General features: G+C 41.4%; 5 protein-coding genes across 6 annotated transcripts; 3 read left to right on the forward strand and 2 right to left on the reverse strand.

The window, feature by feature from the left end:
- Positions 1 to 6,829: 6,829 nt before the first annotated feature.
- GPX8 (glutathione peroxidase 8 (putative)) lies at positions 6,830 to 10,583 on the reverse strand. Of its 2 annotated transcripts, XM_063320180.1 has the most exons (3): positions 10,350 to 10,583; positions 9,477 to 9,738; positions 6,830 to 7,512 (listed from the first exon to the last, which is right to left on the reverse strand). In XM_063320180.1, the coding sequence occupies exons 1-3, from the start codon at positions 10,554 to 10,556 to the stop codon at positions 7,349 to 7,351; spliced, it is 633 nt and encodes a 210-aa protein (XP_063176250.1). In that variant the 5' UTR covers positions 10,557 to 10,583; the 3' UTR covers positions 6,830 to 7,348. The 2 variants fall into 2 exon arrangements, with proteins under 2 accessions (XP_063176250.1, XP_063176251.1); XM_063320181.1 differs by lacking the exon at positions 9,477 to 9,738 and having other exon boundaries at positions 7,444 to 7,512.
- Positions 10,584 to 11,097: 514 nt separating this feature from the next.
- On the forward strand, positions 11,098 to 33,115 carry CDC20B (cell division cycle 20B). The gene is made up of 12 exons (XM_063321547.1): positions 11,098 to 11,144; positions 11,851 to 11,899; positions 13,110 to 13,308; positions 14,919 to 15,040; positions 18,833 to 18,917; positions 21,630 to 21,740; positions 23,170 to 23,366; positions 24,231 to 24,325; positions 27,148 to 27,376; positions 28,463 to 28,588; positions 29,306 to 29,423; positions 32,952 to 33,115. The coding sequence occupies exons 1-12, from the start codon at positions 11,098 to 11,100 to the stop codon at positions 33,113 to 33,115; spliced, it is 1,542 nt and encodes a 513-aa protein (XP_063177617.1).
- Positions 33,116 to 37,095: 3,980 nt separating this feature from the next.
- On the reverse strand, positions 37,096 to 42,360 carry GZMA (granzyme A). Its single transcript, XM_063320260.1, has 5 exons — positions 42,270 to 42,360; positions 41,408 to 41,555; positions 39,652 to 39,790; positions 38,691 to 38,963; positions 37,096 to 37,909 (listed from the first exon to the last, which is right to left on the reverse strand). Exons 1-5 carry the CDS (start codon positions 42,328 to 42,330, stop codon positions 37,751 to 37,753), a joined length of 780 nt encoding a protein of 259 aa, XP_063176330.1. The 5' UTR covers positions 42,331 to 42,360; the 3' UTR covers positions 37,096 to 37,750.
- A 4,603-nt stretch (positions 42,361 to 46,963) lies between these two features.
- On the forward strand, positions 46,964 to 54,013 carry LOC134508634 (granzyme A-like). Its single transcript, XM_063320477.1, is given in 6 exon segments — positions 46,964 to 47,062; positions 47,149 to 47,290; positions 49,934 to 50,009; positions 50,012 to 50,086; positions 51,947 to 52,210; positions 52,939 to 54,013. Coding segments are annotated over 6 exon segments (780 nt in total). The 5' UTR covers positions 46,964 to 47,001; the 3' UTR covers positions 53,101 to 54,013.
- A 13,753-nt stretch (positions 54,014 to 67,766) lies between these two features.
- On the forward strand, positions 67,767 to 76,845 carry ESM1 (endothelial cell specific molecule 1). Its single transcript, XM_063321091.1, has 3 exons — positions 67,767 to 68,415; positions 72,377 to 72,532; positions 74,857 to 76,845. The coding sequence occupies exons 1-3, from the start codon at positions 68,115 to 68,117 to the stop codon at positions 74,955 to 74,957; spliced, it is 558 nt and encodes a 185-aa protein (XP_063177161.1). The 5' UTR covers positions 67,767 to 68,114; the 3' UTR covers positions 74,958 to 76,845.
- The last annotated feature ends 31,697 nt before the right edge of the window (positions 76,846 to 108,542 follow it).

The raw sequence follows: 108,542 nt of genomic DNA on the forward strand, positions 1-108,542 counted from the left end.
TCCAGTTGTTTGGGGTGGTGGTGAGATTTTGCTCACTTTTGGTTTTGGGGACCAAAAACCCAAAAACCCAAAACCCGTGGAGGAGAGGCCACCACACGGGGCATGGACAGGCGGTGGCCTAGGCTGGGTCTCTGCTCCAGCTCCCTGTTTGGGACAGCCAGGCCCCAACGCCTCAGCCAGGCGTTGCCCCCCAAGGCCTCGCTGCGTGGCGGTGCCCGACTCCTCACAGCGGGCAAAACCCTCACTGAGGAGCAAACCGACATGAGGGTTTTTTGCCTGCAGAATGTGCCAAAGCCACCCTCGCCCCACTGCCTAGCCAGGGGCCGAGGCGGCAGCTCCCCGAGAGCTCGGCGCGGCCGTTTGGGGAGCAGCCCCACAGGACATGGCCCTGCGCGGGTGACCAACCGGGGTGACGGCCCCGCGGCCTGCCCGTCCCTGTGGCCGAGCCAGGGCCGTTTGGCACCGGCGGCCGCCGCCGCATCCCTCCCCCGCCGGGGCGGCGGGACCCGCCGCGCCGCGCTCCTTTGCCGCCCGCCGCCGATCCTTGGCGCCGCCGCCCCGCTGCCCGGGCGCGCTGCGTCCCGCCGGCGGGCCAGGCCGGGCCGGGCCGAGCCGCCCGCCAGTTCCCGCCTCGCCGGGCGCGCCTGCCCGCTGCTGGCCGGGGAGCGGTGCGAGGTGTGCGGCGGAGGGGCTGGCACCGCCTTCCGTGCAGCGGGAACAGGCGCCCCGAGGGCCGGCTGGGGCTATAAGTTGCCGTGCGTGAGGGCTGCCTTCCACACACCTGCTCTGACCTCGCCGTCCGTCTACCGGCCGCCTTGCTCGCAGGGACCCGCCTCGGGGTCAGGGCACGGCGGCGGTTCAGTCAGCCTCGGAGGAGATGGAGTGGGAACTGGACAAACCCGCCCGGAGGACGAGCAGGAGGGATAAGGATTTGCCGTGGGTAATGGTGGCCTGTGGGGGTGGCGGGGGGCTGCCGCTGCTGTGGGAGGGTGGCCGGCCCGGCAGACACCTTGCCGGCCTGTCCCGAGGGCCGTGGGTCCCAGGGATGCCTTGCAAGGAGCGAGGCTGGGCACAGGGAGGGTGGTTTGGGGTGAAGAAACTGCAGGCCACGTGTTTGTGAAGTCCTGTGCCTCTGTGTTTCTCTCAAGGGGAGGGTGATGAGAACAACACTTGGGAAAGACCTGAAACAGACCCGAGAGCAAAGCCTACCGAGAGCAGCCAAGGTAAGGGCAGGCACAGTCACACTCTATGCACTGCACCAAAGAGTCCTCCTCTTCACGTTCCTGGGGGAGGGAGAGAAGGAAACTGTCAAAAATAACTGATGTTGAAAAAAATGTATTATTTTTTCCTTTCCTGTTAATCCTTACCACGCTTTCTTAACTGTAACATCTGAAATGTCAGGAAAACACAAGTTATGGTAAAGTGACACCTGTTGAGGGGAGGTATCAAAACCGCATGTGGGCTTCTCTCCTTTGGCACTCGAGGGGGACTACTTGCTGTTTAAAAGCAGAAGTTGCTTGACCTGGTTGAAACTGTTGTATGGATTTACAGAGCTGTCTTTTTATTGGTGCTGCAAGCTGACTTGTCCACATTTAGCGTGTGGTAAAGATAAAAGGGCCAACAAAGAACTCACATATACAGGAAAATCAACAATATTACCAATCACCAACAATGTGCTTGACAGTAATCAAGAGGCAAAATACAGGCGGCTTGTGCCTTAAGGAGTTGACATATATCACAAAACCTGGTGAGACTGCAATACACAGACTGGTGGAGTGGGAGGTGAAGGTGTAAAAGGATTTGACCATACTGAAAATACTGAAGCAGGAGATGAGCAGTGTGACCTTACATACAAAAATGTACACCAGCATGCTGAGAATGTCGCTCCAACAGAAATACTGTATGTAAGTGACCCCATGGGAAAAAGAATGTTGTTAAAGTGAGCAATGAGTGGGCACCAGGAGAAGAAAATTCAGTTGGGGGTGAGGGGGAACTGCTGGCCAAAACTCAAGAGAATGTGACGGTCTGGCAGTGCATGTTAGCTGGCTGTTGTCTCTGATGTGCCAACAGCTGCTAGCAGCACTCCATATTGTTTCATTCAAAAGCATCGTGGAAAACTCAGAGGTGGCCTCCTCTTACTGTGGAATAAGCAGAAGTCAGTTAGCCAATGCTTTTCTGTGGCTGCTAACAGCAGCACTCTGGCAAGTAAATGTTTTAGTGTTTTGAATTGAACTGACATTTATTTTGAATGATTTGAGACCAGCTTTTAAGAAGCAAAAGGAAGGCTTCAAATCTGGTACTCATTGATGTTTATACAAAGTAGCTAACTTGGTGGCTGCTTCCCAGCATGACTTCAAAGGGCATTCCATCAAAATGGATACTGTAGGTAAAATTTTACCTCCATCCAGCCTAAATCCATGAGCTTGAATCTTGGGATTTTTATGTATCTGCCATTGCGTGTTGGTAAATGGAGGTATAGTGTGGCTTATCACCTAAAGTTAAGTTGCACTATGGAGTAACCAACGGTAATTCTGATTTCAAAATAACCTAAAACTGACTGTATAGTCAATCTCAGACTCTAGTCTTATCTATGAGTTAGACTCTAGGCTTATCTAGGCTAAGGGTCTGGTTCCAACAGTGACCATAAACGGATGCCCAAGGGAAAAAAAGGACTGAAGTAAGCGTGTATGATACTAATTAACTTGTGGAGATAACATACTATAGTGGTGCTCGTACAACTAAGGCAAGAAACTGTTGACAACACTATTCAGTTCCTTTTGGACACTCTAGCATCTGATTCTAGTCATAGTCCACATAGGTTTTATACTATTACTTTAATTCAGGTCTTACTGAATCAGAAACTTATCTATGCCATTTATTTCATGACAGTCAGTGATTACTGCTTGAACTTGTATATAATACAATGTATATGAAACATGAATTTAGGTAGAAAACAAAGAGATGTTTCCAGGCATGTTATTTCATGAGACATCTTGCTCTGCATGGACTCAATGTCTGGTAGGCAGTGTACTGCTAGCTGGCTGCTATACCTGTATGTAGCAGTCACTACTGCACTGTCACCTGCTGCAGGGCCGGCTCATCTCTGTTTAAAGGCAGTTCCTTTGGAAATTACTAGGGTTCTAACTTCCAGGAATGGAGGTGGTGCATCTGTGTGTGATGGGATGGCAGTGTATGTTAGCTGGTTGAAATTCTGACACCAGCTAACATGCAGTTGCTGTCCTTTTCCACATACCTTCATCATCAAAGTGGAGAGCTGCTACTTTTGTATAAGGAATCTTTTGGGTCCACCTGATTATTGCTTTTTTTTGACTGTCAGGCTCATTTTTGGTATTATAGCAGTATCTTTTATTTCCATTATCCAAATAATTGTGGGAATTTTTGATTGATTTAGAGTCTGGTTTTCATCTGCTTTTAGGTTAACAGGAAATTTACAAATAAAAACAGGTAAATAATTCAAACATTTAAAACAGTTATAAGCTCTGGAAGTTTTCTTGAAGCAAAAGAAGCACTGTTAAAACCAGCAATACATTAGAACAACTGCACGTAGTCTCACCAACAAGGAGACACAGTTTGAATAGGACATAATATTATACTTCAGAAGAATAAAGGCTGGAAGCACATTGATCCTTTTGATTCATGTTACACTGGAAGCTTCTATCAAACATAATGCCACAAGCAACAGAGTATTACATCTGTCCTCATCCTGGCTCTTCAGGCACTTGCAGAATGCAAAAAACCCCTTTGCTATTACTTGCTTTATCTGGGTGCTTCTGTATGTGCCTTGCAAAGTGAAGGTCTCCTAGGAAGAGAAATAGCATCAATGTTTGTGAAGGTCTGCAGAATTAGGGTGATCCTAGAGTTGTGTGTGGTGATTAGGCAGTGTATTGTTAGTTAGCTGTTCTTCGTACACCAGCAACTGACTACACTGCCACATTAGCACATCACTGTTGAGACAAGAATATAAACCTTGTTATTATAAATATCTAATTGGTTCCTTGGCTGGTATGGGGCCCAGTTCCCCTGACTGAGAGGGGCTGTGCTAGGTTTATGCAAACTGTGTGAATGTAGGGTATAAAAATAAGCGTAACTGCGGTTGACACACTCAGACAGCTAATCCAACTGGTTTCTAAAGAATTTACTAAATTATGTAAGTATTAAGTAAGAGTTTCAGGTTTGGGCCCTATGTGAATGTGTTTCTTACACCACTAAATGTTTACTGGAGCACTGATATGTGGGTCCAGCAAACAAGTATTTTCTGATCATACTTGAATTAATAGGGACATATCCAACCGGTGACTGAAATGGATTTAGAATATTTGCACTCCCAGGCAATTTTTTTGGAAAGAGGAAATGACAGTTAAATAGTATCTGTTGGTGATAATGAGGATATGTCAGACCTAAGGAGTGAGGGAAGGATGAGATAGGAGTGAAGGAAATGTTAGTATGAAGGATGCAATAGGTTATGCTCAAATGGAGGTGAAAAAACTTTTAACGCTTATGGACTGAACTCTGCTAAGCTTCTTAAGAGGGCAGTTTTATCTTAAATTGGTGGCATTATTTAAGAGTCCAATAAATACGTTTTAATCTGTTTATAGCATTTGTAGTTTAGTATATTTTCATATGCTATATCCTACATAAACTGTAAGTTGATATTTATATAAATATGCATTGATATTACTTTGTGGGCTTTTGGCTATTGATAAATGTGTGCTTGCATAACAGCATTCTAACTTTCCAAGGCTGTGTAGTTAAAGATGCTTTATTTTTACCCTGGATAACTGGTAACTTGCTTTTAAGAAAGAAGTGATTAGTTTTTCAGTGATCTGCCCTAAATATTACATTGGAAGAGCTAGTATGTCTCATGAAGAATAAGTAATACAAACACCGAGTTTTTGGAGGAATGTTAATTAACAGTAAACTTTGAAAAACTTACTTTGTGTAGATTCAGGACTGAATGGTACCTATATTTAAATTTCTAGAGAGGATGGCTGTAGTGTATTGTGACCAAACGGTGAAAGAAGAAATTCAATGACTGTTTTGTCAGGCAAAACCTTATTTTTCTAGGAATCTGAAGTAAAAGTAATTCAGGAATCAGTGAGTGAAATTGTTCTGAAAACGAGGAAAGGTATTTGATCTTAATGCTGGCATTGAGTTATTTAAGATCCCAGTGTATCCTGTGAAAAACAGAATATGAGCTTTAGTGGGTGAATCGCAAGAAAGATGTGCATACTCCCTACCCTTGTGATCCCTTCCAAACTAGAAAATGATACTGCACAGTTTATCTTTGTTAGGGTATTTAAAGAACTTGAGTGAAATTTCCCATATGCTGAATAACTGTCAGGCAATACCAGGACTAAAACAGATTTTTTTCAGATCTTCCACTAACAGCACCCAACATTCCTTTATACCTACCCTTTTTTATTCAGTGATGTGAAAAACAGGGAGCTATAGCAGTGCACATGAATGGACATGCGTGTTTTAGTCATGTACATTTCAAAGTAGAGATATCATCCACCATTTATGGGAAAAACATTGTGTCCTGCCACTTAGTTCCCTGGAATCTAGACTGTGAGGGGAGAGGATCCATATCTCAGTTCCGTTCCTGCTCCATCAAAGCAGCAGGGACATGTGGGAAAAATTGCCTGACATGTTCTGCTAAACCTTCCTAAGGCTGGAAGTGTACATGTATGAGGAGACTGGAGTAAAACGCAGGACATTGCATAAGAGCAGGAACTGTCTTGATGGACTGGATGTGGAATCTTGTGGCAAATAGCTCAGAGGTTGGTCTAAAACACAGCAGTAGGCACATTTGGAGTAACTATACCCTTACATAGGTCCTAACTATCTCTGAAAGTCAGAGTGGCTAAAATTGTCATGCATAAGATTTGAGTTCTAAAATTATAGTTTTCATCATTGAGGGTGACTTTGTTTAACGGTACACAGCAGTATCATTACTCAATCTTTTAAAGTCTTTTTATGCCCTTATACTTCAGGGGTTTTCTGTGAAATTCTCAATGGATTCCACAGATGAATGAAAAAAAAACCTTTTTTTTTTTTTTTTAATTTGCTTTTGAATTTCTCACCTTTTTAATACAGTTAAGTGGCTATCTTTGTTGGAACATGTTTTGAAGCACTTCAGTCAGTCTTAGAAGAGAACAGCACTACTGCTACCAGTCCTTTTTCACGTAGAAAACTATTCTGAGACACTTGTTTCTCTCGTTTCTATTCTCTCAGCCCTTCTTTAAGACTTGGGACAGCTGGAATCAGGTTCCTTATTCTGATTTACTGTCTCCCTTCATCAAATCAAAACACTTGGCATTTGAAATAGTACAGTGAAACAGAACTGTAAATGGGTTTGCAGTTACATGCAGACCTGGGGAGACTGCAAGTGAGAAGAGTGGGGCTTGAGGCATGAACCTTCATCCCCTTCTACGTCTACTTGAAGACTGTTGTTTTATTCCATAGATGTGAGGTAGATGGCTGGGGAACATTGTCTTGGACGGTCTCAGAAAGATGTCTGTCAAGAGTGCCAGGGTGTTGATTTTTGTTGCCCCTTGAATACTGCTGTAAGCAGCCATGTATATTCACACAGGCCCTGCCTTCATCCACGTCAGAAGACTGGGAATCCAGCAGGAGATGAGCTCATGGGCGAGGCACTGTACTGCACTGCAAATGTACGGAGAAGGCTAAAGAGGTTAAAGGTGTTGCTGTAAAGGTGAAATGTAAAATTAACAAAAATACAAAGCAGGCAAGGAAACATTTTTTGCATTTTTTTCTTTTTCTTTTAATAATTTTATTTTCTATGTACAGTTTTTTACAACTAAGTTGACAGCTGCACAACTCAGTAATTTTCCTCAAGAAAATTCAGTTGCATTGGTCACTAAAAACCCTGGTATGACACCTCTTGGCTCAACGTCTTTCAGTCAGGGCAATTATGTGTTAATGTAATATCAAAATCTATTTGTTAATGGTAGATGGGAAATGAAACTCTTCTGTGCAAATACTGAGTAATTTATCAACAAATCCCCTTCTTAGTTATCTCCCTGCCGGTGACAATTGTAATTAGCCATTGTCAGCGATTTAAAGAAACATTCAGGAACTTCATGCAAATGGAGTACTGAGTGCCTTGCCATTCTCAGTAACCTCAGTGGTTCTCAAGACCCTTGCAGGAGCCAGTCCAACATTATTTGACATATTGTAGCTGAAAATACTAACGCCAAAGAGAAGTAACATCACCTGATGGTTTAGCTTCCATAAGCATTTCTCAGGAATGTAGTAAGGCTGCGTACCTATGCTGTGGAATGTATTCACAGTGTGAATGGCTTTTTCAGAGGTCTTCTCTTTTTTTCATGATAATCTGCCTGATTAATGATGCTACTTCTGGCTTGATACTTTCTATGGGCTCTTCAGGTCTCCAGAATTTCACAACTTTACCCTCAGGACTGACAAGGTATTTCCAGAAATTCCATCGAGGCTCTTTCTTTGAAGAATCTGTAAGAATGGCATCAGATCACTTTAGAGACTTACACTTGCCATTGTTTCATTACCCTGCAGTGGTTCTTCAACTATTTATGCTGAAGTAAACCCACTTTGTTCTTCACTAGTAGATGGGGCATGGATTTACCTGTGGGTGTTAATGATCTGAAAAGTGGGACATGAATGATGCTCTCTTTCTTGTGAAACTGTTTAAGAGTTCCTACTTTTATTATGCTCTGATTCCTAGGGAGGAGGATATGAGGGCTGCATACTCATTTGGGGAATCCCCAGTTTTATGTCAGTTTAGGGGAATTGTATCAGTCACAAGGGGGTGTAGCATGGAGATATTCAACTTTCTGATTGTCAAGATGGCTACATGAAGAAAACAGGTCCTTCTTTAATTGAAGATGCAACCTGGTCTAGTGGGAGGTGTCCCCACCCATGGCAGGGGGGTTGGAACTAGATGATCTTTGAGGTCCCTTCCAACCCAAACCATTCTATGCTTCTAAGGTGCACACTAATTTCACATAAAGGAGAGGAACGCAGCAAAAGACCTTATTCCAAAATATTCAAGTACCAAAGGATCTTTCCCCTTCTTATCGGTGAACGGCGTGTCAAATAAGAATTAACTGAGAGAATATGGCTGTTCTGTTTCTGTATAGCTATTAACATCTGATACTGATTGCACTGGTATTTAGAACCTGGATTCATCCCACCCAGCTGGTACCTGTGTGCTCTAGTCTCCTCTATAATGAACTGAGAGGCACCTACAGAGTGCATTCAGTAATTGCACAGTACGTCAGGCAACTCAGAGCAACGAGGCTTTACCTGAGGTCTTTGGTGACATGCCTAAGGGGAGGTAGGAAGAAACACAGTTACAGTGACAACAGTGGCCACTTAAATGATAATAATTTTCTAATACATAAGAGATATCACAGAGGATATGGCAAGAAGCAACAGATAAATGGTGTAAGAAACATTTCATTTAGATATTGAAATAGCTTTTTGACAAGAGGCGCTGTGAAGAGCTAGAATAAACTGGAAGGTTTTGGAATCTCTCATACTGTAATAGTCTGGAGAAGCACATGTAGTACTGATTTGGGTAAATGTGATCCTGTCTTGGGGCAGGGAGATGGAATACAGGTTTGGGCCTCCTCCTACCTTATTTTCTAGTTAAAACTATGTGATGGAGAAGGGTTATGGTCTAATTATCCTTTCTTTCATATTGATTTATGAATGTTTAGTATGGGTCAAAGACCTGGCCAAAGCTCAGAAAAATTCAGAGAGGCTTTTTAAGTTGGCTTGGGGTCTGTGGGCTCTTTAGTCAACTGAACGGAGTTTCATTTTGCTTGTGACAGGATGAGGCTCTAAGTCAGTAAATGCTTATTGTAACAGCAGTATTTGTGTGACTGGGTTTTGCAGGCTGAGCCCTGAAGTTCACAAGACAAATTAAGGCAAACAAGTGATTATATATGACTACAGTATATATAATCCTGCTTTACAATACAGTTTACATAAAGGTGGACATACGACTCTGCTAAAACAGGAACCTTCTCATCTGCATGCGTTTATGTAAAATCTTCCAGTAATTTTAAGACACCACCCTGTTACATTTTTGTCTATGAGAAAAGTTGTTTTTCAACAAAAGTCACATAACTTGAAATGGGATTTTGTAGATGGGAGTCTTTGCACTCAAGTTCATACATCTACAAAATGGATATTTCTAGCTAGGCTGGTACAGTAGGCGGCTGGTACAGTAGGCTTTTTTTATAATGAGTGGGAAGAAATGGATGCTTTCAGGCTACAACTCTTCTAACCATATTTTTGATATCCACATTGAAATGAGATGAATTGAATGCTGAGTGCCTGTTCCTCTCCATAGACTATGAAGACTGCAACGTTTCCTGACAAATTCAGACTGGAATTCAGGGAGAATACCATAGTTACAGGCAGCTTGATATATAAAAGAAAACAGTTACCTATTAGAAATTTAAAGGCGGGCTCTGCTTCTGATCCTAGGATCTTGATTTTGTGGAAAACAGGGAACGTCACTCCATAGTTTCCTCTGGCAAAAGATTCTACTTCCTGGCTTGAACTAGGCTCTGATTCTCCAAACTGGTTGCAGGGAAAAGCCAGCACAGTGAAATGGGAGGGACCAAACTCTCTGTGTAGTTCTTGCAGTGCGATGTAATTTTTGTCTGTGTGTTGGCAGTAACTGGCCACGTTTACAACCAAAGTTGCCTTAAGGGAAATAAAGTTATGATAGTAAGAAAAAAAAATATAGATGGTGTAGATATTATAATTAATTCTTAAAATGGCATATCCCACTACCACAATTGTTCCTGCCTGAAGGCTAAATTTAATCTGTTTGATCATAATTTCATTAAACAAATAAGGATGATAGCAGCTTAAGATACTTACTTTCAGACAACCTGCTTTAAAAAATCCAGTAAATAGATAAATTTACAGCTTTGTTTAAATATAAGCATATAAAAAAAGCAGATATTTAGGACAGGCACTAAGATCATATTTACTAGATCAACTTTCAGAACTCAACACAACATGCTACCATTCTTAACTAAGATTAAAATGCACAAACTGTATTGTTAGGCTATATTGATTTATAATAAAGAATACGAAAACCTATTTACAATGATTTCTTAGGTCTTAATTTCGATTAATTCCTGGAGCAGGCCTAGACAAATTTATCTCCAGCTTACTGTTTGAAGAACAGGAATTTAGCACAAATCTCTGCCGAAAATTCCCATAACCAAACTTTTTGTTAACCTACAAATGGAGACCTGCTTTTCAGTAAAGATTCAAGACAAAGACATAATGAAGTTGTAACTTACTTTCCCTCTGTACTTCTCCAAGGAAACGATCCTTCCTCGTGAATCCTTGACTTCGAAAGAATAAAAATCCTTGATTTTGGGTTTAAAAAATCTGAGTTGCAGCAGGCAGAGAATGGCAGTACACAAAACCATTGACAGAAAGACAACAAAGACCCTTGCTTTGGGCACTGAGTATTTCAGAGGATAAGTAGTTGTGAGAGGCTCCATTTTCGAAATCTTTGAGAGGAGCCTGGGCAGGCCTGGAATGTGAAGGAGGAGCTGAAATATGAAACTCCCAGCTTGGACTTGAAAGAACAAGCTGCTCATTTTGTCCCTGCTGCAGAAGTGGCTGTTTCATTTCATAGTGTTTCTGCTGCGTTTAAGAGCTCTTCAGTAAAGTACAGAAATCTCTGTGGCTGGGAAAAAAAGAAAAAAGAAATAAAAGTGTGTTCCCATCACCTAAGGATGCTAATTGCCCTGTTTAACTGACCTGTGTGGGATACTCCAGTGTTTGCACAGTCATGAGAGGGGCCTCGTTTTTGGGTCTGTAGTGCATCTCTCACACGTCCCCTGGACACCTCAGGTGTCCCTGGCAGAGCTGTTCAGCAGCAGGCACCTACGCTATCAGACAGAGCCGGAGAAGCATTTGGGGCCAGCTGTTAATGCAGAAGGAGGGCAATACGGCAGAAGCCACACAGTTTAAAGCCTCTGTCCTGCCTCTCATCAGTTGCTGTGGGATCACAGGCAGCTTTGTTGGTAAAACGCGCGCATGGGGCAGAGGAAAAACTCCTTGTTTATAGGCTGGCATAAAGGAAGGTAATAAAATGTTTTGTGGTTTTTTTTGTAATGTTAGGGACAGCTGGTGATGGAAAATAGGTTGCTATTTTTATTGCTACTGGCTAACTGGCAACTAGCTGTGCTGAGATGAGAAGAGGGAAGGTCCGCACAGGAGAAGAATGAATTAGCCGAGAATCTCAGTTGTAAGCCAGGTCCAGTGGTGTTTGGCTGAGGCAATTGTGAAAGACACTCTGAACTTTAGAGCCGTGCAAGTCTGTTGTCTTATCTGTCTTCATTTTATTGTTTTATATTTAAAAAATGTTTGCCTGTTTCTCTTTGTTTCTGAAGGTACATCAACATGTAATTGTTACAACTCAGGTACAGAAAAAACAAAATTTTCTGTCTTTTTTCATGTCTTCCCTTGCTCAGTTCTTCCCTCTCTCTGTCCATTTGCTATTCCCTCATTTTGTCTCAGCTTTCGGGATTTTGTTTTGTCCTCCTCACATTTCTGGTTTTGGGCTTTTCTAAGCTATTGCTTGTCTTTCAGCCCACATTGCCTGTCAGTCTCTGCTAACTTTCTTTTCCTCCCAGTCCAAACCACCACTGAAGAGTGCTTTCTGTCTTAGTTGTTTTTATTGTCACTCTGATTTTTTTCTGCACTCAGAGGCCACATTTTAAAGGATGAAAATAGAATGGAACTTTCTTGAAGGTGAAGCCTGGAATCTAGGGGTCTGTTGTTTTTCAGTGACTCCGCCATCAACTCAACTGTACTTGATTTGTACACTATCATAGTGGTATGTTCAGCCATTTCTATGATGTTCTCTAGTAGCTGAAGTCCGTGTTAATTTTGTTTAACAAGACTGTATAGAGAGTTTCACACAGTTCTATGTAACAAAGAGAAGCTTGTGAAGCGTTGTGAAATTTCAGTGTTGTATGGTGTTTCCTGTATGTGAGGCTTGATATCTGCCTGTCAGTGAGGCCTGTGAGCATGGTGTTTCGGTGGTAGGGACAGAAAAGTAGTGGACTTCTGTGCTGAAATGGACAAAGCTGTACGCAACAGCAAGCACAGGTGACTAATGCTGACTTTAGAAGCAAGTTTGAATGTATTTGATTTCAGAAAACCCATGCAAGATCCTGGTGTCTAAGTTATGTCTCAACAGCTTGTAATTTGGAACTAAGATTAATTCAGGAAAAAAAAGACTTAAAATATTATAAATATTTACTGGAGTACCTAATAATGATGCAGAAGCCTATTATACTTGCTGTGCTTCCTTACTGTTGTTACTTTCACCTAAAACATTGCTTTAAAACTCTGGAAAGCAAAATCATGTGTTCAATATTATCTAGGCTCTTACATTTAAAATTTTGATACATTCTTATGTTTTATGTTTTTCTGGCACAAATTGCTCTATGAATGAATTTGAAAGTAAGAAATGTAAATCTGTCATTTAATCTTTATTTACTATGCCTTAATATATTAAAAGTGTCAGATAGCATACCAAATAATAACAGGAGCAAGCTGCTGTGGTGGTGAGAAGATTCAGAAATCAGAAGAGACCTAAGCCCTCCTTTGGGTGGAGATCAGAAAACCAGCCTGGTTCCAGACAGCCAAAACGTGGGTTTGCCCAAATGCCCGTCTCTCAGGAAAGGTCCAGTATCTGGTACTAAATGTCTGAAGATGCCTTCGGCCTTTCAAAGGCTGGTGCTGTAGCCTAGTGGACAAGTGACACAAATTTAGTTTTCTTCTCTGCCACGGGCTTTCTGTGTGACAGTTGATTCAGGGGTACTTACCTGACCAGAAACAATTGTTTCTTTCTGTTTGTTCCCCCCCCCCCCCCTCTTTCTCCACCCAGGTGACTGACTGCTGGAGCCATCCTCAGCCCAACACCTTCTCCACGGCCTGCTGCTCTGAGGTGGCAGAGCAAAACCTGAAACAGCGTGAAGGGGCAGTATGATATTCAGTCAAGAGTAATGGTGGTGTTTTGTCTCCTTTCACTTGTGCAGGTCCCAGACTCGGAAAGGACCACGTACACCAGGTTTAAGAGCTCGATTAAGAGGAAGCTGGCGGCCAGGGCGCCGGTGGCGAGCAGCCCTATTGTCACAAGATGGCAGCAGCTGCATGTGAGAGGCAGCGCGGAGGGTCTGACAGGGCCTTGTGCCTCCGGGGGGTCCCAGATCACCAGCACACCTAGGAAGGCTCCAGGTCAGACAAGGTGCAAAGGAACATCATCGTATAGAGGGTGGCCTCATGCAGGGACTTCTGAAATAACTTGGAGGGGGAAATTAGTGTAAGGTGTGGGTTGGTGTTCCCCCGTGTCCTGTTGCGAGTGGCCCTGGGTATGGCAGCGTGCAGCAGCAGCAGTCTGTGCCAAGCTTCACGGGCAGAGCAAGCTCAGGGCCAGCATCCTCTCGGCAGGAGGACACTGCAGTCACGAGAGGAAAGCTGGGCCCGAGGTTCCTGCTGCCAGTGCGCAGACAGCCTAGGACAGCAGGTCACACAGACAGCTGACATTAAGGGGGATGAAAAGAAAGAGAGACAAGAAAGTCTCATCTCCAGCCAAGCCACGCCTGTTGCAGACCAGTCTTTTTGCCTCTATGATGGGCGTGCATTGGTCTGGGTTTCAGTTGCATAGGGCTGTAACAGTGCACAGGGTTTGTTGCTCCAGCTTCATATCTGGAATAGTTAACGCTAACTGACAGAAGAGCAGGAGGCTTCACACAGGCCTTTCTTCCCTTCCTCCTGCTTCTCCTTTGCCTTGCTGCAGACTCGGCCATAAGTGCAGTGCTTGGACCAGTCTGTGTGGCTGGATGTGCTATACTGTACGCGCACTGAAGGAGAAGCTTGCCCTGTATTGTTGTCTCTCCTCCAATATTTAAGGCTCCAGATATTGACAAAGGGACAGTGGCCCAGGAACACTCACACTCAAGTCACCCTAGGGAGATACTTACCTGACAGCCATTCAGAGCACAGATCAAATTTTCAGTACTGTGACTTAGCCTGAGAAAGAACTGATTCTAGGGGGGGGCTGTTTCTCTCCATCAACAACAGGGGGAGCTGACGAAAGGTGAAATGAGCCTTTGAACTCACTCACTCTACTTCTATCAGTGCTAGCAGAAAGTGGGGAAGGGTTTACATGTTGCGTGTACAAGAAGAGCTTCCTGGAAGATCTCGGGAACTAAATAAGGCTCACTTCTTGATTAATAATTGAAATCTTTAGAGAGCAAATAAAAGATGCTGTTTTAGTGTTCAGGATGTGTTCCTACAATGCCATCCATGCCTATTGGTCAGAAAGTGCTGTTCTGTCTTCTGCCAAGCAGAATACCAGAGCTGTTAATAATACATGTCCAGCTCTAGGAAACTCAGGTTCTAAAACAAGTTAAAGTCTTCCTTACTTCAGTTTCTAGAACAGAAAGTTCTGCATGCTGACAGTGGTGAAAGCCTGTATGGTTCTGGGAAATTAGATACTGATTTCCTATGGGGTAGAATCCTGTGTAACCCGTTGATAAATCTAAGGCTGGATATGAGCTGCAGTAGTAAACAGGCACACTTTATAAAGGGAATGATCAATCTGACCTTTTTTAGACATCTCTTTTAGGATAAGATGAATAGTGCTGTAGAAATGTCTCTTCACTGACAAAAGGAAAGCAGGGTGACTGGTTCAAATGTTGGTGTTTGCATTGTCCCACTTAGTGTGTCAGATCTGCTTGTAGAGCACTGCTACTATGAAATCAGTGCTACTCTGAAAAGTATTTGACAAATATCCCTGTGTATGGTTTTTAAAGGTATTGTTTCCATTAAAATTGTTTTTCCAGTGACACCTCAGGTGCCTAAGAAACTCTTCATCATGAAAACTGCTGTGACTCTACGTGGCAGTCAAGCTGCAGCAGGCTTGGAAGGGAGGAATAATGGGACAGCTGAAATGGAAAAGAAACAGGTGAGTAATGGAACATTCAAATGCAGAGGTAGGGTATTTGCTTTCCTGATGTGGTTTTTTTTTTTTTTTTTACCCTATCTTTGGCCTGGAATCTGTTATGCTGATACTACCTTATTGACATGGAGAACAATAAAAAGAAGAGGTTCATTTAGGAAATGTCTGCTAGAGAAGTGTCACGAGCAATTGCTTCGTCATTTATTTGATTCAGCTCCTCTCCCCTTCTTCCAGGCTATCATCCTGCAAACTAAAATCGAAACCAAGCTAATGAAGCCCTCAGGGTACGTTGGTTACCTCTGAGGGAAAACGTATATTGCAAAAAATACGCATGAAAAACATGAGTGACTCAGTTTTCCACTTTAATAACCACTATGTGTGAAGAAGATCACTTCTTCAGTTGCGCAGGATGTAGCTGTTCATTTTGTCACGTAGACAGAACAAGATGCTGTGAGAAATTTGCCAAAAAGTAGCTTTCTGAGAATAAAATATTTTATCATGACAGTAGACTGTCAGATTCTTGGCCAAAGATGAAAGAACACATGGAATCTACCTATGTGAAACAGGGATTTCAGATCACTTCCTATTTAGGTGTTGCTTTCTATTGCTGTACACTTTATCCCTTGATTTTTCCTAGTGGACACTGACCCATTATTATTATTATTATTTTTTTTTAGGCATTATCCATTGCTTTTTGGTCATCTTAAATAAACCTATGCTCCAGCCACCCATCTGTTTCTTTTCGCTAACTTATTGAAAATTGACTTCTTGTGTTAAGCATGTTATTATCATATCATTACACTTAAAAACCTCTCTATTTTAGTGCTATCTAACTGTGACTGTTCATTTATTAAACTGTAAACTTTTAGTCAGTGACCATGCTTTTTCTTGTGCTCTCCTTTTCTTGATTGCTTCAGTTGCAAGGTCAGTACTGAAGATGCTGATAGCTGATTTCAAGTGATTACTTTTTTGACCGTAATTGTTGAGTTAGGATGCTTCAGAGATGCATACCCAATGTCCTTGCTCATAGCAGTTTATAATCCTTAATTAGTATTATTGAGAAGTTTCTGTGAGGGTATCAAGCTCAACTTCTAAGAAAAGGAGGTAGTGTTAGGACAGGTGGACTAACAGGGTTGTTGATTGATATCTTCTAATGATTGTACTCTTGGAGGTCACTGGATGTTGGAAAAAGACCATGCTTTTACATCATCCTGGGAAACCTGGTCCTCGGGGCAAGTACTTTCCTTTCTAAATAAGAAAAATAGTCTGGAAAATCCTCCTTTCAACAACAGTGCTCCCTCTGTGGTCTGATTGGAAAGTCTGTGAATTTTAGAATTGTTAAAATACACAACTGAATGGGTTTGTAAGGCTCTGGTGAGAGCCTTATAGCAGCTTTCCAATACTTCAAGGGGGCCTGCAGAAAAGATGGGGAGGGACACTTTATTAGGGAGTGTATTGATAGGACGAGGGGTAATGGTTTTGAACTGAAAGAGGGTAGATTTGGATTAGGTATTTGGAAGAAATTCTTTACTGTGAGGGTGGTGAGACACTGGAACAGGTTGCCCGGGGAAGTTGTGGATGCCCCATCCCTGGAAGTGCTCAAGACCAGGTTGGATGGGGCTTTGAGCAACCTGGTCTAGTGAAAGGTGTCCCTGCACATGGCAGAGGGGTTGGAACTAGATGATCTTAAAGATCGCTTCCAACTCTAACCATTCTATGATTCTATGAAAAAGTCTGTCAGCATCTTTTTTTTATAAGCCCCCTTTAAGAACTGAAAGGCTGCAATAAGGTCTCCCTGGAGCCTTCTCTTCTTCCAGCTGAATAACCTCAACTCTCTCAGCCTGTCCTCACAGGAGAGATGTGATCATCCTTCTGATCATTTTTGTGGACGCCCTCTGGTCTCGTTTCAGCAGGTCCATGCCTTTCTTATGCTGGGGGCTCCAAAGCTGCACGCAGTACTCCGGGTCTCACCAGAGCAGAGTGGAGGGGCAGAATCACCTCCCTGACCTGCTGGCCACACTTCTTTTAATGCAGCCCAGGATACAGTTGGTGTTCTGGGCTGTGCGCACACATTGCCAGGTCATGTTGAGCTTTTCATCCACGAGTACTCCCAAGACCTTCTCTGCAGAGCTGCTCTCAATCCCTTCATCCCGCAGCCTGTATTGGTCCTGGGGCTTGCCCCAACCGAGGTGCAGAACCCTGCACTTTGCCTTGTGGAACCTCATGAGGTTCACATGGGCCCACTTCTTGAGCTTGTCCACGTCCCTCTGGATGGCATCCTGTCCCTCAGGCATGTCAACTGCACCACTCAGGTTGGTGTCGTCTGCAAACTTGCTGAGGGTGCACATGATCTGACTGTCCCAAGTTCTTCCTAAAACCTGAAAAGTTTGGACATCAGAAAATCTATTAATCTTAGATATAGTAATTAATTGCTATTTAATTTGTGCTGCCTGGTAGCATAAAGGGATGGAATGCCTTGAAAAAAAGATAAATCTTCTCACATTCCAGTGAATGTGTGTGGTCTCTTTGTGGGTGAAAAGATTACTTCTTTGTGTACACAGTTGGTTTTCCACAGAAATGTTTGCACTTATTTTACAGGGACACAGATCCAAGCAATCTGATTAGCTTTCTGCCAAGTTGTCTGTATAAATCATAGAGAAAATGCTTCTTAAAGCTGAAGTCCTGCTGTAGAACAGCTGGGATGTATAAAAGAGGAACACTTTTTTTTCCAGCTATGTTTTTGTAAGACATTTCTTAGCATGATTGCAACAGGGTTTTGAAGAAGTACGCTGAGTGTGCTTGGAAGGATAGATTTCACAGACATTAGAGGAAGAACATACTAATCTTGAGTGGCTGGTAAAAACATCAGCTGCATTTCCACCTGACTGTGAACAAAGAGTTACAGACCAAAAAGACAACTGATATCAGAGTGTTCAACTCAGGGAACATTGTGAAGAAATGGGTATTAGTAGGGATTGGTGAAGAGATTCATATCCTCTGTGAGCTGATCTTAGCCTTTGCCTGAATCTTGGCTAAAAGCCTAAGCTATTTAAAAAAAAAAAAAAAACAACAAAAAAACCTCCAATAACAATTCAGATCTGCCTTTGCTTATCTTTCTCTGCTGCATCATCTGATTGTTTGTCACCCAAGGAAATTATAATGTAATTAAAAAAATCTTATTCCTCTGAGACACCTTGTATGTATTTTCAGTTTCATATCGTAATTCTGGTTTAAGGAATGGGATCATGGAGTCCAAGCTCTGGGACCCAGGTTTGAGAGCGGACTCCGACATCCAATAGGTCTCATGCTGGAATCAATGGCCCTGCAGTGTATGCACCACAAAACTGATCTTCCCTCATAGACTTCCATCAGACTTACTGTCTGCATGCTGGTTAAAATTAGCCCAAATGCCAATTCAGAAGAGGAAAAGAGGGCACTGAATTTTGGCAGGTAACCTGTGGTAGTACCTACAGATGTGCAGGGCCTGTGACCTTTTCCACTGGTAAGATGGCCTTGTTCAAACAGCTTTGTTAAAGTTTGTGTGATCATTAGCAGTAAATTGGTGTTTTATGGAAGGAGAGATGGTGGCTCAAGTTAGAGCACATGATTTGGATACTGGTATTCTGTATTTGTTACTGATCTCCCATCCAAGACACAAGCTGTTTTGAAGCTTTTAAGTAATGAATGTTGAGCCCTTTGATGGGAGTTGTGTTATCCATGATGCTTACATACATTTTTTGACAGATTTCTTCATTACGTCATGTTTACACTTCGATGTATTCACGGAAATGTCCTCAGCTTCCAGTGGTCCAGGAGGCTGGTTATAGCATTGCAGAAAATGGTGACATGAAGGTCTGTGAAAATACCAATTGCATCTGGAAAGGTATGTTCCAATATAGCAAATATTCTCATGTACGCTGAACAGTAAGATACAGGAGGCTGCATCTATACTGGAAAAGCAAGTGCGTCTACCTGTTCCAGCAAGTGTTAAAGAATACTACGAAGTGGCTGAGACCTACGCTGCCTGGGGCTACTTCTGGACTTCCCACTGCCTGTGAAGAGATAATATTCCACCTCTTTCAGTGTGGTTAGCCCCTAGTATTTTACCTGGCTCTCCTTTGGGCCCCTCCGATGCATTAGTGGCCTGAAAACTTTTATTTCTTTTTGGCTTTTAAGTTTTAGAACCCTACAAATAATGTGGGTTTGTGCTGCACAATGGGCACAGGATATGTATCATGTGGACTGTTGAGTACATGAGTGTGCAAGACATGCAGAGATGGTGGGGTCTTGTTGCTCCTACATGTAGGGAAAGGTAGGTGGAGCAGACTGTCCCTCGTACTGCCTGTGGTTTAATCTGCTGAAGAGTTGGTTGATTTGCTCCAAAAGATATCCTAGGATTGAATGAGCATAAGAGGGTGTGAATGGTCAGGTGATTGGAAAACAGGTGGGATGTGAGAAGCTAACCTGTGAAAAAATACAGATATTCCCAGTTATCTGAGTATAAGGCAGTTCATTATCAGACCGATATTTTCTTATATTCTGTCTTGGACAGATGATTTGTTTTGGTGATCTGGCTATTTCTGTGTACGATGGGTTCTTACCAGTCAGGGCCTGATTCATGCTCATGTAAAACAGTGAGAAACAGCTTCTTTAGGAGTCTGGAGTTCAGCTCCTGTAGAAGAAGTTGGTGGCTATGTGATAGATTTATATATTCCTTTGTTGCTCTTCGCCATGCAACTAAGACTCAGTTCAGAGCAGTCAATACCAACAGGGATTAGTCACAGTGTTTTTTTTTTTCCTTGATGGCAAATGATGGCAAAAAAAAAAGGTATCAGGAATACCAGGTTTTATTCCACCCACCTACTTGTTGATCAAGTGGGCTGGTGTGACAGTACTGACTATTTACCACTTCCTGAGTGTCATTTTGAGAAGTGACACAAGTATGTGAGAGCTGAAATCCTACCAAAAGTGAGTGGTATCTACTAGTACCCAGGCAAAATAACACAAAACGGTGTAATGAAGCTTAATTTCCACTAATTAAAAAGCCTGTTAGGCACATTCATGTGTCTATAAAGTACATGAATAGAGCTGAAAGCGTGATCAGTATGAATTCGGGGTAGATGATTTACTTATGAGAGAAGAGAAATCTGAAATGAGTTACAGAAATGATTTCATTTTTTGTATCTCACTGCTTAATACCAGCTACCAATGTTAAAGAAGAAAAACATTTTCAGAGTGTTTCATAAGTATTGCTATTCATTCAACTCTTACAATTAAGTGTCTTAGTTTTCCTGAATTATCTTGACTTGGCTGGGTTCAGAAAGGTTTGGTAAAGTTTTCAAAAAATAACCAAAAATCTAGATATTAGAAAGACAGATTTTTCTATACAGAGAAATCTAATTTCAGTAATATTAGATCATGTTAGGGTTAAAATGCCGTGTTACATATCCCATTGGGCAGGTCTGAGAAGGTCGTTCCTGCAAGCCTGCTTGATTGCTTAACTGCACAAAATTTTAGATACAGAAGAAGATCACTGTGGCCTGCTTCCTGCTTATCTTCAGTCTTTATTTGGTGGGAGGGGGCGTACCACAGCTGAGAGGGGAAACATTTGTTGTCTGGCAGAAATGAATTCTGGATTAGGGGAGAAGATTGAGGACAGTGTAGGGAAGGACTGTGCGAAGTATGTTCTCCACAATTTGTCATTGGACTTTCATCTAGGATGTCTGTGTGTATTTAAGTTACAGAGTATAAAAACTTTGTCATCGTTAAAATTTTTTTGAACAGAGAAGGTTAGTTATAGTGATAAGTAATGTCTTCTGCCCCTGAAACTTTTGATACTCATTCTAGGTACTCTGGAGAATAATTCAAAAAGGAAGTCAAAACACAGAGCACAGAAAAGTGGATCTCCAGCTTTCTGCTTTGCACGTTACGTCAAGATAATTTCTTACACATAAAAATCTAGCATCGAATGATTCATAGTGCTAATGATCTGTCTTTTTTTCTATGATGTTTAGGAGTCCTTGCAGCATAATGTAGACAATGACCACAAAGGATGACTCTTCTGCTTGCTCATGCTTCTAGTTGCTTTTTTTTTCTTGCTTATGTGTTGTCACAAGCTGCATGTGCTTTAAAAACCTTTTCCTGTGGTTATGTATTGATGGGGGAGACCTTTTGGTGGGAAATTAACACAAGATAGCAAAGAAGTTAATTGCTATATGAGGTGGTTTTGAAGCGGGAGAGCACATATGAAATATTCTGCAACTAACAACTTTTGACAGAAAACTAAGGTGAAAAAGAGAAAGCCCAACATGTTCCTGTATTGAGCTGTAGTACAATTTAAACAAAATATAGTGGACCCTATTCTCCGTTCTAGCTGACTAAATCCATGGAGGTTTGAAAGAGGTGGTAAAAGGTGGTTTTCAGCTAGTTTGGTTAGTGTCTACTGTTTTGAGCTTACCCAGGATAAATTGGACCCTTCTGGCCTCCTCTGGACCATGGAGAGACAAATACACTGAGAATGTGAAAGGCTTAGGCCTGAGAAAACCTGGTGGTGTTTTGCTTTACTGATTTGTGTGTGATGAATCTTCAAATACAGGATGCCGAGAGGGGACCCAGAATGAGTTCAGAGCTGTTACCATCGTGAAGCCTTCCATACCATTGGAGCCAGAAGTGAGGCTTCATATTACTGGCTTGCGCAATGATTACTGTAAGTTAATTTCTCCTGTGTGGTGTTTTTTGCAGAGATGTTTCAAGAAAGATGGTGAAGGTCTGTCCCCTTCACATAAAATGGAAACTTTGCAGGACATATGCATGATGTCGTTTTTCTTATAAGGATGCATCTTGGAAAACTGCCTGTCCCAGGATGGAGACATGACTGATCAAACCCTAGAATCAATGCTGCCTAACTCTCATTCAGTTTTCTTCGGCTATAGATCTCAATACAACTTTCAAATCAAACCAATATACTTACCTCCACTTAATTAAGTTATATGTTTCAGCTATCAGACTTGGATATCTAGCAGCCAGTCAACACAGCAGCAACTTTATTGAGCAGACTTTGAAATCTCTTATTTTGGGAGACGTCAGTGACATTGTTTATGGCTTGTATGATAGATAACTTCTGAAGTTCTTACTTACGTCTTTGTTGGTGCACAGGCAAAAATTAAACATACACAAGTTACAGATGGATCTCGGGTCTACATCATATGTTTTAACACTTCATAAGATCCAACGAACATCTCTGTATGTACAAGTGTTCATAACTGTCTTGGTTATGGACAACCTATGGAGGTTTTTTCAACATATCCTTGCAAATGTTCCTGTATATCTGTGAACAGGACAAAGGTTTGTTTGTATGTTTTACACTGATTGTGCACAAGGTATGTCCTAAAATTAACAGCACTAACACAAGTCTTTGGAAGTGATTTTTCAATACTTTTTTCTGGCTGCAATAACCAGGACTATAGTGAAACAGCTGACTGATGGATTCAGCTGTTCTTCAGAGTAATTTTAGTTACCAAAATATGACATCAGACCTTGGCCTATGGTAGCAAACTTCTATGCTTCAGGCGTCATGCAGAATTACTTTTAAGCTGTCCTAAATGGACAGCTGAGGATTTCCCTTGACATGGGAGAATGTCCTGGGTTGGTATTAAATGTTATATACAAGCTGCTTCTGAGCTACCTGACATAGAAGACTGTTCTGAGGCTAATTGCTATAGTGACTTGCTTTGCCAGGGTCTGCAAGTACAATGCACCCAGCATCAGGGGCAGTGGAAACAGTATTACAACATATGCTTGCTGAGCAAGTTCTGAAGGTGAGGAGCAGAATTTCCCTAATTCCTTTTTGCATTTTTTTTTCCTATCATGTGCAAGGTAAATGTTATCATTAACCTGAGGATGTAGGACAGACTATAGCATATAGACTGTCTCCTATGTCAAGACCTTCGTTTGTTAGAGATACTCTCCTTCATGTAGGAGGAATACTTGCTAGTAATGGTTTCATAGAAGCATTCCCTTGAAGTTCTTACATAGCTATTAAAAAAAAAAGCCCCTTTCCCCCAAACCATGCTCTCCCTCACACCATCCTATTACCTACAACTTTTTTGCAGTAACTTTTAGTAGCTTTCTTCTAGATCTAAACATACTGGACTGGAGCCTTGAAAATTTCATTGCTATTGCTGTAGGACCTGCTGCACACATCTGGAGCGGAGAAACTCTTCAAGCCATTGAAAGCATTGATTTGAATTCCAGTTCCAAATACATTTCATCTCTGGCTTGGATAAAAGAAGGAACTTGCCTTGCAATTGGCACCAGTGATGGAGAAGTGCAAGTACTAGATAATTTACTTTTTTAGTCTTCATTTTTAGCTAAGGCCACGAAAGAATTTGATTGTGATTTTTTTTATAAGCAAACAAATGACAAAGATTGGCTAAACTACAGAAGAACTCTGCTGAAGACAGTATATAGCACTTCCCTGTATGATGCTGCACCTTGCTGAATGGCTTAGTGACATCCAGTGTTATCTATATGTAATGGAGCCTCTAAAGCCACTAAAAAGCTGATGACTGAATTAATGATTCAGTTGTCTAGAGACGATCAGATTTTTTTCCACTCATAAGAGGAACTCTTTAATTCAATTATTTTACTCAGCACAGGTTATTTTTTCTTGTATCTCTCTTGCTAAGGTCACTGTAGTGATCAAAGCCTTGAGAACTCAAGCCAAAACTCTCCTTATGGATTCACACATGAGAATTTTACTTCAGTCTGATTATACACATACCCCTCATACTGCTGTTACAAGACAGTCCTATTATCAAAAGACTTTTGCAGGACTTTGGCTGAGATGCTAAGTAATATGGGGACCTACCTGCTGCAGTCCTGAGTCAGCAATCTGAAAGTTCTGAAGGCCAGTGCTTTCAAGTATGGACGTCCAAATACTAACATGTAAATAAATAGCTCTGAACAGAGAGATGTGCATTCCCTTCAATCCTGTCTGACTTCAGCAGTACTAATATAGTTGCCAAAATTCGGAAATACTCCTTCTTGTCTTACTTGTGAAATAAATGAGCTTGAGGTTGTCCATATGTCAAATCAGAACTGGGCAGTGGCTTACTTGCAAACAAATGAAGAGAAAAAATGATCTTTTTTCTTTTTGTTGTTAAATTTGTATTTCCTGTTTGTTTTGGATTGGCAGCTGTGGGACATTGAAAGCAAAAAGAGATTGAGAAATATGTTTGGTCACCTGTCTGTAGTTGGAGCTCTGAGCTGGAATCATTATATTCTGAGCAGGTGAGAGGTATAGTATATTCCCAAAAAGAGTCTGGCTGCTTTTACTTAGACAAATGTCCCATTTGTTTTACCTTTTTTCATTGGCTTTTCTCAAAGGTGATTTATCCTGTCCCTCTACTTACCAGCCATCTGAGAAATCACATGTAGATGTATGGTATGGCAGGAAAACAGCCAAAGGGGATTTAGCTTGCTTCTTTAGTCTCTGTTTCTTACTCTCCTTCTGGAAAGCTGTCATCACTTGCAGAATTTCACTAGGATGTGGGGGCTGTTGCTCTGTATATGTGCAAAGCCTGAGCTTGAAATGGTGGTGTCTCCAGTGGGTCTGGACTTCAAAAATCATAGCCTGCCTGGTGCCAGGAAGAGGGCACGTAGTTTAGACTGCCCCTCTATTGATATCAAGATTGCATCTGTCTTTTCAGGTGCACAGTGAAACACAGCTGTTGGAGTTGCACACCTCTATAGCTGTCTATCTACAAGGGAAGGCCAGCTCATTGTTATCCTCAACGAAGGAGGACTGAAGTGGTTGACCTTTGCTTTGCCAAGGGTGAATGTTACACTAGATGGTGAATAATTTGTATTTAGGAACCATTTCAATAGGGGGACTGAGGTGAGAACAGTCAAGTGTACTCTTTTGTGGTGTTTTTCCTCCCACTTTCTGCTTCGGATCATTTACTCAGACCTGAAGGGGCTGAGGGGAGACTGTGTGATTTTAAAACCATGTCATAGTCTTCTATGGTTCTTAAATGCAGAAATAAAAGCAAGGGTGGACCGACTTAATTGTTAAATTCAAAATGAAACTAGCATCTCTGAATAGGAACACTAGAGGTAGTTTTGATTTCACAAGATGCTGTGGTTTTTGATTCTGTTAGGTTTGCTGGGTGGAGTGAGGTATGAGGATACCAGCTAAACAACCAGTTAATAAAATGCTGTTGCTGGAGTATGTGTGCTGGGTGGGTTAAGTTACGAGGGTGCAGCTGTAACATCCTGCCAATGCCAAGTGGCATAGCCTTATTACAGGAAGCACTAGTTCCAATTTGCATTTCAGCTTGGCCAAAGGAGTGAAAACAACAGAAACTTAAATTACAGATCTTTCTGAGTGAAATTGGTAATAAAATTCATCATGAACCCATGAACTACAGTTGCGGTTGACAAATTAGGTTGAGATAACATTTATTTCTCTTGCTAGGTTTGAAACCAGTTCGTTTAACATTAGGGCAGAGTTAAAATATCTGTATAAGTAGAAAAAAAGATATGGAGTTAATATTCATTGCTACTAAAATAAGAGCAGCATTCCTACAGTAAACTTTACTATGGACAATTGATACTTTGGGATTACATACTAATTTGTGTGGTTATAAATAATCCAACAACACATCATCATGAACCTGTAAATAAATTTCAACACCATAAATTAAACCATCACAAGAATTTTGTTGGCTTCTCTTGGTCTTTAGCAAAACAGGTGCCGTCTTCAGTGTCAAAAGCGAATAATTCTAATTTCTTTTTATGCCGAGTGGGAAAACGTCCTTTCAGCCAGGCTTCTCAGGACCCCAGTTCCTTTCCACTCATACCACTAGATTTATCGAAGACCTTAATGTGGCCAACACTGGCAATTCAGTTCTGTTTCTCTTGGTTAGATCTTCTGCTTATAATTCAGTAGGAAAAATCTATATAAATCTTCAGGAGGCAAATGATGATGCCTTTGCGTATAGTGCACATATCCCATGTACCTTCATAGGTATTTTCCATAAAGATGTGCTGTGTTGTGCACTGCTTGGTTGGAATCTTTCATGCTTTTGTGAACTTCAAGAGCTTATCAAGTCCATGATACAAGCACAATAGAATGATGTTTCTTGCAGTCAGTCAGTTTTGTGTGTGTATTTTAGAGCTTCTGAATCACTCAGCTTGCCTCTGAAAAAACTGTAAGAGCCAGTATGGCAAAGTCTCCAGTCATTGTTGCCTTAAATTAATCTATTGCAGTAATGTCAGATATCTGTTTCTCAGATACATAGAAAGATGGTATTGAACTTGCTGATTTTTTCAGTGTCATCAGAATAGTTGAAAGTGTGAATTTCCAGCAGGAAGCTCTCCTGTTTTGTCATAGGTTTAATGTAGGTAATATCCTTAGAAAGGCAGGAAAAGAAAATGTGCTGCAAGGTATTTTTGGTATTTTCAGTTCGACTCTACTATTGATGTGTAAACCCCATATCCAGGAGTTAAACCGTAACAGAAGCTGTGCTTCCAGGCCGGTTATTTCTTCCTTCCTTTGGTAGGCTGATGATACTGGCTGTAGAACCATGCATCCATTTCCTAACAGGCACTTAGTGCAACAGTGTCAAGTTGTGCAGGTTTTCTTTAAGCCTGGAAGTGGGAGAGAGGGGACAAGGGAAGGGACAGAACCAAAGAACACGCTGTTCCTTGCTAGTAAGCCCTTTCCCAGAACAATGCAGTTTTACACTGCTTCTTTGTTGGGCGTGGAGTCATATCTGGTTTTGGCAAAAATCATCTTGCAAAACTATTTTTCATGAAGAACAGGAAAGAGTTAACATTAAATGGCTTGACAGTTGAACAGGGTGCAGAATAGGCATACTGCCTGGCTTGAATTGAGCCGCTGCTTGACTCCTTTTTGTTGTCAGCCACTGCTACAGTCAGGGTGTGCTTTTGATAGTTGGTTTGTGTGTCCTTTTACTGAAGTATTGTTGTTCTGCAGACACATTTCACTCTGATGTGGTTTGCTTCTGAAACCACTGAAGAAATACCAGTGTGATGATGTAGCTTGTCTTCTTTAACATTAAACCCATGCTGTCTTTTTTTATCTGCAGTGGTTCACGACTAGGATCAATTCATCACCATGATGTTCGGGTTGCTCAGCACCATGTTGGGACTCTTTGCCAAAACAAACAGAGCATTTGCAGCCTGAAATGGTCACTAACCAACCAGTTGCTGGCAAGTGGGTCTAGTGATGGTATATTGAATATCTGGCCTAGTGACCCTGGTGTGAAATTGCAGTCACAGCCACTGAAAACCATACCTCATTCCTCAGCAGTTAAGGTACATGGAGAAGGAATGTCTGCTTTTCTGTATTTGCTCTCATGAAATCACATTGTTGATATGGACACTTAGGGAATGTTTCAAATTATCTCACTGATTTCTACTCGTTTCTTCTCCCCTGGCTGTAATTTTCAGACTAGTTCTCCTCATTCCAAGGCACAGATAAATTTACTAGGGCTTTGATCAGGAAATTTTACTGGATTAGTAGACCTTTGTAAATATAATGCCAAATAAAAATAAAATTTACAGCCTTCTCCTCTGTTTTGCAACAGAGTTTGTTTTGGTCACGCAGTGCTTACAAGTTAACAACCAAAATCTTTCCATTGTTGGAGTTTTGAAAAATTTTGCTGAAATTATTTTAAATATGAGGTTTCTTTTGCCTTCCTGCCCATATTTCCGTGGCATTGCTGGTCGCAAAGAACCCGAAGTAAGAAACTGGAAATGAGACAACTTAGATTCTTCATCTTTATGAATTCTCAGACCGTGTGGGAGAGAGGACAGGTATCAATAATAACAGGCAGGGGAGTCCAGCGTTTATAAGCTGTTTATACTCACAGAAAAATCTGAGGCTGGCCTGAAGCACTGATACTAAAGGGCCAGAGGAGATTATTGAGATAGGTAGAATTCAGTTCTTAGTAGCTTTTCTTCAGAGTCTAGGCCTTAGGCATATCCTTGAACAATCTCAGAAGAAACCAGGTCTCTTGTAAGCCCTGTTAGTCACGTCGCTTAGGCTTCTGTGATGGCATGGCTTAGGCAAGACGCTATCCTGATGGGTTCTTCTGGTACTGAGGTGTGAATCTATGGCCTGTGAAGGGTAAGCAAAGAAACTGGAATTTTATTGGCATATGTGGGACAGAGTAGTCTACTCTGAGGCAATGGCAAAGGAAGCAGCATTTGGAGTTTGGGGATTCTGCATTGCTTTGTGTGTGTATGGAGGATGAGCATGGTGTAGGGTGAAAAAAACCGAAGATACATTCTAGGTGCTTGTTGCAGTTCACTTTTCCAACTATGCTTATAAGCAAAATCTCCTCTGTTTTTTCAGCTAACCTCCTTGTCTGTTCTGGCATTTATTTTCTCTTTTTTTAGGCTGTGAACTGGTGTCCTTGGCAGTCCAGAGTCCTTGCTACAGGGGGTGGAATGAAAGATGGGATTTTGCGTGTCTGGGACATAAATCATGAGAAAATAATCCAGAGTGCAGCTACAGATTCTCAGGTGAAATGATGAAATGTCTGCATACATTCTTGTATAACTGTGCTCATTTGGCAAACTCCCACTGACTTTGAGGGTGGTTCTACAGTCACAGGAACAGCAGGATTTTCTCTGGATGTGCAATTGTACTACATTCGGCACTGCACTGTGTGATCGGACTCAGAAACAGTTTGTTATTTCTCATTCACCACTTCTGTCTCCACGCAGAAGTGATTGAAGAGGAGGTGATCTCACAGCCAGACACTTCTCATCATCTTTTCCTTACCGGCAATAATAGTTTTGGCCAAAACTCTTGGTGTGGAGAGAATGTTGAGGGAGAGGGAAAATTCCCAGATTGCTGGGGTGAGAAGAGGTGTAAGAGTCAGAGGGCAAACATCTGTCTCTGGAGTTTGAACGTTAGGAGACAGAGGAACAGATTCTCAGCTGGAGTAAAGCAGCAAAGCTGTTGATTTTCCTGGAGCTATTACAGTTTAGATGAGGATGTGTTTGAAGGGCTTTAGTTTTATACTGATAGGCTGTTATCACATTTAGATATGACAATAAAGCCAACTGCACTTCTAAGCATTGTAAGGAATGAAATGATCCTTCTAAATAAGTAAATATTCTGCTGGGACTATTTCTCAGTAGCTTGTTTAAAAATTGTAGATAACATTTCAAATCTACTGAATGGTGCATGTTGGCCCTTTCTGAAAACTAAAGCAGAATCTTAAATTGCAATAGATTTGTTCTTTGCTCTGGTTACCCAAAACCAGCGAACTGATGACTGGACAAGGCCTTCCTGGAAATCAGATGAAAATATGGAAGTATCCCATGCTTATCAATTCATCAGAACTCTATGGCAAGTATTCCAGTTAATAGTTTAAACTATTTCAGCTAACTGTCTAATCAGTGTGTTTTTGCAAGTGCATACCTTATACATTTACATAAAATAGAGTTAAAAGAGCAGTCCACTTACACATCCTCCCTCTGCCTACACACATACGTTAATGTGCACAATCCTGATGCATGGGATTGTAAAGGTTGACTTACTAAGATACTAGTATAAATTGCTTCTGTAAAATTCCTTGGTTTTAATGATGTGATTCTCTCCTGTAATTTCTAAGGCCATCTCAGGTGCAGGGTGTGGATTTCCACTTATCCCTAGGGCTTACTAGGTGTGGAATGAGTGTACTAATGTCAGGTTGCTTCCAATATATTTTAGGCTGATGGCCTTCTAGATAATTCAGTGGCTCTTCAGTTTTGCAGCTCGTCATGGAAGAATACTCAGCCAGCTTCCTAATGATATTTGAAATAAATCACTATGTGTTATTTAGAACTGTCTGGGTTTTAATGAGTGATTTTGGCTGTAAAGCAATGCAGTGCAGCGTGTTTCCCTTGTACCATGGTGACAGCTAGACGAAATGGAGTTTCCTTGCAGCTCTGTTGGTCCATGGAGCTGTAGAGCTACACAACACAGAGAAGTGCTTCCTTGCAATTAAGCCTTCTTGTTTCTGATGCTTGCTGTCACTCCTATCCATTAAGTTTTACTTTTTCCAGTGTTAACTGAAGTGATCCAATAGAAGCATCTGAAGTTAAAAGAAAAAACAAATTATTTGCACACTGGCTGAATTTTCACAAGCAGGGTTGCTTTTTCACACTCACTGACAAGATATGGCCAAAGAAGCTTAGGGTTTTGAACCTAACAGATGATATTTACAAATACTTTTTGTACCCTCTTGCTACATTTGAAGTATTTATTAAATTCCTGTTTTATTGAATCCCAGCTATACTGGGATGCTGTCCTTGGAACCAGGGACTTGGGTGGAACCTGGAAGCTCAGCTTCAACACTAGCCTATAAGATGAAAGCACAGGAGAGTCAAAACAAAGATGGGTGGAGGAGAGAGGGCAGAAGACACGTATGTGGATCTAATTACACATTATGCTTGTGTAATGCTGCTTGTCTGTGCTGCTTTTCCTACCTTATCCCTACTCATTTATGTATAGCTCTTAAGGTCCGGTCCTGTGATGAGGTAAGAAATGATCTGGAAAGTGACGTAATAATTAGTTTTAACTATGGTAGCCTGTAGCTTGAGGTTTCTTAAATCTATGTAAGTCTTGAATATACTATTTGAAATGACACCTAAATTTACTTTTACCTTTGAGAATAGTGGGTGGTGTAAAACATTTACCATGTAAGTCAAATGCATTGGTAATTTGGTGAAGCTGGAGGGTTACTTATCATCCTGTTTCCTATTCAGTTTACTTGTCTGCAAGAGAAACTGATTTTCATGATCAAAAAGACCAGGTAATTGTTGCATATATGTATTCCTGCTCATGAAGCCTCATATTACCTTACTATAAGCAATTGAATGTTGGAAGAAATGGTCAATGTATCAAAGTATGTTCAGAAAAAATACTGTGATGGATGATTGTGAGGTGGTTCTAAATCACCCTCATCAACCCTTAACCACGTGACTTTTACACCCAAAGAAATAAACAGACAAATAGTAGCTTAATCTCATTATTTAGTATTATTTAGTAGTTGAGGTTCCCTGTTATTGGTCATATTCAGAATAGAATAACAGCTGAAAGATAGTAACCTTTTTTTATAGCACTGAGTCCATTTTTGAGATACTTCTGATAGAACTATTAGAGTAATTTACTAGAAAAAAAGATTCATTTTGGATGTAAATTCCCTCCCCTTAGAAAAGTTGTGGATCAAAGAAAACATACAAGCAAACAAAATATGCAATTGCTTTAAAAGGTTGTCTGAATGTGATCTTGACACAGTGAAATAAAACCCCAGCCCTCTCCACTCAGAAAACATGGAAATGAATAATTTCAACTTTTCTAATTTCTCTCTATCCCCCTTCATGTCTTTCTGACTGAAACTATTAATCAGATTTCAGTCAGTATTGTGGATAATTTTGGATGCCTCCAAAGACTATATCTCCAGCCCTTCCTTCGAAGTTGTTACAGACACCGAATGGAGACAGTGTAAAGAATTCACTGAGTTGTAAACTCATGGTCTTAAACATTGACAAAGATCATGTACATTTCAATAACTTGAGAAGCAGCAAAGCCTGAAAATTAATTTCTGCTGAAATAATTTGGTGGTGGTGTCGAAATTTTAGTTACCAAGTTTAGGTGGGATACGTTACTCAGTACCAGGACAGCAGGTACTTGCTTTTTGTCACTGTGGCTCCAGAGAGCTATTGTAGCAACTTTGCAAAGTTAGGGCAGACTGTCCATCTACAACAGTCCTATGGATCTTCATCAGGTACCATTGTAATAAGTACCACAGTTTCAGAGGGCATTACAGTTCCTCACACGTTTATCCTCATAATATTATTTTGAACTACAGAAATGTTCATGGAGAACTCAGGTAGAGATGATGGGAGGACCTACACTTACATTCATTCAAGTTGGTCACCCAAGACTTCTTTCATATATTCACACTTCCTTTTAGGATGTGGTTCATCTGGTCTGCCATCTGGTCTCAGAATTTTCTTTTTTTCCTCTTGGGTGACTAGCTTAGCTATATGGTTGTTGGTAACTCACCCAACCAGGGAAGCTAATGGCCAGTAACTTACAGTAAAAAGGCCTCTAATTTCTCATGTCTGTGTGTGCCTGAAAACCTCAATGGTTTACTTAGCATTGACGTTGTGGTAGATGATGCAGGGGAGCAGAAGTAAATACATGTCTCAACAGTCTCAGTTTAATAGCAGACTCTTTCTGCCTTAAGTTCAAATTCAGTTGCTTCTACTGAGGGAGATACTTGTATAATTAGGTTAATAAGGTTTGTATGTTCTTTGTGCTGCTAGATTAGGGTAGCTTCTGGCCTTCAATGTCCGGCTCACAAAGTTTACTACAACTACAGGCAAACTCAATATACAATTCCAATAAATTATTCAGTAGATTTCACTGTTAAAAGGTGTCCTTAACAGTAGTAACTGAGCAGCTAGAGACACTATCTCATGATTTTTGGATCAGGTGCAAACTGTCTGCAAGGCATGTGCAGCCAGATGGGAAAGATCAGCAGTGAGAAACATTACCAAACACAGATGGGACTGATGTTGTAAATGCAGTGGAAAATCAAGAGTTCAAGTTCAATGTTCTCTTTTGACAGAAATGTCTTCTCAACGTGGTGCAGTCCCGGCAGTTGAAGCCTGGTCCCTAATAGGAAAATATTGCCTTCAGCAATTTTTTAATGTGAAATTATTTTATAGATAGTGCTAGCTCCCCATATCCTATGCAGCATTTTGAGCTGCTACAGTGAAAGTGGAACAAGCCATGCTGTAGATGGGGATGGTGAAAGTGACTGGCATAAATCAGTGTAGAAATGTGATGTATCTTAGCATTTTTTGTACGTATTTTATTTTACAGGTCACAAAGGGAGAGTCCTGCATGTAGCCCTGAGCCCAGATCAGAGCAGGCTCTTTTCTGTTGCGGCTGATGGGATAGCTTGTCTGTGGAAAAGCCACGAGTCTGGGGAGAGCAAGCACAGCAGCAAGGCTTTTTCTAATGGTTATCAGAACTCATTCTTGTGACTTCTTTTCCTTGAAAGCAAGTGATTAGCTCATGCAATAATTCAAAATATGTGTGTTCGTTCCAGTGAAAACGTGGCGAAAGATTGAACAATTTTTTCAAGAGAAAGCAATTTGCCCCATCAATCGATCATATCAAATCTTAGTAGCTTGTCTTACTCTAGAGGAAAAATATTCTAAATCCGAAGAATAACACCATATTTATTTTCATTAAACTAGCAAGCATGGGTGGAATCCGCTTTGTGTCAAGTGCCAGCACAAAGTCTTAGGTCCTGCATTTAGCTATGATTCTTGTAAGTAATTTTACATCATCTTAGCGTCTCCGTTGGGAACTACATGCCAATTTGTGTAAATTGCCTTGCATGATTCAAAGGCTGGGATCAGCAGAGACTATTCCAGGGGAACTATATTATTCTGTATATCATGTAGATCATGGTACAGAGTCTGTCTAAATATTTCTAGAGATCTAGGTTAAATGTATAACTATAGCTAAATATAAATGATTTATTGGGAATTCTTTATTGTTTTTGTAGTGGTAATGATAACCAGCTTAATTAGAAAACCGTTTTTATTGGATTTTTAATTGTTTCCTTTCCTTAAACCCACCTACTCTGTTGGCAATGATTGAAAATATAAATTTTTGTAAATATTATAAATAATTTTGTAATCAACTGGATGGACGTAGTCAAAGAAGCATGCTATTTGAATTGAACACTACAGTTAGTTCATTCATTCCTTAAGGGTGAAGTTTAATTCTGGATGTCACCCTCTTACGAAGGGTGACCTTTTTAAGGTCAAGGACCAAACCTCTTGGATTTTAACAGCAGTTTGGCTGTGTAAGACATAAGCACTGTCAACAGCTAAGTTAGGATGTCAGGATTGGCCTTCCGATGCCATTCAGATGCAACTCAGTAGTACTATTCAAAACATGTTCTATCCACAGACATCTTTGGACCTTTGCTTTCATTATTAGGAATGAAGAGAGGCAGAGGGTAAGGATTCACTCTTGCGTTTGCATATTAAAAGCCCTTTGAGCTCAGAAACTCTTATTGGTTGGATTTCTTTTTTTTTTTTTTCCTGCTTGAAATTGATCTGGAATATTTCCTGTAGCTGGGGAAGAATGGAAGATTAGAAGAGTAGAGCTGTGTCAGCCCATGGAAAATTAAGCTGTGATCAAATGCATGAAAAGAGATAGACAAAGTTAAAAGGGGCACAAGTATCTCTGGAAATGAATGTGAAACTGTCATGTCTTTAGTTCTCATCATTTTTAAAACCTCATCTTCTGTTCATAAATCACGTGGTTGCTAACTTTAGGTCTGGCAGGTTGAGACCGCTTATCTTTTTTACCTAGTAATATGTTGATTTACAATAAATCTGCTACTTAACTGCTGGTTTCTGATGTCATCTCGTGTGGTCTTCAAAACAGGTTAGAAAATGGGAACGTGGATTGAGAAATGACTACCAAGAAGCTTATGTCTAAGAATGGGAAATAACTTATACTGTGCCTGTCTTCCCATATGAGCATGTGTGTTGCAGCAGATTTTATCAAACATTTAAAATCATATTTAAATATTCAAAATAGTACCTTAAATAAAGTTTTTAAAATGTTAACATTTTTCTCTTTTGAATGGGGAAAAAAGCATTGGAATTAGTCTCTTTACTCATCTTTTCCGTCTTTCCTTTGATGGTATCTAAATGCTATTGGTTTGACAAATACAGGAAGAGTAGTATAACACAGGGTGGGAAGGCTGTAGTGGAGAAGGAGCTGGTCAATATTTAAACTAAGTGTATTTTGTTGGATGCTCAGTTGTCAAAATAAGAAAATACATTTTTCAGACTGAGAAGTGCTCATTTCTTAGTTAATGATGCTGTTCATTATTGAGTGGTCAAGCCGTATTGCCCCAGAAGTATTTTAGCATAATACCTAAAAGTAGGAGAAAAAAAAAAAAGTAGGAGAATCACTGATTTCATTAGGACTAACCAACAGCCCATAAATGTGAGAGAATCTGGAATTTGGAATTCCTGTTACAAGAAGGAATAGCCCTATTCCTAATAGGAATAGTCCCCTGTTCTTCAGCCACTGTATGATCTGACTTGCTGCTACCTACATGAATGTTGTGGTAGTTTGTGTAATGCAGTTTATGTCTGTCCATTTCCCCCAGTTATCTGAGCACCCACAGTGAGAAGAAATTGTTATATTCTAGATGTCAAAATGACATCGAATGATCATAACACATTTCTTAGCTCATTCATAAACTTGCGTGGGCTCCATCCCATAGTGGTGGACCTGTATCAGAAATAGGTTCATGACTCTTGATCAGAGAAAGTCCCAGCCTAGATGAAAACTCAGTTCCATCTGCTTGCTTCTGCTTTTTTTCCCCAGGTTTCCACTACTGGCAGTGGTGACAGAGGCTTGCATGTTTTGTTTACCATCTAAGTGCAGTTCTACTGGCTCATTTTGCACAATTCACTAAATAACGCTCCTGTAAAAATATTTAAGTCTTTAAAGTATTTTGGGGTAGATCCTAAATTTCAAGCTCCTCAAGAGGAGGAAGGCTGCACATTTTTTCTTGCACATTTCTTCATGCACGTCCTTGGTCAGAACCTCTTCTTCCTTCTGACCCCACTTGGGTCAGAACTACTCTCTGAAAAATTTTCTACTGACAAGGATGCTGCCTGTGGCTTCAAGGGAAGAGGAAGAAGGAGACCAAAGAGGAAGCAGTAATATGAACAAAATATTATATCGAGATGAAAGAAAGACAGTGAAAAAATGGACACAGAGGAAAGAAATGAAGTAAGACTAATGTATGGGAAAAGCAGATTAGCCCTGTGTGATCAGTTGTCTTGAAGATCAGCTACATACTTTTCACTAGATTGATAAAGATATTTTTTGTTTTCTGAAGGTTTTTAGAGTCAGTTCTTTCCTAAGCAATGGTTTGGTAGTTTGCAAGAATAGACAAAGTCTGGACTTCTTTTACTTATTTCCTGTGTGTTTAAAGACCAAATCAAAGTCACCACTTTGGGTGTCAGTAGCAGTCAGTGGGCAAAATTCTCCTCTCAGTTTCACTGATGGTGACTTACTTGGCTGGGAATTCTCTCTGCCCCTGCTTTGCTTCACTGTTTGCGTGTGCTGCTGTGTCTGTGTTTGTATGCTTTTTTGTGTGTTCAGAACAAATATTTTAGCAGTAAGGAATGTGAAAAGTTCTGATGCGTAACATTGGTAATGGACAGAAACCATAAAAGATGATGTTCAGCATCAAAACTTTCAGGAAAGATCCCTGTAGTTTAGGTTTTCTCCTTCTGTCACCCTTCATTATTCCTCAGTGGCGAAGCTGTGTTCCTCAGTTCCTCAGTTTCTTCTCAACAAGATCAGGTGAAGGCAGTTGTGTAAAAAAGTTATAGCCTGTATTTTCCATGTTGTGTTTGTAAGTGATGTTTAATTGCTCATGATGAACTGAGCAATCATTTTTTAATTAAAATCAATGCAAGATTTCTGCACCCTTCGAATGTTCTCTGCTTTCTCTTAGCTAATGCCTACTTTGAATAAAAAACCCCCAAAGCAACACAAAATAAAACCAAGCCCTTTTGAGGTGTTCATGGCATTGAAAATGCTCATGTGTGTTAATAAGTGCCAGTGTGTTAATACAGAGATGGGCAGAAGCATTTTTCACAATAGGTATGTTTGCTGTTTAACAAGTGGTTGTTGAAGTACTTAAAAATTTCACTGCATATCTGACACAGGAGTAGTGACATCATAAAATTAAAATTTTTTTTGTTACGAATAGCACTTTATCCTACTGATACTCCAGCTGAGACACGTTCTGTCATTTCTCTGGAGGATGGCTTTTCGTCTGATACTTTAACATAATGTTGCTGATTTTCATGCATTCTGCAAACATATTGCACATCCAAAACATTATGTACACAGACTATCTGTACTGCAACAGACAGAGCTTTCCACATAAATTGACAGCTGCAAGCAGTAGATTTTCATTGCCATTGCTTTATTAAATGCAAAGTACATAAAAGGATGAAATCTAGAGGTTTCAAATACAAGACAGGAAATACACACTTACTATGCCCCACAATCAAAGGCAGTTGCTGAAATTTAATTTTCTGAAGCTTAGCAGTCCCCTACACCTGCGAAATCAGGAGCTTTGCTGTGGAGAAACTACCAGGTTTTTCAGGTGTCTGGAGTTGTACCTAGCATTGCACTAGCTTTCAGGGTTACTTGCAGATACAGAAGAGTGCAGTATATACTCAGCGTGCAGTGAGGGCAGAAACAGCTGGATTCGATTCTTGGTCAGAAATACTCATCCATGTAGAGCTCAGTCCCATCGTGCAATGCAAGAATGTTGGAAGCCTGAGCCACAAATACCTGTTGAATGACTCCATGGCTGACAGTATAAGCTACAAATGCTGTTGTAGCAGAGCACTGTGTTCTGGCCCTGTTAAGATCACATCTTGCTCTTAAAACACGTGTATGTATTTTTGTCTACAAGGATATCAAGCTGCTAAAATCCAGTGTGGGAATACCTCTTTTACTAGTATAATGAAGCTATTTTTAAAAGCATATTTCAAAACTAGATATTGTTACCCAAGTATAAAGTAAGAAATCATTTGGTCATAGCTGATCTATTAGGCTCCTCCTATGGTTTTCCTTATCCAGTGAAGGTATTGCTTTGTGAGTCGAGTGTAGATACCAGGGCCATCAACAGTACCACACTTGTTTTTCTTCCCAAAAGCAGTGATGCCTCTCATCATATTTTTGCATATTAAAGGTCCGCCAGAATCCCCCTGGGAAACGGGAAAGAAAATTGTCATTCAAATTTACAAAAGCTAAAAAATGTTTAATTTAAATAGAATTTGCACCAGTTGCATGGAGAAAATAAAAATATAGGTGGTGCTATTGCGGATTTCTTTTTTTCCCTCCTTAGAAGGTAAGATTTTCGTTAGCAAAAAAAGAAAAAAGACTTCAATCTGATCTTTCAAGTGCGAGTAATGTGAAATTAATCTAGCTCTGTGCTAAGGAATAGTTAATCTTTTTTAATATGAAAAAAAAGCTGGAAACTTTCCTCTGGAAAAGCAGAAAATCTCTAGAAATTGGTACCTTTTTTGTAACTTTGTTAATTCAATATTTAAATATTTTAAAATGTGGTAGTTGTTACGCAGTTGTGCATTTGACTTGGGGCCTGGTCAAAATGGTTTTTATCAGCAGAACATCTTTCAAAGCCCTTCTGATATCAGAGAAGTTGTTCCCTTGAGGTTGGGTGCTTGAGAATGGGCTCGTAAGCTACTTTGTGGAGATTTTTCTATTAAAATGGTTTTATTGAAGAAGAGACTAGCTATCTGCCATGCCTGGATAAAACCACAGTATCCTAAGTCTGTAAAGGAAAATTTACCAATCAGAAGTTTTCATTTTAAGGCTTAGAAGACCAAGCCTTGGTAAATTCATTCATTTTTAATAAAATTCTTCATTGAACTGAAGAGAGGCAGAAATTATAAATGTGTAAAATGTAGTACTTTGTATTTTATTTTTAATATAATCTATCTGGATATAGACAGTAAATATACTTACATTACATGAGTCCTTTCCTCCATTCTTAGCCCCTGCGCATATCATGTTGTCTGTTATAACAGGTTGGTTTTTATAATGTTTGTTGTCATTGCAGATTTGCCTACTGATGACAGTGACATTGACCTCCCTCAGGGTATCAGAAAGCGTTTTCGGTTGATTGTGAGTTTGTCCCCAACCTGCTACTGAGCAAATTGTTCCTGGTTTGAGATCATCATCTGAGGTAGGCAGGGCAATGACATTCACAGCTTTATTAATTTTTGCTCTTCTCTGAAGCTGTAGAAGATAGGGAAAGTAGTTATTGTGGGACAGAATCTAACAGAAGCCCTGCACGTTAACCATTGGATCATTTTCATTATAGTAATGGAGGATTACTGCAATCTCTTTTTGAGATTCCTCATTTCTTTGTGAGAGGATTTATGTAACCAATGTAAGAATGAGGAAAATGAGTATTCTTTGTCTCATGAAAACCCATTTAGCTTCTGCTGAAATATTAACTCTAAAAATACCTTATTTTACTTCTCTGGCTGTCACGCCATTGGGAGGACAAAATGGCAGTAATCACTGAAGCTGGCAAAATTGAGCATCAGAGAAGTCAGAATTTTTTAATTAGAACTGTTTTTCAGACAGAACATTAGGACTTTTAACCACATTATTTCACACTATGTGTGAAATACGCTTCTTTCTGTGGACAATCTTTCACTGAAAAGCCAGAAATTGAAATATCTTGGTCAAGGTCCAGAATTTTTCTACTTCTGGCATTGGCGTGCATTACAGGAATTGTTGATTGCCTTAGTTCCCAGTGTATCCCCAGTTGTCCAGTCTGCTAGATTAGCAGACATGACTATATCACCCCTGAAAATAAGGTCACCAGAAACTCCCTTGGCACATCTTCCTCACAAGAAGGAAGAAACTGGTACATCATAGAAGATGCGCATTCCATAAGTGATGCGTAAGTCTATACCTGCAGCAGCATAATGTCGTTTTCCTTAGAATAGGGACAGTAGTACTGGTAGGAAATTCGTTTTGCAATCTGAAAAAACTGTTTTTCTCTTTCTCTTGCTTTCTGTGAATGAGCTCCAAGAATAACTTTGGCTCCTTCCCTGAGAAGAGAGACAACATGGTTAGTAGGATTCACTCTGTAATTGTTTGCTGTTAATTGGGGTGCTATAATGCCCAGCTGCTACAGAATCTGTTTTCTCGTGCCTGAAAAGCAACAGTAATTTAGAAAAATATAAGACTACCCTGATTTTACAAGTAGTTTAAAAAAATTCACTCAGGGAATCAAGATTGATGCTATCCTATTTTCAGCTTCCCAGGAACACAGACAGGGTTCAGATACTTCATTCTGGACCTACCCCTATTGTTTCCCTTTGGGAACTGAATGAGGGGTGGATAGAGCAGCTTTGCTGTTGGTAGTGGTCTCACCATCCGTGCCCCCTGCAATTTGTGCTGAAAATTTAGGAGAATAGCTCACAGCACTGTTAGTTCAGAGATCAACATGACTGGATTGAATTGTATCGTTGCTTTGCCTTAACACCATTTCAACACCATTTCTGAGTCCATGTGAGATGTAGCTCATTCCCTTTCTCTAACTTGTTTTGCAACTTAGATACGGAAGTGATGACAATTGTGCCTGCCGGAGCCCTCTGGTATAGAAACCAGGGGTCTGTCACTCTTTGGTCAAGCAAGACTTTTATATCAGACCACAGGTATAGCTGTTTGTGGGAGAACAGTGTTCATTACAGCTGAATGGGAGAATATTCTTTGAGCAGATATGTAGGTTGGCCCTCATTTGCAACTTACTGCAGCGAACACAACCCTGAGGAAGAGATTGCTCCTTTCCTTCAGCTATTACGATCTGTTGGACTGTTGACTGAGCAACATTAGGTTAATTATTTATTGTATTTTCTCTTCAATGTGATCTAATTTGGAACAGTCTTTACCTTATGTTAATATGACAGCTTTTGGGCCCTGTGCTCTCTGTGTAGTAGGTCCCGTATATCTCCTTGTTTGGACAAGGACGGGAGAGATGGATACATTTCTCTGCTGTCTGCGGAGTCCAGTGATTCACTGGTCCTGGGCAGGCCATTGACAGAGCTTGTTGGAGGTCTGGCTCAGCAGCAGCTCCAGTCCTCCTCGCAAAGGCAAGGGGTAGCATGTGTCATTTAAACCTCATGTCTTGCCTCACTGAGGGACTCTGTGGGGCCAAACATCCATTTGCATTTTGAGTCAGACAGGAAGAAGAAAGGTTGGCTGGCATATCCTTCTCTCAGTGTCTCGTCTCATCTGTCTGGAGGATTTTTGCTCCTGTATAACTGCCTGCTGTTTCTTTCTGTGGTGAACTGCATATCTTTTACAGAATAAAATGACAAGGATTTATTCCTGTTTTCTGAGCAGCTATTTAAACTGGCCAGTCTTCTGGCCTAGTTGCCTGAGAAAGAGCCCTTCCCCCAAATTCACTACTTCATTGTTGCTATTCTGTGCTTGCATGCAGCTAGAAGCTTGTAAAATATCTCTTCAGAAACAGTGAAGATCAGTTTTCCTTGTTATTATTTTTTACTCAGTGAAGCATATTTGTCAATATAAATTATAAAACACAGTCATCAGAACGTGGTCATGGTCATGCTAAGTGCACAAAATCACCAGTGAAATTAACTTTCCTTCTTGAACAGAGGCACTAAATACTCACTAAAGACAATCTCTGAATCAGAACTTACACGTTACAGTGGGCAGCTGTTAACACCCAGTTTGCCTTGATCAAAGCTCCTCCGCAAATAACGTTTCCTTGTTTTCCTTGGATTAGGGCCATAAATGGTCTCGAGTGTGGTGCTACTTCTGCTCCTCCAATGATATCCACACAGAAACCTAAAAATAAAAATAAGCCACAATACACACAGCTGGGCTAACAAATACTGTAAGAGACTCAAACTCTCTTAGAAAAAACAGTTTATTTAATTACAAATATACAGACACACAAGTGTTTACATATGTACCAATACTGGTCTTCAGGGCAGACACTTGAAATTGCTCGGCAGTACTACTTCTGTGTTTCGATGGGACAAAAATTAGGTCAGTGGGGTGAACTTTGACAAGAAAAACACCAAATTATTGTTGCTTTTGAACAGATTTTTTCCTGAAGTTTGCTGCTATGGTTGATTTCTTAGCTTTTATTGTGAGTAACAAACTCATATTTGCTACATGATAAATGTTGTACAATATGTGACTTATGCGGACACCTGGAAACTGGGCTACATAGTGTAAGTCACATTACATGAACCTGTTTTTCAGAAAAACAGAAAATCAAAAGATTAATGTATATGTATGCCTCAGATAAATATTATGTTAACTCCTCTGAACACCTCCAAATAGCCTGTCCTCTGTGCAACTTTAATTAATCCAACTCATTCAGAAATTATTTTGTTTGTACAAAGGACCAAATGCATGCAGACAGTGGAAAGGAGCTAATAATAAGAACTCAAATAATAATTGTGTCTACTTCCTTTACATTGATACGTGTTGGCTTAACTGGAACTCTGTACATCAGCATTTACCTTCAAAAGGATCAAACCGGGCACTTACCTCTACAAATTACCAGGAGAATGACAACAGCAGAGGTGGACAAAGTGAGGAAGGCTCCCATGATTTCTGTCTGGTGTTCCCCTTTAGTCACTGTTCAATATATATATCTAAATGGAAAGGATGTGGGTTTTGTTTTTCCTCTTAAGGACATTCGACATTTGTAACTGTGACAAAGGCAAAAAATCTCCCCAACAATGTAGCTTACCACAGAGGTGTTAGTGAGAAATTGCATGATCTGTTGTGGTGTGAAGACGGGATCTGCCCCCCTTCATGTTCTCTCTGTAGCATTTGCAGAGAGCTAATATACGAGTACTGGGGGTGAAAACCTTGCAAGGCACTATGTGTCCAGTTACACAGTGGGACTGGGCTCACATAAATTTAGGCTTGATTCAGTTGCCCACATGAAGAGATACAGTTTCATTCTAGACACCCCAGGTGGCCTCCAGGTCAGAGATGAACACCAGCCCATTCCCCATTAGGGAGTTATCTGTGCTCTTCAGGAGCCCCTTAAAGCCAAGGAATCTGATACCTGCTCCTTTCAGCTTTTGATCCTACCTCATCAGCTTTGCACTGGATGATCATCTATATAGCATTGAGTGTGATTTAGTGGCCCAGAGCTAAGGGTGTAATGCCATTTAAAGTGTCTTAAGGTGTCTTAGATCTGCCTCCTGATACAGAGGTCTTCTGTAGATGCTGTGTCAGATTTCCCAGCCCTGTGCCTATATCTGGGAAACCCAGTGTATCTCAAATGTCACTAAATTAGGCAACTGAATTGAGTCCTGAAAACTGAATAAATCTTAATAGAGCCTTGTAAAGGCACAGCTCCCTACTTCCAAATATATACCCAAATAATAGAAATAACCTCCATCAATATTAAATAATTTGGAATATCAAATATTCTATCAAATATTAACTAACTAAGTACATTCAGTGAAGTGTCACTACCACACAGCCTGGAAGGTTTCTTGAACACTTGAGCCCCACTACAGTGAGCCTGCAGGAAAATTCTGTGTTCTGTCTGTGTTGCATCTTTGAGGCCAGTTGGCCCAGCCTGATGTGAGTTTTACCTGTAGAAGTCCTGGGACAGACAGCTGGCTCAAATTTGCCATTGCCCTCCTTTCTGGGACAGAGGGTAATTGTTGGTGATTTCTCTGAGCAAGGCAGATGTGGAGCTATTTTAGAGATAGCAGAGCTCTTTGTCACTGCAGTGGTTAGTCAGAGTGACGTGGTGACAACTTTATGCACTGCAAAACCGCACCAGGCTTTTAATTTTCTCTCACTTTTCTCCTCACAACCTGCACATCCCTAACTATCAGCAGTTTGTATCACTGGCATTATTTTTTTTTTCAGTGTTCTCCTGAACACAGTATCACCAGGTATCATAGGTACTGTTCTTCATTTATCACTTATAAATAGTTGCCAACATCTGATTTCATACTGTATTGAAGCTGTATCAATACCATATTGAAGCTGTTTCCTCTCTGGACTGTGCGCAGACATGATCAGGATGAGCACTTCTGAGCAAAAATCCTGTGCACTGAGACCTTCTTAAATGCATAGTACTACAATGATTCATACTTTGATATTCCTATATGCGGTACTGTGTGTAGTGAGAAGAGGTTTGGTACGTGTTATCCTCTGCTTACCTGATGTAATTTCAAGAAAAGCCTATTTGGGAGACACAGAATAAAACATTAGTGAATAATCCTAGAGTTTTCCAGGCAACGGAGATAAATCTATGCCTACATATGCCTATCTAAAAACAAATCTTCTATAGCCTGTTTATGTTTTTTCAATATATAAATGCACTTCTATTTGCTTCTAAACTGACTTACTTCTAAAGGTATTTTTCTGTAACTCCACAGGTATTAGCATGCCCGTGCCTTTTAAAAAATCCCCTCTAATCCTGAGAGATACCATTTACATTGATAATTAGAGTTAGGAACATGCAGTCTAAAATACTGTTTGATAACAACTGATCACTTTCTGTGCAAGCTCTTTCTGAGCATCGTCTCTGACTATCACATAGTCCTAAGATTGATTGCACAGGTTTTAAAGATCAGATTGATATGCACATAATCAGCCTTTAATTTTGTACCCAAATGCTTTTGTCAGAGTGTCCTCTTCAGCTTTTAACTTCTGTAAGGAGACTGAAAAATTGACATCAAAATTTAGGGTGAACAAAAAGTTGGCTGGGCTCCTTTGGCTATGGCAATAAGTTAATTATGGTCAAGTTTAGATTTTATTTGCCTTTGGCATGTAAAGGGAAACCTCAAAGCAAAACTTCGCTCTCTATTTGAGTGCACTGTCAAATTCTTTTATTAGATCCTCTGCTGCATAAGCAATTGGTCTTCAAGAGGACTTACATATGTAAGCAAGATGCTCCTTCTTTTCCTCTGCAGTGCCCACAAGGCATAGCCAGTTTCTCAGCAGAAACCACTGCCTGAGTAAAAGAACATCGAGTCTACCCAGCTTCTATTTCTAGCCTTTGCTTTTCAGGAAATTTCCCATGGGCATTAAGCCCATGGGTCGGTGGATCACTTTCAGCTCTGTTCTGTACTGTATCACGTTCTCTGGTCCCTTATCTCATACTCAGTCGTTTTGATCATTTTGCTTTCTCAGTGACTATGCTCCTTATTGCTTCATGCTGCTTTCTGTGGTGCTAAAAGTGAACATCAGGTGTGATTTTAGGAGACCAATCCAGGAGACCAATTTAAACCGCAGCTCTAAACCTTCCAGAGCTGTTAGGTGCCCAAGTTCAGGCAGGGTCCTAGCTCAGCCCCAGGGCTGGGGAAGAGACAGCAGGAGAGCGGAGCAGGGCAGGCAGCTGCCGGGAGCACAGTGAGGCAGAGGTGGAGTGCCTTCCCTGTCTCCTCCCTGGGCCACCCCATCCCCAACCCCACTCTGGTGTGTTTGCCTGGACACATCCCTCAGTGGTTAAGGGATGCACTCCTGGGGCCTCACTGGGGAAGGGACAGGATGTATCCTGGGAATGCCTACTTTACTTTCTTATTGGATACCAGTGTCTCATGATGTTTACCTGTTGTCTTTTCTGCCTCAGCTATTTGCTCAGCTTCCCTGTTTTCACCTATTTACTGTGTGATATCTAAGAAAAATGTAGTAGCACAGAAATACAAGTAGATACAGTTAACTCAGAGAGTCCTCAAGGCTTTTTAGCAAATCAATGTTACTTCTATGAAGTTGAATGTACTTGGCAGAAAGAAAACGGCATTAGATGTTATGCTCTGGAAACACAAGCCTTCTCTTTTCTGGTCAGAACGTGGGCCCGTTGCCCATTTTGTCCCTTATTCTGCTTTCTAAGCTAGCCACTTAGAGGGAGGGCAAAGCCATAAAGGACTCAAACATAATCATGCCTTTAGGAGCCTTTTTTGCAGAGATAACCTCCAGAGGGTGAATAATCCCAGGATTAACTGGAGGATGGGGAGTGGTTTTGGGGTAACTTGATCTGTCTCTTTTATGAGCTAATGAATTCTAAGTGTCATATGTTTTCTTTTAAAAGAGCCTTGAAAGAATCTTCTGAAATATGAAATGTGTTACATTATGTTGCATCACATACGTTTTCAAACTGGGTTATAACTCGTAAGATTCTGTGCCATAGAAATAAGCATTGCAATGCTATAATCTCATTCAACAATCTGGAGAGCTGCTCTTCGCTAACGATGAATAAAAATGAGATCTAGCTGTATTGGGCAAGTTACATTTCTGATTCTAAAAGCACTTAAGATCATATCAGGTTTTTTAAGTTCTTCACACAAGGGCATGCCTTTTTTTTGTAGTGGTTTACCAGCAAGGCGTGCAAAACATAGGTGCAGACACAGAGGTTTGCAAAACAGAAATGTCTCTCTCACCACTGCGTCTTTTTGTCTTTTTCTTGTGAACACTGATTAGATATTTTGTTTGCATTTGACACTTGCATGCTCTAGGATTTTCTGCATCTGAATCCTGCACCCTCAAAAATGATTGCTGAGAAAATACCACTCTATGTGTGTAGCTCGTCTTTTGTGTCAGATGTTCCTAAACTTACAAGACAACAGATGCCTGCCAATTCTCAGTGGCTCTCATAAACTTCATTTATGAATCTTTTTTAGCCTTTCAATGGAAAATGTTACCTGGGCAGTATAATTCTGCGGAGAATTTGCTGGCTACTGCTGCATCTTAGTCCACAATTTGGAAATTACTTTTTTACTCTACATGCCCTGAGTTTTCCCTCTCACTGGTGTTCTGTGAAGCCTTTTCAGGCCCTTTTATTCATTCTTCCATTTGTTCACCTGCTTAAAGATGTCCAGTTTCATTCTTCTAATGTATTTCCTTTTTTTTTTCTTTAAAGTTGAAACAGCGTTGAATTCTCTGGCACAAATAGGTTTTATTATACATTCATCCCATGTAATGCTCAGGAATTTTCTTATGCATTTGTTTTGTAATATAATACCTGTTGTGAGAAGCTGCTGAAGTTCCTGTAAGACTTGGACCAATTAATATTGACACATGTTGAGGATTCAAGAAACAATCAGGTTTTAAAGAACCTGAAGAAAGATCCTAAAAGAACCAAGCTGCAGTTAAAATAATGCAATATTAATGATGATGTAAAGGGAAACTTCAAGAGAGGGAGCTATTCATAAAACATTTCAACCACCATTTCCTGTAGGGGACATTTAAATAGAAAAGACTATATCGAAATTTACAATGCTCTTGTCAGTAAACAGCAGCAGCTATGACAAGCCACCTGCCAGCTCTCTTGCTCTCTCTAATTACTGTTATCCTACCCCCGAGATGTAGGTACTCCTCTAAGGACAAAAATATCCAAATCCCTCTTCCCCTGGGTAACACATAACATAATTGCACTTCTGTTGTATTTCAGATGGCTGCATGGACATTATTGGAGGATGTGTTGTGCATCCTCATTCCTGGCCTTATATGGCTGCTATCCAGAGAAAGAATTTAACTGTGTGTGGAGGAGCTCTTGTGGAAAAGCAATGGGTTTTGACAGCAGCGCATTGCAAGTAAGTATCTTACACTGGGGCAATTTTAACTCTTCATTGAGGTGGGGCATAGTTTGCAAGCCAGTGAGTAAAGAAAGGCGGGTGTTGATTTTTTAAGAATTGTTAAAAGCTGTAGTTCTTTCACTAAACTAATCTAAGAACTTGTCGTTCTGTTTTAAGTTGTTTTGTAAACTACTGATCTGCATTGTGTACAGTTAGCTTCATTAGCCAGACATTGCCAATGTTACAGGATACAGACTGTGCTGATAAAAGACCAAATTAATTATTTATGCATCTGTAACAGCATTGTCTTAGAGAAGGGGATATATTCCAAAGTGCTTTAAACAAATCTTACCTGTGTGCCTGGGACTAAGCACTCAAACACCCTGGGAGATGAAGTTGAATTAGATGGAAACACTATTCATCCCGTTTTAAGTGACTTGGGCTTACAAAAACTGAATGTCAGTTAAGACTGTGACAAGGAGCCTTTTCCTCTTGACAAGTCAAATGTGAGCACAAGCACCCCTTCCCCAGGGGGATACCCCAAGGCTGGCACAGCTGTTGAACAGCTGGCTCAGGGTGAGGAGGACATCTACTGTTCATGTTAGGAAGTAAAATGCCCTGGTTTTGCTAAAATGTTCTCTAAATAGTATTTTAGTTCTATATTATTTTTTTCTGTATTTTGAGTAACTAAAACCAAACCAATTACAATAAACCTCTGCAAACACGACCTCCTCAAACTCAGTGGGGGCAGCTCAGCCAGTCTTCTTCTGTCAGTTAGCCTGAAATAAAGGGTACAGCACCTTCTTTCTAAGTGAATTTGGCTTTCACACTTCTTCATCTGAATCAGGTTTGGTTGCGTTTTTTGTAAGGGTAGAAATATTCACACCTAGCACGTGCTGTTTTGGACTTTTACAAAACAAAAGCCAAGCCTTGCTCCTTGGAATTAAGGGATTTTTTGATGGGAGCTGGAGTCTCACTCTTCAGTCAATGGGTCGGACATATCCAGTCAGTTATAGTTATAAAAATTTAGAGTTGGGATATTCAGTGGAAAGGGCACTGATTGTCTCTGGTCCTCCGGAGAGTGTGCTGTGGTCACTGGTTTGGTTTTCTAACAAACACATCGGTTTGGGCTGCCTTTGACTCTTTGTCACTTGGGCAAACTGAAACAACATCTTTCTGGTCTCCTTGTCCTGAGCTGTATGATGATGCCCATACAAAACCCACCCATCCCTATGCTATGTCTAGCATTCTTAGCAGGTGCAATTGCAGTGCATGTAAGCCTTCCTAACTAATGAATATTTTGTGATAATCACTTCTGAAATAATTTTTGTCTTAAACAAAATAGCATGAATCGAGAAACATGAATTTCTGTGTGGCCTGCAAACAACCTGTCAGAGACTAGGATGAGGTGGCAGTGGGTTTTTTTGTTCCCTCCCTGTCCCCCACCCCAATCTTCTCTGTATGCACAGTGGCCAATTCCCTGAGCTTTCTACAAGTCCAGCAGTTGTACCTCTATTGGGGATGTTACATGAAAGAGTTCCTGGGATGGAGTTTTGTGAGTCTTTATCATTCTCACTGTGTAAGTGTGCTTTGTAGATAAAAAGAGAATTTTCTAGGATCCAGCACCGACTTTGCAGCTATTTTCACAAGCAAGCATTCATGTACAAATAAAAGAATTGTATCTTTCAGTGAGACATGCAGCTGGACTGAAGAAAATATTATTTTTTGTGTTTGGATTGATAAAGTCTTCATTATGGCCTGAATAAGTTGTCCTGTGTGTAGTGAGATTATGTTCTGAAGATGAAGCACAGGAAAACAGCAGTATGCTTTCTGGCAGTGTCCTCTTAGTGGGCTGCATTAAGTTTAGCAAGGCAAAATGAAGAAAGGCAAACTATAATAAATAAATTTCTGATGATACTTTGAGAGCTTGGGGGAGAGGGAGATTTATGAGTTGCTTAACTCTTACTGTTTATTAGCAGGAACTGGATATATAACTCTCTTTGGATTTTAGTAGTCTCCTTTTTTAATATTCGCTATAGGGGTGTCTTGAGTTAGGCAACACACATGCTTCTTCCTTAATGGGCTGAGTCCTCTGAATCCTGTATTTAGTGAAGTTAAGGACAAAACTCTTATTAGTATTAAAGATGTCCACTTTAGCAGAGCACTTACCTGTATGTATAATGCTCAGAATGAGTATTAAGTATCAATGTGTGTACTGACATCCCATTAATGTCAAGAAGACAACCTACATGCTATTAGTCAGACACGTTTCAGTCATTTGCAGGATTAGGTCTTAAGTCTGAAGGAGACCATTAAAAGATTAATGAAAAGCATCAGTACCAGCAGTCCTTGTGCAAGGAACTCTCCTTAAAAAGCAGTGGGCTTTTTAATGAAAATAATTCCAAACTCTGGAAATCCCTGAAGGACAGCTATCACCATTATTTCATCAAAATATATTTACAGTAAAGAAATATTACTTTGTACAGGAAAATACAAGCTCATGTCAAAACACCAAAATGAACAATATCTTTCCCTATGTTTTAATAATGTTATTGTAAAACTAAATTGTGAGTGTTATGTTACATGTCTTTTGACTATCTTTAGAGATGTTGCTCAGTTCCAGTAGTGACCTTCTCTGCCTGTACTTCCTTTAAATTACAGATTAAACAAATCAGAAGTTAGAGTTGTTCTTGGAGCCCATCAAGCATCCAAAGCTGAAAAAGAACAACAGATATTTGTGTTATGGTTATGCACTACTTTCCGCATCCTCAGTTTGACAGATCTTCCAAGGAAAATGATATAATGCTCCTCAAGGTATTGTGTTAATTACTGTTGTATTATTATAAAAGGAGTTTTGCTGATGATCATTTTGGCTATTCTTTGATATTGAAGAGTGCACTGTTTAGATAGCTTAACAATATCAAAAGACACCCTGCTTTTGGTTGTACTAATCTAGATAAGGTTACAGGATCACTGGCACTGTAAGCAAGGATGACATGTCAAGCCCATTCTGTGCTTTAAAACTCCCTTTAACCCACTCACTGCAGCAACCTCTCCAAAACCCACAAACGCATTCTTTAGTAATTTTTCAAAGGCAGTGCTGAAGTGATGTGTGCAATGGAGTCTGGGTCACAGCTGTATCCCAATGTTATACCTTGTGCTGGACTAAGCAAAAATGGGGATGAAACTTAACTGCTAATTATTTGGGGTAACCACATAAAGTAAAAGTATGGATAATACCGGAGATAGATAGATGATTTCAGCTCCAGGAGCTCAGAGCGGTCACATAGTGAAGAAGGCTCAGGATACCACAGAATGAAGCATGGAAAGATGTCCTCACCAACTTTATCATCCTGGTTGACAAAGTGGGGCAGGGCTGTAAGAATTTCCTGCATACCAGTTCCTGCTCAGCCTGGCTCATGCCTCCCATGTCCCTGCACTGAGAACTCTGTTAGTCCAGCACTGAGACTGACATGGAGGCAACCATCGGTGTTTTGAATAGGGAGAGGGCAGTCTGTATGTGGGAAACCTGTAGATGGTCAAATCGTTCCGGAGGACTTCCTTCCTGGTACCAGCAGTTTCAGTGCTGATCCAAAGTCCCTGAGAAAGATAAGACTTGTACTTTACCTTGGCTATACCTTTAGAAACCTTATGACTTCAGTATGATGCTTAAGAAATCTTGGATGGATGGATTTTTATTCAGTCTGTGCTTTAATGTTACACCTGTGATAATGAAGAAAGCATACTAGGGCTTACCTTCTGTCTCTACATTTCTGCTGTAATGGGGTACTAAGTGACCTGGGATGAACTTTTCATCTTTGGAAATTCCCACCAGCACTGGCGATAATAAACTGTAAGGATTTTTTGGATAAACTTGTGATTTGTTGGAGTGCCTTTTTTAAAAGGTAAAAAGGCAGAATTGTTTAACTGACAACCATTCAGCAACATTTATAACCACCTGTGAAACGCATCATGGTGCGGTGATCATGTGTAAAACAGAAAATGTCTGTGTAGTAGCTGTGAGCCCTTACCAAGCACACTGAAGATATAAGTTAGTGTTTTGCTATGTTTTCATTTGTAGGCTTAAATTGGCCTCTTCTGAAGGAAGAGTCTTTCAGGTAAAGGCCAACAAAACACTGAGAGTGTGGATCATTTAAGCCCTTTTGGACTCTCAGAGCAAAAACTTTGCAGTCTGAAGAGTATAAGACCTCATTTTTCCCCAATTATGTCACTGCTGTCATGTCTAATTGGTTATTGCTTTTGTTTTCATCTTTGTTCCTGGGTACATTTGCCGTGCTTTGAGACCTTTCTTTGTGTCAGTTGAACACCAGAGTTGATTTCAACACAGAATTTCAGTGGCAGGTTAGGTTCTTGAATAGGACAGAGATCCTACAGCCTAACTCCTGTGCAGGTTTTTAATTTACTGCTGTAATCAATGGGAAGTTGGGCTTGAACTCACTACTGCTGCCATAGGTAGGGAATTGCTATACAAGCACCAGAGAAATTCCTTTGGATTTGCAGAAGGGCAATTAAGCTCAGGATCAGTTCCTAAATATTGAAAAGGGATTTGTAAGGAATGTACTGGTAGAATGAGACTAAATGTGAATTGAAACTAGGTTATACTTTCCTTCCTTTCTGCATGAGAAAACATTTCTTTTTCTTCTTTTTTTCCAGCTGAGTGGTATTGTAAAGCAGAATAAATATGTGGAACCTTTGTCTCTGCCTGACTATTATGAAGATATCAAACCTGGCACAACGTGCAAAGTGGCCGGCTGGGGACTCACATCTTCAGGAAAGCCATCAAAATATCTTCGTGAAACAACTCTTGAAATTGTTGGTAGAAAAAGCTGTGAAAGCAAATATAGAAAGTACACAAAAATAACCAGCAACATGTTGTGTGCTGTAGGGAAAAAATTTTCAAAGGCAGATGCTTGCGAGGTAAGAAGCAAAGTTACAAAGAGGAGGGGATGTGCTTTTAACAATAGTGCCCTTTTTGCAGGGAACAACGCAGTGCTAGACATTTAATGAGGCTGATCAGATTCACAGTGATTTTAACCACGGGTGTGAAAAAGAAGTGTTAAAACTTTGAGTAGTTTAGGTCAGCGTACACAACAAGATCAAAAGTATGAGAATTTGGGTCTGGGATTATATCAGTTAACTTCAGGTGCCCTTCTTTAGCTAAGGTGCTCTCCTTAGGCACAACCTGTAGTTGTCAGAGAAAAAAAAGAATTTTAAGGGTCTAAATCATTTGATCCTTTTCAGATGTTGTCATCTGAATAGTGCAGAATTAACTGTAAACTCAAAAGTACTGTTTGGATCTTGCTTTTGATGTCTTTCTTCTGTGACGAGTCCAGAAGGGCAAATTGCTAAAGAAGTGAGAAACAATTTATATCAACAATGAAAAAATACCTTTTGAAATAGAATTATGACAGCACTATGCTGATCTACAACATTTACATCAAAGGCTCCCGCAGGCTTGAAAAGCAACCCCTCCTTTTACCTCACCCAACTCCCATGAAGTGACATAAACCAACTGGTTAATTTCCTAAATTGGAACGGGTTGGAAGCAACATTTTCAAACATGCTTATGCACTGCAGGTGGCACTGCATGCTCCTCTGGAGAGCAGTGAACACACATTGATAGTGTCTTCTATTTTGTCTTCCAGGGAGATTCAGGTGGGCCGTTAATCTGTGCTGATCAATACAGTGGGATCGTTTCTTTTGGAAAAAGATGTGGAAGCAGAAACATGCCTGGAGTTTATACACGCCTGACTGAAGAATATATTGACTGGATAAAAAAAATAATTTCCCTTCACAGAGATCAATGAGACAGGCAAAACAGTTTTAATAAATACTGTGCTGTGCATTAGAAGTAGATGCCGCTGCTTTAGTGCGCCACCTTTAAAGAGCACATCCCAGCTGTACAGCTTTACTAACATTGCCACAGCTTTATAAGAACAGTTCAAAATATTCCCCTTTGTACAGATAACATGTTTATTCATCTTTAGTAGGAAACTGCCTCTTAGATAACACAATTTGTTTTGGACTTCGCCCTACTTCTTAGTGTGATGGGAAAGTACGGCTCACCTTGTTCATTGTGCCTGGGATAAGGCAACATTTTTGAACGTGTACTTACAGAAAAATTCAATTTCAGTGATAGTGAATGAGATGTCTGGTGAATGAGAAAAAACAGAACAAAAGCGTTAAGTGTTCAAATATTTTGCTGTGACATTATTCAAAACCAAATACTTCAATTCTCTGTTACTAAATATTTGTTAAATTAATTTTCAAAGAGTTAAAGTACGAAATAGATAAATATTTTTCCAATTGATCTTTAATTATGAGAGAGGAGAAAAAATAATCTTTTTTTTCTAGATTACTTTTTCTTTTTTTTTTGTGATCAAATCAACAAAATCATCTATTCTCACAGCTTGGTTCATGATCTCACCCTTTCGGCGAATGGTCTGTTGAAAAAAGTATAAATACTGATTGCAATGGGAGTAATTACACTTCTCTAGCACAGTGCCTGTGTAACATCTGTCAAAACAAACAGGAATTTTGCTATGGATTTCAACAGAACTCTACTAACAGAAAGACATGATATGTTTCTGAAGAAGCCTGTGGTTAATTTGGTGTATTCCCATTATCGTCCTAATATTCTCAAAGTCTTTTTTTGCCAGCAGTTTAGAAGTGGCCATCTGCTGGGCTTCTCTGCTTCTTTGGTTATTGGAGTAATATGTACCAACTACTGTAAGCTTTGTTGCAGAGGCATGAATAAATAACTCTAACAGATCAACACACTGTCCATGATTATTGCCCGGCAGCCGTGTCACTGCGCTGAGCGGAGCGAGCCCTGTCTGGTGAAGGCTGTGCAGGTGCTGGGGCAAACGCACACCACAGAGCTGGGCTGGCAGTGCTGCCATAAAGCCTGCCCATGTGGGCTAGGGGAGCCTTGATCCAGTTCTCAGTGGAGGTGATGGGAAGATCTTTAGAGGTGCCAGTCAGAATTGGGTCAGGCCTGGAACACAGTCAGAAACTGGGAAAAAAGGGGAAGTGATATAAAAGTGGAAAGAATAATATACCGCTCTTAACACTTTTCAGCTGGGGGTCTCAGAGGAAGTTGCAAACACAAATTAGTCCCTTTTACCTTTGTAAGGTAAATGACAGCAAGGACATCCTTCTGTCCATCCCACAGGAGAGTTTTCACATCCCACAGCTCAATTATAACTAATTGGTGTTTAACATCTCGGAGGCAAAGATTTCGTTTGCTCTGTCCATGTGAATGGTGGCTCTATCTCAGTCACTGATGGGGAATAATGGGTGATAGAGTCTGGAAACCATAAGCCAGCAGGTTAGTTACAGTTCAGATATTGGACTTGGTGTGTGTGATCTCCTGTGATGACTTTACTTCAATTACAGCATCTTTTTCACTTCCATGGGCGATGTGACAGGTGGAAGGGCACTACTTCCATGCCCCCAGGGCACCACCAGGCCTGCCTGCACCTGCCCACCCCCTGCGGCTCCCCCCCACACCAACCTCCAGCCCACAACCCACATCAGTCCCCACGGTCATCAGCCCCTGCCCCAGCAACACCACGGCAGGGCCGGTCTCCAGCCGCCCTCAGCCTGGCCCTGCCCGCCATGGGTCCTGCTGAGCCGGGCCTACCCACAGGATGACGTCCCGGCCTGGCCTTGGCCTGTTCTTGCGGAGGCGCAGGAGCAGAGAGCCAAGCAGTAACCTTCGCTCATTTTCTGTCCACCCTCAGGCCAGCTGAGTCTTTATTCCATTCACATGCAACAGGAGGGAAGTCTTTCCTAGCACCGAAATCCCCATGTCTTGAGAACTCTGGGTGAGGGGCAGTCTGGACCAGGGAGCACAGTAGGAATTTTGCAGTGGGGCTGCAAAATGCCCCACAGTTCAGCATTTTATTAGCCCCTGTGAAAGCACACAGTGCTCCGCAGCCAGGGGTAGGCAAAGCAGGAAAGGGTGAGTGTTGGCTAAACAAGGTGACCACTGGTATCACCGCTGATACCACTGCTGGGCTGGTACTCAGAATTGAGCTGAAAACAGGAAAGCCACAGACAGTAGCCCCAGGTGTGTTACAGTTTTACAGACATCCACAAAGCCTGACAAAAAGGAGCTAGAAACACATTCTTATTAGACTGAGAGGAGCTCATATGCAGCAGCTTGTGGTGGAGTTTACTATAGATTGCAGTTGTTTCCAGCACAGCATTTGCAATTCCACTTTCCTTCCATAAGAGAAATCTAGTCTTGTCTCTTTTAACCTCTGACACCTCAACACTAATCTCTAGGTGCCTGTGAGGTGTCCCCTTGCACATCACCTCCCAGTTTCCAAATACTGGCTCCTTGCACTAGACTAGCTCCCCAATACTATCAGGTTTATCTTTACTGGAAGCTCCTGGGTGGATTAGAGTCCTGACCCAGGAATCCTTCTGCCCTTAGCCAGGGCTGGGCTCCTGTCTACGTTTGCACTTTGCAGCTTGGTCTCTGCTGAGTCGACTTCTCCGTCAGACATTTGCATCTCTCTGTGTTTTTATGAAGTTTTCCAAGTAAGCAATATTTCTTAAGGATTATTTGCTGAGAAGTCTGACTGGCTCGTCACCTGTCATATAGTCATATTTGTGTATAGAGAGCAGCCCCAAGGTTGACCAAGCCATGCAAAAACATGACCTGTGGCACTGACATGGAATGTATGGCACTGACATAGAGCTTGCAGTACTGACATACGGCTGATGGCCCTCTATCAAGTGGAGGGGGCTGGCTACACATATTCACACATCACACAGGACTAAGCTTTAGTCCTTACGTTCGTTCTGCCCTTGTACTGGGCAGTCGTGCCTGATGTTTTGTACTTGTTTTGGCTGTACATCCAATGCACTCTATGTTCGATGTGGGAATTTTATTTTTAAATAAACTTCTAGTTCTCAGTACAGAGGGTGGCATTATCTATTGTCAACAACTGTTGTTTCCTGAAAGTGTAGTGATATGTTTGGAGCATGGATTGCGTCCACAGCTCCTAGTCAGAGTCTTTATCTTCTGACTACAGAACCGCCTGCCATCTAGCAAGCTGTAAAAGTAACCTTCCTTTTGGGCAACTCAGTCTGGCATCAGGAAGAAACATTTAGAAAACAGAATTAAAACAAAGAAAGCCATCAGATTTTCAAGATAATTTTCTTGGATACTTGCCAAAGAGAAATAAAGATAAACGCAGATAAAGATAAACTTTCAAAGTCTGAATAGTCAGTTCACCATAGTCAGACAAATTACAGCAAGCCATTTTAATATGCCTGTTACATCTTTTAATTATGATTTTCTAGTTTCCAAAATTTATCCTCGTCTCATTAACAATCTGGCAGATGGTTTGGACACCTCCATCCCAGTACGTTTATAACCCCACAATCATCTGATGAAGCTTTTTCTGGATTGCCTAACAATATTTAATAATCACTGTCTATCAGACTGCAAGTAGGTTAAATTTAACTGTAATTCAGTTCAAGGTGCTACAGGTTGCTTCAAAGCCATTGAAATCAGGTGTGAAATGTGCATTCAAAGTCAAGCACTAATTTAATATGAAGTCATCGAGTCTAAAAGCTGTACCAAGAGCCACATCCTTGCCATGACAAAGAGGAAACCACAGAAAGATGAGCAAAAGAGCCCATATTTAATGAAAAACAGAACAGAAACTTACAGATCTTAGCTAGTTCCAAATTTGATTCAATGTATGAGCAATGGAGTTTCACAGGGTTCATTCTACATACATTTGTTTGTAAAAAGCAAGAAACTTTGCCCTCTTAACACACTGTCACAAAACCTTTATTTCGATAAAATATCAAACCTCTCTGCAGACACAAAGAAAATTAAGGAATAATTAAAACAGTGACAACATCAGTAAATTAAAAAAATAAACGTCACTTTAATCACTCTTAATCACTGCTGTCTTAAAAAAAATACTAGTCAATGGTATTTAATTAACCATTTACATTTAAATGAATGAACGGCACATGGTTGTTGGTTTTGATTATCTTGAAAACGTGTAGAGGATGTTACCTGTCAGGATGTAGTGTCCAGGTTTCTTGGAACATCCATATCTCAAGCTATCATAACCAAGACTGCATGACACATTTTTTCAGACCCCTTGGTACTGGATTAAACCAGCTGCATGAAAACAAGGGCGAGCTCCGGACTACCGTGTTTGCAAAACCCCTGACATTTTCAAGTGACAATGGAACACACTGACACTGATGTGCTTTCACTGATTAAACTCTGGGCATGCATATCCTGTGCCAAAAGCCACATTTCTGTCCGAGCACTGGTCTTAGCAGAGCTCAGTAACAAATGGTCACCCTGAGCACACAATTATTCCCTGAACTGAGGCTTCGGGCATGCTGATGGAGTACTGTGAAGAAACTTGCACCACTTCCTTTCACTGCAGATTGTGAGAGGTCCCATCTTGCAAGGTGGTCTGGCCAGATCTAGCCAATTAATTCCACCTATGTACAATCCACATCGTAATGAAAAGAATAATGTGGAGGCAGCAACTAGCAGCACTAAAGATCTCACACACAGGAGATAGAAGATAAACTGGCTGTTATAGCTACGTAGTTAATTTTCTTCCTGCAATATTTCAAAGGGATGTGTTCTAACTGCACGTTTTCTTGGGGGTGCCTCTACACTAAAACATGAGAACATAAGTATGCTTCAAAGCATGATATGGGTGGCTACAGTGCTCAAGATTCAAGGTACACCAACTTCAGAAGTTATCATCACCTCCACAGCCAAAGGGAAACGGTGTTTGTGCTCCTCCAGGAGCAGAAACGGGTGGTTTGAGTTGCTGCCATGTGAATTAGTTTATAGATCTGTGAAATGAGCGGCAACCAGCCAGGCAGCACTACAGTGAGATTTGACAGGGACTGTATGTCAGATGCCGGAATTATTAAAGAAAGTCAATTTGTGTATTCTGTTTTATGAACAATTATGTTGATCTTATCAGGTCGTCTTGTCCTCATTATGCAGAAATATTGGGAGTATCTGCACGAGGTAAGAGCACAGATGGTGATAAGATAATGCAAGAAATAGACTCAGTTCTAATGAGATATTTAAAGTGTTTCTGTTCCAGGCCTCTTTCCTTCCCCTTGTTTGTCTTGCACCCAGTTACTGAAGTCAGGGTCACGGTAACAGTTACCAGTTTTGATATTCATACTTGGGACAGTGGCTTTCAGAAGGGTTTGTTATTCCACCGGCTGTGTTTGGTTGGATTTTTCTCTTTTCATGATGCTTGATTCCAGCTCAGCCATCCCAGGCAGTATTCATCTGCCGAGCCAAACACTGCTGGTGACTCTGTGTGGGTTTCAAAGGGCACAGACAGTGGTTCATAAGTCCTGTTTCAGGCACTTATCTTAGGCAATAGACAAACAAAAAACCCCTTTCCCTCTTTGTTGGCTGTAGAAAACAAACTTATTTGTTTACTATCGGTGCCTTATAAAATGTAAAAATTTTGTTTTATAAAACAGAAAAAGCCACTAAAGCCAGAACTGAAGATACTATTGCTCAATTCTGGCCCAGTTGGCCTCGGGAGATTCACATGAGGGAATATCTCATGTACCGCAGCTTTGGGAGCTGTTTCCTGCTGTCAGCAACCATCTGTTGCTGACCTTCCTTTTGGTCCCCTTTACAGCTTTTTGACAAGCAGGATGAGGTACTTTCCCAGCACCTGGCCAGCATTCATAGTCTATAACATTGTAGGCCAACCCCTGGCCCAGTGAAGAGGATCCATAATACAACATGGGGGGCAATTAGAATGTAGGATGGGGGGCTGAGCAGTGACTATCTGCTTTTAATTAATTCATCTAAGAAAGTATGTCTGATAGTGAGCTATTTCAGAAATTCTGCTTGCTTAAATAGTTTCTTATATCAGGATCAGGAAACATCTAAAATAATCCATGGTCAGTCTATGACAATTCAGAAGATAAAGCAAACAAGAAGAATATGCCAGTATTCAGTATTTCATATTTGTAATTTGGGAAAATAGCTGCAGCTTTGAATAATTTACTCTAATTTTTTTCAGGCATTTGCCTTAAAGGGTCAAGCTTCTGGGCATTTGATTAAATGACTGAAAAGTAACATCAAGTTTTTGATCAAATAACTAAGGTCGACCTATGAATAAAATAAAAAAGCAATACAACTCACTAGATTTTATTTCATTCTCTCAAACATGCTGAACAGATACAAATGAATATAAATAACCAAATTTCTGAGTAAGAACACAAGGTTGTGCTCTGCGCTTGTAACAGTGCTTAGTTATAAGACTTCTTAGCAATATATTAAGAAAGTTGAAAATAATGATGTACAAGCTGAAATAGATTTGGAAGTGATGAGGCTGTTTTTAGGTTTGTGTCTTATAATTCTAAGCTTTCTGGCAGTTTTGTTGCTTCATGAAACACTAACTTAGCACAGGCAGTATGCAGCTGTTAGCTCTCATTGCTTTCTAATTACAGCTTGTTTGCAAACATTCCTTTCCTTGATTTGAGTAAAACCAAACCAAACCAAACCAAAACACAAAAAGCTTTGAATTGGCTTTGGTTTCTTTACAGCAGGGAAGATCACAACACATTAAAAGTATTGCATGAAACCCTGGCCTCGTTGAAATGAGTGGCAAAGCATTTTTCTCATAGGGATTGGCGTTCACCCACAATAAGTGTACCCCAGGAAAAAAAAAATAATTCAAATATTTGAAAATACAGCCGTATGATTGATGAGGCAAAGGAGAAAGGATGCAGGAAGCATGTGCATGCATGAAAGTCCTGTTGACACCCTGAGGAAACGAATAGACCTGTGCTAGATCCCTCCAAGTGCATTGTTCTGGGAGACCTTGACTGGTGCCTCTTTTCATGGAAGCCAAGAAATTAATTCAGTTCGTGTCAAAACCTGTTCACTGAAGTAGGTACCGATCACACATTGCATGGTAACGCCTGGAGACCAACTGTCAAAAGTCTCCTTGAAGAAGACTCTGCACCAGGTAGCCCCAAGTCTCAAAGAGGCTTCAGTCTGCATAGACAAGATGGACAGAGTGTGAGGATGGCGAGCAAGAGAAAGCAATAAAGATGGGCTGAAGTGATACAGTTTTGTTCCACTCGTATTTTTAGGGTACATTTTGTGTATGGCATAAGTAGACTTGCGAAGAATAAAGCTGCATATAAATCAGAGAGAGAGAGAGTGTGTTTAAATGAAGGGACGAAAATATCAGCAGTGAAGAAAGACGACATAAAGAGGACTAAGGGTGAGCTGAAGAGATTTTGTGGCAGAGAGAAGCCAGGATAAAGCAGCCACTCATCCTAAGGAAAGAAATTTGTGTGTAATACTGTGGAAAATTCTTTAATAGTTCCCGTTGGTGTCCTTACTCCTTTCGGCCTTTGGCTGGCTCTTCCCTAAAGTTTTATTACCTAGGAGATGCTGAAGTCCTCTTATGGCCTTTCTGGGATCATCTAATTATTCTGGAAAGTGTTTATACTTCAAAGAAGGGTACTTATGAAAAGGAAGAGAGATTTCTTCTTAAAGAAAAATGATGATTGGTATAAATATGATCATTTTGCTTATCTAAATGAATTAGTTAAAATTGTTTTTTCTCTGCCAATGGAAAGGTTATTATCCTGGCAATATTGCAAAGAATACATGGAAATATTAGCTCATGAGGACACCTAATGCAAACTCAACATAACATTTCACACATACGACCACAGATTTTCTTGTTGGTAACCCATGTAGTACAAGAGCTGAGCTTTTAATAGCTTTGTCATTCATTACAGGAAACAGCTACTTAGTCGTCTAAACTATATAGAAAGCATAGCTAAAACTTTTGCAGAAATGTTGTAAGACAATAACACTGCTTAATTATAACAAGGTTTTCAAAAACATGCTTTAGGATAGAAAAGTAGAAATCACTTTAATACTTAAGATATGGTTCTATTCCTGTAAGTGTCCGTAGAGATATCACCTTTTTTTTCTTAAAGAGCAGAGGTCAAAATAAGCTTGAGTTGCAAGTAAAAGGATAATCCCCACCAATCCTAAAATATTTGATTCTAAAATGTGTACCTAGGATTTGAAAACCAAACAGTGCACTTTGAGATTCTGCACAGGTACCAAGAACAGACATTTCTCAAATGGGAATTTGGCTTAGTTATCAGGGGCTGATAGAGTCAGAGTATAATTACCATTTGCATTGGGTAGGGAAAGGATAAAACTCACAATATTTGTCATTTTATTGACTCTTGTGTTATTGTTTATATTGTGACAAAACTAATGAAAATACTTGTTCCACTGTAATATGTTTTATTCTAGTTTTGCAGAGAACTAGTGAGACCATAGGCTGCATGGCAATAGAAAAATAAGTGGATATTCCTACAGGTATTCCTACATCAGTTAATTATGTCAGATTAATTTGACGTAATTATGTCAAATAGTGAGAGACAAAATATCTTTCACAGTATCTCAGCTTTAAAGCTGTGTTGCATATGGGCAGAATATATGCACCCAAGCACCTAAGTAGAACATGTGAAGAGCCATTGTTCATATCTTGTTTTCTTTTATTGATAAAGAAATCAAATGTTTCAAGATTGTTTCTGAAAGAGTCTTTGGTTTTCTTTTTTTTTTTTTTTTTTTTTAATGTTTAAAATCAGTAAGTGTGAAAAATAGTGGAGATATTTTTCCATGTGGAAAGCCTTTTTTCCTAGGTGGACATGTAGAATCATAGAATCGTTCAGGTTGGAAAAGACCTTTAAGATCATCAAGTCCAACTGTTGACCTAACACTGCCGAGCCCACCATTATACTATGTCCCTAAGCACCACATCTACACATCTTTTAAATACCTCCAGGGATGGTGACTCCACCACCTCCCTGGGCAACCAGTTCCAATGCTTGACAACTCTGTCAGTGAAGACGTTTTTCCTAATATCCAATCTAAACCTCCCCTGGCACAACTTGAGGCCATTTCCTCCTGTCCTATAACTTGTTACCTGGGAGAAGAGACTGACCCCCACTTCACTACAACCGCCTTTCAGGTAGCTGTAGAGAGTGATAAGGTCTCCCCTCAGCTTCCTTTTCTCCAGACTAAAAAACCTCAGTTCCCTCAGCCGCTCCTCGTAAGACTTGTGCTCTAGACCCCTCACCAGCTTCGTTGCCCTCCTCTGGACACGCTCCAACACCTCAGTGGTAGTGAGGGGCTCAAAAGTGAACACAGAACTCAAGGTGGGACCTCACCAGTGCCAAGTACAGGGGGACAGTCACTTCCCTAGTCCTGCTGGCCATGCTATTACTGATACAAGCCAGGATGCTATTGGCCATCTTGGCCACCTGAGCACACTGCTGGCTTGTATTCAGCTGGCTGTTAACCAACACCCCAGGTCCTCTTCTGCCAGGCAGCTCTCCAGCCACACTTACCCAAGCCTGTAGCACTGCGTGGGGTTGTTGTGACCCAAGTGCAGGACCCGGCACTTGGCCTTGTTGAATCTCATACAGTTGGCCTCCGCCCATTGATCCAGGCTGAACAAATCCGTCTGTAGGGATCTTACCCTCAAGCAGATCAACACTCCCGCCCAACCTGGTGTTGTCTTAATCAGGGTGATTTAGATTCCTAGGACCAAGAGGTCTCACCAAAGAAACAGCTACCAACAAAACTATTGGTAAGGTGGGGGTGTGTGAAGGCAGAGCATTGGTTTGGGCTGTGAGTGATCAGTCAAATTTAGCATTGTATTAAGACAAGTGAGTTTTCTGAAATACAGAGAATGTATGTGACTTTCTCGTAGTTTTAAGAAACTCTCTAATATAGATCTCAGAGGTCTTGTTCACTGAAACTCCTTTCTTCCCCCGGAAATGTAGATGATTTGAAAGTAGTAAAAAAAAAAAAAAGACTTCAGCATAACACGGCCTATTTTTTCATCATTTTTCCCCATTTATATCAACTACCTACTTACTGCGTATTACAAACCCAAACTTGCCTGCCCTGGAGAAAACTGACCCCTGTTGCCACGTAGTAGAGCATTTCCATCACTCTGTGATATTTTTTTGTCTCTTTAACATCTTCTCCAAACACAGGAGAATTATGTGACTCAGTTCACGAATTAATTGAGGGAAAGCCAGTGTGTTCTGCTGTGCAGATCGTCGCAGCGCTTATAAAATCACTGGGAATAGCCACACTGTGCATGGATGGCACGGTGCAGAGATCCTTCAATCAGAGCCAGGCCATGACTGTAACCCACCAAGGAACAGCACTGTCCCATGTGGACTCAGCAGCACAGACCTGAAAGGTGCCCAGCTGCATTTGCATGGCCATCGGTCTGAGGGAGAACACTCAGACCAGAAGTTATGTGCAGTCACTTTGGCTTCCAGCTCCCAGGCTGGACATGCCACGTATTTGTATGCGGAGTTATGAGCAAGTATATTTTTAATATGCTCCGAACAAGCTATGGCTCTAGTTCCTGAGTCTCTCTGCAGATAACCCCACCATATCCAGTCATTTCTAGAGTGGTCTTCTCCTGACATCTGTGCACAGGTAGCCAGCCCACCCAGTTCTCTGCATAGCACCTGGTTTGCCTGGAGAAAGGATGTAAACACCTTTTGCCTTCAGCAAGTAGGAAATGTCCCAAAGCATCTATTTTTACCAGAGTGAAGTTGAGTTGCCATGATACAGTGGAAACAAAGAGTAATTACCAATTCATTGAAAAGATACAAGAAAAGAAATCATACAAAGGGGAGTCCTTGCTGCTATCTCACTTTCCTGATTCTTATCATTTGCTTCCTATTTCTGGCTTTTCATTTTGGACTTTGCAGCTCAGCTTCCTTTTGGTGTTTCCCTTTGAATCTTTGCTTCTTGTATAGCATTGTGCTTATGCCTTTTTGTAAAGGAAGCCTGGGAAAACCTTGGATCGTTCAGGAATGTACGGTAACATATTTTTAGTTTATGGACTGCCTTTTGGAAATGAGCAACAAGGGTCATGCATTAAACCTTTTCCTATGTTTAAAGAGGTATTAAGGCTTCCTGCTTATCCCAAATTTACATGTTCAAAAGACTGGATAATGACAGTGGCCAGAATGCTTAAGTTCAGAAGAACGGTAAATGAATGATACTCTCTATCTAATAAAGAGTAAAATGAGCAAAGCCTTCGAGTGTTGGCCTAATGAATAGACTGCTCCCGTGTATCAGCACAGATTAATCATGTATTATGAAATATGTCATTTCATGGGGATCTTTAATAGGTGGGATCAAACTTTTCAGAGGGCATAAATACGACCTCAAGACCCCGACTCAAGCTGCTTTTACTTGAGAAATAGATTATTTGCAAAAGAAGTAGAAAATCTGTGCTCTGAAGTATTCATCTGGAAACAGTTCACAGCTCACTGATATTAAATTAGTGATTGCAAAGTTCCCTGTAAAGCATTGTACCTAAGGGTTGAAACCTTTTCTGCTTCTAAAAGGAATGCCAAACATTATAAATGGTGATGTAATTATGATGTAAACTGGCACCAAGACAATTTATACTGTAAATCTGGAAGAAAAATAATTAGCACTGATCTGATCTGATCCATAAAGTCTTCCATATTTAACGTATATTTTATACCACAAGTTAAATAACGGTGCCAAATTTTCTGCTGTTGATAGCTGGCGGAGCTTCATTAATTCACATTGCACCAGTTTTCAAGGGAGAGCTTATTTCAGGGCTTCACATGGTCAAGCTGTTCATTGGAAAGAAAAGCTTAATGGATTCAACAGGTAAAACAACAAAGAAACATTAGCACCAGAGGGAGTCACATTGGATTTATTTCATTACTTAATCAGTGGTCAGTGTGGAAGATCATTATTTCCTCTGCCATACTCATGTATAAGCCAGACCACTATCTGTTCATATTGTTTTCTTCCATTACATGTATTTTTTGATCCATTGTAACAATTTACTTTGGCTTCCAGCTCCAAGAACAGAATACGGTTTCCATCTTATCCCAAATAATATTGGCTAGTTGCTAGGGGAGTGTGCTGATTTCTTTTACGATTTATTTTCCTCACCACATCTGTGTGTAATTTTTTTTTATTTATCATCTCCCTAGGACATTTTCCCTGTGAGAAACCCAGACGTGAAATGCAGCCCTTTCAGATCTTGTTTGGTGTTTTATACAAGAAGCATTACCTAAATATATTTACAGATCAGAATTTTACCTGCCGCTGTTTACTACCAGGCATGAGTGCCTAAGTGCACGTGTGGATGAGCCTGCACACTCCTCTGTTATCTCCTCTGAGCGAGCAAGCAGGTATGAATTTAAGGGCTGGTGTAAATTAACTTAAGGGAGACTTAAGGGAGAGCCCTCCTGCTCCTTACTGCTGCAGACCTGTGAAGTCTCATGCACTAAATATGCAACCTCCTTCTTTGGGCTATTTCACCCTTGTGAGCAGATTTGGCCGGGGGACTGAAATGGTCACTGCCCTTAGCTGTGCTGCCGGGCCCTCTGATTGGACTTAGCCTCTCTGCCCCACTGAGGGGATGCCCAGTGGGATTTACACAGGCTTCTCAGCCCCACAGGTTACAGCCTGACCTATTAATATAAACCAATGTCAATTTTAGTTGATGCTAATGCCAGCAGAAATGGGCAGTGGTTTACATTACTCTGCTGACCTGTGAACTACAGGGGAGATGTTGGGTTTTCTTTTAAAAAGAGGCTTTTGACATGTTGTAGTTCTGATGAGGTCAGGGACAGCACATCCATTTCTAATTATTCTTCTCATTATAACCTCACACTTTTGTGCCTCCTCAGTTTTTAGTTCAATCTTCACTTCCATGTTTGAAGTACTCCTTTCACTTCCCAGAGGCTTGTTGCCTTGGATTTTGAAGATTAAGTGGTCTGCTACTGCTAATGCTGTCACCTCATGGCTACCAATAGCACTTTGTCATTTTATACGAGACTTCAACCTAAGGCTTTAATTTTTACACTTTAAATTCACTGATTGGTCCAAGATTACATGTGAAAACAGGCATGAGCTAGTGCATGTAAACATCCGCCAGCTGGCAATTCTGGCAGCTGTGATTAGGAGAACTGTATTTCGAGTAATTACATACTGTATAAGGTGGATGCCTGCAAATATTTGCCTGAGTGTAGTCTCCCTTTGACATGTGTTAAACATAATATGTTTTGTTCTGTTCTGTTTTGTTCTCTTCCCTTCTCTTCTTTGCACTTCTCTTCTCTTTGCTTCTCTTCTCTTTCTCTTCTATGGTATGGTATGGTATGGTATGCTATGCTATGCTATGCTATCCAGGTTCTTATACCCACATATACCAGAAGTATATGGGCAACCTGCCCAAATGCCACATACAGTATATATTGGTTGTCTCATCTTCTTCAAAAGAGAAAAGAGCTAAGCATTTAGTTTTGGATCTATCAATTCCCATTTTCATTCATGAAGAAGTGGCTTTCCTGCTCTCCAGCATAGCTCTTGGTTTCACTTGGCAGCCCACTAGCAGTGTCCTCAGCCCACTTGAGACACAGGATTCCCAAATGGCAAGCTGGTCACATACAAGTTTAGATTGATTCAGTTCCCACTGACTTCAGTGGCATTGACTTTTGGTATTCAGAGATTTATTTATGGCTAGCTTTATTCCTTTTTTCCTTTCCTGTAGATCTTTCTTTAGAGCAGAAATTTCCATCTCTCTGGTGGCTCATCTGCTTCACTGAACTCTTTGGTTGTTTGCTGTTTCTTGTCAAGGCTCTGGCAGCTTGAATAAAGTCTAAGAGGGGGAACAGGGGAAGTTGAGACTTTTCTGTTTATTTACACTGATTTCATTGAAGAGCAACATCAGGGCACCTCACAGAGTTGGATCAGGATAGAAGCGGTGTAAAGAGGAGGAGAATCAGCACCCCCGGATCCATGTTGAGGCTGTGCAAACGATGCTGGTGATGGATGGGGATTTCCCCCTTTGGTTGTGAGGTCAGGGCAGCTCATTGATCATATTCCTGAACTTCCTGCGGAAGATCCCACAAAATGCTGGTTTCTGTCTGACCTGTTTTTAGTTCTAGCAGTAATTTTTGAGTGAAATGCTGAATTCATCTCCACCTAAATACTGATTAAAACGTACCATTTTGATGCAGGCAGGAAAAACACTACTGAAACATCTGAGCTTGGCTGTTAAATGGCATGATCTCACTTTATTCCTTAAAGTAACTGTCCACGTCCCCTTGAAGGGGAAGGAAAAGATATATTCTTTTAAAGATTATGCTTTCTGCAGTGAGACGATTCAGTGTGATTTTCTTCTGGCTGCATGAGCTGTGTTAGTGAGGCAGAGCTGCCCTGTCAGCAGCGTGCCCAGTGTCAGAGCGATCCCTGTCCTGCAGGAAGGTATGCAACCTACTCGGGGTTGGTTTTTTTTTTTTTTTCTGTGTGTGTGTTGTTTTTTTTTTCTTTTTCTTTTGGCAGACGACCTTGAGCATTTGAGACGGATGTGAGAGAGATTTTAGTCCTCATGCAAAACAACCAACTAAACATAACAGATTACATCACCTCAGGCTTTTCAATTCCTGGATGGCAGCAGAGTGCTAATCCAACCTTCATCCTGGATTTCATAAACTGAAACAAGGGAGGCTGGCAGGAGCAGCGCTGCCGGATTGAGGAAGCTGACGACGGTGCAGCATGTGGGCAACACACTGTATAAAGCTCATAAACTTGTAGGCTGATGTGTGCAGCTACCACTTTGGATTCTGTACTGCTGCTTCCCTCGGCACAAGGCACCAGCAGGCTGAGCATTAAAGCCTGCTCTTTGGGACGGAGCATTTACCCCTGCAAGACATGAAGGGCTTCCTGTTTCTCACACTCCTCCTGATGCCCGTGCACGCTGGAACTGCTTGGAGTGCGAAATACGCAGTAGATTGTCCCGAGCCCTGTGACAGTAACGCATGCAAAAGTACCTTGCGCTGTAAGCGAACAGTGCTGGATGACTGTGGCTGTTGCAGAGTGTGTGCAGCTGCTCTGGGGGAGACTTGCTATCGTACGGTCTCGGGTATGGATGGTGTCAAGTGTGGTCCTGGGCTGAAGTGCCAGTTTTACACAGAGGAGGATGACTTTGGTGATGAATTTGGTATCTGCAAAGGTAACAATATTCACTTTGCATGCACCCACTGTGGCAATTTGACAGCAACCTACATATAGAGCTTGCCTGCTGCTTGAAAGATCTAAAATGGGATTTTTCCAGCTCAGCCCTTAGCCAAGAAGAAAGTGAAAGATACCTGCTGGTATTAAAAGGTGTTACATGTAGGCGGGACCGGGTTATTAATGTGAGAATACTGTTTAGACTTGGGGACATGTGTGAGGAAATACGGATGGGGTGTGCTCGGAGATGACATTTTTGATTGGGATTTGTGGGACCCAGACACTAGTCCCGATCCTTCCGCTGACTTGGTGAGTGGCTTTCTATAAATTGCAAAGACTTTAATCCTGTGAGTTCAACCTTGTCACGGAGTCCCTGCCCCTACGGGGCTCTCCCTGGGGTGAGGTTGCCTCGGGCACTGCCAGCTGCCTGCCCAGGGACCAGGTGCTCTCTCTGGGGTCTGGGAGATGGAGATAACATCACTGCTTGGGGATGTTGTCGTCTTTAATTCAACCCTGCCTTTGTGGTGCTCAGCTACCCTAGGGATGTGGTCAGGGGAGGCAAACAGAGACCCTCCTGCCTGAGCGACAGGAATAACAGAACAGGAGCTGACTGTGCGATGAGCAGCCAGACACTGCTCTCAGCTTATGCCAGGTATGCTGCATGCTGATTTCTTTAGTTGCAGACTATTATGGCATTTTTCATTTAAGAGCTATCTTCACTCCGTGCAAAAAGGGTAATCTTTAAAAGGACAGAAAGTATTAAATTGCTAAGAAGTAAGATGAAAGTTTTTAAAATAAATAATTTTTTAAAAAGGCTTTGCAAAGTATGAATGCAGTGGGTTTTCCTGTACTCGTGTACCACCTCAGTAAGTAGGTACAGATATGTCTTTGAATAACTTCCTTGAAAATGGAGATGTCTTGGCAGTTAAACATCAGGAGTATTAATAGCCTCAGCTAAAGTAATGACTTAGGATCAGATGCTGCAAAAATCATTCAGGCTGACTCACATGCAGCACACACTTATTTACATTGGTATTTAAAAACAAATTCATGTGCATGTTTGAGGGTGAAACCAAAATTCTACTTGTATTTCTAAAAACTACAATTTTGCATACAGGTAGTATCTTTGGTGCACCCACCATAAAAGTATTTTACTGAGATAGCTGACTGATCTTCAGTTTATTAAAAATTACTACAGTGCAAGATGCCACCTCTAATTCTTTTAATAGTTCTTTTGAATAATTATATACTTCTCACTCTCCTCATAGGAATGTCTTTACAATAGTACATTTCAAATGGGAGGGACATGAGATCTGAATCCCTGTAGCTGAATCTTGGAAGCTCTGTAGAAAATGTAAAGTATTTTTTTTCCAGTGAGTCAGTGGAAAATTCTCATTAATTTCAATAAAAAAATATCTTGAGCTAAAGTTATAAATTGGTATTTAAGGCTTCTATTGCCCTTATATTTATTTGCACTAAATAATATAGATGTCATTTCTAATTCTTTTTTTTTTTTTTAATCTCAGTTCTGAGATAGTACAATCTTGCTATATATATATATATATATGTGAATTTTATCAGGCAAAGTATGGGCCCAAGTACTGTTACTTTATACATCCATTTATAGCTATGATATCAGATCACTCACTCTTTTTAATAACTTCCATATTTGTAATAATTCACAGAGTCAGGATGGCTAAATTCTCTCTGGTTGCCTGTAACCGGTTTACTTTGAATTTGTGGAAAAATGACCTGAACTCTCTGTTCTTCAATTTCTTATTTCTAAAATGGGTAAAACATGGACAATATATGGACAAAAAGTGCTTCAGAGCACTTTTTTGAGTACTTTTAGTATTATAAGAGTGCATCATATTATTATCAGTAGCAATGTCATTACTGATCAAAACAGACTAAAGAATACTGGTGCTCTGCACTTTTATTAGTAAATACCCTCTAAACCTGAGGTATAACCGTCGCAGTGAAGGGCATGCTCTTGCTTTCTTAGGTCACTGGCAGCTATTTGCTAACTTATTTAGGAGCAGAATCCTGCTGAACAAAATCACCTAACAGCAAAATTGACTCAGATCTCAGTTTTGTCAAACCTGAAGAGCAGCATCAATGCCAGGATTGTTCCACAGGGAGCCAAGTGCTTTGGACTGAGACAGGTTTCCATGCCGTTGTGCACAGCTTTGCATCCCACCTCTCTGGGCTGAGTGGCTGAGCACCTGCAGCCGGCAGATTGATGCTCCATGTGGTGCATGCTCTCAGCTTGTCCCTCAGGGAGGACTGTGCACGCAAAAACTGTTTTGCTTTCGCAGGATTTTGTTTTGGTTTTATGTGGACAAACAGCAGACCAAAGAGTGTCCTTGCTTGGGAAAGGGAGTATGGTGAAGCTCAATGAGGTCCTCCAGGCTGGAGGGACTCACTGTGCAGTCCCTAGCAGGGAACTGGTTGATTTTCCAGTGCTTTCCTTTTATAAAAGCATACCCATTAGTCACGGAGAGAACTGTAAAATGATGGTTTCTTTTTGGGGCATTGGCCTCATTTTCGGATAGCCTGGGCTGTATGGCAAACCTAAATATTTGCATTGATTCAAGAGGAGACTGGACAACCTGAGAAGGATAAATCTGTTGTGGGGTGTTATATGCACAGAAACTATGTCCTGCTCAGGAGATCCCAAAGCTGAACATGGAGGAGAACATGACGGGGGATATATTTGTGCTTGCAAAGGTCATCTTCTTTCTTAAGTGTTTTGCGGAAACCTGGGCTGGGTGGATCCTTGGTCCAGCCCTCAATGGTCATTCATCTGCCCTTAGGAGATGAATCGGAAACTCTTCAGGACTTGCCAATTAAGGTGACCATGCACCTGGGGTTAGCAAGGACAGCCTGAGCATAAAGACCTTTCTCCTGGGACGTCCCAAACTTCACTTGAGATGATTTCTTGTTTGGGGTTTTGGAAAGGGGATGTTGGAGATGGATTTTCCTTGTTTCCATCTCTTCAGCTGTCATTCTGTGAAGGTACCCGGTTCAAGAGCAAGGCAGAGGAAGACAAGGTCTGTGACTGCAGGTTTAAACCCTCTGGGAAGTTATGTGATCTGGCATGTGATATGTGTCAGCTGTGGGATGGGGCAAATCCTCTGCACCTGACTTATTTTTTTTTTCAAAAAACATTTGGTCGCATCCTGACAGCTGCCCTTTAGTGCTCCTCCGCGGGCGTGCTCAGGGACGGGGGATTCGAGTCGGGGCAGCGTGTGACCAGACGCGGTATAACCAGGCAGGCGTTTTAGCGCCAGCGATCCCTTTGGAGCATGCCCAGCCTTTGGGCTGGAGGTGGAGGGGAGCTCTTTGCCGACTGCCGCGGGAAGGCGGCCCTTTGCTGCCTGAGAGGCCGTGGCACAGGGCAGGCTCTCCCGCGGGGGCCGGGAGCGCCCGTGCGGGGCGCGGTTGCTGGATAGCTCCCGAGGGCGCCGCCGCCCGCCGTGCGCGGCTCCCGGCCACGGCCGGCCCGGCACCAGCAGCGCGCCGCAGCTCCAAATCACGACAGTCGTGCCAGTCAGACGGCATCACGCCCAAAGAGTGAATTCGTGAATTTTCTGAGGTCCTCCTCCTTCCTAAATCCCATGCTGAGCCTTTAACTACACCCTCTATGATTGTATACCTACATATTCACATTGCCTTTAATTTGCACTTTAATACTGCGAATGATTCAGAGAAAGATTACCAATAGCACGTTGTAAATAAGCTGTAGAAAAAGTAGTTATGTATATCATGTGTGTCAGGGTTTGTTAAAATGGAAAATACTTGTAACAGGCAGTTGGCATGCTGAAACCCTATAGTTAAGGTTTAGCTGACCTCCGCTCAGAAGTGTTCCACTCTTAAGGATACAAGCAGACCAGCTATTAATGGTGCTGCTGGCTGACTTGGATCACTAAGGACTGCTTTGCTCTATTACTCTATTTCAGAGTGTCCCTACGGTACCTATGGAATGGAATGCAGGAAAACCTGCAACTGTCCCTCTGGCATCTGTGACAGAGTAACTGGGAAGTGTTTGAAGTTCCCGTTTTTTCAACTGTCTGCTTCAAAGCCTCCAAATCGAAGAAAAATAGTTTCACACACAGGTAAGACTTCACAGGGCAGCTGGTTTTAGCAGAAATCACCTTGTATGTGATCTACTACCACACTGTACACTGTGCATGAGTGATGTGCACTTTGGTGGAGCTGTGCAAACAGCTAACAACACAAGGTACGTTTATTTTTCCTATTTGCAGCTCCTTTAACATAAGGCAAGGGATTAGGTGGGCTGTGATACAGGGTAAAACCATTTTGAAATCCTAAAATGGGCAAAACACTTTGCAGCTGTTGTGTGCGCTGATACACTGTCACCTCTGCAATGGGAGGCTATACTAGGACTTCCATTAGTCAGTTCAGATCTCGATGCATGTAGCTGCTTTGTGTAGAACAGGATTTCACTACGCTGCATTTACTACTGTTAGCTAATATACGGTTAAAATGACATCTTTTTTCCATGAGGACAGAGCTTTATACATTTTCAGATGTCAGTGAACTGTTTTATGAAATGTTTTGTTGCAGTCATTTATCACAGTATCTCTGGAATAAGTTCTTACCTTTAAGATTATGTCTGATGCCTGTAACAGATCTTCCCAGAATTAAAAAAAAAAAAAGGTGTGTGAGCAACTGGAGTGTTCATGAGGCAGGAAGGAGAGATCAACTGAAGTTTTTAAAGCTGGGATTAAAATCTCGTCCTCTTTTATTCTCCACCTGATGATACTGAGGTATATTTGCCTGAACAATGTCTACTCTAAATTTAAACAACAATCAAAATCAATACAAGTGTAAAGATTTTGAATAAATATCAGAGATTTGATCCTAGGCCAACTGGGAGCTTTTCTAGGATGTCATCCAAAAGTCTTTGAATTTTATTTCTCCTCCAACTGCAGTTTGTGTGTCTTATTTTGATTTTCTCATGTTATATTAAGCTGTCTAGAGTTTGCTGCCTTAATACACGCCTTATCTTTCTCCCACTCTCTGTTTAGAGAAAGTTAGACAGAAGCAAGCTTCCTTAGCTTATACTGATACCACACTTAAAATGATCTTTAAAACAAACTTTGTTAGATGGATCAATCCTGATCCTTTTGTATTTTCCTATGTGATTGTGCTCTTTTGCCTTTCCAGATTTTGTTTATTAACAAGGGTGCTGAAATAACATGTAAAGAATATTCCCGCCTTGCTTTTTTCTGTATCTAGCCTGTATTTCAAATCTTCCCAGGTAGCCTGTTTTCATCAGTTCCTCCTCCCGTTTCCTCTCCCTCTCTTGCCTTTGGTCCCAAACCTTTTGCCGCCTCAGTGTTTAGCAGCTTGTCTGATCCCAGCCAGGATGAGTTCATAGAATCATAGAATCATAGAACGTGTTGGGTTGGAAGGGACCTTTAAAGGCCATCTAGTCCAACCCCCCTGCAGTAAGCAGGGACATCTTCAACTAGATCAGGTTGCTCAGAGCCTCATCAAGCCTGGCCTTGAGTGTCTCCAGGGATGAGGCCTCCACCACCTCTCTGGGCAACCCCATAGAAATAAATGAAGTTTTTTTACACGTGCAATGGTTTCATATTGACTTCTGTCCTCAGAGGTCCATCACTGGAAGTAGACTGGGGATGCTGTGGGTAGTACTGCGTGGGATGGTCACACGAGGTTTCATTTAATAGCAGTCTTCAGAGGTAGCTGTAGCGTCTAGGACAGGTCCTCAGCAAACTAAAACAGCTGTGAATTCTTCTGTATTTTAAACAGGCAAGTTTCTGGCCTGTGTGTTTTATAAAGACATCATGGCTACATATACCCTAGTAAACTTAATGGTGCCAGAGCGTGTTCCTGTGTATTGCAATTTGACCACCTTCACGATCCAGCAGCAGGGCAGTGGTCGGCATGCTCTCACCCAGCCCAGCTAGCCGTGCCAAACAACCTCAGCCACAGCTGAGGAATCAGTGTCAGCCAGGGATCATTTCCAGCAGACAAACTGGATATCTTTTACCTTTTTTTGGAAAGTAAGAGAGTTTAATGGCATGCACCAGGCTACTCCACGCCAGCTGGCATCAGTCAGAGAATAGCTCCAGGCATGTTCAATTTACTGCCGTAGCTATTGAGTATGTGCTGCTTGGTCCCATGTCACACTGGAGTGTTACAGTGAGAACAGGAAACTGAACTCAAATCACCCGCCTTACGCTTAAACTATTAGAAAACACATCTGGCTTATGCCATAATTTGGCAGGAATTTTGCAACTAGGTAACTGGAAGCATTCAGGGGGATTCCTGCAAGATTTGTCAGCGAAGGTTTTTCCGACGTATTCCCCAAACCAGGGACATTGCTGCAGGACAGTATTTAAATCCTCTCATTTTAATTAAATCCACCTTTATTTTTGTATCTTTTCAGAGAATGACATGGCATCAGGGGATGGCAATTCTGTAAGAGAGGAATTCGTTAAGGAGAAAGCGATTCGCTCTCCGGTAATGAAATGGCTAAATCCTCGCTGATAATTACTTACACTCATAAGACTTTCAAGTGAATGCATTTCTCACAGATTATTGAATATGCAACAACACACTTTAAAAACAAAGTAGATCTATAGCTTATCAAAATGTAACCTCTGAAGGCCAATTGTGATTCTGTTTTTCATGAGAAAAATGTTTACTTAAAAATAGACTGTACAGTGTATATGATTTTTGATATTTGTTTTGATAAGTATTTGAACAGAGAAATGTATTGGGGATTCCTGAATGTATAGTAATATTAAAAAAACCAACACGATTCAACCCTCCTCATTTAAATAATGCCAGAGGCCAACTTATGCAGCCTGAGGACGTGAAAGCTCTCACTGAATTCAGTGGACAGTTTGGGTGAGTGAAACTATTGGTGTGGAGCCAACGTGAAAGAAACGCACACCAACAAATCCCAGGATAGAAAGCAACACCTCTGAATCACAAGAATAATAATAACGTAGGAGCACAACAGCGTGACTTTAGTAAACCAACGCTAGTTGTTAGTCATTTTCTGGTTTTTGGAAGTTTGGTGACAATTTCTCAGAGATAAATACTTCAGTAAGAAAACACCCAACATTTCAGTTCATACATTGTGAAAAACTTCGCCAAGACACTGCAGATTATTGTATTGAGGTGGATTTCTATAGTTAAATTCTGTACAGAGAAACAGCAGCTTGGTAAATTATACAGGTTTGTATGGGGGGACCTGAAACAAAAGAAGCTGCTTAGTATTATTTAAACATATGTTCCTATAAAGCATCTCTTTCAGTGCCATTAAGGTGACATCTGCATTTCTTGGGGAAGAGCGGGTCCAACTCCAGAGGCCAGCAAATGGACCCTCCTACTTTCCATCTTCATCGCTGGCTGTGGCCCAGCTGCAACTCACGGGGAATTCATCTGATCCAGCGTAGGGGAGGCTTGGACCCTCACTGGGTGGTAGTGCAGCCACATCCTACACTACTCTGGTGCCCAGTCCTTTGTTTCTTACTTACAGGAGCAAGGGGTCACGTTTCAGCCAGGAGAATAACTCACATATGTTAGAATGTTGTAGGAACTGACATCCCCTCATTCAGTCCAGGCTGGATGATATATTTGTAACATAAAATTCCACACTGAGATGGGTTTGCTAATGTGTCTGGAAACAAGCATATCCTCAGATAATGCAAGCTGATGTAGGTGTGTCAGAGTGAACCAGGATTGCATGAGTTTAGGAACTGCCTCGTAACACAGAGCACTCCCATTGGAAATGTGGTTTGGACTGAATATTTCCTTTGAAATCAATGTGAGCTTTGACAGTGGCTTCAGTGAAAGAGGGAGCACACAGTACCACAGCCAAAGTTCGGTGCAGAATCTGAAAACATACTTTTAAAACTACGAACAACAGAAACTCCAAAGCCTTTAAAGCGTCCAAATCCTGATCCAAAGCCAAGAAGCACGGTGCCTTCACCTGGCACAGCAGCACTGAACTGTGCTGTTCTAGAACAAAAGGATGAAGAGGGTAGCAGACATCCAAATGTCAGTATGGCAGTGCAGGCTCTCCTGCCACGATAATCTGAGACACACAAACATAAATCTCAAACTGGCATATAGCACAATTTAACCTGTATTGAATGTTTAGGTCTGAGAAGGAGCAATATTATCTTGGGATATTTACCAGCAAGCACATTGATTCTCATCTACTGGTGTCAAAAGAAATGTTTTCTTGATTTCAGTGAGAGCAGGATCAAACCCACGGTCCTTCAGCAGACTGAAGAGAATTATTTAAAGAACGTAGTAAATATTTGCATACATTATTACTATTTTGCAACAGTGTCATATATGACATTATGAGTTCTTGAATGTAAATCCAATAAGCTGGTTGGTTTTAAAAAGTATATTATTATTATTATTGTTCAATAAAAAAACAAATGAAAGCACCGCTGTCTATTGAGTCTTTCCATTAACAGCAGAGTGAGGCAGCTCGTGATGCAGATGGTGCGTGCAGACTAGGCACGGTTTTGCTCCCAAACCCACAGAAACAGTTTCACAATGGCTGCATCTATTTCAGTGAATTTGCTGGGGACCATTCTCCATTGCTGACACTGAGTGGTGGCCCATGTCCAGAATGGTTTGTGTCCATACCATTCGACCATCTTCACCTCCCAAACAAGGTGGCTGGATCCAGGCTGCCTGCAGGAGACAGCCCCTCCCTGGTCAACCCCAGTGCAGGAAGGGTGTAGGAGTCCTCTTGCTGGCCGTCTTGCAACTCCTTGTCACTGTTTGATTTACCATATAGGAGTAACCTGTGGATCCACACCTGGCAAGTCAGGAGAAATGAGAGGAAGGAGAGACCTGACTGCAAAAAAATTATGGGGATGTTTTCTTCTGTTTTCCATCAAATTTATAAAATGCTTTTGCATTTCCTCAGCTGCTCCAGTGACAGATCGCTCCACACATAATAGGTTCCAGGATGAAATTATAATATAAGCAAATTTTATCCATTATCCTTTGAAATGACTACCTGTTGCTACTAGCGGCAATGGGACTACATTGGTAGAAGAAATAATGCAAATGATCACAGAATCATAGAATCACTGAGGTTGGAAAAGACCTTTAAGATCATTGAGTCCAACTGTAAACCTAACACTGCCAAGTCCCACTAAACCATGTCCCTAAGTGCCACACTTACATGTCTTTTAAATACCTCCAGGGATGGTGACTCCACCACTTCCCTGGGCAGCCTGTTCCAATGCTTGATAACCCCAGCTGTGAAGACATTTTCCTAATATCCAATCTAAACCTCCCCTGGCACAACTTGAGGCCATTTCCTCCTGTCCTATCAACTGTTACTTGGGAGAAGAGACCGACCCCCACCTCACTACAACCGCCATTCAGGTAGTTGTAGAGAGCGATAAGGTCTCCCCTCAGCCTCCTTTTCTCCAGGATGAACAACCCCAATTCCTTCAGCCGCTCCTCGTAAGACTTGTGCTCTAGACCCCTCACCAGCTTCGTTGCCCTTCTCTGAACACGCTCCATCACCTCAGTGTCTTTCTTGTAGTGAGGGAACCAAAACTGAACACAGTATTCGAGGTGGGACCTCACCAGTGCCGAGTACAGGGGGATGACCATTTCCCTAGTCCTGCTGGCCATGCTATTACTGATACAGGCCAGGATGCTGTTGGCCTTCTTGGCCACCTGAGCACACTGCTGGCTTGTATTCAGACGGCTGTCAATCAGCAGCCCCAGGTCTTTTTCCACTGGGCAGCTTTCCAGCCTTGTTGAACCATTGGCCTCGGCCCATTGATCCAGCCTGTCCAGATCCCTCTGTAAAGCCTTTCTATCCTCAAGCAGATCAATACTCCTGCCCAACTTGGTGTCATCTGTGAACTTGCTGGGGGTGTACTCAATCCCCTCATCCAGATCCCTGACAAAGACATTAAACAGAACTGGCCCCAATACTGAGCCCTGGGGAACACCACTTGTGACTGGCCACCAACTGGATATAACTGCAGTCACCACAACTCTTTGGTCCCAGCCTGTAGTTCCCTGGATCATCCTTGCCTTCTTGTAGGTGCGTGCCACATTTGCTAACCTTCAGTAAACTGGGACCTCCCTGGTTAGCCAGGACTGCTGATGAATGATGGAAAGCGGGTTGGTGAGCTTTTCTGCCAGCTCCCTCAGTACCCTCTGGTGGATCCCATCCAGCCCCATAGACCTGTGTGTGCCCAAGTGCTGTAGCAGCTTGCTAACCATTTCCCCTTGGATTATGGGGGGATCATTCTGCTCCCCATCCCTGTCTTCCAGCTCGGGGGGCCGGTACCCCGAGAACAACTGGTCTTACTATTAAAGACTGAGGCAAAGAAGGCATTAAGTACCTCAGCCTTTTCCAAATCCTTGGTCACTACGTGACCCACATCCAATAAAGGATGGAGACTTTCCTTAGCGCTCCTTTTGTTGTTAATATATTTATAGAAATATTTTTAATTGTCTTTTATGGCAGTAGCCAGATTAAGTTCTAGCTGAGCTTTGGCCCTTCTGATTTGCTCCCTGCATAGCCTCACAACATCCTTGTAGTCCTCCTGAGTTCCCTGCCCCTTCTTCCAAAGATCGTAAGCTCTCTTTTTTTCCTGAGTTCCAGCCAAAGCTCTCTGTTCAGCCAGTCCAGTCTTCTTCCCCGCTGGCTCGTCTTTTGGCACATGGGGACACCCTGCTCCTGCGTCTTTCAGATTTCCTTCTTGAAGAATGTCCAGCTTTCCTGGACTCCTTTGCCCTTCAGAACTGCCTCCCAAGGAACATGAAGTGATGTTCATGGAAACAAAGGCTTTTCACCAGCCTCTTCTTTATTTTCCACCCTTTCATCTTTCTACCTTTCCTTTCGCATCTCTCCTGGCTCCCCACTGCACACTCCAACTCATTTCCCCTATTTCACGCAAGCAGATTCTCTTTTAGACTTTTTTCCTTTCTTCAACCAACTCTGTGTTCCAGGCATCCTCCTTTCAGCTGACCTTTCCTTCCCACACAAGCCAGAAGTTAGCTACAGATGCTCTTCTCTCCTGAGATGGTCATGAGATGGTTCATCGCACAACGTGCTCCTGTCATCTCGTTTCTAGATTTGTTTTTAGTAGGGTCATATACTATTCCCAGTATGAATATGTTTGTCAAATAGGCCTGATTCCTAGTAGGTAGACTTTATTTTCTCAACTATTAAACAGTAAGCTATAACGTATGCACTGTCTAATTTTATGTTTAATGTGCAGCAACACTGATAAGAAGTATGCTGCAATGCAGTATTATAGTTTCTATTACAGCTTGTATTATAGGATGTTGCAGACACCATTACAGTTCAAAGAATATACTATCATATGTTTTAGAGTGATGTCTGAAATACACAGAATAGAAAAGCCTGAAATATAATCAGATGTACTCCTGCCATGATTCAAATAATAAGTAATAAATATGTTTCCAGTGCAGACCACCTTCTAATGAAAAACAACCGTACAAAACATCTTTAATGTACTTTAATGTACGATTTCATTATATAAGTACATTCAAACAAGTACCGTAAGACGTATCACTGCCTAATCACCATAGTGTGATTAATAATATAAATTTGCCACTCTGATCTGCTGGGACATACATATTAGAGCAAACACACCAAAGTATGTATTTTAAATGAAAATATATTTATTATCACCTCTGTACATGCTTGCTATCTATTTAAATGGACTGCCAGGTCACAGCAGTGCTTTGAAAGTATTTCCGGACACCTGCAAAGTTGGTAAATATTTCCTGTTTTTGTTGTGTCTTCTGAAAATAGGAATTTTACAAGCTGGACTGATAACTTGACAGGCGCCACGATCTCCAGTTTGGCAGGTCTTAATGTGGTTTCCACTGGGGTTGGTGGCTGTCTGAGGAAACCTGGGCTGACAAAGTGGCATGTTCTGGCTTTCTTGATCTCCCAAAACAGGCACCAGCGCTATTTAAGTGCAGTCAATTGTCCATCTGTCTTCTGGGTGGCCACAGACCTTAACGTGTGACCCAGATGTGTGGCTTAATTTTTGCAGTATAGCAATTACATAGGTGTTAATACAGCAAGACCTCTGACTGCTGAAGCATCCTTGTGCAGCAGCTGCCCGTGCCCCCCGTGCGTGCTGGGTGCCTCGGTGGTGGCTGGGGTGGTTGTGTCGCACCTATGCCTGGAGAACCCGGCTTTCCTACAGCCCTGGCAGCCCCGTATCCTGCACGCTGCCTTCCTGCGGGATTCTCAGGGCAGGCAAAATGCTCTGTGTAAACAAACATACCTGTGTTTGGGTGGAGAAAAAGACAGAGATTTCCTTAACTTTGTTAGTACAGGATGCTCCTGATCCTCCCTGATCCCCTCCCACCCACTGTGCCTCCACAGTGGCTGCAACTGAGATTCATGTGCTAGCTCCCTCCCTACTTGTGAAAGCTATCAAGTAAATATTCAACTGAAATTAAGGGCAACAGTTGATTAAACATGAGCTGGTCTTCACCATTCTAGTGAGACACAGATCACTTTTCCTTGAAATGACAGAATCGATGCAGTCTTTCTGCTCTGCAAATGCTGAGCCTATAAAAGTGTTATTGGATAACTGGGACAACTGAAATCATACGAACATTACTTGAAAATATCTTTCTTCCTCACAAGAGAAACATCTATTTTTGAAGAACAAATAATGGATTGGAATGCCATTGAAATCCAAACACAATATTAGTATGTTCCTGAAAAAAAAAAGGTACAATGCTGGGGGAGAATGCACCACAGCCCTTGCAGCTGTGTCACACTTTCCTGTTTGTTATTTTTAGTTTTCCATTCCTGCTTTTTATTTTGGGCTTTGCTTTGCTTCCTATGCAGCTTCCCTTTAACTCCTGTATAGCTCTGTCTTACATATTTCAGGCATTTGGTGCTTTTTTTTCCCCTCTCTTTTTTTTTTTTCTTTTTTTTTTTCTTCAAAGGAAACCCAAGCAATGCTGTCCAGTTTCAGGAACTCGTGTTTCTCTTGGCAGTGGTTGAGTTCTTGGTTTTCTAAAGGCATTTCGGAAATTTACATTGCTGGTTTTCAGCTTTGAACACACTCGGGCTTTACAAGCATGAGAAAAGGGCAGCATGCAAGGAAAGCCCTAGTCTGCTCTTTAGTATGTCCTGGTCTTTGCACCCGGGAAACCGCCAGTATTCAGTTCCAGATTATGGTTACAGGATGACATTTAATAAAAAAAAAAAAGGAACAAAATGGGCTCTGGTGAAACACTGTATTATAAAGAAGTTTTTTTCCCCCCCTTGTTTATATATCGAAGTATTTGTAATCTCGTACAGCCATATAGCTGACCCATTGAACAGGAAACATTATCACCTCCTAAAACTCTACCACAAATCTCATATTACTGAATGCTTTGCTAGCACCCTAGGACCTATCTGCACAGAATTAGTTAGGAACCTCAGTTGATGTTCAAAAAATAGAAAGCGTTTTTGGAAAAGTTTTATTTCCCCCACAACAAACCTCATTGCAGGGGAATGTACTTCATTGCAAGTGTGCACCCAGAGATTCGGAAATCAGGAGCCACATGTCCAAAAGGTGTTTTTAAAAAACGCCACCCAACCCAACCCCACCGAAATCCTTTAAGATTTTGAAACTGATGCCATGATTTCTCGGGACTTGGCTGACAACTGAGACTGAAAGCTCGGGGCTGGCAACACTGCTACTGCCCAACAGAGAGTACAAAACCAGAGCACACAACAAAGGACGGTGCACAGCGAAAACACCTGTTTCCCCTCCCCTAATCCTCTCATCTCCCTACCTTCAAAAGCCTCCTCAAGCTGCTGAAATTTGGCTGCTCCCGCGACAAGCAGCAGCAGCTCGCTCCCTCCGGTCAGTGTGAGCACCCGCAAGCCCAGCACTGATACCCAGCGCCGCCAACCGCAGCACCTTCCCACCACTGCTCCCGGCTTAACATCGATAAAACGACGTCTGATGAAAACTATGCACAAATGCCCTGGGCACAAAATTAAATAATTACCAAGGCAGCATAGGCTATACCTGGGTTCTGTTCTTTCCCAGGTCCTGATGGTGGGCGCTCAAGTGTATAGGTAGCTTGGCTCTGTCTTGGATGATCATAGTGTGGGGGCTGTTTTCTAGTGATGCCCACACAAAAAGTAGAAGGTGAGATCAGTCTCAGCTGACTCAAAACCGCAAATACTGGGACATCAGGAACCTGACGACTTCACATAGGAAGTACATGGCAGCTGCTCTCAACCCTAACACTTGGTAAGGCAGAGCCGTCTACCAGTGCTGCTGCTCACCTCAGTGAAGACCGTGACATAAGGAGGGCATAAGAACAGTCATATTACATCAAACTGAAGATCCTTCTAAGGTCAATATCCTCTTCATAATGACCCTTAGCTCCCTAACAGCCATCCAAACTGCCAGCCTTCTTCTCAGGACCTCCCCAGGATCTGTCAGCTCTTTCCAGTGACCAGGTCTATCACAACCAACAAGGCAGGGGACAGTTCTGGGAAGCACCCACCACTGAAGGTGGCAGAGATGCTTGTGCTGTGTTGCTGAACAGCCCTGAAAGACTCAGCTGTGAATGGAGGGGTTGGGCAGACCCCAGTCTAGTCACTTCATGAACTGGTGGCCCACCTGCAGCTTCTCACACCTTTTAGTCCCAGATAGGATGACTTCCTTGAAACTCTTTGTTTTCCGTTATCTCAAGTGACTCTTGAAGAAGCACCATCCAACCTTGATCCCTGGCCCCACGGTGTTGATTCTCCATTGTGAGGCATGTGAGCCTCCGCGCTGCCCACAGCACATTCCCAAGTTCAGCTGCGGGGTTTGCATCTGCTCTTTTCCCCTTTCCTCTCTCCCCTGTCTGGGGAGAGCTCAGCTGGGCAGTAACCTCCTCACAGCTCCCTGGAGGCCTTTGCAGGGTGGTGAGTACTCAAAAGCCCTTTCCAGTTACTTCTTTTTTTATATTTTTGTTTTTAAATTTTAATTCTTTTCCTTAGGTTTTTAACTTTGCAGTAGTCTCAGTAATGGAAAGAAAAGACCAGGCTAAAGGCTGTTGAAAAGCAGCATCTCAGGGGCAGGTTGTACTGATGCAACTGCATGACGTGGCAGTGGCTGGAATTAACAGGAGAGAAGAAGCTAAAGATCTTAATTCTCCAATTAAGTCTGAGCCTATAATCAGCTCACTGGCCATACACTGGCCCCTCTTACCGTACACAGAATAAGAAATCTTTCTCAGGACACTTAATTTCCTAGGATCAAAATAAAATGCCAAAAATATCTCTCTTGGCTGATCGATGTGAACTACCTGGTTCCACATGTAAGAGTTTCTGCCTGTTCCACGCACTTCTATCCTGCAAACAACTGCATTACCAAATGGCTCGTTTTGTTTATTTATGTCTTTAAATGTTGGAATGGAGAGAGTAGTTCTTATCTTTGTGATATTTTTCCCCCATGTTATATTAAGGTGAGGAGGTGATGAAGAACTAGAAAACAATAGAGAAAGGAGAGAAACATATCGTGTCGTATTCAGGAACTCTTTTGTTCCACCAGGACACAAAGTACTTCTATATTACATGGGGAATTTAGAGGGAAAAAATTATATATAATACATAATATATCCACATAAATGGACGTTTTACTTTATACAGCATCTGCCATTTTCTGACCCAATCCTGCTTCCAATAAAGGAAATAGGAAAATATCTGTGACTGGAAAATAAATAATGGGAACAGTAGCACTGCCTGAGCAGTATGAAATTGTGCAGGACCTCATATGCTGTTTACTAGCAGAGCCAGAGTTGCTGCAAGAAATATAAACATAAACCTGGGTTAAACATTCAATGGATATAAATGCCCCTGCATTTATCTGTATTTATTTGTGTTTATTACTTGGATGTTCTTTACTTTCTTGCATGCATGCGAATACCCTTACTGTACTTTCCCAAATTTTCAGTCATCTCCGCACTCTGGAACTCCTTGGATTTGCAGCCACGTCTGTTGTGAGTGAGGAGCAAGATCTTCTGTTGTGCAGGGACAAGAGGCTTTTTTTATGAATCAAAAAATGTGCTCTCTATTTAGAAAAACACAATATATCCTCACTCCACGTAAACAATCTGACCTTCAGGTGGAATGCAGCCAGAGGGCTATAAATAGCACCCTTAATAAGGAAGGAGATAGAAGCATTTAGAGTTCAACTGGCAATGCTCACATACGGAGAAATACCAAATGAGCTACCTGTAGCTCTTGTGCTCTAAAAAGCTCAGAGGCAATTTATACAGGAACTCAGACGAATCCGCGCTGAGCAGGCAGGAATATTTTTCCTTCTGAAAATAACAACGGGGAGCCCTGTGTGTTACAAAACCCTTGTGGTTCTTCCTCCACCATTTCACAAACATCTCGCAGACAGAAAGGCACTACAGCTTGCAGATGGCAAACTGGGGAAAGAGGAGGCCATGTGTCCCACCCGGGACCCCAGTGGTACTCTGTGCGAAAGCCAGGCAGATGTTGCAGGTAGCAGGTTAGTGACCTACACTTTGGATCATCCTCTTTCACAAAGTGCTTTCAAAACATTTGCAAGGCAAACCTCCAGGCACCCAGTGGCTTAACAAGAAGAATGATGTCTATTAGAACTTCTAGTTGCTATGGTTTGGTACTGGGCAGACTTGATTATGGTGTAGGGTGTGCACTTTCTCTGTAAGGGCCTCATAATTTTAATAAAGAAGGTCTGAGCATGAGGTGACTACTGCTGCAGTTTGATTTACCACAGCTCAGCAAGTCTGCACAACAGTCATGAATGCTTCCTCCGTCTCTGGACAGATGTTTGCTTCTAGCTTGTTCTTGTGCTTGTGCATCTTCACAACTGCTTATCCAGGAAGACTCATGTGAAAATATTTTTGTTCACACAGATATTTTGGGATCTAGCTATTTTTCTTTATACAAGTATGTTGGTATGTAAGACAGAGGGTGCAAAAGAATGATGCCGACTGACGGTCATCTGCAATTAAATATTATTGATTTCTCAGAGAACATAAACTAAACCACAGGAGGATCCTCCCCACAGCCCCTGCCCACATATATCTCTGAACCTCCCGGGACTGTAGAAGCAGAAAAGTCCAGAAGGACAGATAATAACAATATCAGCTCCTGTTGTATTCCTCAGACATGCTGTAAAAAACATTGTCTATCCCAGGTTTTATTTTATTTCCCAAACTCATTGCAGTGGCATGGAAACCTGGAAGTCCTGCTTCCCTCCTCAAGACCAGGCCTGCTTCTCCTACAATGCAAACAACATCCTCCACATCAGAACAAAAACTGAATAGACAGACCATCAAAGCCGTGTAAAAGCACCAGCTGCCCGGACACGTACCAGGACAGCAAAGTTATTTACCCCGAGGAGCCTTCCAGATGATTCAGGTCCACTCTATTGTACATGGAGTTGACTCACGTAACTGCGAGACCTCATTGTCCCTTTCCCTCTCTGCTTCCCTCCTTTTGTTTCATGCCATTGTTTCTACGTAGACATTAAAATGCTTTGGGACAAAGAGCGTGTCTTCCTGTGAGCTTACACAGAGTGAAGTACAAAGACGTCCCAGTCCCGTGTGGGGCTGTGCGTTTGCTCTGAGAAAAGCACACACATACAAGCCCCAGTAGCTAAGCATGCACATACGCAGAGATGCATACGTGAAATGTTGTCTGTAATTAACATGCACAGTGATGAATCACACCTGTAGCTCGTAACTGTGGTTCAACATCCCTGTACGACTCCATAGCATGAGTTACACTCAAGGAGGATTAGACTAGCAGTATATCCTCGTATATGGACAACATGCCACGTACTGCCGCTGTCTGTATTAGAGTAGCTCTTTGAGCTCCGATTTAGCTTTCTCTTCTTGCCTCTTGCTGGGCTAAAGTAAATTCAGCCTCTCTATCATGGTAATTTGTTTCTTCCTGTCTGCATTTTTTCTAATTCTTGTTATAAAAAGTTCTTTTATATATTTTTATCACCAGAGATGTTTTTCCAGGGTGCAGTGGAAGTTATTTCGGCAGACAAACCATGTCTCATTCCCCTCCAATTCTGTAAGACAGAATGACATCTCATTCTAAAACTGATTATCTATTCCTTCTCCCACACCACAGATTTAAATTATTTTCTTTACTTAAATTTAAAACGTTTACTTCATTTTACTATTTCTGTCCAGTTCTTCCTGGTAAGGGTAAGTCTCCTTCCATGATCTGGAACATACAATAAAGAAAACAGAAAAAAATAGAAGAAACACTGAGCCAGTGTTTGAAGCTGTGGAGCTTTTAACACTATAGTGCAATGATTATGTCCTACATTTGTAATAAAAAATAATAGCCATATTTAACTCTTGTATAATGATTGCATCTTTAACTCTAAAGCATATTTACCTTTCCTGTTTAAAAAGGAAGAAAGCGAGAACCAAAGTACTGATGTAACATAGCTGGGTTTACCCACCAGGTGGGGGAGAGCTGGAAATAGACTCAGGTCTCCTGCTAATCCTTGAGATATTGAAAATCATTTGTTGCTTTTTAAAACCTAAACCTATGCCTTAGGATTTTTCTCCTTCAGGACGAATGGGTCTGTTTCTGCTGTGCTTCCCCAGCAAGTGTTTTCAGGAGGCAACTGGGGCTTTGTATGATGGGAGCAAAGACAGCAAGAATGAGTCCCTTGGCCATGGTGCCAAGTTTCCAAGCAGCAGCTGAAAATGTCTCCAGAAACTTTTCCTTGCCATCATGCCTTCATGAAAGGTAAATATTTTTCTTTCTGATCTGTACACTTAGCACTTTGAAATGTTTTCATCAGCCACAGGATGCTGTCCTCTAGTTTGAAATAAATGATTCAGTGAAAAGTTATATTTGAGAAAGTCTATTACTAATAAAGTACATTTGAAAAAAAGCCAGAAACCTTGTTTAAACTCAGTCACTCATCACTAGCTGAACAGCAAATCTCCTTATGCTTGAGATTTTTATTTACTACTTGGTGCGTTAAAATGAGGCATCATTTTAGGAAAAGAACTTTCTTTGTGTCTTGCAAGTTGGAAGTATAAATCCCAAGTCCTGTAGAGTATTTCTGAGTTTGGGAGAAGAAGGATTGCCATTGAATTCACACCCACACTCGAACTTCTGGAGAGAAATAAAAACAAGCAAACATATAAATGAAAAGGAAAGAGAAAACCAAAAAGCTGCACCTAGCAATGCTTACTGGGGAGAAGTGGCTCATCTTTGCCTACAAGGTTGTGCCCTGTCCCGGTCCTGTCTGACACGTAACTTCCCTCCACCTTGATTTCCTTTTTTCCTTTCACTCCCCACGGTGTGTCTGCTCTGCCAGTGCTTTGGTCCTCTCCCCATGTGAGAGGACCATGTGCTGTGCTGTGCCTCCCTCCTCCCAGGCACACTGCTGCCTGAGCACAACTTGCTTCACAGACCCTGTCCAGGCTCCCCCTTGCATCTCACTCATGGTCCTCCTGAAAATGCTTCAGGTAGAGCTACGTGGGCTGTGCGGAGGTTACCCTCCAGACACCGCAACGTGAACCTGCAAATGTGGCCCTTCCTGGGGCAGAGATGTGACCCCCATGGGGTGACATGAACACAACCAGTAATACTCTTGCGTGTGTGGGTTAAGGAATTGAGGACCCATGAAAGCAGCCTGGCAGAGAGCTGACAAGTGGGTCCTTCTGAAGTCTGTTCCTCTCACTGCCAACCTGAAACAAAACCAGCACTGGGGCACACGACAGGTCATGTGTGTCCTCCAGGGCTCACCCCCCAGGCTCATCCATCATAGAATCACAGACTGGTTTGGGTTGGAAGGGACGTTAAAGATCATCTAGTTCCAACCCCTCTGCCATGGGCAGACACACCTCCCACTAGACCAGGCTGCTCAAAGCCCCATCCAGCCTGGCCTTGAACACGAGGCATCCATAGCTTCTCTGGGAAACCTGATCCATCTCTGCAGCCATGCAGCACCAATACTGTTGGGTTGGCTGCATGTAAAAGGCTTTCTGTTTTAGCAATACTGGCAACTTTTCTTCACCTGAGCAAGGGAGTACTTTTGTTGGCATCGCTCAAACCAGTTCAGAGTGGAATAAGCTTTGCTGACAGGAGACTCTTTTTCCAGAATAACCGCATACCCCCTAAGGCTTTTGTTGGCAATTTTCTTCAGGCTGACAGCCAACGTTAGCATGATGCACTAGCCCACTGTGGGGTGGCAATTTGTTCAATTATAACGCCATAGAACCCCATTTCCAAGGGAAAGAGCCAAGTGCTCTGCTTCCTTCTTGTCATTAAGAATTAAATAACTTCTCTACCTGTGTAAACTTTCCTGGTATTGTATTCGTGTTCCACCACCTTGACTGAAAATGTGTTGCTTAGCTCATGCTGATTTAAATCTCTTATTTAAATACGATTTCTACTGGATGGAATCTGGGGAGTTGAAAGTGCAATGGAAGAAAGCAGGTGGGATCAAATAAAGAATCAACAAGCAATGCAATCTGGACATTTTTAAGAATTAGTGTGTTATTTTTTCTTAAAACCAGCAGCAAAGTGCTCTGGGAACATTGCAGGTTTGGATTCTGCTGAACAATTTTTTTCAGTTGTGAAATGTGCTTGCTGAATTTTATGTGAAATCCAGAGAAAAAATAATGAAAAATGCACATCTTTGTATCATGCCATAATTCACTATAGGTGCAAATAGGCACTTTGTACTCTAAAACGCAGTTTTATAAATAAAATCAGTGCCTATTGCTATGATAACACATTGCGTTTCTTTAAACTATGAAATATTTAGTGGCATCTATTTTGTTCTTCATTTTCCCCAGAATGTGTTGGTAATGTTAATGAGTGATTTGTGGTTATCATAACAATGGGTAACTATTTACTTCTGAGGGAAAGAAAAAAAAAAGATACAGATAAAGGATTTTCTGTTTCTCTTTTCATTTGTTTGTTTTGTGTGGAGAGGAAGAGTTTAATATATTGTACTCTGAGCCAAAATCATTGTAAAATGACATTGGCACCAATATCTGAAAAATGTCAGAGAAAAACAAAGCTTAGGAAAAGCAAGAATAAATATTTTGCAAGAGAAAAGATAGCAGAGTTTTATGTTTTAAAAATGTACTCTTTGTGGTAGACCTCAATGGCTGGGAGCTCAGTTCTCCAGTGGGATCAGCTTTCTGATTGGTGTGTTTAAATTTAAGCATATAAGTAATATTGTAAGCTCAACTCAACTGTGCAGCTCCAAAAGTACTTGGAAATTTCCCTGCGTCAGATGAGTGCGGTCTGCATCTCACAGGTGTGGGACACTGTAAACACCTCTGGGATAAATGGAGAGGGTGTCTGCACTCAAACACTCCTCGCCAGTCTCCTGACAACTGTGACTCAGCTCTCATTAGCTAAATAAGTCAGCAGAGGACATCACCGCAGATGAAATGTTTTCAGGACTTAGAATGGACTAGACCTGTGTTACCCTTTCTCAGCTAAAATGAAAGCTGTTTGGAACTGCTGGATTCGAACATTCGAACCGGCCGGGTTCCCTGGAGACTTTTTTTGGGTCCTGTGATCCTGCTGCTGGAATTCTCAAACAGATCAGAGTGATTTTATATTCACTTTCCCTCTATCTGTGTTGGGATTGAGCAGTGTCTCAATGAAACCAGGCAGTCTGCAGGGAAACATTTGCCAATAGCTTTGAGAGCCTTGCCCAGCAAGAAAGTAACTCTGGGATTTACACTTGGCTTTCAAGTCTAACTTGAGCCTACATTTACCTTCAAATCAGTCAGATTTACATACCAAGGGACGCTGCTCTCTGCACACAAAACAGCAGATAAGAGGGCTGCACACTTCACCCAAGGGCATTAGCATATCTAAAATCCCACCTCTGTAATTACCCTCTCAGGTAGACAATACACTTCTTAATTGCAAAACTGAGATCTTGAGAAATTTAAGTGCACAGGTCCACCTAAGGCTGACCTGCTGTTCGCACCCTGCATCTCAAAGGCAGAATATATCTCCAGTTTCTTGTAACTGTGGCTGAGCCACAGAGAGCACAGTGAGCCACAGAGCATTCATTTCACAACCCAGTGAAAATTTGCAGAGACACAGCTCTGTTTGCACTGCCTATTGCATGCTGGGTACCTCTGCATGCTTGAGTTCACAGCTAAATCAGACTTATGTGGTGAACAGTGCCAAAAACCTCAACGATGAAAAACTGACAAGGCGAGAAGGGGATGGACATGCAGTGCTAGGCTTTTGAGTGGGACATACCAGAGTAACCAGAGATGTGCTGCAGAGACAAAGAGACTAGACTAAGAGAGCTTAACAGTGTGGCCAGTTAGTCCCAGGGCTACATGGGCTACACAAAGCCATGGCTGACCTGATCCAGTGACGGTGAGTCTTGCTTGGAGGGGCAGGTTGCAGTCAAGCCCTCCAGGTGTCCCCTCCAACTACCACTTCCACAATTCTGTGTTTAAAGTGCTTGTACAGCTGTAGCTGCAGAGTCATTTGCTTTCTTGCTAAACCTCTACACTCTCAAACCCAGGTCAGTTTACACACTCATCTGACCTACTCCTGGTGTCCTCTAGAGGGTGAGAGGAATTCACTCAAATAAGTTATTTTTCTCTATGGATGATACAGGGGAACTAGGAAGAATATATCAGCAGTAGGTGTTCACACTGCAGTTGTCTGAGTTAGATCAGGTGAATACTATCCAACGCTTTCAACTGAGATAAATACCACAGTATTCTGGCCCTTGTGTTAAAACAGCATTTAAAGCTATGGGAAATAGTGAACCACTATCATGAGGATAACACTGTGTCTGGGCTCTTCAAGGCAGTACACTACCCTGCAGCTGAACAAAGTTAGAATGGAATGGAATGGAATGGAATGGAATAGATCAGATTATTTCAGTTGGAAGGGACCTACAATGATCTTCTAGTCCAACTGCCTGACCAGTTAAATATCATGCAAAGCTAAAATGCAGTGCCAAGAAAATACAGGCATTTTCAGTGTTATTTGACCCATAGGAAGTAATAAGAACATGACAGAGCTGTCATTAGGGAAGAAGAGGAATATGTAAAACATCAGCTGATTTAACAGACAAGTGCACATCCTAGGTGAAATTGATCTTTTTCAACAAGATATTGAAGACAAGACACTTGTGAGCTTTTAAAAAAGTTTAGTTTTCCAGAACCTGGGTATTTCTCACAATGGGACAGGTTTTGTGAACGGGCATTTTTACCTAACATTGACCTCCGAACACCTATTCTTTGTCTGTTATCTTGAACATTTGTCCCCCTAAGTGTGACAAATAGGAAAGCAATCAGTTAGTCAAACATAAAACCAACCAAAGTGGCCTCAAGCATCCATGGAGAGGGAAAATCATCACAATTTGGTGCCATGATTCTGTAATGACATGATTGACACCTCAGTTTCCCAAAGGCACTTCAGAACAATAGAAATAACTTTTTACTGTGGCAGGAAAGAATAAAAAAAAAATATCCAGAAAGATACTAAAAGTAACAAAATCACTAACCAAGGTTTCAGAGGGATATAAAGTACAAGCTGGTGTCACCATCTTGGCGGAAATGGCTCCTGAGGTGGCTAGCAGAGAGCAAGAACTGCAGAGGAAAAACAGCAACAAAATGCTTAAGGACAGAGAAACAACAGACCCTTTCTCTTCCTCTCTGTTGAGGACTGATCCCAAACACCAAACCAGGAGGAATGAAGAGCCTGAAATGTCTTGGATGAAATGCAATTCTGACTTCCTTCCGTCCTGTCTGGTACTTAAATAGAAGATGCAGATCCCTATCTTAAACCCTTGCCGAGGAAGGAAGAACTGTGTTAAAACTCTGTGTGTTCAGAGGGTGAGTAACTGCGGATATGACAAGGGAATTAGGCATTTCATTAATTTCTAAAGCATTTTAACTGAGTCCATCTTCACCAGGTAAATTGGCTCTGGGGGCAGGTGAAAGGATACATCACTTGTATGAGTGCAATATTAAGCCACAGTCTTGTTCAGACCCCACAATTGCTCAAACAGAGCCAGGGGACAGTGCATGGGAACACAACTCGATGCTGACATCCCAACAGGTGCTGATAAAAAGGCAGTGTGCTGGAAAAAAAGCAATAGGAGACCCTAATCTAGAGGTCTATATGCTGGGAAAGAAGCCAATGCCCAAGGTCTTCAAGGGTGGTATCAGGGAGTGGGAGGTGAGCTTGCTGGGGACTTCATCCGTTACTCTTGAGCTTGACTTGGAATGTAAAGAATTTGATTTGAGGGAATGCACGCTTTTATGGTTTGAGAGAAGAATGTGCTTAGAGAACAAAATCAAATAGGAGGCTTTGTTATGGTCTACTTAATAAAACATCTGTGGTTTTTTCTTTTTTTTTTTTTCCAGTGGGAATTCCACAAAGAAAAAGCTATTTTGCTCAGGTTGTGAAATCTTAAACTGATGCTGTTGGGAAGGAATATATCTGATTCAGAAACGTAACCAATAATTGCTTATAAGGCCTGTAAACCTAGAGGATTAAATGTCACAACTAAACCAACCTAATAACCTGAGATTTCTTAGAATTTCCTCATCTGAAAAGTGGCCAGATCTCACTTGGCTGAGCTTACTGATGAGGACAAATTCACATGAATCCAGTGGGAGCAGGACTATGCACGGCCATAGAGAAACTCTTACAGAGTCTTTTGGATTACATAGCCTGCTAGAAAGAGAACAATCAGGTATTTTAAGAATTCAAATAAAATCTACAGCTTATCCAGAAGTTAAATACTCCAAAAGAAGAAAAGAAGGTAATTAAAAACCTTTGTATGATGTCATATAACGTGGCTTTTTCTTCATATTACATCACATACCACTTGTTTTGGCCTGTTCTTAGTAGTCTAGCAGCAGTAATGAAGGAACAAAATTGTGTCTCACGCTCAAAGCAGAACACTACATACCAAATACAATCATTATTAGTGCAGTCACTAATAGGATGTGGACATGTAGTTTTGACTCTGAGATTTTGCTCTAAATCTTACATGACAGTTTCTCAGAAAGATGCTACTTAACAATTCATGAAACAAAAATATTAAACCCTGAGGATCTGGTAGTGAACTTGAATAGTTACTACATTACTTGTGAGCTTACTTTATCGGTTTGTTTTAGCCAACAGATCTGTCCCTCAGTGGTCTTCCTGATGTGGGTTCTCTGTGACACGCTGCCATTTTGCCTTTTATCACAATATTTCTACAATGACATGGAAGAAAAAAAATTTAAACCTCCCAAAATCTTGTTTGACATTAAATTTCTTGGTTGCTCTTCTGTAGCTCCTTATTGCAAAATCAAGATATTATGCAAAGGTCACTGTCTAGGAGGGTACCATGTGCCCAGCGAGACAGAAATAAAAATAGGATAGCCAAAACCAGTGAAAGAGAGTTAAGATCTAGGTGTTAGATGTGTTGGATAACTACCCTGGTAGTTATGCTGGTGGTTCTTGACACACTAGTGAATATAATTTATACACTATCTTTTTGCAGAAAGAATACAGCTTCATTTGCTTATAAAGAAAAGAAGTTGGCAAACCATCTCAAAGAAAACATTTCTGGCCATGTTTGCTAGTATTTGCTGAAAGAACTCTGAATTTTTGAATTACCTCTGTACCTCTGTGTGATCCATGTTTTGTCTCAAATGGAAACTTAGCGCAATTATGCAAATCTACACACACAGATGCAAACTGTTCAAGGTTGTCTTCATAAACTTTTGAACCCTTCTGGCTTCTAAAAAGGAACACGATCACAAAAGAATTTTTAAGAATTATTGGAATTATTTAACAGAACAGGAGATTAAGTACTAATAAACAATAACCTGTCATTGGTGTTTTTGAAAGATCCAAACCTAGTTCACAATTCCACATTGAAAGTATTTGTCAGGCCTCCAATACGATACCCGAGGACTGTGATTAATGTCATGTGCCTGTTTATTTTTCCCCTGAGAACGTGAAAGGGTAAAAAAAAGATCACAACTAAACAAAAGCATATCAATAACAGGAAACTGTTGGTGAGAAATACCCCGATCTTCCTGTAAATTCACGTCACCACATTCCCCAGGGACAAAGGTGCGTGAACAGCATGGTAAATAATTATGATTTAATATGAGGCCTTGCAATGCTGTTTACAGTTTAACAACAAAAAGGAATTGTTTCTCAAGGCGCAAAATAAGCAAATAATAGAAACACATATCAATATAATCAGGAAATGATGATGTTATGTCTGGGTCAGCTGCTGAAAACAGATTGCAATCTATCAAAGTATCAACCTGATATCTCTGTGCAGCCCACAGAGAAACGTCAGTGATGGGAGAGAGTCCTTCCCTGGTTTGCATGCCAGTCATCTCACTTTGATCATTTTATGAAAGTGCTGGGGACTGGGGTCTTGCAGAAGACTCTCAACAGCTATTTTTGCTTGCTGATGTTTAGTGAATTTGACATTTAGTTGAAAGCATCTAAAAGGATTTCTTGCATTTTGCATTACAAAACTGAAAATAAAGCATTGGTGGAGGAGAGAATGGAAGGAATAGTAACAGCTGGTCTCTTTCAGGAAAATTATGTTGTTGAATCTAGCCAACAAATCGGGAATAATGATAAAAAATATTGCAGAAACACAGGGGTGAATTTCAACAGACACCAGTGAAGCTTCTTAGTTCCTTATTAAAAATATATTTTAATGAGAAATACAAAAAACCCATAGTATGTCAGTTTGCAGCAATTTTTCCCCATAGAAATATGTTAGGGATGTCAAGGCAAAATCAGCTATGGAAAAGCCAAACAGAACAATGTATCTTTGAACGGAGGACTAACATTGATAGCAGAAAGCCTAAAGCATGTAAATATGTGTTCAACCCTTAGCTACAGAAAAATAATTCCAGACCATGCCTGTCAGATTTTAAAGTTAAATGGGGTCAGGTCAGGTCAAAGCTTGAATGAAAAAACATCAAGAATTTTCTTAGTGTTGTCTGAAATAGCACCGATGACTTGGGAGACTTTCCTCCATCACTCAGGACTGAAATAAAGCATCAACACTTTAAGACTGGATTGCTTCTAGTATTGCAAAGATTCCCTGAAACTCCCAAGAATGAACTAATATTTGAAGAACTCTATTTTTTTTTTTTGCCTTTATCCATACTATTATCCTCAAAAGTATTTTGGAGCTTAGCACCTACGTAAGTGTCAGCTCCTGCTGAATGAATCAGCATGTGCACAACTGCCATGCATAGGAAGCATAGGCAACAAGCACCAAGCTTTGCGCAGTCTCCTTGAATTAAAGCATATGCTTTATCATACCCACTGCAAACTGAAGCTACTGTTAATTTGCTTTGGCTGTGCATGCCTGCCATCCCAAGCAGACAATTTCTAGACGGTTGTCAGGATAATGCCAATCATCTTAACAGATGCTTGTGCTTTTATCTGTGCTCTGCATCACATTCCTTGAAGAGAATGCTGCCAGAAACAAACAGGTTTTCTGAAAGTACATAGGGGAACAATGGACAATAGGAGCTGTTCCATACCGCTGGGTATAAACAAGAACAAAACCCAGTTCACATGGAATGAAAAACACCGTTTATCAAGATGTAAGTCAGTGGCTGGCAGGTTGCAGATGACATTAGGGATCTGACAAAGCACTAGAGCAGATTCCAGACATTCAGTTTGTAAGAAAAAGCACTGCCAGAGCTGGATGGAGCCATCGGTACAGTTTAGGTTGATTCTGTAAACAGTTTCAGAGGAAAAAAAAGGAAAGAATTTATTTATTTTTAGAAAATTCAAGACATGTAATTTTTAAAAGTTTCCAAATAAACCATTTCAAATGTCCTTTTGAAATGACACTTCAGGATTGTCAAATGGCATTTCAGTTTTCCAAATACTGGATTAGGAAAAGGGTATCAATTTAAATGACATTAAAGCTGTTTGTTTGGCAGATAAGGTGCCTGTTCCCTCTAAGGCAGGCAGGATGCTTAGAAAGTATATAAAGAACAAGAGAAAACATCTCTGTCCTCTCCATACCTCAGATCCTTTTATCTCCTCTTTCCCCAGCTGCCTTCCTGTATGCTTTCAGACCCCAACCTCTGGTCCTGTTGGAGGACATGGCTGGATAAGAGGAGAAAGAGAGGAAGGGGAACTACTTGCCAGAGCTGGATGGGAAGGGGAGGTGGTGTCAGCAATAAGAGTTGTTATTTTTGGCTTATGAGTTCTTAAAAGTATTCTTTAAATTGATGATTTGTTATGATTAAAAACCAAAGATAAAAGTCATGCTTAAAATTAAGCTCAGCTAAATGCAATTAGAAAAGTTTTAAAGATGCCTCTTCTCCCTGCTGCCCCTGAGAAAGAAGAAATCAGTGCTGTTGTGATAAAGTGGGCAAACACATCTGCTTGCCATTTAGGAGAAATGCTTCAACATTGCCTATATGCAAGCACTGTGCTTGCTTCCCAACGCTGATGAAAATGAAATACAGGTTTGGTTTATGGATCTAATAAAATATTTAATTTCACCATATTTTTTACCACATTTTTTTCCAAGGTAGACCCAAAATATTTCCCCCCCAGTTTCTTTTGGTTTAGCGTCCTAACTGAAAAATCAAAGCATGCACACCATTCTACAAGCGTATGACTAAGAAACAAATACCTTAGAGCTAACTGCTTCTTTGACTGTTCTCAGTGTCTTCAGAAAATTGTTAACAAAGAAAGATACCAGATAGTTTTAATCTAAGCATTACTCTCCATTGTTGCAAGAACAATGTGACTGCCTCGCATGCCTCGTCAGAATTACTTAAAACACCCAGTGAACTTCACCCAGGTACCAAAACAACCCTGAGAATTAGACAAGGACCGCATATATTTTGCAATTTACATCTGGAGAAGCCAAGATGAGAAAAGGGAATGAGTCATCAGAAAAATTAGGAATGAATCACATTCACACTGGAAAATGAATGGTGTGTAATACTCCTAAGATTTTGATCTTTTGACAAGAACAGTAGGTAATATTTCCTGGAATTTACCAAAATATTTGCAGGCAAAGGAACATACCAACTTGCTGTGTCCCCAGCTCAACAAGTGCAAGTTTGTAAAAGTTACTCATAAAAAATTGTATCCATATTTCTCTATCTCTTTCTCATATTACTCTTGCTGTTGCCAATAACATTAATGAGACAACAAGAAAGTGAAGAGCTCTCTTTTTTCTATGGGAAGGGTCTATGATATGATATAGAACTACTAGAAAAAAAATAAGAACTAAACCCCAGCATGCTGTTATTCTCTTAGCTCATCGGAATATACCTTGCTCACCATGGTTACATGCAACAACACCAACTCAGATGCTCAGATGGTGTACATCAGCATCGCTGCACTCACTGAAGCAGAACTGAGACAATTTCTACCTCAGCTGGACTTGAGGTCCAGTTCATCTGATACAAGCTTTCACAAGCTCTCCATGGAAAAGAAAATCACAGTAGTGTTCATATTCCAGTGATTAATTAATGGACATTTATTCATAAGAGTCAATGGTCTCCAAAGCATCTCCTTCCACACTTCAAAAGCTTTCTTTGCCTGATATTGCTGTGGTGTCTGTCACATCAGTGCTGGCACATGCCTGTCCTCACCAGCCAGCATATGGCCAGATCCCACAGTTAGTCTCTGATTTCACAAATAGAAATAACTGGTGACTTCGTGGTTCCTTTGGCAAACTTTGACTTTTTACTGCAGGTCTTTCCACTGAAAATTAACATAATGAGGGAGGTGTTAAACAGTCAAAATAACATAATTGCTTAGTCTGATCATCCAAAACAGCAGCAACTGGGAAGTATTAAGTTTCAAGACAAAGAAAAGATGCTAAGCCCATTGGTTAAAATGTGTACAACTCTTAATTCCATTTTCTCGGCAGGTGAACAGGCTGCTTGGGTTTTGAAAACAACTGGCCATGCAGCTGTTTGTCTTAGAACTGGAAGGAGATGCTGGACGCTCAACACTTTCAGGGAAAAGGACTGGAAGCACAAAGGAAATCCTTCTTTCTGCTGGAGGATGGAGAGCTCAGCCATGCACGCCCTGCACAGCGGTAACGTCAGAGGAGGACAATAACAGAAAGAGTAAATTTCTCCCTTTGTTATTACTTCCCTCTTGAGGACTGCTACACAGATGAGGGAATATCCTATCATGAAGATTATACACCAGAGAAACTAATGCTCTCAATGGGTGTATTTCTGAAGTCATACTGCATTCAGAGAATTCTGAGCCACTGCAAAATACAGCTCTGAGGCTGCCCATACCGGCAAAATCCCTTTTTGACTGTCAGGTGGAGGATTAAAACTACTTCTGTGAGGAAAGCCAAATGTTAAGGACATTTTTACAATAGATGGATTCTGATAGTCAAAGCAGCAGGTACTTGTGAAGTCAGAGAGACTTGGATCACTGAAATCCATAGGGAGTCCCTTTCCTACTTCTAATTATTTTCATTGGATCACATGGCTGAAAGCTTTGGCTCATTTAAAAAAAAAAAAGCCTCCACACTGTATTTAAGGGAAAAATGACTATCTGCAACACACCACTATTCAAATGTCAGCTATCAAATTACTAATTCTTTTTTTCCATATGAAAAACCACATTTGCACAAAGGAAGGTAAGTGGTTGCTTTCTTTCAAAACTCTACACTCTTTAAGAACTACAAAAAATCTCACTTGATCTATCAAGAATTGTATTTTATGAGCATCAATTTTACAGCCCTGAAGCAGAGTCCGGAGTGGGTTGGAAAAAATTACAGAAACCCGTAGAATGCACAGCAGCGGGCTCCCATTGTCAGCAGTTTTCAAACACTGGAGTTCATCTGGATTTGGTGGTGCCACATCAGTAGGAGTGAGGAGGGAGTTGGGAGCTCTGTGGGCAGACTGTTCCTCAGGACACACCCACACAAGCAGTTAGGCCTGAGATCTTGTCTCAAGAATCATATTAGATTCAGCTGACCTCTGCCCCTGTTAATGAGAAAATTGGGACGATATTGGGACAGCAAAGATTTTTCTACTTTTAGGGGGTTTTGTTTAATGTCTACCTCAAAGGGTTCTCACTGGCCACACAAGATCAACCCTGCCAGGAGAAGCAAGAGTGTCTCCAGAAAATCTGACAGATCAGTGTGCTGTGAATACAGAACTGAGCAGAGTGCAATGGAGATGCATGTCTATTTTCCTCATATTCTGGGTAAAAAGAGTAGGGAAGCCAAAATAAACCAGACATGCTGTGCTTAAAAGCTAAAGTGTTTGCAGAAGAAGCATGGCCAGATTACTTAACAATAGAAAGTATTGTTCTTCTGTGCAAAGAATACAAATCTAGAGCCTTGGAAAATCACAATTCATTGTGAGCACAAAGAAGAGGGGAGAGAATCTCCCCTCTTTTAAAGGGGAACAAGGCTGCAACTGGAAGCTCAGGGGTCTGCGTATGAAATAATTGTAAACTCTCTGGATTACCCTGGCTTTAGGGAAAATGCTGAAAGACGGCAAAAATAAATGATCGGTGAAACCTCTTCCCTAATTCATTAGGATACTTAACTCTTCTTTCCAGTATCTGTATCCCGGCCACACATACACAGATAGCTACCTACCACCTGCAGGACAGACAGCAAGGCAGGTACAAGCAAGGAACAAACTCTTTCCCTGCTGCTCTTTTTTCCTTCATACATTTTTTTCTGTCTATTCTTTATCTATCCCCCACAATCCTTTCGAGGTCTTCCTGATTCCTGACAGAAGTTGGACCAACCATTAGCATCCAGGCTCCCTCTGTTTTGAAGCAACTCATCTCTGCCTGCTTTTGACTCCAGTAATGCTGCTGTGAAGAATTTCTACTTTGAAACTGCCCTGAGGAGTGGACATACCTTTAAAGCAGCCTGGGGCAGCCTGAATATAGGTTTGGAAGTAATACTGGCACTCCTCATACCTGTCCCTGTTGCTGCTCTCAGTGCTAACTCAAGGTCCACTTGTATGGTGCAACTGTTCAGTGAAGGTGGGTCTCCCGACCCAGCTGCTGCTTTCAACCTCCATATCACTAGACTGCCCTGTCTGGGAGGACCACACCTAGTGCTTAGAGTGTCACTGTCACTGCAAGTTTAGACACCCAGTCTCAAACCAGGGCGCAAGCTTTACTAGTGCTGATAGTGCCACTGCCAGGTTGGCGACAGTGGGAAAGCCTGTTCAGATGCCATTCTTAAACTGCCGAAGAGAAAAGCGAGTCCCATCCCAGCACAATCCTAAAGCACCAGCTGAAGAACAACAGCACTATGTAGATCTGAGATGACCGGTAAAAGCTGGAAAGAGAAACTAGCACTCAATATTTGACAGAGATTTTGCACTGAAAGACACTGCAGATGAGCTCTACCATCACCTGTGCCTGGTCAGGGCCTGAACTCATATTTTGTGTCTTACAAGCAGTCCTTCATGAACACGAGCTTTCAAGGGAGAAGCTTAATGTCTCAGATTATCTTGCTGCCACCTGTGTCTTTTGCACCCAGTTCTCCTAGCTAAATAACAGCAAGGAAACAAGCTTTCATCAGTAATCAGTCTAAAAAAAGATCCATGAGAATAGCATGTGATCAGACAGTTGGAAAAAACCATAGGGCAACATCGTTCCTGATGTTGGAGCCCCTGTCTGAACAGGTGGCTGGGTAGATGTGCAGTGGGAGACACTATGTGCTCTGCCAGTGGGTGGGCAATGGTTGGGTTTATGGACTGCTTACACACAAGGTACCCCTCATATAGTAGTCTACAGGCATACTACCTGGACTAGTAGACACTCCATAAAATGGAGTAGGTATCACTGACACCATTTACAGATGGGGAAGTAAGTAGCTCATGTTGGTTTCACAGCGCATCTTTCTCCCAGCTGTGTCGGGGCCACCCAAACCACTGAAACATTCCTTGTTAGTAACAGCACAGAGTGAACTGGCTCCAGTTCAGCTGGTCTGGAGAGTGGAGTGGGATACAATAACCAGGCTGCTTCCAAAATGTAATCTCAGGGTTGAAATACCACACACCAGAACGAACTGTTCACGCCGGGTTTATCAGGGCACTGCGTGATCTGCCAGACAGGATGAGTCCAACATGCCTGAAGTGTTAAGAGGTAGCTTTTCAAACCAACACCCTCCTTCTTATGAAAATTGATGGATTAAAAATAAAAACAATCTTACTCTTCTTTGTATAAGGAACTGTCCGGGCTGGGAAACACTATGAAACCTGGCTGGATGACAAGTTAGCCACAGAGGGACAAAAACTGAAGCCATGTAAGGACTCGTCCCCCCTGCCTGCAAAAACTGTAGGCATTAGGAATCAGCTTTTACCAGTGACCAAGTCACTGGAGACCTGCCATGTCTCCAGGTTTCTAAGTGTATTAAGTTTTTTTTATTCGATCCCAGCCCTGTCAAGCTCAATGCAGATGGTTTTGCTGATGTTAGTAGGCCTTTAGGTTAGTACTATTACTTGCCTTTCCATTCAAGGCCATACATCACTGAGTTTGTGGCATCTGCTTCATCAAGGATGCTAGATTTGATGGTCTTTTTGATGTTCCCTTCAACTCAAAATCCCTCCTGTGCTTTCCCTGATCCTCTCACCTGATGCAATGCTCCCAAGCCCCTGAGCACCAAGCCAACAGCCCAGCCTTCAAATCCCATTCTTCCAAACTCTGTGGCAAAACTTACATGATACATAAAATGTTAACCATATTAACCATTACAGAAACATATCACCAAAGTATTGAAAACCTAGAGGCAGTTCTACATGATGTCCCTTTTGCAGCTCCCACACCTCATCTCAGTCTACCATTTCACACTTTCCTCAATATTCCTATCCCGTTGGGCTGTGCTTGTTTCTACATAGCCTGCTCTGTGAGAAGTGTGGCACTTCTGTTACCCCAGGGCAAATAAATGGTAATGATGAAGCAACAGAGAACTGGCACAGAGTCCTCAAGAAAAAGCTGTGATGAGGCAACTTGGTTAGATATGAGAAAAACAACACAGCTTCCAAACCATTAGAATAATCATGTTCAGGGGCAGTTTTGCAAAGGGCGAATCAGGCATAGGACAGGGATGAGACGAAGACATCTGAGTGTTTTTAAGACAGTTCAGTAAATGAGTAACAGTAATTATTATATGAGGTAATGTCTGCAGTAGCTGGGAGGGGGAATTTAATTATTCAGGTGGTCCCTTCCATCCTACATTATTATGCACCTGCAGCCAACATTATTCTGTACCCACAGCCAACAGAAAACAGAGAGGCTCCCATTACTTCTAATGCAAGTGCTTTAATAAGAGTCAAAATCATGGAAATAGCTAACATGAGCCAGAGGTAATTTAGCAAGCGCAGCAGCACCTGTGTAAGATCGAAGCAAGACAGGAATCAATCCAGATGTAAAAGCAACTATCAACAGAGAGTATTGGTTTACAGGAAGAGGCAGCTTTCTGCATAGCAATGGTGTGAACTTACTACAGCTGCAGTTTGATAATTAATCTCAACAGCAAAGCCGTACAAAACGCATTTGCAAATGCATCTTTTAATATAGGCAGTAGGAATGAGAGCCATGTGAGTATGAGAGCAGGAGGGCTGTAAAGACATCACTCACTTCTACTGATGTTAAAGGCAGGACATGAAAAAGCAACAGATGCTCAACCAGAATAACAACAATGACACTGACGAAAGTTCTCACCAATCCAGGATTCACTTGTTGAAAGAAAGATGTATGACCATTATTGGAAGAATCTGAACCATTTGCACAAGCAAATGAGAAAAACAGATTGGTGTGGGTGAATATAAATGATTTTCCTAGAGAGCAAGGGTCTAACCGAAGGGGACTGAGTTACAAACAACAATCATGAAGTTACCGATGAGCAGGAGTGGCATAAAAAGCCTGCTAAAGCCAAATAGGATTAGTAAAGCTGCATAAATAAATGGAGCAAAGTGTATCAGAAAAACAAAACTTAAAACTGTATGATTTTTTTTCTGTTTCACTACTTTTATTCAGTATTCTGACATACACTGCTTGTATATGTGCTGCTGCAGTGTCTGATCCCCAGACAGTCTCTAAATCAGCCATGTCACAGAATGAGACAATGTTTTTCACTAAAACCTAAGAACTTAAATTCTGTAAATGTCTTGAGGGAGATCACATGCCACTGCCCTGGAAGTGAAGACCTCTCCAGGGAGCTGCTTTTCTCTTTCAGTGTGCTGAAGCCAGGGGCGTGAAAGCATTTTCTTTAGCACCATCCCTTCAAGTTTTTCTGCCTCCTTTGACCTGTACAAAAGCTGAATTCTAGTCTCCTCCCTGTGCTAAGATAACTTACATAGTTTTGCTGTAGTTGTGTTTCTGCTTTTTCTTTGCTGGACTTTTGGCTGACTGACAGTTGTTTTGTTTTGGCAGATAGGGGTGAAGATCTGGTTCAAGACTCCTCGTTCTGACAGATTATCTCTGAGGAAGCTTCTGGAGTTGGAATCTTTAAATAGGTTTCCTTGAAAGAAATGACCTGAGACTTGCATACAGATTTGCAGAAGAGAGGACACTAAAGTGCAACACTTAACACTGAACTTGGCGCAAATGAATATTTCTTCTAAGGCCAGTTCAAACTCTTGCACGTATGTATATACGTGCAATATATACCTGGGATAAAGAAACACATCTCTACATACTGAAACTGAACAAACAAGCAAAAATAATATAAGCTAAGGCTACTGCATTGTTGAGTGCACTTCCCACATTTGGTTTAATAATCATAGTTTGAACAATCATTCAATGTAATACCATTATTATATTCTGTAAATTAAGGAACTGAGTTGCTAAGAAATGACGAGACATTGAACTGTGACTAGGAGAGACCACATGGAGAGCATCCTGTGTTTGCTAACATGTATTCCATACAGAAAAAGGCAGAGTGTACACTGTGGCAGTATCATAATGCATATTCAGGCTTCTTCATGGTATGTCTTTTCTAAAACTTTAGCAGAAAGAGCAGCCTTTATTAGTGTAATTGATCAGTCATGATAATTCGGGCATGAACATGAGGACAGCAGGTGAGGACAGCAGGTCCTTCGCCTCACAGCCTGTAGGTATGTCCACAGCTCCAAACTGATGTAATGGGCCTTAGCACCCACAGGGAAAAAAAGGGGAGGAGGACCATGCCTAAGCCTTCACTTCATGGATAGCTCCAGGGAGAAAACACGGCCTGCCTACATGGCTGTGGTTTTCCTCTTGCCCCAGTAACATTACTGCACTGGGGATCTCCATTGGGCTGGCCATGTAAGCAGCCCAGTACGGACTATCACTTAGCAGCTTCTCAAAGGCACACTACTGCCATGCAGGTAAAGGGCACCACTAGCTACCAGTGTCATCCCACCATTTCTCCTCTGGGTCCTCCATCAGTCAAACCTCTTCCTCCTAGGAGCTGCTGCAGCTTCCTGTGATGAGTCCCTCAGGCTGTGCCGCTCTGGATGAAAAAGAGGAAGATTTTAGTTTCCTGGATGACCTGTTCCTGAATGCAATCTTAGAGCTCTCTGATAGAGCTCACCCAACAGCAGGAGAGGAGCAAGAGCTGAGCACTCGTTCGGTGACATCTTGGAAGGGACAGGGTTTGTGTTGTGAATACCCAAAGCAGGCTAAGAGGTTTTGGTTAGAGGCATGGGCCACCAAGGGGAAGAAAGGAAGCATTTGGATCCCCAGTGAATGCCAATGCCATACTCCCTCATTCAGAGCAGAGAGCCTTGTCTTGCTTTAGGCTCTCTCCTAAAGCAAGAGAACCTGTTATGGTCCCCCACAGCACAAGATGTATTCCCAACCCCAGTGGCACAGGATAAGCTATCACACTGAGCTACTGAGCACTGTCAGCCCTAGGTGCACGTGAATTTCTCTTTCAGATACCTACATTTTTCAAAATTGTTAAAGTGGTTTAGGAACATGCATGGACTAGCATCCCACAGTGACTTGTGGGATGCAACTGCACTTTTGTGAAACCTATTTTTATTGCAACTGTGTAGCCTGACCTTCAAGATGCTGAGCATTGACAGCTGCCATTGACTTCAGTAAAAATTCAGTTTTTTAACTTGAAAACTCAGGACCACATGGTCTCTTTTAAATCTTCAATGAGGGATCACAAGAAGGGCACAGATTTTGTAGAACAGGGCACTTGTAATTTAAATTACTAGAACAATAATGTAAGAGATTCTTTTACTCCATTTTGAATGCTGACCTTAAATATCATCTTTACTGAAAAAATAAAGTCTTTATTACCATGCCCTTTTTTAAATTCACTTGGCTTGCTTAATGAATCGTTGCAAAACTTGGAATTTAGAACTTGAATACTGTTTGATCCCACCTGAATTGAATGGCTCCTTCATTTTGCCCAGAAGCTCTATTTCAACAACATTTTCATTTATAAGGCAGTGTTTACTTAAGAAATTGTTACAGGCAAAAGATTTTCTTGCAGCCTCAGGACTCCCTCTAGTGTCATTACAGGCAGGCTCTTTGGGGATCTGTATGGACCACTGCAGGTTTGTGTTTGCTTTTGATGAAGACTACAGAGCACACCTCTGTACCTTCCTATTTCTATCTGCGATGTTAAGAAGCTTGAGTCCACTACGCTGCACTCTACTCAGGAAATTCAAGTTGAATATTTTCCATCTGATACAGTGTTAAATTAAAATTAAGATGTCAAATTAAAATGTCGTTTTAATGCAATAAATGTTGGGTCAATACTGCTTTATCTAAAGACTATTAATTTCTTCTATTTAGCTGGAGATCTTCATATTATTAGCACAGGAACTCTCCTGACTGCTTGCAGACAGCATTCAATCTTTCCCATCAGAATTATCCAGGCATATCTTCTGAGTGTTTGTCACTTATCCACAATAGTAATTTCAGCATAATTTATCCAAAACCAAAGAAATCTGATACAAGTTGTTACAAAACGTGGAGAGTTTTGTTTTTTAAAAATTGGTTGAAAGCCTATGGAAACTCTAAGGAAGTCTTGGCTGCAGCAGCAATTTGCAAAGAGTATTGCTGGTTGAAAATTGAATAGAAACTGATCTCTAAAGTGGTTTCTGGTGAATTTCCATTCTTCTCAGTGGAACCTTTCTCCAACCAAATCCAACAAAAGGAAACCGACATGCAGTGTGTTATAGCGGTCAGTAACACCATGCATTCTGCTTTGACTAACAGACTGATAGGCTGTCAGTTACAAATAAGCAGATCTCCATCGTTAATAAGAAAGAATCTGTCAACTAGCTGAAGGATTTTTCACATTTTCACAGAAGTGCTCAACACTGAGGCTGACTACTGTCTATGCAGCTGGCATACAGGAACAGGGGAGGAAGAAAGAACACAAACCAGAACATTTTACATACTGGATTTCTGCCTGTCTGACTGCATGACATTTTTGTTTAGGAAACAAGTCCTGTCATGCTTTCAAGACATACGAAATATTTGAGTAATAAAAGCCAAAGATGATAAAAAACCTGCAACCCCCTTCCCCTGGGAACTGCAGAAACAAAGAAAAATTCATATTTATATTTCTTAAGAAACCTAAGTCCTGCTGAAAGCAAGTAGGACTCAGGGTTGGAAACTCCTGAATGACGTAAGAAAATGTGGCTTAAAGCTATAGACCATTTAGGCCCTTCTCAAGATGTGCCCTTTATCTTCTCAGAAGTCTCTTAATGTTTGTTTTAAATGACCACGGAGATTTCAGTCTGAGCCACAGCACCACAGAATGGTTGAGGTGGGAAGGCAGCTCTGGAGACTGTCCAGTCCCACCCTTCTGCTCAAAGTAGGGTCACCTATAGTAGGTTGCTCAGGGCTCTGTCCTGTCAAGTTTTCAATATCAACAAGGACAGAGACCCCACAGCCTATCCAGGCAACCTGTTCCAGTGCTTGACTACCTGCAATGTGAGGAAGATTTTTGTGTTTAAATGAAATTTCCCATATTTCAGTTTGTGCCCAGTAGCTCTTGTCCTTTCACTGGATATCTCTAAGAAGTCCTACTCCCTCTTCTTCACATGCTCCCATCACCTGTTCAGAAACACCGATGAGATCACCCTGAGCCTTCTCTTCTCCAGGCTGAACAATCTCAGCTCTGTCAGTCCCATCTTCTGTGTCAGAGTGGATTGCCTTTCTTTGGACGAGAGGTAATTTTAAAATGAACATACTATAAAAATGATTACTCTGTTTAAGGAAAATATTATTTCAGTGACTGCTGAGTTACTCACTAGAGTTAGACATAACATATTAATTAACTACATTTTTGTGACTGTATCGGTGTAGCTGCAACATGGAATAGATTTTAAATTTCACATACCCTAAAAGAAATGCATCATATTCCCAATTTTCATTCTATACCATGAATTACATGATATTTAAAAAAAAAAATCTCTGTTTTTCACAAGATCGCAAAAGTTTGGCAACTCTGTATCCAGTGTAATACCTCCAACCACATCATCGATTCGTTTTCCCCTCCTCTGAACTCAGACCTCCAGCTTGCAATCCGGCCCAGCATGGAAGTGCCACTGCTTGCACAGCATCCTGCATCTGGCCTCACCAACCCTGTACGTGATACTGGGGTTCTCGCACTCCCTGTCTCACTATCTCCATACTTAGCACCAAAACACCTCGTGTGTATGGGATACTCCCATTTACCTACCTCTGCCTCTCATCCAAGCATCTAGCTGCACTATTTTTTTCCTAATGTGGTTTTGAATATTCCTTCCCAAGGCCTACAGTGCAAGTGATGCTGTGCCTTTTGAGGTATATGCAAGGACTCTCACTCTGCACTGGTTTAGGGAAGCCAAATGCTCCTAGGGGAGGATATGTGAAGTCAGACCTGTGCAACACATGAATGGTGCAAGGGTAATTTTTTTCCCCAGGCTTCCCCACCACAGCACAGTTTCACTGCCATGCGCCTGACAGTCTGCTTTTCCAGCCTCAGTCATATTATTGATCATTATTCCATGTTAAATCCTTTCTTTGCGCTTCTTGTTCACATCTTAGACTGGCGCCTTTTTAAAATTCCTTCTCCAGGTTTT

The sequence above is a fragment of the Chroicocephalus ridibundus genome, chromosome Z, assembly GCF_963924245.1.
Source record: "Chroicocephalus ridibundus chromosome Z, bChrRid1.1, whole genome shotgun sequence".
Lineage (NCBI taxonomy): Eukaryota > Metazoa > Chordata > Aves > Charadriiformes > Laridae > Chroicocephalus > Chroicocephalus ridibundus.

Coding starts and splice junctions, on each gene's coding strand:
- CDC20B (XM_063321547.1), top strand. CDS start 11,098: ATGGGGCAGAGGAAAAACTCCTTGTTTATAGGCTGGCATAAAGGAAG. Junction 15,041..18,832: donor CTGAAATGGAAAAGAAACAG/GTGAGTAATGGA, acceptor AAATGTCCTCAG/CTTCCAGTGGTCCAGGAGGC. Junction 21,741..23,169: donor TGGCTTGCGCAATGATTACT/GTAAGTTAATTT, acceptor GCTTTCTTCTAG/ATCTAAACATACTGGACTGG.
- GZMA (XM_063320260.1), bottom strand. CDS start 42,330: ATGGGAGCCTTCCTCACTTTGTCCACCTCTGCTGTTGTCATTCTCCTG. Junction 41,556..42,269: donor TCTCCTGGTAATTTGTAGAG/GTAAGTGCCCGG, acceptor TTTTATTTTTAG/GTTTCTGTGTGGATATCATT. Junction 37,910..38,690: donor GAGGAAAGGACTCATGTAAT/GTAAGTATATTT, acceptor CCCGTTTCCCAG/GGGGATTCTGGCGGACCTTT.
- ESM1 (XM_063321091.1), top strand. CDS start 68,115: ATGAAGGGCTTCCTGTTTCTCACACTCCTCCTGATGCCCGTGCACGCT. Junction 68,416..72,376: donor TGAATTTGGTATCTGCAAAG/GTAACAATATTC, acceptor ACTCTATTTCAG/AGTGTCCCTACGGTACCTAT. Junction 72,533..74,856: donor AAAAATAGTTTCACACACAG/GTAAGACTTCAC, acceptor GTATCTTTTCAG/AGAATGACATGGCATCAGGG.
- GPX8 (XM_063320180.1), bottom strand. CDS start 10,556: ATGGAGCCTCTCACAACTACTTATCCTCTGAAATACTCAGTGCCCAAA. Junction 9,739..10,349: donor TGGAGAAGTACAGAGGGAAA/GTAAGTTACAAC, acceptor ATTTCCCTTAAG/GCAACTTTGGTTGTAAACGT. Junction 7,513..9,476: donor CGCCTTTAAATTTCTAATAG/GTAACTGTTTTC, acceptor CCATTCTTACAG/ATTCTTCAAAGAAAGAGCCT.